At 43.7% G+C, this 144179-nt stretch overlaps 7 protein-coding genes across 13 annotated transcripts in view; 3 read left to right on the forward strand and 4 right to left on the reverse strand.

The window, feature by feature from the left end:
* The first annotated feature begins 16758 nt into the window (after positions 1 to 16758).
* si:ch211-198c19.1 (uncharacterized protein LOC100151013 homolog) lies at positions 16759 to 18218 on the forward strand. Of its 3 annotated transcripts, none has more exons than XM_056587182.1 (2): positions 16759 to 16841; positions 17014 to 18218. In XM_056587182.1, the coding sequence occupies exon 2, from the start codon at positions 17025 to 17027 to the stop codon at positions 17541 to 17543; it is 519 nt and encodes a 172-aa protein (XP_056443157.1). In that variant the 5' UTR covers positions 16759 to 16841; positions 17014 to 17024; the 3' UTR covers positions 17544 to 18218. The 3 variants fall into 3 exon arrangements, with proteins under 3 accessions (XP_056443157.1, XP_056443156.1, XP_056443158.1); XM_056587181.1 differs by having other exon boundaries at positions 16791 to 16846; XM_056587183.1 differs by having other exon boundaries at positions 16820 to 16846; positions 17011 to 18218.
* A 2578-nt stretch (positions 18219 to 20796) lies between these two features.
* Positions 20797 to 25620, reverse strand: zgc:66455 (uncharacterized protein LOC393502 homolog). 4 transcript variants are annotated; one of them, XM_056587372.1, is made up of 9 exons: positions 25340 to 25618; positions 25231 to 25261; positions 23804 to 24961; positions 23394 to 23435; positions 23184 to 23284; positions 22893 to 22951; positions 22263 to 22429; positions 21805 to 21957; positions 20797 to 21341 (listed from the first exon to the last, which is right to left on the reverse strand). In XM_056587372.1, exons 1-9 carry the CDS (start codon positions 25424 to 25426, stop codon positions 20950 to 20952), a joined length of 2190 nt encoding a protein of 729 aa, XP_056443347.1. In that variant the 5' UTR covers positions 25427 to 25618; the 3' UTR covers positions 20797 to 20949. The 4 variants fall into 4 exon arrangements, with proteins under 4 accessions (XP_056443347.1, XP_056443348.1, XP_056443346.1 ...); XM_056587373.1 differs by having other exon boundaries at positions 23804 to 25022; positions 25340 to 25395; XM_056587371.1 differs by lacking the exon at positions 25231 to 25261 and having other exon boundaries at positions 23804 to 25022; positions 25340 to 25620.
* A 4966-nt stretch (positions 25621 to 30586) lies between these two features.
* On the reverse strand, positions 30587 to 32573 carry LOC130380185 (N-acetyllactosaminide beta-1,3-N-acetylglucosaminyltransferase 2-like). The gene has a single exon (XM_056587375.1). It carries the CDS (start codon positions 32571 to 32573, stop codon positions 31356 to 31358), a length of 1218 nt encoding a protein of 405 aa, XP_056443350.1. The 3' UTR covers positions 30587 to 31355.
* Positions 32574 to 37794: 5221 nt separating this feature from the next.
* On the reverse strand, positions 37795 to 65336 carry commd1 (copper metabolism (Murr1) domain containing 1). Of its 2 annotated transcripts, XM_056584891.1 has the most exons (3): positions 64746 to 65336; positions 45779 to 46072; positions 37795 to 39644 (listed from the first exon to the last, which is right to left on the reverse strand). In XM_056584891.1, the coding sequence occupies exons 1-3, from the start codon at positions 64917 to 64919 to the stop codon at positions 39537 to 39539; spliced, it is 576 nt and encodes a 191-aa protein (XP_056440866.1). In that variant the 5' UTR covers positions 64920 to 65336; the 3' UTR covers positions 37795 to 39536. The 2 variants fall into 2 exon arrangements, with proteins under 2 accessions (XP_056440866.1, XP_056440858.1); XM_056584883.1 differs by lacking the exons at positions 37795 to 39644; positions 45779 to 46072 and adding an exon at positions 57412 to 64580 and having other exon boundaries at positions 64746 to 64836.
* Positions 58501 to 61354, forward strand: LOC130377913 (uncharacterized). The gene is made up of 2 exons (XM_056584881.1): positions 58501 to 59068; positions 59306 to 61354. The coding sequence occupies exons 1-2, from the start codon at positions 58861 to 58863 to the stop codon at positions 60313 to 60315; spliced, it is 1218 nt and encodes a 405-aa protein (XP_056440856.1). The 5' UTR covers positions 58501 to 58860; the 3' UTR covers positions 60316 to 61354.
* Positions 65337 to 66109: 773 nt separating the features above from the next.
* On the forward strand, positions 66110 to 93603 carry LOC130380188 (protein dachsous). Its single transcript, XM_056587378.1, has 30 exons — positions 66110 to 66589; positions 68246 to 68314; positions 68655 to 68818; positions 69289 to 69336; positions 69435 to 69524; positions 69863 to 69952; positions 70249 to 70353; positions 70549 to 70662; positions 70877 to 70970; positions 71110 to 71228; positions 71603 to 71776; positions 71907 to 72035; positions 72340 to 72495; positions 72732 to 72912; positions 73133 to 73266; positions 73916 to 74866; positions 84551 to 84676; positions 86359 to 86610; positions 87068 to 87166; positions 87952 to 88124; positions 88543 to 88694; positions 89090 to 89397; positions 89688 to 89798; positions 90160 to 90351; positions 90978 to 91072; positions 91387 to 91548; positions 91765 to 91950; positions 92737 to 92814; positions 92894 to 92930; positions 93046 to 93603. The coding sequence occupies exons 1-30, from the start codon at positions 66523 to 66525 to the stop codon at positions 93328 to 93330; spliced, it is 4941 nt and encodes a 1646-aa protein (XP_056443353.1). The 5' UTR covers positions 66110 to 66522; the 3' UTR covers positions 93331 to 93603.
* Positions 93604 to 141969: 48366 nt separating this feature from the next.
* ndufs8a (NADH:ubiquinone oxidoreductase core subunit S8a) overlaps positions 141970 to 144179 on the reverse strand; it is an 11385-nt gene continuing 9175 nt past the window's right edge. The window contains exons 7-8 of the mRNA XM_056585493.1: positions 142645 to 142773; positions 141970 to 142548 (exon numbers count right to left, since the gene is read on the reverse strand). Coding sequence (XP_056441468.1) covers positions 142417 to 142548; positions 142645 to 142773 — 261 coding nt within the window. The 3' untranslated portion in view covers positions 141970 to 142416. The remainder of the gene's footprint in view (positions 142549 to 142644; positions 142774 to 144179) is intronic.

Genomic DNA, 144179 nt, shown 5'->3' on the forward strand with positions numbered 1-144179 from the left:
TGTCTGGGGGGGGTTGGGGGCTGGGGGGCATGGCTGTCGTCTGTGAAAAATCAAACAGAACCCAATTAAACTGATTCTAACAAGCCAGTGATCACAAGAAGTCTCACCTGGGCCCTCTCTCTCTCCTTCTCTCTATATCGCCCTCTCTCCCCCCCCCCTCTCTCTCTCTCTCTGTCTCTCTGCTTAACGTATGCCTCTCTCTCTCGTTCCCTCTGAGTGATAATTGTCGGGGCCCACCAGTCTTGGGAATCTGCCTCTTCAATGTGTTACCGACCCGTTGAAGAGCCATTCGCAGGATTCCTTCCTGCGTTAATCTCATTAATATTCCATAACAATTACATTAATTAGTGAAGAGCCAAAAAACAAATCTAGATTTTGGAATTAAAATTAGAATGGACTTTTATGCATAAAGAAAATAGTCAAGTCAATTTATGTTGCCATATGCTATAGGGCTGTAATTCTTTCATTTAATTAGGGGTCCGAGCAGCAAAGCTGCTTGGTCCCCTATTGTTTCTGTAACGTTTTTTCAAATTCTCTAAAAGTCATACTGCAGCCTGTACCGTAAGTCGAAAACTCTTGAAATTTTCAGGTATGGTTTCCAATAAACCCCACTACCCATAAACCCAAATTGTGGTACTGCACCCAAAGGTGGCGCTATTTAAAAATTATGAACTAGCCTTATTTCTCCTCACTAGATTGTCCGGGACTCAATATTCTTCCATTATATTAATCTCTAAAATCAGATGCATCTTTATCCCCCTGCTCTAATATTTTTTTCTTTTCCCGCAATTTCATAGAAAAGCCAAACGTCCACAGTCTCAACCCATTTTGCCGATATGACCATTTTGTTATTGTATAACTACCATACCGCTATCATTAGGTGGATACCATTAACAGTGCAAATTTTCAGATCTTTACTATTTTAGGAAAGACCTTAATTCTCTTGTGAAATGTGTGCTTGAAGTTTTCTTGATATTGTGTGCTTATCAATCGACATTTTCACCATGTGAATGAGGCTTCATGCAGTTCAGGAATGTCAGTGTTTCAACAGGATAATGCCTTGTACTGGTGATCCTTCGATTGAGAGTTTGAATCCTGATTAGAGCATTATGAACCAGCTGAACATGACATTCTGTCATTGCCACTCATTTAAGATACACAACATTGAACAGCACCTGAATTTCATTAGGCAATCAACATTCCGGCTCATTTGTTTCAAAGAATCTGACTGGCAAGAGACAGTATGGCATTAAGGGGAACTTATTCTTTAACCATTTTTCCTTCATAATTAAGTCTGTCATATTTATATTTCTTCCGTTAGTGTTCTTGACTATAAAGGTTTGATTTCCCCAGAATTTCAATGATCTTTCAGGTATATGCTTTTAAGAAAGCATATACCTTGAGAAATGTGTGCTTTGAGTTTTCTGGATGCTTATCAATAGACATTTTGACCATGTGAATGGTCAGATCCTGAACTGCAGTGAATTAGGCTGCAGTTCTGGTTTATCAGTGGCTCAATGGGCACATTGTACAGGTGATCCTTAGGTTGAGAGTTTGAATCCAGATTATAGCATTATGAACAATCTGAACATGACATTCGGCCATTGCTTTGCAGCTCAACTGAAAGCCGAGGCACAGTATTGCATTAATTGGAACATCTTCATCAACATCTTTCCTTCATAATTATGTCATACTTATATATCTTCCATTAGTGTGTTCTTGACTTTTAACTTTGCTCGGACCCCGTTAATCACCGATTGCGGTTATATTTATTCTTAATGTTACCAATAATTTTTTTGTTATTCCGATAGTTTGATAGTTATTGTAATCGGTGATGTAAATAGATATCTGCTGATTAGAGGTAAAAGAAAGTTACTCACTTTACGATCCAACTATTTTGATCAGCAATTCATCTTTTTATTTATTATGAATCGCTTTTGTCAATACCAAAAATAACAGCCTTTCTTCTTGTTGAATGGCATATTGAATCTCAAACCTAACTGTTATCTTCATAGACTTGTGGATACATCTGAGTGCTTAACCTGATGTCACAAATCAAACTCACAAATCTAAACAGAATCAGTCAGAAAATGTGTGACTTTTCTGACTGATTCTGTTTAGATTTGTAGTATTCACTGATTATGGTTCCTGGTATAGATTAAAATAGGACTTTATCATTATTGTCCATTATCTTTTAATGAATTGTACTTCAACAAGTATCAACCTAAACTGAAAGGAGACTATCAAATTAATGTATGAATGGTTTTAATATAAAGCCAGGATAGGCCCTTCAGGGCAACCAGCAAGAGCTACCTAGATTTTGAAAATATCCAACCGAAAAGATCACACCCCTCCATTCAGGCCTCCCTCCAATGCCACTCCCCAAAAACACAGGACTAGCTCGCTAATCAATTAGCAATAGGTCGGCAATAGGACAAGAGCAGCTTGTTGAGTGAGCGCACGGGCACATTGCCACAGGTAGCCAGCACAGAAAAAAATGGCAGGTCATCCATTCATGAACAGGCCTGAGCATTATTGCTACCAGGAGGTAAAGAGAAAAAAAGACGAAAAAAGCCTCTAAAATAAATAGTCCAACCTAGCTTTAAAGAGCCAATCAAGACGCAATCAACATCAAAGTTGCTTCTCTACGATTCCATGAAGACCAAGAACCAAAACGCGCTCCACCTCTGTGCAGAACGGCACCTTTAATTTGTTTCGATGGTGGGGGAATCAGGCATCAAGAGGTTCAAAGTGTAACACAAAGTATGAGTCAGGGGTCATCCTGTCCCACTAAACACCAGTCCCCTAATTATAAATTTTCTCTGGGCGGGAGGCCTTGACATGACTCTGGAGTTGAGCTCTAGTGTCACTATAGATTACCAGGCCCACCTACCAGCAGTAGACACACAACTGTGTAAAACAATTCATGCTTCGTAGCGCTGCTATCAAAGACCCCCCCACCACCCAAGAAAACAGCGGGCCACGCATGGCTGGAGAACACATTGAGACGGACAGAGACAAATTATTGTAGTCACTGTGAGGAGCAGAGTGCAGGAACGGTTTGGTACAATAGGGCACCATTAGCATGAGACGTTGCAGCACAACATGCAAGCCTGGACGAACCATCGTTCTGCCCTTTATGAAATATGGGCAATCTGCAGTGTGTAATCAATACTGCAACCAATCAAAAATAACAAATATTTTATCAATTATAATTTTGCACTTATATTGAGGACCTGTGTATTCATGGGTGAAAGTGGAAAAATGATTTGTAGACATCAATGATTTATTGTATTTTGCTGCATGGATTCATACATTTGTAAACAATTTGAAAAAAAAGAATGATCATCTTTATTGCAATATTAACCTATCCAAGGAGAAAATATTCTAAACGTAGTTGTTTTTTTAATGAATGAGGTATATCTATATACAATTGATATACAATGATTGCAGAAATTTGTCCATATTTATATTCAGCATATTTCTTTTTAAAAACAGGAGAGTCCTGCAGGCATACTTTGTAAATACACTAAATTACATTAAGCTCCTTCTTATTAAGAGTCAATCGTTGATTAGCGTGAATAATGTATGTGTAATTAAGTGCTTGGTCTTTTGGTGAGTTAGCATTGATTAGAGCGGTCATGTCTTCTATATGAAATTCTCTGCGAATATTCAGATCAGAAATCTTGTAATTACAGAGCAACCAAGATCTTAAATGTATTTGGACAAGCCATATGCACACACAATACAAACACCCTCCCCCCTCCTACACAGACACAGACACAGACACACGCACACACACACACACACACACACACACACACACACACACACACACACACACACACACACACACACACACACACACACACACACACACACACACACACACACACACACACACACACACACATCCATGTATGTTCTGCATTTAGTTTATATAGTGGTCTGCTCACGCTAGAGAAAAAGGTTCCCTGGAAGATGGCAACACAAAAGCCTGTTTACCACAGAGTCATGAAAGACCACAGATTAATTAAGATTAGCATTCATTAATTCCATTGAAATGATCCACACACAACCTGGTTTTGAGAACTACTAATCGAACGGCTGCAATGTGAACGGCATTAAAATAACATTTAGGCCTATGTAACATGCCATGTATTGTCAACTGGTGATTTAGTGGAAAATAAATTAATAAATCCAAAACATATACACATAAAGCATACTGATACATAAATGTGCGCAGATGAGTAGGCTATATCAAATCAATCTATCAAAGTAAAGTAGCCTACTACAGCAACCAAAAATTACAACCATGAAAACATCGGGAATGGGCATAAAAAGTACAATTATGACAAGAATATCAATTTCAATGCAGTAGCCTATTTTATTCGAGGCATTTCACAAATACATTTCAAGCATTATAACTGTGTGCCATTTCTCACAGATTATTTGTGGTATCATATGCACAACAATTTACCGGGGGTAAACACGTGAATACTCCTTGGTAGATTCCGGGGTAATTATGAGGCGAAGAAACAGCTTGCAAATAGGAGACAGAAGCGGACCTTTTTGGCCAATGCTCAGCTGCGCCTTAAAGCTGCCAGTGTATGCCCCCTGTTGGTTATCTTAAGTCCTACACTGTGACGGTGCCAAATACTCACGGATCAGCTCCAAGAAGGGAATCCCACTGTTATCCGAATACAGGGCGCAAGCAGCCAGTCATTTCAACCTAGTCTAACAGCTCCATCCTATCAATGTAACATGTCCCGCGAGCAGCAGAGAGAAGATCCCCGTCTGGAGTAGAAATAGACCGTCATTATCCTCACAAGTAGTCTGTCAGCGTCAGAGAGACAGTATTGATAGAAAACAAACATTCCTTCCAAAATCTGCATGATTATCTCGTTTAACTCTGTTGATAATGATCGTTTTAATAATGAGTTAATCATGTTGCATGATGAGTCCTTTTTCTCCAAGACTAAACGCAGACAGAAAGAAGACTTTTTGTACAGGTTGTAAACTGCTGCTAAATAGGAATCAATGTTCCCATTTAGGGCTCGGACGCAGCCTTACGCCTGTACTTCATCCTCCTACACAAGTAAACGACCCGCCATCACACAACATCACCACATGCATGACTTGGAGCGGAAAAAGTTAGGAATTTTTTCAAATTGATAAAATCTATTGCTAATAATATATTTTTTATAAAATGTTCCTAAAGCTTATTCAACAAGTTGGTTTTGCTTTAAGGTTAACTGTTTAATGTGTTGCTTCGTTCTCCTAGTTCATTTGAAGGAAAAGGCCCAAAAAGAGTAAAGACATGATGATCATTAGTTTTCCCAGAAGATTGATGATGGCACAGGCTGGTGTTAAGAGAACCGAATCCCCTGGAGGAGAACCAGACCACCAACATGCTATTCAGAGAGTCCTGTACCTTGGCCAGTCAATGGGTTCACATCAGGTCCTCCAGGGACGTTTCAGGAGGGATTTAGGCCAAAAGCTCCTCCAAAAGTTGTGAACATCAAAGCTATGCCAATATGTGGAGGAACAGCATTGTCCTTTTGGGAAAACAAAGATGCAACTCTTTTGTGCAGCGATCGGATGGTTTGAGTGCAGATTCAGGGTCAAGTCTGTTTTATCGTTGATCTGGAGGAGTTGTAACACGGTAAAGGTCAAGCAGACATCTGCAATAAGCAAAGTAACACAAATACAAATTGCTGAACGGATAAATAAGTAGGTACAGGTTTGAAATATAAATACAACATTGTATTGTAGCATTCTTATGTTTTCTTGAATTCGGGGATAGACCTTATTTTCTATTCCAGAATGTTCTTCCATCGTAGTTCCACTTGGATTGACAGCCCAGGCCGTAGTGGACTCCACACGTGACACTTAGGATAATACCCTGGCCACACTTAGCTGATGGTGGTATTGCATCATAGCACATCTATGTATACACCTTTATCTGGGAAAGATGACCTCATCATAGTAGTGTTTATGGATCACTGGGCCGCTGGCCTCCATTTCTATTGCTATTGAATTAGAGCCAAATCTTTTCTATTGAGGGAGTGGCTTCAGAGTAATCCAATCATCAGCGTCAGCAGTCCCTGGACACGGCGCCACAAGATGGACATTTCGGGCAGGAAGTCCTCCCTCATCTTTAGCCACCTGCCGTGATGCAGGTTTGGTCTGCCTCTGTCCGGCTTTTCTTCATTTTTGTTGAAACATAACATCACTGACCCTAACCCTACAAAATAGACAACATCCCACAAAACCCCAATTAGGAGCAGATTTGACCGTTGGACCTTCTGAACGCCATGCTAGGGTACTGGGACCACTAAGGCTCTGGATCTGGTTCAACGACAGGGCTCTGCTATATGGTGCAGGGCTGCGTTAAGATGCAATCCGTTAATAATTGATAAACGATTGATGTACTTGGTTGACTGGTTCAGAACCATAAAAATTGTGGACTTTGAATCGGCAAATGAATGAACAATCATTAAATGATTAACTGGTTGAATCTCGATACCATTGGCATTCTAAATATAAAAAGGTAAACATAAAGAATAAAAACAGCAGGAGGCATAAAGCGTTGTCTGTGGGGTATCGCAGCACCAGAGTAAGTCGTCAGTCTTAATCATATGCAACCTAACCTGCGTCCCTGTGCTTCACGGGAGCAGCTAGCTCCATACCATAGAGAGCGGACGAAAGGAGAGCTGAGGTTTAATTAAAATGTGATAAAAGGTTAGCCTGCTGCACAAAGGGCTGGAGGGGGTAGACCCTCTGATTCTTCAGGGTATGCTGTGTGTCCTCTCTGGACGTCCTGGGCCCTCCAGAACCACATTGATCTCTTGGGTGGGTTGCACCAGGAGCCGGTCTTCCCCGGGCTTAGCGGCCACACACCTGTGCAGGCATCGGGGCCCCTGGATAAGCCAAGATTAAGCTAAAGTTACCCACTCTCTCTACCCGCAATGTCATTCAAAACCTCCACGGCCAACCAACGCCAGGGACAAAGCCCCCTTTTGGGCCCTGCTAATAAACACCATTAGCTTTGAGACATCAAACATGTAGGATTATGGGATTTTCTGGCCAAATAAAAGAAGAAGAAAAAGACGCAGATTCAGGGGAATCCCTCACTCGTCGTCCTCCTTTCTCTCGGGAGAATCCAGGCCGTTTGTTTTCCATTTCTGCCATTTTGTTTGGCCCTCCTCCTTTTTGTAAAAAAAATAGGAAAAGGAAGGACGTTTGCTACAGTAATCCCCCGACAGAGGAAACTAAGAACGCACTTAAAGGAAGATTACACCGAGCTTTGGGAATTGTTTCAATAATCAAGTGCATGGGTTTTTGCAGAGATCTTTAAGGACAGCCGCTAGTGTACACACACACACACACACACACACACACACACACACACACACACACACACACACACACACACACACACACACACACACACACACACACACACACACACACACACACACACACACACACACACACACACACACACACACACACACACACACACAAACGTAGCAGGCCTGTGCAGGGTGAATGCATGTCCTTGTAGAAATAACCACCTCTGCTTACTGAAACACAGAAGCACTGAGTCTGGACCCGCAGGAGCCAGAGTCTGATGAGGATTAAGATGTGTGGTTGTTGAATGACAGACCCCATCCTTTACAGGAACAAATACCTGCTTATTTAGATGTTTTTATTCGGACTATCTTCATATGTAGATGAGGACAAAATATGATGGGAAGCCAACAAAAAGACACGATAAGCCCAAACCAAACGGTGTCACACATGATTCCAAAAGATTTAACTGACAGCATTTCCACGTAAGAGAAAGAACCTGGATAACTTACTGTTGAAAACAAGAAGGGGGAGATGCCCAGCGACCGCCCTCAGGATTATGCTCCTAGTTTTACGTGGATTAGCTGCGGCTCAACCTTTGACTCCATTGGGGGAAGGTGGACTTGTGGCACACACACACACACACACACACACACACACACACACACACACACACACACACACACACACACACACACACACACACACACACACACACACACACACACACACACACACACACACGCACACACACACACGTAGCAGGCCTGTGCATGGTGAACACTTAACATCCCACCACAGATCCAGCTGAGAACCTTTCAAAACATTTTTAAGTAAATTATGAAAACAGATGTGTTGTCCAAGGACACTGGTATTGTTGAGCGATGTTCCCCAACAATGCTGAGAGTAGATCCTATTGGTGTAGTTTGAGATTTATGAATACAGATACTGTCCAAGACTACTCAAATTTTGTGTGACATTATTGCTGTTTTTAATCATTTTTTTAATGTTGATGAACAGGGAATTTGGCAGAAGAATAGATCAAAAGTCGATTCCTGTTTGCAGTCCGTATTTTTCGCACAAAATGAATACTTTTAAATCTAGCAAATTAATGGTTATTGCATAATTAACATCCATCAGTGTATTTCCATCCCTATGGTCACAATCTTTTGTAAAGAAATAAAAAGGTTTGTAAATAAATAAAAAGGATTCCATTAAGCTTGATTAAAGCACGACACAGCCTTGATCCTGCTCAATGTGAGTGGCAAACAAAGGCAGCTCGACTGAACCGCTGTAATCCCGGTACCCTGATTGACAGATCCTCCTGAAAACACAACCCGTGTCCCTACATCTGGTATCATGTGGATAAAATCGGATTATACCAGGACATTACCTGAAGATTTGTATCAGCAACACAGGAAGGATGTGGCTGATGGACTGAGTGATAAATTAACATATTAACTTGGCATATCAAAGTGTTTGGAATGAGGCAAAGCAATACAAACATATCCCCAATCAGTCGCACACTCACACAGACAGACATCCGTTACAAGGTGTGAAGGGCTCTGTGCGTTGGTGGCGACGTATGTCTCCAGGCTGGTGACTCGAAGCCTGGCCTGTGGGCACGAGGCAGCATCACACTCACTCCATTTCTCCTCTCCTCTACTCTCCTGTCCTCTCATCTCCTCTCTCTTCTCTTTTCTCCTCTCCTCTCCTCTCCACTATCTTCTCCCCTCTTCTCTTCTTTCTTCTCTTCTCTCCTTTCTCCTCTCCTCTCCTCTCCTCTCCTCTCCTCTCCTCTCCTCTCCTCTCCTCTCCTCTCCTCTCCTCTCCTCTCCTCTTCTCTCCTCTCCTCTCTCTCCCCTCCTCTCAGCCGACATTGCGAAGGTCTCCCACTTCCTCTTAATCCTCTTTGACTTTATTCATGAAAAGGTAATCTCTGATTCTCCAAATGGAGGAGAATCAGCTGGTCTTTAAAGCACACACACACACACACACACACACACACACACACACACACACACACACACACACACACACACACACACACACACACACACACACACACACACACACACACACACACACACACACACACACACACACACACAGTTGGAACCGGGGGTTTTGGGGGGGGGGGGGGGGGGATTCGGGGTAAACCTTATTTCCAGTCGTTGTCCGTTTGGGCGGGACTGTATAGCATTGGGTTAAGCCCTTGAGAGGCAAGCCTAGTTCAATGTCATACCTAGCAAAGCAGCAGCAGCATGAGGATGGTGATACTGCACGGATACTGCACAGAGGAAAAGCTTTTGACTGTCTAACACACTGCACTTCAAGTGGCCGAGCAGCACCCGCCACCCGGCTACAGGCTCAAGGAAACACGCGGGCCAGTAGAGAGAAGTCAGCCGGGGAGAGCTGAGCAGCTCATTATGAGGGGCCATCACCAGTGGATCTCAACAGTCCTAGATTCTCTTACGAGGACCGTGTGTCAGGAGCTGGTATCAGGCAGGCTGTGAAGTAAGATCAAAGTATCGAAACCATGGTTTAAAGACTATGTTGGAGCGAGGGAATCAATTCCGTACAGAGTTACATGCTCAATGTTCATAATAAGGATTGCATGCATTTAATGGGTCAAATTCTACCAATCAGACTTTCCCTTTCCTTTTCATTCATCTTAAGTAACTTATTAAGAGTCAAGTAGCTAATTTGAGAATATCATAGAAGGATGAAAAGTTAAAACGTCGGATTGGAATTTGGCCAGTAGTGAACTACTAACTAATGGTTCTCCTCAAAAGCACCACTATTGACCGTACATTGTTCATACATTAACTGGGAAATTCACAAAACATAAGCAGTACTTGCCGTCAATAAGCAATGAATCAGCCAAAAGGCCAACCATCTAGGAGAGGGGGGATGGAAGGGAATGCCGCGGGAAAACAAGCCAGGATGAGTTCAGGGCTGGATGTAGCACCACAGAGGATGAGTTCAGTGCTGGATGTTAGACCACAGAGAATGAGTTCAGGGCTGGATGTTACACCATACCACATTTCAGAATAGCTGTTTAGAAGATGTTTGATAATCATGCTATCATTATTATCATTTTACCAACAAAGCATCGTCTCTTAAAGCAAAAGCGCTGAATATCTACCATTGTACAAAATTGCTTTTGCAACAGCCAGCCACACACAAAGATGCAGCTTGTCATTCATACCGTCCTGTTTATATTTGACTCTACGTATCGCTGCTTGGCCGTTGGCCATCGCTGCGTCTCTGGTCTTTTTCTGGGATGGGGAGCTCTACTTTGTTTCTGTCTCTACTCCTTTTCATGTGTGAGTGATTGTTTGTGGTTGTGATCAGGATTATTCCCTCCCTTCTGTACTCTTGTGATGCCACGTCCCCCAGCGCCTGCATGCACGCTGTGACACAATAGAAACAGCCTCTGCCTGGCCGCGTGACAGAGACGCTCCTCATCGCTCCCACGACCATCCCAAGATTAGGACGACGGAGCCGGCATTGTTCCACCATGGAGCGGGTGTCGACATGAGGGACGTAGTTCTGTGTGTTCACACAGAACCAGCGGCCCGCATGTTATCCCTCTGTCTCGTCTCAGTCACTAGGTGTTCCTGTATGCAGAGCGTTTAAAGACAACTTTTATACATACAGCCTGTATTACAACGTTACACCTCTGTTGCTCATCTCTCTCTGCATGTGGCAGACTGCCACCTGAACTCAATCTTATCTCAACATTTCCAGGAGGTACGGGCTGCAAAGGGCCCGTAGCACTAGAATGAATGCCAGACTCTGCCTATATGCTTTGCTTCTCAAAGAGCGAGAGAGAGAGAGAGCGAGAGAGAGAGAGAGTGAGAGAGGAAGAGAGAGAAAGAGAGAGACATTGACAGAGAGAGAGACATTGACAGAGAGAGAGAGAGATATACAGAAAGAGCAAGACAAAGAGCAGATAACAAACAAGGCTGTTGCTGTGCCAGAAACTCAACTGGAATGAGAAAAGCTGTCCCGCTATAATCGCCAAAGAAAGCAACACAGAGTCAAAGCGGAGGGAATAGGCAGAAAGGGTTGGAACAACAAAAAGAGAGAGAGAGAGAGAGAGAGAGAGAGAGAGAGAGAGAGAGAGAGAGAGAGAGAGAGAAAGAAAAAGTAAATAGGAGTGTGTTGCAGGCGTGTGTGTTTATCATTGGAGCCAGACCCATTACATTGCAGCAGGCCGGGCCTGGCTGGGCTTTGAGCTGGAACATTTTTGGAATCGTCGTGGTGATGAAACGGATAAAAAAAAAGGCATTCCAGTATCCTGGCTCTGCAGAAGCACTTGACATTTTCTGATGACATTTGAGCCCCTTTGAATGAGCTTGAAACGACGGTGTTTCATCCTGGCGTAATGTTACACTTTCAGAAGCCTGCATCTCAGGTGGATTATGCCGCCGCATTATGTGGAGGTATTATGAAACGCTAATAGTGCATGTAGATACTTCACAAATGATACTAAAAATGCCTCACATCACATATAAGGAGGATTTGACCCTTTAGTAAAGAAATACTTCCGAATATGCAAATGCTCACAAAAGAATTAGGGCTTAACAGATTTGACTCACTCAAACAATGGCCTGTGCCTTTTTTTCCCAGGATGCAACTGTCCATCAGCTTGTAGGATTAGGGCTGTTTTTGACAATGTGTTGAATCAAAAAGGGGACAAAGAGGCACTTCCTTTATTACGAGGATATGCCGATGAATGTTCCCCATATAATCCTGACAAATGCTTCAAGCTTGAAATAAAGGGAGAAGGACAGGGGGAAGGCCTGACATTGCCCTCTATAGTCAAATCATGGCCACTGCAGTTTTGTAGTGTATATCTCATCTTGCAGCTGCCTTCGTTTTCTGACACCTTTTAGAGCTTCTTTCATTTATTTTCATACCTCAAGTTCTTACAGCTGTACTTCAACATGATTACTTTACTTAAAGCAGCACTATTTCGATTTTCTCTCTTGTGCTCACTCTAGGATCTTAAGTTGTTGGGTCTTACAACCTCATTCTCACTTTTCACCAACTGTCAGTTACAGTCTGAGATTCCCTAAAAGTTTAGTGGAATAAAATGAATTATTAAGAAATATCTAATGGATTGACAAATCATTAGATATTCTGCCTATATGCGGGCCTGTTTTATTACTGAGAAATTTTCTATATATATAACTGCAGTATAGAAGATACATAGGGGTAAATACTTTTTCATGCAAGCAATACAATAAGCGTTTTAACTAGAGAGAAGGTGTAATAACAGCTATCTGAATCCAGCAGTATCAATATTTCCATCCTAAATCCTATCCTATAGGTCCAGGAGAGAGAATATATTCAATCCTTTTTATATTATCTTTGAATGTATGTGAAATAGATTGGTAATTTTTTTTTTTTTGCTTTTTTTTAGCAATTTGGCCCAATTGCTAAAGAAGCCGTCGACCGGTGCTGGTGGGCCAGCAGGAACGAGCAGGGATGGGATCCAAATGCAGAGGAAACTGAAAAAAGGCTTTTAATAAAGAAACTCAAAATATCTGTTCATAAAACAGGCAAAACAAATTGGGAACCACAAGGAATATGGGACATGACAAAAACAAATGAGCAAGGGACAAGGGAACCAAGTAGGGACTTATACATACATACATACATACATACATACATACATACATACATACATACATACATACATACATACATACATACATACATACATACATACATACATACATACATACATATACATGTATATATATATATATGGACTTTATATGGGGAGAGACTGAGATCAGGAAATGAGGTGCAGGTGGGAGGAATGAAATTAATTAATAATATATATTTTTAAAAGGTTCCGGCTCACAAATATTTATTTTGAGACTGTTGGTAATTAGTCTTGTGTCTATCTGAAAGACCTTGTAACAAGGGGGTCTATCTACCGACATTATACCAGAAACCGGTGTGAGCAATCATAATCAATAGGCTGTCAATAAAATATAAAACGATTCCCTATTCGATTAGCGTACCGTTTTTGGCTTGTTTAACAAAGCTTGAAACATATATTAAAGATTTAGGCCAAAAATATTACCTAACCCTAACCCTAACAACTAGTCTTTGGTCATTTTAAAGTTTACATGTTTAGTTTCACTTATCGATCTGCGTTTGAGTGGCAGGGAAAAGCAACGACAGGGACAGCGCTCTAAAATTCTTAAACCTCTGAAGGAAGACACTGGCCAATGTCTAAGCATTCAAATGCAATTGCATTTCTATCCTCATTGGAAACAATTGAAAAAAGGCTCCGGCCCTGTCAAATAAATGCTATGTGGACAATGGCTTCAAGATGGTGACCTTACTATTGGGAGACTTAAAACTCGGCATGGGGGAGTCCTTCCTGCCAGCCAGGTTGCCTTACCCTATAGGTGACTTGACCTGGAGTCTTTATGATGGGGAGAAGGATGAGAAGGTTGCAGTACGCCCCATCACCTCCGCCTCTGGGAATTGGGAGAACAGGAGTCTGGTTGGTGGGCTGCCTGGTTTTCACTGGCAGTTGCAGTGTTTTCCTGACTCCGATCAGACGGTTCTTCCTCTCTAGGGGACTAAAGCCCTGAATGCCCCGTCACAGACACCTGAGCTTCGTACAACGGGGCAGATTGGGAGAGGCTTCTGCGCAGCCGTTACCCACATCTGGCTCTCCGGGTTCTGACCTTCTGGGCTACCCAATACCGTCCAAATAGTGGGGAATCTATCCCTACTAGTAGAGGGACTGGGGGATTGGGGACTACACCAGCAGTCAGGCTGGCCCCTTAGGTTCTGGGTCTGGATGAGGGCCGTGGGGTAGTCCTTGGCGTCTCCATGGACACAGGACACCAGAATCCGTTGGAATGACAACCGTCCGACATACGCTGGCTGGACGAGGGTTACTGCACTACCAGAGTTGAGCTGCTACTGGGTCTCCTTATACGACCCACAGGTTGTGAGGGACGGCCGTGGTTGAGTAGGGGCATCTGAGTGTTCGGTTGAGGGCATGGGTACATCTCGGGCTGGGCAGCCCCAGGAGATGTGGCCGTCTTGTCTAGAAATGACGCAGCAACGAGAATCCTGGTTGTTGCCAGGCCGCTGTCAAGGCGAGAAACCGGGTGGGGTCTGGCTTGCCAGCTAGTCCCTTTCTCCAGGCTCTCGTTAGGTTCTCGACTCCACATAATTGGCCCTTAGTACCTCAGGTTTGCTGGTGCAAAACATCACCACTGGCACCTGCTGGTTCTCCAACAGATCCACCAGCCTGTTCAAAGTGTGTTGGCTGGTTTGGGCAGCATACTGGTTAGACTCTGAAGGCAATGCTTGAATGCAACGGTCCATCACAAGTCTGTTGATGATGGGGGGACCGTTCCCGCCCGTAAGCCAACTCTGGGTCAGGTGAGCGAGGTTGGCTACCTGGGCCCGGGCAGGCTGATTGGGATCGTATTTCCATGCATGAAGGGATGCCTTATCAATAGTGGGTGAGGATGGCAGTTTTGAGGCTAGTATGAATAGCTGCGTCTGATGCTATCAGACTTCCCCACACACTATGGACCTCCCCACAAAAAAAAGGCCCGGATCCCACCCCAATCAGCCACTGCACTCTTTTCCCAGGCGGCCGTTTGCTCGAAAAGTTCTAGATAGGCCATTTTCAGTAGAAAGCTTCATCAGCACTTCCTGGGGAGCCCTAGTTGGCTGACTGGGAGATTAGGTTCTCTGGCACCACTCCCTGAGGGGGGCCTGGAGATGAGGGGGTACAACTAGCCTGCTATCTGTTTCCACCCCCAAGTCCACGTAATAATATACTATAAAGATAGCCCTACAGGAAGTGATGTAATCAGGTGACCTAGGGGTCAAGGACACTTGAGAGTGAGCTAGATACCTGGGGTCCCTTTTATATGAAGGAGGGCCTCAAGGATATGCAATATTCAATTTGGGGGCTCTAGCCATACAGGAAGTGATTCACAAAGCATCATCAAATTTGCCATTGAAACACATGGTAATACCGAAACTATCTTAAAATGTAAGACACACAGTGTCAGTCATTTATGCACGTGCTCCCTTGTTCATCATTGACAGAACCTCCTCATGAATGACTGATATGTAGGATTCAAAGTCCATCATTGGCCACAATTAGAAAATGCACGTTAACGTTTCGTGGCGTGTTTACACAACATACGCTATTTGGGAAAGAACACCACCTGCGTTCGCATCAAAGTGGAATGTTCATATAGTGCTTACGGGAGAATGGCAAAAACATTTTACCCCTTTAATTTTCTAAGTTGGGTTCTTACAGTAACAGTGAAAAATGGCATAGATTGCAATGTTTATAATATTTTAATAATGATCATCAGATATTCACAGGGCTATAGGGATATTATGGATATCTATGGATATTGTAGGGTTTATGTTTTATTATTATATTGAATTGGAAATGCTTATAGCTCAGCCCCTGATTGCACAAACAGAGACTCTGGTACCATTTCCCCATAGAGAACGCTATAAGCCAAAGTCAAATTCAAACGATCAGTCCCGTCGCCCCGATGGAGGAAAATCTCTGATACTTGGAATGCATGCCTTATTTGACTTGCAGAACATTTTTGCCTCTTGGACCCATAATGCCCGTCCGGATAGACTTTTCTGTACAGTGAATCTTTGCTAAAATGTGAAGGAATTTTGATTGCATAAAAAATGGCACGATCAATATTCTATAAATCACATGTCCACTACAGAAGTTGCAAGGAACTGGAAACTTGACTCAAATTGATCTTCACCACTCGAGGAGACTTTTCTCATTTCCCCAAGTGTAGTAATATCTGTAGAAAGTTTAAAGAAAACTTTTAAGGGCCGATAGTGGTTCTGTTTGATACATAATGGAAGGTGAAAGGCAGATATTTCACGCAATCATCATATAGTGCCTTTCCAAGGTCGACATTCCAGATGGTTCTGTATAACAAACCATCTGGCACCGTCTGGTCAGGTTATGACAACCTATAAAAGGGGAAATTCGGAACATTGCATTTGCATTTACACGCCCTTTCAGATAGGTCCCATTCCAGTTAGCCATGTAACACAAGAAATTGACCAGTGGAAGATATGTGTAAACCAAACTGCATAACCTGACCCTACGCCCACCTGTCGAAAAAGGAGAAAATCGTTTTTGACAACATTTTCAATAAATAAATAAAAACGTTGATTTTTTTTAAAGTGTGTGTGGATACTTTGCCAATAGGTTTAATAATGACTAAAACCAACTATGTTTTAATATTAATAGTTGGTTTACATAAGCCAGCCAATCACAAGTTGAAGAGCTATGCAGCCATAAAGGAAGAGGAACCAGCATTGAAACTGTACGCTAACCACAGGTGGCCTACCTGCTATTTGTGTCACAAGCACTTCCTGTAATGTTTAACTGGCAGTTGTTTGATAGCGCTAGAGCCAAATATCTGAAGGTCTGGTAAGTGCACACATTCATTCTTTTGAGAAAAACCAATCTTAACAAAGCAAACTTTTGAGTCATTTGTATTTTCATGATGTCATTATGATTAAGTTATGTACATCTGCACCAGTGATGTATTTAAGTGTTTGTTTGGTATCATGATCGTATCCTTTCCTGTCTAGCAGATGCTCCAGAGATGAGTACCATTCTCTTCTCCTCCCTGCTGCTGTCTGTGGTGTTGGCCTCAGCGCCACCAACCCTTGATACTGACGAGGATCTGCAGAAGACCGGCTTCGGTCGTCCTCCCCCTCGCCATGGCCTCAGGCTGCTAAAGTGGTACGTTAAAGCGTGCCTGGATAACAACATGGAGGCTCTGTGCGACCCCGTCGCCGGAGAATACGGATTCCACCCGTTTGGCAACGAGGAGGACCTGCTGCCCAGGCTTCCAGACGGGCAGCCATTGGGATACTTCACCATCGGCAACCTCCACTCACCCCACGCAGAGGACCTGCCGTATGATGTGAGGAAGGACTACGACCCCAATGACCCTCTGAGCAACGAGGACAGAGTACTGGTCAAGTACAACGAGAACACCCAGCATGTCTCTGACATCTTCATCTCCGAGCATTACAACAAGACTAGGACCTACATCATCGGCCCCAAACTCCTTGCCTTCCTCAGGCAGCTAACGCACCACTTTTACATAGAAATGTGACGTGTTAGCTCTAGGTTATGTTTAACTGCATTTTCTTTGTCTGTGTGAAGCTTTTAACATTCATAATCAATTCGGAATCATTTGCTGAACTCATCAGTTTTTCAATTTAATTGTTTCATAAATGCACAAATTTTAAGATCACATATGCAATGAAAAACTTTAAAGGGAACGTTTTAGGGGAACAGACTTTATTTTTGTTTGCGCTCGTTAAAAGTAACACATGAACAGCTGGTGCGCTAGATGAGTGAGGCTCAGCTTCATTTTAGGATCTTTGTGGTGATTGGTTTGGAAATGAAACTCAGATGCCTGAAAAACCAATACCATTGTTTTGCTACCTTATTCCGTAATGGGTAATAGCGTATAATCATTTTAAGCAATAACAATTTGAAAAATACAAATCCTCACATACACTGACAAGTGTTTGTGCTTTTATTTATGCAGTTATATACATATCTGTATATTCCTTTATCAACCATTCAACTAACAGAGTTCAATGTGATATTATTAGAAATGTATATGAAATGATGGTTTTGTAGTACATCATATGTATTTCCATTGGTTTCAGACGAACTGGGAACAGATTGAGAGGAAATGATACGAAAAAGAACAGTAATAATACAAATGTATTGCATTAATAAAGCACTTGTTGATGCACTCTGGTCGCATTATTAATATTTAGTTCTAGCCCCTTAATGCCCGCCCACTTTAGAAACTGTTCTGTGCTTCAGGAATTATGAAATTAGTCAAAAACATAAAAAATGGATTGGAAGAAAAAGGAGCTCAGGATTATCAGGCCAGAACTTTAAAGTGAGCGTGTCTGTGTGTGTGTGTGTGTGTGTGTGTGTGTGTGTGTGTGTGTGTGTGTGTGTGTGTGTGTGTGTGTGTGTGTGTGTGTGTGTGTGTGTGTGTGTGTGCGTGCGTGTGTGTGTGTGTGTGTGTGTTTTGACCTTTGACATGGTCTCTGCCTCTTGTCATTAGTTTGTATATTGGGGAGGAGCCCATGTTCTGACCCCCTTGTTCATGTATACTGGATTATCTAGAAGGATTTGGTATAATGCACTGTGAAAAAATGTCAGGAACATTTGCTTTTGGCTCTGCATAAGAAAGCCAACCCTAGAGTGAACTTAACGAACCTGCAACGTGACCCCAGTCAGGCAATGGGAGGGGTGACTTCCATGTTCCGTAGGCCTCAACCAATAGGCAGAGGAGGCTCTAGCCCCGCCCTCAGGCAGGGAGCCTGCAGCATCCCTGGCAGTGCTAACCCTGCCGTGAATCTAAGAGGCCTGTAGAGTTGGGGGTGGGGGGGTAAATATCAACAGCCTGCAGTTTTCTCTCCTATTTGGCTTCGATAATGTTAGAACACCTCAAATAATTTACTTTAACCCAACGTGACTCCAGGATACAGTGGCTCAAGGATCCATGGTCAGTTAGGGTAAGGGTTCTTGTGCCTCGATGTAGGCGTTGGACATGGGGGATGGTGGTAGTTTTCGGCTGGGAGTGGACCCCCACCTGACAACCTGTGGCCATATTTGCCATTACCCGCTTAACATTTTGAACTACAAAGCTGTGTTCCCTACAACAGGATATATACTATAATAACGTTTTTGAATGTAATTCTGTTTTGTATCATTTACTTTCATATTTATTGATCATGTTAAACAATGTAAAAGTAATTAGGCTACCAAAACAGCAATATGAAAAATGTATCTATGATCTAGGGATTGATTAACGATGACATGGGGATGTCTGAGGGAACCGCAGTATGCAGTCAACTGATTCTTCAATGCAAACCTTGTTAAAACTTGAGATTGTGTTTGGCATCATAGTTGCAAAGGCACCCACCAGCCATGCCCTTCAACTGACTCACTGTAATGGCGCATTTCCACCGGCGGGTGCGAGTCGGTTCGGAGCCGTATTGAGCCGTACTCATCTCGCATTACTCCTCCATTGGGGTACTGAGACGTCTCAAAGGGTGCAAACAAGTTCGAGCTACACACGCTGTCCGTTGATTGGGCTGAGGCGTGCTGGGCCGAAGTGTAACCGCTGGTGGAAATGCCCCACTTGTGGACAAGAGCACCCCCAGCATCACAGCATCACCCCAAGCACCTCACACCTCCAGACACACAAAAGAAACCTAAGAATGAGAGCCCTGCTATAAACCAGAGGTGGCTCAGCAGACGGGCCACGTGAGAGCACACTGCAAAGGATAAGGTACGTATGCCTACTAATGGCTAGCACCTAGCCCAGCGATGGTGCGACACTCTGGCACGGAGGATGCTGTCACAGGTTAATGTTCTGCCTTTTGAAAGACTCATTTTACCACTTAAACCCGCCTCCTGTTTTTAATCTGTCACCCTTGCCTTTGGACATTTAGAGCCAACATTCTCAGGCTGGATCCAGAATATTTAAAGATAACCCAACTGCTTTTGATTCATCTTGGGCATAGGCAAAGATGAATATGTTAAATTGATCCTCATGCCATTCCCTTGACCATGACATGGAGTTAACTTCATTTCATTTGTACCTCAATAGCAATTCCATTCACACTTTCTGCCCAAATCCATTTCCCGCTGTTCCAACACAGAGAGGTAGCCATAAGATGCTGGCAAATCACCTTTGGAAGTCAATACATATTATCATAACCGGGTTTTTTTTGGGTGAACCTTTGACGTCGTATGATAGTACACTCTTGATAACTTGCCCTAAACCGTACATTTGCATCTTTGTCATCCTCCCCATGCATGTTCGCAAGGCCATCAGGTTTAATATTAGTTTTGTGGTCCCCAGTGAGTAGCAACAGATATCATGAAACATGATCTCATGATCTTCAGTGGAAAAGTGAGACAAGAGCAAACCAAGCAGAAGATGAGAACATGGAGTGTATCCATCGGAGAGGCCCACCTGGAGGTGGTGCTGCCAGACATGTGGTAGGCCTGGTGCTTAGCGAGAACACCCTGCTGTGAGAAGGTCACACACCCGGCCCCGCTGAAACCCTTCAGCCCCATGTGTTCAGCAGAAGGCGCCCTTCAGCAGGGAGCCCTGCCGCCCGCGGAGCTGCACTAAGCAGATACCATCGAGAACCACATGAATGGTACAGTCTCTAGGGACAGGCCGGGCCGACCGTTGGCTGGAATAACATCAGAGTGGAGATGCATCGGTTCCTTCTCATGCAGCCATTAGAAGTACAATCAGCTTCAAGAAAATGCTTAGTCAATTAGGCCCAAATCAGAGGATACTCAATAATCAAAGAAAGTACTATATTTATTTATTTATTTTTTTACTCAGACCATTGTAAGGCTCATATATTTGTGGTGAAAAGTGAAAGAAAATGTAGTCAATCTACAGTTTAATAAATCAAAGAATAGAAGCCAAGTGCCTGATGGGGTGGACCCCGTTCACCACGCCGTCACTGCCTCCCCATCTCCTCTGGGGGATCGATCAGACCGTCCAGTGGCAGGATGGGGTTGAAGCGCAGCAATGGCACGTCAACAGGGGGGCAGCATTCTTTGGGGTGAGACCAGCCCTCTTTGGGATGGGCCCAGCCGTCCTTGGGGCGCCGTATGGGCGGGGGTGGCGGGGGCAGGTCTGCGTCTGCGTCGAAATTCCGGCGTTCTCTGGCAGGGCGGGGAATGTCATCGGTCAAGCCGTCCCTGTGGCAGTGGAGCAGGAAGGTGCCGCGGTGGTGGCGGCTGTACATTACCGCCATGGAGGCCAGGAGGGTCAGGATGAGGACGCTGAGCAGGAAGAACACCACGTACACGCCCTTGGTGACCTCTGCAGACGGTCCGGACCGGCATCCTATAAAGAACCCAGGGACCATCAGTAAGCAGAGTGGGGAAACATGTTCTGGGATAATCACAGTTGATTAAAGCCATTATATTCTTATATTACACAAGGTTATAGCGCTTTTATTCCTAATTTCTATGTATATACATTTTTTGTGTTATTATCTTAACTATTCCAACATGACAAAGCCTGCTTATCGTTTTTAAGTTTTATGGACACATGCTCAACTGCAGGCCAGTTTCCCCCAGATTTCAGCCTGTCTGCAGACTCTAGATTTATTTGTGAGACATTACATCAATAGAGACACTTTCAAGACACCGCAGAGCTGAGGCATCCTGCTCAAGAATGATGCAGTCAAGTTGGGAATAATGGGGAACCTTGACCCGTGGCGACCCTTACTATAGTAGGAAACATTTGGAGGAACACAGACTTAAACCACCAGCAGTGGAATGGGTTCATTGGGATGAGCCCGTACCGGAGGCCTTGGCATCCACACAGACCGTTCCCGAGCCCAGCCGCGACGCGTCCTTGAACCCTGGCCGGCAGTGACACGAGTAGGAGCCGAACACGTTCACACATTCCGCATTCGTGTCACATAGCATTAAGTGAGTGCCGCATTCGTTGACATCTAACAAATGGGAAACCAAAAGAGGATAGAAAGAAATTGCATAGCAGATAACAGGACAGATGACATTTATGAAGAGAAGTAATGAATTCCCATCTTGTCTATATTTATAAGGAGAGATAAGGAATATACAAATGTTTTTTCAATTCAGCAGGGTCTTTTTGACAGGGATAAGAAACTGAAAAAACCAAGATCAGGATATTTAAATTTGGTTGTTTACATGGTTCATGATTCATATTCATGTTGTGCTAATAGTTTGACCGAACCCAAGGCCACGGAGCAGGGCAGCCAGGAGGGCCAGGGTCTACCTGCTGTGGAGACAGAGACAATGACGGCATGGCTCTGGCTGTCCTGCAGCTTGATGCTGGTCTCTATGAGCTCCTGCAGCATGGTATGGATGGCTGTGTGGACATGCTGACCAGCAACCCCCTCTGAGAGCTGCAGCCAGAGGATGTACAGGACCCCCGCACTGAGCCTGCCAACACACCCACCCAGAGAACACAACTCTGCCGTTAATGTATACTTAATAAATAAACTAGTTTCTAATAAACTAGTTCTTTAGAAAAGTGGCTGGACATTCGACACATGAAAATACCCTAACAATTCAAAGGTTAAATCCGCCTAGCCAGAGATGAGGGTAAGAATGAAAGATTCAAGAAATGTTGAACACACACACACACACACACACACACACACACACACACACACACACACACACACACACACACACACACACACACACACACACACACACACACACACACCCCCCCCCCCCCCCCCCCCCCCCCCCCCCCCCCCCCCCCAGGCCAAGGTCACCCCCAGGCTTACCCGCGTTCACACACGTATATCAGAATCTCTTTATTGTCATTGCACAAAGTGCAACGAAATTGGGGGGAATATCACACAACACATCAGCATTTGAATGCTCTGATACACACCTTTTTATCCTTTTGGACAACATTTTTGGGGTAGAAAGAAATTCCAGTTGCTTGCTGATCTGAAGAAGAAGAAGCAGAACTACAAAAGGTTTTGAAATGGCACAGTTTGGAACAATTGCATCACATTTCAAATTAATATTCTCATACACAAATGGTAAGCAAGCTTGAGATATTGGATTTAAGCTAATTTAGGCAATCTAAAGGGTTAGTCTGTACATACAGACACCTTCTTTGGATATACTAAATAAGTATATTTATTTTTATTATTTTAACACGCAGCTGCTGACATACCAAGGTCTTCACAGAGAGCAGCATGGACCTTGCTGTGCGGTCCCAGTGTTCCTCAGGATTGTGTTGGAAGTTCACCTCGACGCCGACCTCAAAAAGGTGATCTGACATGGGCCAAAAAATAAAGAGAACCAGCAGTACTTATCAACAAGTCATACAAGATCCTCAAAATAATATTTATTTTCCAAAGCCCCTTAAATCTAAAATACCTACCACCGGGTATATGTCCAAACTCTGCGTGAATCCTGTCATCTCCTGGCAGACACGAGCACATTGAATAAACATGAAAACTGCAAATGCACATTTTGTCCCACCAGCGAATTCATGCCACAAGCCATAGTGCACTGACATTTATAATACTAATATTTGTTAAATATGAGGCAAGGCCTACTCTACAATGCTTCTTAAAGTATTGCGAATGTGATAGTGGTTGCTTTGTATTCTTCCCAAAACTAGACCAAGTTAACCCTAACAGGGAAAAGAGCAACGTCCTATAATCTGCAGCACTACTTTGTTACAAAGAAGATTCAGGACCTGGAGTCCAGTTTGGGTTCAGCTCCACAGCCTTGACTCTACAAAAGGGACAGCACGTCCTACTGCACACTTACGCCACATCTACCCACCCGTGGTTCTGGGACCCGCCCGCTGATCCACCACGCTGGGCTGTGCAGGTGGGGGGGCTCTCTGGGTGTGGACGGACACAAAGTGATCCGTGGAAGGAGGTTGTGATTCAGGGTTCTTGCTGAGCCGTGTGCCCTCAACCTCAACCTCTTCTGAATGCTGCACCGACTTGACGGCCATCAAATGCTCAGCTGGCAAACTGATGTTCTGCGGCGCTGGGGAGGTAAAAGTGCTTTCGTCTGACTGCAGCTCTTCCACATTTCTGCGAGTGGCGGTGGAGCTGTGCAGCGACGGCCTGGAGCTCGGAGGAGCATGGACTGCTTCGTGGTCCGACTGGTTCTCCGCCGCCCGTTTCCCGGCTCGCAGAGTCCCAGCGGACGCTGGGATTGAATCCTCCGAGGGGCCCTCAAACTCCCCAACCCCTGGGGACGGTGTGCGGTGGTTTTCATGCACAGCAAGGCCTTCCTCCTCTATCAGAATCAGAGCGCCTCTCAGGGTGCCGGCTTGTTCTGCTGGAGGCCCGGGCATCCAGTGCTGCATCACAGGCAGGGTGGAGGTCGGCGGGTAGTAATCGTTCCCCAGGTCATCCTTCTCTGGGGAGAGTAGGGCTGGTCCGTCGACCACTACGGATTCCTCATTTCCACTATTGCTCTTTGGTAAATATTCAGTCCCCCTTTCCCCAGGAGGAGGCACGGCTGTAACGCTCGTCCCCATCCATGAGATGTTATCGGGCTCCGTGCGTTTGTCAAGGGGGTTGTAGACCGCCGGGGGTCCGAAGGCCTGGTAGCGCCCGTAGACGCCCCTGTACGAGTAACTGGGGTGCCCTCCGATCAGCAGGACCACGTGGAGCGTGTTGGAGACCGAGATGTACTTGGCCTCGCGCCAACACTTCTGCAGGATCTTGTGAGCGCCGTAGACGCCCGCGGCCTCGTCCACATGGATCTGATCCTGCTTGAGGTGGCAGGCATCGGACGGGACCAGGTCTTCCAGGTACAGCTGGATGCGCATGGTGGGGTCCACCTGGATGGTCCAGTTGCACCAGAGGGCCGGGTTGGAACACAGGTAGTCCGGGGAGAAGAACTCCCCGCTCTCCCCACGCAGGACCTGGTGACAGCCCCGCAGCGCATAGAAGGCGTGGCCGCCCTCGTCCATTTGTTCGTCTGGGGGAGAGCGAGCGGGATGCGATATGTGATAAGACTTCTCTTCATCTGATGTTAAAAACTAAAGAGAAATTACCAAGATTTATTTAGTAGTGCATTTCGTGTATGTTGCTTGGTTGATAAAGTAAAAGAGTAATGAAAGAGCTTAGGTGTTTTTGGGTCAACCTGAACTAACTTTTTTATTTTCAAATCACAGTAATTTGGATGTTTAGGGAACTATTATTATTAACATCATAAATATTATTAACGGTATAATACAAATGTCTTACCCGAAACATTAGTAACATCATCTTCAATAATCTAGGAACACAAGCAATGAGATTAATATTAACTGTTGCGTTAGGATTCCTAGTGTTTGCGTTTAAGAAGGTTTCTCACCTGCGAGTAGCAGCATTTCGTAAGAATTCCAAATATTAGCACAAAGATGGACTTCTTGAGCCCAAAATGATATTGTGGCATCTTCATGTTTTCTCAGTATTAAGATCCTGGTAACTTTTGCTAGCACGATAGATTCCGTTTCCTATCCTTCTCTGCCAGAAGGCGATCCAGCAGGTGACATTTATCAACTGATTGGAGGTCCCGACGCGCCTGGCCATCAAGCGGCAGGCAGGCGGCGCTCTGGAGGGCGGGACAGAGTGGCAGGGTGTGTGAGCTGGAGCGCGTTCTGGTATATAAATAACTACAAGTCACCATGCAAGGTGGTCAGCAGCGGAATCCATACGGCCCCCAGGCCAGAAGGCCACCTTCCGTTGCCTTCCTAGAGGGGCGGCGGACTTTGTCCCTCCCCATGTGCCTCCCAGAGTTTCCTAAATCAATATAACTGTAAACTGTTTTTAATCCGGACACTTTATGCAGGCAATAGTCTATTTTTACACATTCCAAAAAACATGTTATTGCTCCCTAATAAGAAAATTAGAAAAATTGACTGCGTTATAGGCCTATATGGTTGGTTAATATAATCCCTCATATTTTAATGACAAGTGGGTTGTCATTAATTAATCTCACAGAAAAAAATATTCCTCTGTGTCAAATCCTTTGGAGGGCAACCATAAAATGGTCACACACTATTTGGTAATGGTATATGTTTTTTTTGCCGTTATATTGCCATTAGTTTATGCCGATTATGCTTTATGCTGATTTTTTAACTAAACCTGTCAACAACAATACAATTATGGACTTATTGTGTATCATTAGGCCTAATGTTACTCCCTTTTCCAAATTCTTTGTTTTAAATAATGAATCTTACATAATGCAGAGCGATATCTCACACAGAATAAAAACTATAGGCCTAATGTATGCTTTTACGGGTGTACGATTAAAGGCCGCTTTTACGCGAGCCGCGCAGCCTGCAAGGCTGTGATTGGTCTGCTGGTCTGGTTACTACTTCCTGTCTGGAGTATCACATTTCCTGTTTTCATACCGCCATTTTTAAAAGCCAGAAGGCAAGGACGACCCGGCAGGCTCATATATAAAAGCATTAACGTGAAGTGAAGTTAACTTTGCTGCCAACACATTATGTCGTTTTAAAATGTAGAGAGATATGCAGCACATTTATACAACCCCAATGATCAACAACTTCATCACCCCTGTTCCTCTGTCTGTTGCCATCATTCACTGTGTATGGTAGGGCTTTGACTTCGAACTTCGTGATTCGAATATAATTCGAATATCAAAAATCAAAATCAAAATTCGAACGAATATTAGGCAGCCCTTAATATTCGAACCTGTTATGGGCAGGCCAAGAGGGAGAGACGTCGGAGAACCCATGCAGTCTATTCATAATATTGTAAAGACCACGGAAGAGGCAGTGAATGAAGTATTGATTAGACAGCGATTTATTAGAAACATAATAAACCGTTGGAACACGCAAGACCGGTAACCATAGCAACACCTGTAAACAAACCTCGCAAAGCCCAATCCAGGGCTGAATCCGAATACTCATACTTATAGTATGCATTTTGTAGTATGCCACAAATATAGCGCGTCCGAATGCTCAGTGTGCATTGTGTAGTACGGAAAACGTTTCCGAATGCGTACTACCGCCACAGTATACAACGGTAGGTCACTACGTTACCAGACTACGAGTCAGCCATCTCTTCTTCGTTCGTTACCAGACTACGAGTCTGGTAACGAACGAAGAAGAGATGGCTGACCCGACACTACCAACAGCGGCTTAGAAAGACGTCATAGAAAGCGGCGAAAAAAAGAGACATTAAAAAAGTAAAGTAAGTAATTAAGTAAAAAGAGACATTTTTTATTTAATAGCAACGATGACAAGACGGAAAACAGGTAACTTATCAAGGTAATTTTGCCGGCATCTGAGGGGAGACACGTCATCTCCAAACATCCGGTGGAGTTACGGCGGTGTTCGGAAGAGTTCAGAGGCGTTCTACGCATAAAGGCGGCTGCATGCTTCAGCGTTGGTGTTACGTTGTTGCGCAAAATTTACTCAAAGCAATTCATGCTCCCTTTTAGGTTGCGCGTGTTGCCAAGCAATTTACCGCCAGAACAGTAGGTGGAGTAATATGTGGAGGAAAGTTTTTCGTTGAAGACGACCTCGAGAATGACGTCTTTGTCTGTGGGAGTCGTTGGTTTGTTTATGTGCCAGATCGTGTTCTCCCCATACACAGTGAATGATGGCAACAGACAGAGGAACAGGGGTGATGAAGTTGTTGATCATTGGGGTTGTATAAATGTGCATATCTCTCTACATTTTAAAACGACATAATGTGTTGGCAGCAAAGTTAACTTCACTTCAGGTTAATGCTTTTGTATATGAGCCTGCCGGGTGATACTCCAGACAGGAAGTAGTAACCAGACCAGCAAACCAATCACAGCCTTGCAGGCTGGGCGGCTCGCGTAAAAGCTTACGTAAAAAATGACGCAAGTCTAGAAAGTCTGCTGGTCTGGTTGCTACTTCCTGTCTGGAGTATCACCCGGCAGGCTCATATACAAAAGCATTAACCTGAAGTGAAGTTAACTTTGCTGCCAACACATTATGTCGTTTTAAAATGTAGAGAGATATGCACATTTATACAACCCCAATGATCAACAACTTCATCACCCCTGTTCCTCTGTCTGTTGCCATCATTCACTGTGTATGGGGAGAACACGATCTGGCACATAAACAAACCAACGACTCCCACAGACAAAGACGTCATTCTCGAGGTCGTCTTCAACGAAAAACTTTCCTCCACATATTACTCCACCACCTACTGTTCTGGCGGTAAATTGCTTGGCAACACGCGCAACCTAAAAGGGAGCATGAATTGCTTTGAGTAAATTTTGCGCAACAACGTAACACCAACGCTGAAGCATGCAGCCGCCTTATAAGTCATGTCATCGCCAACGCAGCCAACCTGCATTAATTTGTTGTACCACCGGGTTGTGCTAGTTTTGAATGGGACTCTCTAAATCGACGCCACTTCGACCTGGGCGGGACTTTACGTCCTACGTCACTCGCTATGGGTGTGTGCATGTGTGCGCGTAGCCGTCACTCTTGATGGGTGTGCATGTGAGAAAGGTTTTGGCTTTTAGTGTCTATGGGTTGGTAATCACGGTTCTGATGATTTTTCTGATGGAAAAGTGGTCTTTTATTCCCATAATCTTTGTTCAGTGAACGCATAAACCCGTTTGTTAGTTAGCAGTTAAACAAAATGCGATCTCTTTGTTTACAGTTACCAACGACCAACTGATGATTGGGGGTTCGATTCCCTAGTGATGCAAGGTTTTTTCTTTCATTTTGGACTGCACACACATCGCGAGTGACGGATAGTCGCACAATGTACACACATCACTGTCTTTACAATTTCTAGGCAACCGAAGTTTAAAGATTGTCAAGTGGTTAAATCTTGAATCGCAACTCATTAACGCGGGGATAAGGGGTTCGATTCCTTAATGAAGCTAGCTTTTTTCTTTCATATTGGACTGGATGTTTGTATGCCATTTTGCGTAACTTGTAGTTTATGATGAAGAAATGTTACTGGGGTTAAGGTTAGGGTAACATATACTGTACAAAAGCTGAAACTATTAGCCAGGAGTGGGAAAGATGCAGACGCAGACGTGGGAAGCAATAAGACACAGCAACACACAGTTGCCTGTTGCAAAATGGTTCAGAGTTTAATAGAAATAGTTAGGGTTATATGGTATGGCTATAGTCGAATGTTAGCTTAGTTCGTGTTGTTTCGTCATGTTAATCGCTAGTAATAGTAAGTACTGTGTGTGTGTGTGTGTGTGTGTCCGTGCAACACACACACACACACACACACACACACACACACACACACACACACACACACACACACACACACACACACACACACATACCAGAGGTGTCAAGTAACTAAGTACAAATACTTAGTTACCTTACTTAAGTAGAAATTTTGGGTATCTATACTTTCCTGGAGTAATTATTTTTCAGCCTACTTTTTACTTCTACTTATTACATTTTCACGCACTTATCTGTATAGTTTCTACTCCTTACTTTTGCGCTACTCCTATTTAATTTCGTCTTGTTTTTTTCCGCATAAAAAAAACTAAAAAAAAAACTATCCAGATAATTCGCGCCATCGGATAGAGTGATTTGATTGGTTGGATGAGAATAGAAACATTCTGACACCCTATTGGTTTATATGCGATCCTTGGCACCTGCGCATGACCAGAGCCCGTCTACATTCTCTGACATGACATAAATCGCGCCACATTCCAGCTAGGAAATAGCAGACGTAGATGAGCCAAATGTCCCAACCAAGCACCGGTGAGGAGGTTCGTAGCCAAGAAGACCAGCCAACCCTTCTACATCCCTGGCCGTACCTGGAAGAATTTTTTAAAATGGTTCGATGCAAAAACAACTCGGTTCTTACTCCTTACATCTTAAATTCCTGCAGCTAAGCTTGGATACATACATTTACATTCCCAATAAAGGCTTTTGATAACATGCCTCTGAAGTTTGACTTTTTGCACCCTTCCAATGGTTACAGGGAACTAGTCATCATATCGTCCACTCCATGAAACACATGTTAATGCTCAGTAGTACACATATGCATTGTACTAATATGCGTTTATTTTCAATGGGCATAAATGCGTCTGAAACAGGTGCATCCCAATTTTTTCAACATTAACATTATAGTCATTAGATGGCCTTTAGAAAAATGTTTTTTTTGGGGAAGTGGGGCAGTGTGCTATAGAGGTGTTCTGTGTGTGTGTCACTAATTCACGGATGGGATAAATGCAGAATTCCTTGATTCCAAAAATTCCTTGTAGGTGGAAGCATACTTGGCAAAAAAGCTGATGTAATTCTATAGGCCCCTGTGGCACGGCCTAAGCTTTTGTCCTTGATGGCATTTTCCCCCCTTGCATTACTTTTACTTTAATACTTTAAGTAGTTTTGAAACCAGTACTTTTATACTTTTACTTAAGTAAAAAGCTTGAGTTGATACTACAACTATTTTTAAATGCTAGTATCTATGTTTCTACTTGAGTAATGAATGTGAATACTTTTGACACCTCTGGCACACACACACACACACACACACACACACACACACACACACACACACACACACACACACACACACACACACACGCACACACACAAGTGAAATTTGAATAAACTTGAATCCCTTTATTACTATACCTAAAATGAAGCTCTTATTGATATAAAAACTCATAGACATTCAATCAAATTAACTCAATAAATCATACTAATGACATTGACAATGTATCCGAATCAAGTAATTTTGATATCTACAATACATCTATAATCGCCATTGACATATTTAATATGATGTCAGAGCACTGTTGAACAGATACCCTGGCTCTCTCATGCTGTCCTGAAAAGAGAAATACTGTACATTTAATCGTTCAAATTCATTAGAGAAGTATATTTAAGATGCGTTTACACAGAAAAAATTTAAGAGGAAGATACCGTGTTACTAGTAACTAATTCTTCTTTGTTTCGGGAAACATGGTTCAGGTTTGAAAGTTGATCAACTGTTCTGTTTCTTAGTAAATCCAGTAATCCACTGCGACTTTCCCTTTGACCCATTCTCCATTTAGTGATAATGCATTCAGACATTCCTCCTATTTGTAGGTCTGGTTTGGTGCTGGCACTTTAAAATGTGTAATGTCATTGTCTAACTAATTCCATAGCTTCTTCAGCCTAGGTCAGAAATCTGCAAATTCCATAAAAGTGACAGATAATAACGTAACACAGTCGTAAAGGTTTGGTTACAAATAAAATGATTCCAATATTTTCTTTCATCATTATTGTCCAAGGAATTAGCACCCCTGAACACGTTAAGGCCTTTCTCTACAATCCATCTCTTCTTCCACTTTGAACCTGCAGGTTTGGACGACTATGTTAGAATGGACGGTTGTTATCCGGTGGCCTCGTTCACCTCGTGGAGTTCTGGCAGTCTAGTCTGGGGTCAGCGAGCCAGGACCAGATCTTGATCATCTCCTGTGGGGTCCGACTGTGAACCAGGATCAGGTTCTTGTACACACACGGGTTCTCCCGGTACTTCTTGTCCACATCAAAGGTTTGGAAGCCCTTGTGTTTCTCTGGCACCAGTCCCATCTTCTTCAAACACATCCCAGTAAAAACATCGTCGATCGGGAAGAGCGCCACCTGCTGGGAGACTTTGTAAAGACGCAGTGCCAAAGGCCCTGAGTAGAGATACCCTCCTCCGCCTGCGTAGGGGGGGTAGTCGCCCACAAACACACTCTCTGGGATGAAGTACTTGAGCCTGTGATCCCGGTGGGGGCTGGCGTTCTGGATGACGTCACCAACAAAGAGGTCTTTTGTCATCCCCTCTGGCAGATGTTCCAGGTATTGGATGATTTGCCGGGTGTTGACGAAGACGTCGTCATCCCCCTTCAGGATGTAGGGGGCGTTGGAACAGTGTTGACTGAACCACTCCAGGAAGTGAGTTTCTTTGAGTGTGAGGTTGAAGAAGGAGTCCCTGTAATCCCATTGGAGTAGATCTCTGTTCCGCTCCGCCTCGTGGCTCAGCATCCCCGATAGATCAGGGAAGTGGTCCACCGAGGAGGCGGTGCCAAGGAGGAACACGGTCACCACCGTCCGATTGGCCACGTTACCCGCCCGTCCCCAGGACTGCCGGATGGCCTGCCGGCGGTCAAAGTGAGGTGCTAGCGACTTGATGGCCAAGAGGAGGAAGGGTCTGTCGTCACAGAGGTGTGGTTGATTGATGAGAATGGGGTAGGCTCTGCAGCGCATGTACAAAAGGAAGTCCTGGAAACGCTGGGGCAGGGTGTTGTAGTCCCCTACTTGTCGGGGGACCCGGTGGTCTGGCTCACAGGGTTTGAGGGCCTGGGAGTTATTAAGCCACCAGGGCGTCCGGGCCACCAGGGAGTCATCCCTGGTGGGCGCCACGTTCAGGATGGGGTTGTAGAGGAGATCCAGGTGCTGCTGCTCCCTGTTCCAGAAGGATTCACTCCATGTCCACCAACGCCAAAACCTTAACGGTACGTTCAGTTTGTGGATGCCTTGCTTGTGCTGGCCCATCATCCTTGCCACAACCACCAGCAAACCGATGAAGATGAGCATCATTGTGCCACTGAGAACCCTGCTCCTCCGGTGACCGACGGCCATTGTGCTTTGTCTTTGGGCCTATGGATAAAACAAAGGACACAAATCAACAAAAAACACTCTGCTAAATTACACATTTCAGCATCAGAGACAGAATGGATTCAACTATTTAAGGCTAGCAGACGTACAACAAATCCAGGATACAATGGGATGTTTGGAAACATAGCAACACTGAGAGAAAAAAGGAAGGAAACAGTAATAAACTGAAGGTCAGTGAGCGACTTCGCTTCCCTCTTCGGTGACAGAGCTGGTCAGCATACAAGTCATGTACATGCTAGTCCTCCAGGAACAGGCATCACATATCTCTATCCACACCGCCCCTCCTTCTCCACTCCCCCTTCAGCAGAGTCACCAAGCCATCACGTGTTTATAATTATGCTCCATGCATGACATCAATTTAGTAGCCTCAATCTGGGTCATTGTGTTGATTCTTGACCCTAGCAGTATTACATTGCTAATTGTTTGTTTTTCTCTGGGTTTCTGTCAGAATGTAAAATAAGGAATTAAAGGTGCCTGAACAGCTATTATTTGAGTGTCATCTGATAAGAATGGCCACGATATCCTTTAGCTAAAAGTGAGTGAAATTCAATGGGAGAATATCTGTTTTGAGATGACTGTGCCAGTCTCTGTATGAGACTATTTAGAATTAAGAACATTCTGGGAGGAATTCAGACCAATCAAAGTCAATGGTGAATGAGGGAGGAAATAATGTTTTAACGGAAAAAAAAATTAACTCAAGATCGGAAAGACAATGATAGTTTAAACCCAACAGAAACAATTTGTAATCCAAAAGCAATCAAAAGCCTGTCTTACAAAAGGCCATGTGCTTTGCGAGTTGTTATCTAACCTACAGTCAGTTAACAGGGCATAACAGGATACCAGTTTATCATTAATCATAAACTGGTAATCATAAGATGGCGTCATACTATGGCGACTCGGTGTTGCTCTTTGTTTGTTTTGTTTATATACTGTTTTGTGTACTTCTGGAATCATGCAATGGGCTTATTCGGTATGAAAGAGCCGAAATCATTTGCATACAGGACAACCGGCCGGTCTCACATTCTCTCGTTCTGGATATACCACCTAATTTCCCTCGAGGATGACCAAAACATCAGCTGAGAAAGAGGGGCAAGAAAGGTGGCGCACTAGCTCGGCTGGAGCACTGTGCATCTCACAATGAATGAAATCTCCTCCATCATCCAGTGTGCAGTCTACATCCCACCGAGCGCAGCGGCAGCCTCAGCCACTCAACAACCAGCCGACCACGTTCACACTAGAGGTCTGCGCGGGACACAATATTGAGTGTCCTGCTCCCGCCCGCTCCCGCCTTGTACAGTACCGCTCCCACCCGCTCCCGCAAAGAACTGTAATTTTTAGTCCCGCATCTGTGATATAATATGCCGCTCCCGCCTGCAAATGCCTACAAGGACTTTTACATAATTTTTTAACCCCCTAGTATTTAAAGAAATAAAGGACAACATTTAGGTAGTAGGCCTATAGTCAATAGCCTTAAAATAATGTACCAAAAGAGTGTAACGATGCGCAGGAATGAGTAACTTAGTCCTTATCCTATATGTTTAGTGCAAAAAACCCTCATCATAAAGGGAAAGAAAAAGACCTAAAGATAAACAGCTATTGTAGCAAAGGTCTAATATGAGAACAACATTGACCTATTACTCATACTATCGAGTAATAGGTCGATAATATGAGTAATACTATCGACGTATCTTTTTCTGTAGCACGCAGATTTCCTCTGTTTTCTTTGGATGCCTTTGTGTTAGCCTCAACACGTCTGTCAAAACTCTTCAAAAGTTCCGTCTGTTCGTCCATTTTCCTGGTCAGAGCTTGCACCGCATGTACAATTGCAGCATTAGTGTTTCCGTCTTCAATTCCGCTTTGGCCTCGCTGTTTCTTGGGATTCGGCTCTTTTATTGGCGTTTGTTGTTTATTCAGTTTGTATTCTTTTGAAGCAATTGCATTTGCACATACTTCTTCATCAATGTCGATCGTCACATGCCTCGTGGAGAGCAACCAAATTGTAGTCATGATCAGAAAAGTCACAAAAAGAAAAAGCTCAACGGTTTTCTATTTTTGTCACTTTATCAGACACAAAGTTAAATAGCTGTTTAGCAGAGGGTTTTTACACCGTTTAATCACGGTTCATGGACTGAATTAAGAAAGAAGAACCCGGAGCCTGCAAAAGTGCTGCCTCTCACTCCGCCATCTTGAACCCCTCCTTCGGAATGGGTATATTACTCATTCCCAAATTCAAAATTGTGCTCTCGCGAGAACTCTGGATTTCCGGGGTATCCGATGTAGGCATTCATATTCAAAGCAGTACAGCTTATACATCCTGCGTTAGCAATGTGGTAAAAGCCAGACATAGAAACATGCAGGCACCCTAACAGTGTTAGAATGAGTGACCGATATATTAACACTGATGAGGAGAGAAGGGGTCTGCTGTTCCCAGAGCTGCTATGGTTAGAAGAAGGACATTCTTTATTTGTCGTAAATACACCAAATGAGATATCTGCATTTAACCATCACTACCATCACTAAGAGCATTTAACCATAACTAGCAGCACAAGCAGCATTTAACCATCACTAGCAGCGCTAGGAGCATTTAACCATCACTAGCAGAATGCAACCATCACTCGCTAAATTAGCAGCATTTAACCATCACTACCATCATTAGGAGCATTTAAGCAGACTTTAACCATCACTAGCATAGCAGCACTGGAAGACTTTAACCATCACTAGCAGCACTGGGAGACTTTAACCATCACTAGCAGTACTGGGAGAAGTTAACCATCACTAGCAGCATTGAAAGACTTTAACCATCACTAGTAGCAGTAGGAGACTTTATACCACCACTAGCAGCACTGGGAGACTTTACACCACCACTAGCAGCACTGGGAGACTTTAACCATCAATAGCAGCAGTGGGCAGCCACAGTGCAGTGCCTGGGGACCAACTCCAGGTCTCCAAAGTATTGACCCAACACGGATGTATTTTGGTGTGGGAGGAAAACAAAGCAACCGGATGAAAACCCACGTGAACACGGGAGAACATACAAACTCCCCGTTGTTATGAACCAAGCTGTCAGGCAGCTTTGTGCTGGAAAGTAAACCACAACACCTGGTCTGTGCACCTGCAGCCGATTTTCTATTGATAAATGGTGATGGAATGAGAGCTTTGGGTTTTGCATGACCCCTTTAGAGGTGTCAAGTAACTAAGTACAAATACTTTGTTACCTTACTTAAGTAGGAATTTTGGGTATCAATACTTTACTGGAGTTATTATTTTTCAGCCTACTTTTTACTTCTACTTCTTATAAATTCACGCACTTATCTGTACTTTCTACTCCTAACTTTTTCGTTACTCCTATTTAATTTCATCTTGTTTTTATTCCGCAGAAAGAAAAACCTATCCAGATAATTCGCGCCATCGGATAGAGTGATTTGATTGGTTGGATGAGAATAGAAACATAAACCATTCTGACACCCTATTGGTTTATACGCGATCCTTGGCACCTGCGCATGACCAGAGCCCGTCTACATTCTCTGACATGACATAAATCGCGCCACATTCCAGCTACGAAATAGCAGACGTAGATGAGCGAAATGTCCCAACCAAGCACCAGTGAGGAGGTTGGTAGCCAAGAAGACCAGCCAACCCTTCTACATCCCTGGCCGTACCTGGAAGAATTTTTTTAAATGGTTGGATGCAAAAACAACTCAGTTCTTACTCGTTACATCTTAAATTCCTGCAGCTAGGCTTGGATACATACATTTACATTCCCAATAAAGCCTTTTGATAACATGCCTCTGAAGTTTGACTTTTTGCACCATTCCAATGCTTACAGGGAACTAGTCATAATATCGTCCGCTCCATGAAACACATATTAATGCTCAGTAGTACACATATATTGTTCTTTAAAGGGACACTGTGTAAAAATTACTCCCATCTAGTGGTACGATTGTATGTTGCATTCAAACTGATAGTGCTCAAAAACTACAGTGGGCAGTATGTGCCAAGAATCTATGTCATTACATCCAATACTACCTCATCGAGTCATTCGAGTGATGATGAGGTTTGTTATTTCAAACAAATTTCAAACTGCATTGAATCATTAGTGTAAGCTAATGATGTAGTAATTACTCCTCGAGCAAGATAGTGAATTATTTCAGTCATCATTCACGCTGGCTCAGAGTGAAAACGCGTTTGCATTTCCTGTACCACGTAGTGCTTTTTGTCCCTCTCGGCAGTTGATAGACCGGAAGAACATGGAAGCCTCCATAAAGCTTACCCGTCCTATGTAACTACATATTAATTATTCTTCGCTCAGGAGGATAAGTGAGATTTTTGGCAGAGATAATTTTACACCAATGAGGACTTATTTATGAATGAATACGTTGATTTGAGGTAATAAATTACTTAAAATGTTACACAGTGTCCCTTTAATGTATTTGCATTGTACTAATATCCATTCATTTTCAATGGGCACAAATGTGTCTGAAACAGGTGCATCGCAATTTTTTCAACATTAACATTATCGTCATTAGATGGCCTTAAGAAAAATGTTTTTTTGGGGGAAGTGGGGCAGTGTGATATAGAGGTGTGCTGTGTGTGTGTCACTAATTCACGGATGGGATAAATGCAGAGTTCCTTGATTCCAAAAATTTATTTTTTGGAAAAGCTGATTGTAATTCTATAGGCCCCTGTGGCACGGCCTAAGCGTTTGTCCTTAATGGCATTTTTCCCCCCTTGCATTACTTTTACTTTAATACTTTAAGTAGTTTTCAAACCACTACTTTCATACTTTTACTTAAGTAAAAAGCTTGAGTTGATACTACAACTTCTACAGAAGTATTTTTAAACGCTAGTATCTATATTTCTACTTGAGTAGCCTAATGAATGTGAATACTTTTGACACCTCTGCCCTTTTGGCAGATGGCCTGGAGCGATCAAACAATGAGTGCATGTAACAACTCACAGGACCAACAGAAACCTGGAGCGCTAACGGCAGGTTTGGGAAAACGAAGTAGGCTAGGAGGTAATAAATGGTGTATTAAGCTTTCCTTGTTTTGGAAGTTTGACAGCTCATATCTCTTACATATCTTGAAATGCTTTCATTATGGCACCGTCACATAACCAGCCGTGTTCAAAAGATTCGCCATTAGTTTCACCTACCAGACGGCCAGTCCAGCCTCATTTAGGCAGACCCACCCACAGCCCACTGGCTGCAGCTGAGCGCACCTGCCTCCAGAGCGTAGTATGAAGGAAGCGGACCCCGCGCCCGGGTCTGGCTGTAGACACATCCAGGAGCATAATTGCGTGGATTCAGTTTATGTTCAATGTATCCGACCTTGCCACGTTTGTTTTTATTAAAAACATTTTTTATGCAGTCTATAATCCAAACCTATACCGAAGTACCTAATAAGAGTAAAGCAACAGGGGCAGCTTACCTGGAGAACAGACCGGGCGCACCGGGTCCCGATGATCCAGCGAGGTCCGAGGTGGGCATTCAATGATCACGCAAACTTCTGGGGACCGGGAGGAGTTTAGACGCCATATCAATGGCCAAGCGTCTTGTTTTTCATTTTCACAAAATAACTTCCGACGACCAGAATCCCGCGCACAGTGGTAATTTCTGATTTATTTTAAACTCCCTGCTGGCAAGCCCAGATTAGGGTGGAGCCCTCTTTATCTCTCCCAGGCCCTCTGTAGTCTCCACCCAGAAATAATATTGTGTAGCATCTGTACGCCATTCACAACTGCCCAGAGTTACAAAATGCAATGTGACGAGAAACCTCACCCATAATCTGTAAACACGAAGTCTGGTAACAACACGTGTCTGGTAACCCAAACATGACGTTACCGTTTGGCCAACTAAATAAATAGCACCGTTTAGGATGGGATGTAGCCTACTTCTGGTGTCCATAAACCTGTTAAAACCAAACCCAGTACACTCCTGTTGTATTGGTCAGCAGAAACATAGTGATTGATGAACTCATACTTTATTACCAAACTTAATTGTAAACCGATGCATCTGGGAGGTTTATCAGCGTCTATCATAACGTCACGCCTGTTGAGATGGAATCCAGCTGACTCGCAGCGCAATAGTGGCAGAGGCCTGGGAATTAATATTTTTGTTAGATTGAGGTAACTGTTCAGTAGAAGAGATCAGCTGCTTGCATTGGTACAGATAAACCAAGATTGTACACATAATTACAACGGATTCCAAACTGTATCTGTGATTAATGATTCATGTATTTATCATTGCATACCACAAGTAGAGCTTGAACCAGATAATCAACTTAACAAAAATATTTGCAATCACTTATTTAGGGTGTGCTTCAGGACATGAAACCACAAGGAACAGATTTTTTAAGAAACTTCTTGGTTCAGTTTGACACAAAAATGGACACAAATTTCAGCTTCCTCAGTGCAACAAAACAGTCTCTGATGCGGAAGGTCGAAGGTCAGAGGCCAGAGCAAGCAGGACAATGACTGCATCACAACAAATATCCAAAATGGCAAAAGTAAACATGCATGATCTAATTGTTTGCTGTTGTGCAGAGACTGCAAATGAATTAAATGTGAGAAGGTCCAAAGCTACAATTAAAACTCATGTTTAATCAAGTATTTACGGTAGGCATCTTCCAATACAACCTAATAGTTAAGGAGGAGTTCAGCTTTAATAAGTGGGTTTGTAGACAAAGAAGACGATTGAGGCCCCAAGAGGAAACGATCGGCTACAGCTTTGAGGAGTAACACAAAATGTTTTCAGAAGTCCCATCATCAGCTTTCTCTCAAGTTGCGAGAGGATCTGAGCCGGAGAAAGAATCCTCCACCTAATCCTCCTCCAGGTCAGCAGGACTACAGACACAGACACGGTCTAGGACTCCTGTGCAGGGCAGCAGGACTACAGACCGGTCCGGTCCTGTACCGGTCTCCGTCGGTCTAGCTACGGTGCACGACGGTGTCGATGCTCCTCTGGATGTCGGCCATCTTCTTCAGCACCTGGTTGACGGTGGCCTCGTCACACTCCAGACACACGTACTCCGAGTCCTGGGGGAGGAAGAGAGTGTGGGGGGGAGGGCAACGTCAGTCAGGCGGTTGGGTCAGTAATACTATGGAGTAACCCACTGCCGCATGCAGGACAGCAGTGACGACAGCTCCTGACGACTTTGTTGAAGGAACATCGTTTCAAATGCAGAACCTGGTGCATTCCTGGTCTGCAGTAGGATGATCAATACAAGCAATCATCACCTGCTAGTCTGTCAACATGATGCTGATGGCTAATGTTTGTTAGTGAAGCCCACGTTGTCTGGCCCGACGCCATGATGATGCTGACATGTACATAAGTTGACACCCTACCCGGCGAGGAAGAACCCGATCTGTCATCATTCAGAGTATGAAGAAGAGTATCACATGTCCTCTCCATGAAAGCCTGTGTAGATAGCGTAGTTACGGGCCTGTCAGCCAATCAACTGTTGTACAGCAAGCCCATTCAACCAAGCCCATTCAACCATTCATGAATGATGCAATGTGTACAATTGAGTGGCATTGAGTGGAAAGGACTTGGCACACATTGAATATAATATTCATAAGTATGTTTTAATTTGTGTACAAACAACAGCGCCCAGATCAGCCAAACGTTTCTAGAGATAACATGTTTACATTTTTAATCATAATCCCCATCTTGCTTGTACACTATGACCTATGGTTAAATAATTTCAATAATTGAATACAAATCAATCTTTGTAGGAACCTCCTCCCTTGACAGGGACTGTATGGAGCCACCACCAGCCATACATAATGGAACCAGCCACAGCCTGCTTTTAGAAAACCATCTGTTAACACAGCATGCTGAACAATGGGCCCTCAGGGGTCCCCATGGGGGCCCGCCCTCATTATGGGGCCAACACTACTGGTGCACTAGCGTGATGTGTTATGCAGGGACCAAACACCAATAGTACCTTGTCAACCACAACGTATGTATTACTAATGACATTGCTACTATTGCAACTCCCTTTTGGTATTCAAACACAAACCTCTTGATGCCTCAGGGTACCACCAAGATCGAGAAGGTAACCATACAAATATTATAAACATCGACATTATATCATAAACATCCACATTAGATCTCTTTCAGAGTTGATGTCTGCAAATTGGCGTCCTTTCCCCTCCGAGTTCCCCTAGAGAACGGCCCAGTGGCTCGGAGCCAGAGGCATGGGTCTGGGTCTGCAGTAACAGAAGTGGGCCAGAACTCTCTCCATTAATATTATTAGACCCACTAAAAAAGAGAAGAAGAAGAAAGAGTGCAGGAGCTATTTTGAAATGGGGACAATAACTTCAGAATAATTCCAAGGAGGAGGAAGGGGAGGGAGAGATGGAAAGATTTAAGACAAGGAAGACCAAGTAGATGAAGTCATGAGAGGGGTGCTTCATCAGAGGACAAGACCAAGTGAATAAAGACATGAGAGGGGTGCTTCATTAGAGGACAATACCAAGTAGATAAAGACATGAGAGGGGTGCTTCATTTGAGGAATAAACCAAGTAGATAAAGACATGAGAGGGGTGCTTCCTTAGATGAATAAACCAGATAAAGGCATGAGAGGGGTGCTTCATTAGAGGACAAGACCAGGTAGATAATGAGAGGGTTGCTTTGTTAAAGGACCAGACCAAGTAGATAAATGAGAGGGGTGCTTCATTCAAGGACCAGACCAAGTAGATAAATGAGAAGGGTTTTTCATAAAAGGAGTCAGACCAAGTAGATAAATGAGAGTGGCGCTTTGTTAAAGGACCAGACCAAGTAGATAAATGAGAGTGGTGCTTTGATAAAGCACCAAACCAAGTAGATAAATGAGAGCAGTGCTTCCATAAATGACCAGAGCAAGTAGATGAATAAGAGGGGTGCTTCGTTTAAGCACCAGACCAATTAGACAAATGAGAGGGGTGCTTCGTTAAAGGACCAGACCAATGTTGCAATGCATTTCTGGACATCAATGGCTCCCGGACACCGGAGAGACCCGAGTCCCACATCAGTGCTTCATCAGACCAGCCCAGGTGACCCCAATAAGGGGTTTTGATGTCCTCTAGATCAGACCATGGGACTATGTCTCACAACAAGAAGTTATGATGGCTCAGATCATTAAAGGTCCCATGACATGCTATTTTATGTATTCTTTAATATAGGTATTAGTGGGCAACTAACACAGTATTTAAAGACGTTCCCTAAATTCAGCCGTGGTGCAGAGTTACAGCCACTCCGAGCCAGTCGCACATTGAGCTTCCCCCAAATGCGCTGTTTCCGGTGGGCGTGGTCAAGGAGGAGGGGTGGGGGTGTGGCGCCTGAGCAGCTTGCAGCCAGCACCATGCGCTCTGGTTTACAGTGGATGTATCGCAATGGCGAGGCGCACCACCCTTTAGCCGTGTTCTGTAAATATTCTAGAACACACGGGAGTCCTGGAGCTCTATATCTAAATATTATAATATAGCCTACACAGATATCTATATCATATAATATATATTATCACGGCCAAAAGCTGTGTGAGCCGATATTATGAATCTCAAACGACCGCGTTGGGTTCTCCGACGTTCCTGGTTCTTCAACGTCCACATCAATGTGAATACACACACTGTAACGCATAGTGTTTCTTGTTGGTTCTGTGAATTGTCTTGTATTTCCACAACGAGACTGTCGTGGGGGTTATCTGAGCCATGGTGATAAGGAATTGGGGGACAAGGAACTTTGGTTTGACTCGCTAGTACATGAACTGCGACATGCCGCCGGTTGCCGCGCAGGCACCATCGCCCGGCAGCGGGCAGCCGGCAGCAGGCAGCGCCCGGTTCAGTCGACTTCAGGTTGATGTGAAAGTGGAAGAACCAGAGACGTCGCAGAACCCGACAAAGTCGTTTTTGATTCATAATATCGTCTGGAGGCGCACACAATATGTTATACGATATAGATATCTATGTATTATATGATATTATTTAGATATAGAGCTCCAGGACTGTACGCAAGTGTTGTACACTTCCTTGTTATTTGGATAACCGTTCTGCTGTTGGTGTGATGGAGCAGTAACTACGAGAGAATGAATTGGGGGGAAGGAACTTTGGCTTGACTCCCTCAAGAACATGAACCCACGACATGTAGGAGAAAGGGATTGTTGGCCGACGAATGTCTCCCGCTTGAGCCCCGCTGAGGGACCACCGCCGGAGGCGGAGGGTGCATAAGCGCTGCCCGGCAAAGATCCTCTTCTCCTCCTTGTCGTGGTTCATGTCTTGAGGGAGTCAAAGCCAAAGTTCCTTCCCCCCAAGTCATCTCAACCTTGGCTGCAGATAACCCCCAATACGAGTCTCGTTGTAGAATACCAGAGACGATGAGTCCGACGTGATGCGCCATCACACCAACAGCAGAACAGTTATCCAAATAACAAGGAAGTGTACAACACTTGCGTTACAGTCCTGGAGCTCTATATCTAAATAATATCATATAATACATAGATATCTATATCATACTAACATATTGTGTGCGCCTCCAGACGATATTATGAAATCACAAACGACTTTGTCGGGTTTCTGCGACGTCTCTGGTTCTTCCACTTTCACATCAACCTGAAGTTGACTGAACCGCGCGCTGCCTGCTGCCCGCTGCCCGCTGCCTGCTGCCCGCTGCCCGCTGCCGGGCGATGGTGCCTCGCGGCAACCGGCGGCATGTCGCAGTTCATGTACTTCAGCGAGTCAAACCCAAAGTTCCTTTCCCCCAATTCCTTCTCAACCATGGCTCAGATAACCCCCACGACAGTCTCGTTGTGGAATACAAGACACGTCAAAGAACCGACAAGAAACACTTGCGTTACAGTGTGTGTATTCACACACACACGTGGCGCTCGCACGGTCGAGTCTCATTGGCGGGCCAACGTCTCTGGGCGGGCCAGTCAGAGTAAGGGGAGCTGAGATTCCTGATGACGTCATGAATACAGACATTCCAAATCAGCGCGCTTGAGCCTCCGTTTTTTCAAAGGCGAGCAGAACAGCTAGTGCTAGTTTTACACCAAACGCAAGTTTTAGCCACTGGGGGACCATAGGCAGGCTAGGGGAACTCATATTTATGTTAGAAAACCTCATAAATTGAGATTTTCATGTCATGGGACCTTTAATTGTCATCTGGCCAGCAGCATTCTCCTTTAGGTGCACAGTAGTCGAACACTAAATACATTGAATGATAAAATGTCTCCAACAGAAGCATTGGGGTCTTAAAGGAGTCCTCATTGTCAGGTTTATAAATCAAGGATTCATGATAATCCTCATTTTGAAGCTGGTTCCAGTTGGGGTCTCCTGACGCCAACAGCTAAAGTGTGTCTATTGAGCGACTCCATCTACTACACTCAAACAGGGTCCGGGACAGGCTGACCGCTGGCTGCCTGTCCCCCCAGCCCTGTGCTGGACCAAAGCTGGTCTGCAGCGCTGCCTCACGGTGGATAAGAGGCGTGGGTGACCCTGATCTTCAACGCAAACGGGTACACTTTGTACATGTGAAGATCCCATCCCCTGATCACTTTACCAAACAACAAAGGGTATGGCAGTTAGCAGTCATCAGGACAACTTATATTGCATTGTATAAATGGTGATGTGATTTATACAATCCTTATCTAATACAACCAGTGCAGAGTTCAGTGTGTGCGTGTGCGTGTGCGTGTGTGTGTGTGACCAACCTCATAATCCCTCATGACCAACCTCATAATGACTGGGATTCACTCTTTCGTTAAAAAAAACATTAGTAGTCTAGTCTGTTTATCCTTTGTAAATATGAACAAATGGATACAAACACACAACCCTTGATAATGAGATCTCCACCAAAGCCAGAAACCCGTAGGCCCCGTCAGGGACACAGGGAACCCTGAGCAGGCTTGGCCTGGGGAGCTCCACATCTACTGGCCTCCAGCAGCCTCCCCACCGCAGCACCCTGGGCCATCACCACTAGTGGAAACATTGCTATGCTAAAGTGCTATCACACTACTGAACTAGCACACATGGTCAGTCGCTTTCCATCACCATGCCAACATCCTGGCCCGTGGGTGCTAGGCTGCCATGGTTCAAACACTCACACTTCCACCCTATTACCATGATAACGTACTAATGCCCACATGCAAGCATGCTAGCGTGCTATGATCCCAAAACGCATAAGGCTAATACAATTTCACTCTACGATTACACATGGTCATTCTTTGTTTCATTCTCTGCACTACACTGGCCCCCTCTTGGCCCTGCCTACATCAGGGTAGACCTGCCCATATCAGGGTAGACCGGCCCCTGACTACACCAGGGTAGACCGGGCCCTGCCTGATCGTCTAACTTTTAACCATCATCTACGGGACGTTAGTTAAAAGGTATAACATGTCATTTCTAAAGACACAGAGAGGGCCAACATGAAGGAGTGTCGCCGACATGGATAGGTTAAAGTCCTGACCTCAGGCGGGCGTTTCAAAAGCCCCTGGCCAGACACATGTTTACACAAGGTAATTTGAAATAAACCGAATCGCTCTATTGAATAAGACCTGATTAACTGCTGCCACCAGACAAAAACATGTGTACGCATTTGTTTGATGTGATACGTGTGTGTACATATAAGGGAACAAAACAAACACGATTTTATCAAATTGCCATTCATTTTAGTAAGGTATTGAAGTTAAATTCTCTGTTAATTAGATAGGCCTAAGTGTCTTTGTTGTTTAGTACATGTACAAGAACCTGTACATGTTGGAACAATCCAACCAATTGGTGCTTGAGTTGTAGGACTACAGCTGCTCCAAGCACACGCCCAGCCCTACTATTCAGTAAATGCTCTCATCCAAAGTGATGAGTTGAGAACAGCCAGAGGTCATGAGCTCTGGCTCTAGGATGCCAACAGGTACGGTGGGGACATTCGGAACCAGTACCTTATAGTGGGAGCTCAAACAGGCATAACACTACCCTAGAAATGGGGGTCAAATCTACAGCCTACCCTGCTGCTTCAAATCAAGGAAGTACACATAAACGGACATCAGTTACACCAGTAGACTGTGGGTTGGGTCGTATGGATACTTCTTCATCTCTTCATTGTAAAATTGAAGATTGGTAAAATATGGTGGAAATATGAAGTAACTGTGCATAATGTTCCCCAACGACAGGTGACAGTGAACCACAGGGGGTTTGACCTGGGAGGGGCGTCCCAGCTCCAGCTCCAGCAGGGCCACAGGCCCCCCCGGGGCGGCCTCCGGCCCCCGGCCGCTGGACGTCTGCAGGTCCACCCTCCAGGCCAGGCCCCGCAGGCCGGGCTCCCAGCGGCTCTGGGCTAGCAGGCTCTCCCGCACCCTGGCCCGCTGGCTCCTCCAGAAGCGGGAGAGGGCGCTGGCCTGACCCTCGCTCATCCCTCCGCCGCCCTGCCTCTTCATCTGGGCCGTGAGGAAGGCCTCCAGCTGGCCGGGGTCCATGTCCGCCATGGCGATTGACTGGGAGGTGGACAAGAAGGAGGACACAGAAGTTATTTAGCCTCCACACAGAAATGCCTAATTGATTATTGTGAGCTGCTGTGATAAATTAGTATATTGCATTTATATGAACGGCCCTTTTATTAAATATGTATGCTTACTCAACTTAAAGGGTTTGTCATTTTGGCATTGAGTTGACAAAGAGTGAATTCATGATAAAGTAGGCTGACCAAACGTCCTCTTTTCCCCGGACATGTCCACTTTTTACGTTCCGTCCGGGGCGTCCGGTTTTTTTTTATTAATTGATGATAATGTCCGGTTTTCCTTCTGTGCGTGTATATGTGTGTATATGTGTGTTCCCCCCCTCCCCCGGTTGTCATTGTGGGTTAGCGTTATTACAGTAGCCATTTAACGCATCGCCAGAGAAGACGTCGTATGACGTACAGACGTTAATCAGGACGTACGACCAGACGCGGCAGCGTCAACAACAACAATCTAGAGGCGGCAAAAAGGAAAGAAAAGAAGACCAGCGGTCATAAATGGTATGTTGTGTATATTAACTTTATACTTTTTATTTATTTTGTGTGAATTGGCAGTAGACTTGGACGTTAGGTCTGAATTGAAGACCTACCGTAACGTTATAAAAGTCAGTGGACGTTAACATTATGACAATGTTTTCATATCTGTCATTAGTGACCCTGTAACGTTAACGTTAGCATGAGATTACCAGGTGATGACATTGTATGTGGCCCTATTTTGGAAGAGGGGGAGGTGGAAGACTGCTTTGGTAACATGTGATTTTCCTGTAGGCATAGGAACATGAGACTCTGTTAAAAATAATAATAATCAATGGTTGATAGTTGTGTGTGTTAGGCTAACTTCTGTATTTTGTGTCGGGCTGTGTGGGTAACTAATGACTGTAGTAGTTATAAATGCAGACCATCTGATTAGCTGATGCCCTGAGTCATGTATAATATAAATATACTCATATTTTATGACTTGATAATTATTATTAATTACATCTTGAATGATATTTACTAGCTACTGGTCTGGCAGCTGTCTTTGCACATGGCACTTAACTTTGGAAGAGAGATGTTTTTTCTTAAGTATTCTACATTTGTGTTTTTGACAATGCTGTGCGCTACTGATACATGATATTTGTGGGTGCTGATATTTTGATTTATTAACCAGGTCCTTTTGTGTAATAAAAGCTGGTTAAAATACATGAAAAAAGTACTTACTACCACCATTTTTTATTTCATAATGATAATATTTAAGGATTTTTCACCGCCGCATTGAAAATGTCCCAGATTTTCATTTCAGAAATCTGGTCACCTTACTGTGGGCGGATTTCCAAAACAGAAGAAAAGCAGCAGACACCGGCGGTGCAGCTGAAGGGTTCAAGATGCCAAAGCGCAAATGCACATTCACAGATGAACCGCGAAAAAAATTCCCAGTTTACTGACCTGGTCGGGACATATGGGAGGCTGGGTGCACCGTGTGCAAAGCTTGTACATATGTGTCTGTGTCCAATAAAGGTGCCGGGGACCTCACAGCTCATATGGACACAGAGAAGCATAAAAAGGCAGTGTGCAATGTGAGAGTAGTTCAGCAAAGTTGACTGAATTCTTTGTGAAACCTGGAAAAACAGAGGATGCTGTAAATGCAGCGGAGGGCATTTCATACTGTTAAACACCACCACAGCTACAGGTCTATGGATTGCACTAGTGTCTTGTTAAAAACGACATTTCCAGACTCTGACACCGCCAAGAAGTTAAGTAGTGCCCGCACTAAGACCGAAGCCATTGTGAACGGTGTTATAGCGCCCCACTCGATTGAAGTTGCACTTGAAGCACTCAAAGAAATCCAGTACTGTGGTGTCTCTACAGACGGGAGTAACCACGGAGCAGTGAAAATATTCCCAATCATAATCCAGTACTTTGACTGGAAGAAAGGTGGTGTGCAAACAAAATTAATTGAGGTTAAAGACACACCTAATGAGACAGCAAAAACCATTGCAAAATACCTCACTGAAACACTGGCAAAAAACAATTTGTCTGAAAAATGCATTGCATTTACTGGCGACATGCACTCATTCATGTCCGTCTTCCACACCCACATTCAAGCCATGGAAAAGGAGAACAACTCCATTATGGGATGAAGAAAATACTGAACAGCGTCCACACCATTCTTCTTGAACGGAAGAGCAAGAGCTTCATGTCCCTTAAAGTTAAGGGACTACTGGCAGAAAAGCGCAGAGACGGACTTGGTAAGGGCTGTGACCGGTTCTGTGCTGATGTGCAGGGCCTGTACAGTGCATGTCTGGAGTATCTGGAGAAGTGGATGACTCCCATGGAAGAGTTCTCGACATTTATGTGGATGGATCTTAGTGAGCCACCAGATTGGAATGATGTGGAGGCCTGCATCAAGTACCTTGGAGAGAAGGGGGTGCCAATTGATGATGTCAAGTGTTTTGACCAGGTCACCAATCTGAAGAAATTCACAGAAAGGTGCAACAGTGATGAGGAGTTCATTGGCCTGCAGGTGCACCAGAAATGGACCAAATATTTTGAGAAGGCCAAAAGCATTGCATGTTACTCAGAACTACTGAAGATTGCACAGTTTGTCTTTGCACTTCCCTCTCACTAGGGCTGCACGATATGGGCAAAATATGATATCCCGATATTTTTTGGCTGAATGGCGATATACGATATATATCTCGATATTTTCTATAGAGCGGGTTAGATGTTTTTTTTCTAAGTCAAAAGCCAAATGTGAGATGTTGCAAGCACTTTTATTAAAACATAGTTCAGTATGACTGCAACATGTGATTTTGTATCGTTATTTTCAACAGAATAGAGTGAACTTGTTAAAAAAAAAAGGGACGTTTTTCACCTTCTTCACAAAATAATCACCTATGCAAAACATTATAAAGCTGTAGGTTACACACATTAGCTACCAATAAGAGCATTGGCTTCGTCGCATTGTCCTGCGTACTACGGTGAGGGTTTCAGTGCGCCGTAACTTTAATCCCCCGCCCCCTCCCTTCTCCGTTCCATTTGGGAACATGTTTGGTTTCATTTCGCTTGTTTCGTATATTTTAATTAATTAATTAAGAGCGTCACCAGAGGGCGCTCCCAACACATTTGCCGAGCGCCGGCCCTGGTTTCGGGGCAGAAGAAACTGTCGCGGCCGGTGATGCAGCACTTTGTATCGCTGCTGTAAATGGTGGAACAGATTTGTCGTGCTTCCACTTTTAGTCGCAACGGTTTTGCTACACTCTACAGATGACCTGCAGCTGCAGCTCATCTGTTTTTTTTAAACCCGAACTATTTCCACATTATGGAGCCGTTGTTTCTCCTCTTTGAAAGAATTTCGTCTCCCGCCGCCGTCTCGTTTTCTTTACGGGTATCATCCATGCTTGTTGTGTTGTGAGGGGGCGGCGGGGGTGGGAATGAGGCGTCTTTGCACACGGCACGTTCGGAAAGACAGAGTGAGAGGGGGAGGGGTCGCACTCAGTCTCCAAGGCAAGCGCTGTAGACGCTTGAGCGGGAAACTGACCATTTTAACGCATATCGATATAAACGATATTATCAAATCTTGTATCCCCTTGGAAATTATATCGATATATCGTACATAGCCGATATATCCTGCCGCCCTACCTCTCACAATGCAAATGTTGAGGGTTTTCTCACTGATGCAGAGCAAGTGGACAAAGGAAAGGAACCAGCTCTCTGTTGCATCACTGAAAGGGATTCTGTTTGTGAAATACAATTTGAAGGAATATTCTTGCAAAGACTTTCATGCTTACATGTTGAGCAACCGAAAACTGCTGGGAAAGATCAGCTCTACTGCAAAATATGGATGGGTAGACAAGGAGGATGAAGAAGATAACTAAAGATTTTGTTTTTTGTTAATACCTATTTTGTTAATATCCATATGTTTTGTTTATAATATATTTGTTTTTTGTAAGTAATATCTTGTGAAGGTACTTTTTATTATTTTACATTACACTGAACATTTAGTGAGAAATATATTGTTAAAGATGGATTTTCTAATACAGAAGAGGTATCATTTAGAACATTATTTCATATTATTTATTTATTTATTTGTCCACCAAGATTTGAAAGAGAGCTATTATTTTACTAGTTCATTTTTCTAACACAGAAGAGACATTATTTCTATCATTATTTTATTCCAGAGATTTTACATTTATTTTACATTGATATATATATATAATTTTTTTTTACAATTGAGGCATAATAAAGAAAGTTCAATAACCTCTATGAAGCCTATCTGAATTTCTGTCTTTGTGAGATATTATTTTGTAATATAACAAAATATTCTATCCATACATATATATTAAAATTATAGGGAATCTTTGGGTAAACTGCGAGTATCATTTAAGTAGGCTATCTCATGGCCGGGCTGAGTGTCCTCTTTTTTGGAAATCAAAATATGGTCACCCTATGATAAAGTATCATCAAAGCATTGATGATGGTAAAAAAAGAACACGTTCCAAGACTCTAGCGTGTTCGAAATCGTTCCCTATCATGGATGTAGTGCACTAAATAGGGTGCACGCCATTTTGTAGGGTGTTCGAAATCTCAGTGGTCCACTATAGACGGGTTTCTTGTGTGTAACAAGCAAGACAGGAAGTAAAAATGACAAAAGCAAAGAGGAAGAGCAGCCAGGGGCAAAAGGCCTGCTGCCGAGTGGAAATGAATATCAATGTAGATGCCGTATTGCTTGTAAGTTCTCCCTGACACAGTTGCAATAAAATGTCATTTTACTGAAAAAAATCGCTTTGTTTTTCACTGCATCACAAAATCATACAGAAACACTTACTGAAATGTCCCTGAATTTCACATCAACTTCACCAGGTTTGACGGTTGTTTTAGATGTTTCCAATATCAGAGCACGGTCGTAATGGTTTAGTTAACCGCTAACAAAGTTAAAGTAAAAATGTTTGACGGCGAGGCTGAATCTTTCGTTCATGGACCCACCTCCTCCCAGAACTTGTCTGCCGCTGCAAAGACCTGACCTGGCAGAAGAGATCAAATGTCTGTACTGCAAAAAGGCCAAGCTTTGGGCAAAATGATCAGTGCACAGACTGCTGCCAACACTTTCACTATCCATGTGTGAACATTACCAGATACTCCAAAAATGGAAATGTGGATTGCAAAGAGATACATCCAACAATGGTAAATACTGGATGCTGGACAAAGCATTTGAAGAAAAAACTGATGTAATGAGCAAAGATGGATAGGTACACCTCACAAAATCTAACTGACTTCATTACTGTCAACACAACAACAAACAACACATCTGACTCTTTAAGTGTTCATTTATTTTTTTCTGTATGTACATTAACGTAAAATCACAACAGCACTGATATATATTGTTCATCGCCAGAAAGAAGTGCAGTTTGAGTTCGCCAGACAATGGATAAGACTCAAAGACTTAGTTGAAAGCTAGAAAAAAAAAAAAAAATCCATGTATAAAGTTAAATGAGTTCATATAGTATTAATTAGGTACACTCATTCATTGTTGAGATGTACATTTAATTTTAATTGCATTGCCTTCAATGTATTGCATTTACAACATTCAGTTCATGTTCAATATTCGCCATGTCAGCTTTAAACGCAGTTTCTCCATTATCATAAATAAATGAAATAGTTCTGCGTGCGTGGTTCTCAACCTTTTTGTACTCTGAATGATCCTGTCTGATCAAATTTAGTTATTCATAACTGTTATTAATTTTATAGTCAGAGAGAAAGAGAGTGATGAGTAAGTGAGAGAGACAGTGAGAGCAAGTAGTAAGTGACCACCATTGCCCTCATTAGCCCTTAAAAGCCTGACACAATCATGGAAAATAATGTACACCTCCTTGACTCTGAACAGTTATCGCCGGGCCACCACAGCCCCCCTAAGGTTCGTAAGACCAGCACATATGGTCAAAATGTCATCTAGCATATCGACTTGGCTGATGGGTATGACAGTGTTCAGTATCTTAAAGGTTTTAAGCTGACCAATAACTCGTTCCACATGTATGCGGACTCTTGACAACTGACGTGAAGTGTCAACACAAGAACCTGGCTACTGAGATTTCCCCTTCAATTCTTAAATTTGGGTTTAAAACACTTTGGCATGTTTGCTCTCACTGCATCCTTAGTAGGCCACATTATCAAAGGTTTCACTATTGAGGACAACATGGGTATCCAGTCTCTTAGTATTTTTGATACAGTTGAGAATGGAAGCCCAAATCTGTAGGCAAGGTCTCTGTTGGTGAGTCCAAGTCTTACTTTCATTAGAACCAAAAGGAGGTGGTTCTCCCAACTTAACCCACCCTTAAGCACAAGTGTGCTTCTTTTTACAATATCCAGCAGCCACATAACCATTTGTAATGATTGTAAACCAGTAAAAAAAATATTTTAGCGTTTGTGTCTTTTATGGAATCAAACCCAAACTTGGACTGCTTCAGTTGCTCCTTCAGATGTTTATTTTCTTCCTGTGTGGCATACAGTTCTCTTTTCAGAGCTTCACAATCATCACGGAGCTGGTTGTACTGCAGGTTGAGTTGGTGCATCTTTTCTGGACACAAACTTACATTCATCTACAACACAAAAAGGAGATAAATTAACTAATGTGCAACACATCAGCTTTCATACACAGACACACACACACAGACTATCTGTCTGGTTCTCTGTCACTCTACTCACCTGACCACCAACCAACCAACCAACCAACCAACCAACCAACCAACCAACCAACCAACACAAAGACACACTTAATAGTATGACTTGTGCATACCTTCAGAAGAATCTACAGTATCTGCTTCAGGCTGGCTTGTGGGGCAGGTAGCAGGGGCCTTATCTTCTCTTATTCTCTTTCTTTCATATCTAGGACAAACAGAGTAGAGTTAAGTTAAAAACCCAAAATAATCAACACATTAAGAGATAATACAATAGCATAATAAAGAAAGAGAAGAATATCTTATTTGCTCAGATAATTAACAAGCTACCAAGAAATTAGAACATTTCAAATACATGACATGACATGACATGACCTTTCCCGAGATGTCTCTGTTGCTGCTGTGTGAAAAAACGGATGGAACAAAATCTGGACTATCACAATCCATGGACGGTGACCCTGAGAAAAATAATGAGATTAGCTATGCTATTTTTATTTTCACCTTTTTTTAACCTATTTGCTAATTTACAACAGCTCAGTCATAATGAGCACCAATAGCACAAGCATTTAAGTACGGGTTCAGAGTTAAGAAAATCGTACACTGTACACAGTAGCTTTGTGAACTGTGAAGACACTTTCTTGTATGACTTTCAGCCTGAACCAAGAAACCTACACCAGCCATGCAGCTAATGTTGGTACTTACAGTAACAACAAAAAATAAACTTATCGGTTACGACCGCGAGCCAACGTTAAACTTTACAAACTCAGTAGAAGACGGACAAATTTGTTGGCCAGTTAGTCGTAAATCACACTAATATATCCTCATTAAGTATGGTAAAATCACACGCAGTCCTACTCATTATCCAGCTCATGTTGGAAAAGACAAACATACCAGAAACGAGTGGGCGCTGCACAGACTCTCGCCGCCTTTAGGACCTTCGGGACCCCAATCCGCCCCTTTTAAATGGCCTGGAGCCACAATCTTCTTCTTCTCTTGGCAAAAGGATGAGATCCTCTCGGGATATTAAACAGTTTCCATCCATCCTTTTGCCGATTCGTGCAGTTTACAGCACAAACAGCTCCTTGTCATTTTCGTTCTCCGCTGACTCCGCTGGTAACAAATGACAAATGTCCCGCTTTCTGCCCCCTGGCTGCGCGCGCACATCTGCGATGACGTTGCACAGAAAACCGTCTATATAGGGCACTATATAGTGGACTTAAAGGCCCACTATGCAAATTTTTTAGCCAAAATTACATTAAGTATGCAGGTTGAGAGTTATGCTGATGGTTCTGCATCCATTTCTGGGTCGATTGGTGGGTGCTGTCATTTTCCCATGTGGCCTCTACAGTGAAAAAGCGCATATGCAACTTGATGTGTTCGGACCGAGCGCACCCGGATGTGACGCGGCGGAAGTATCCTCGAAAATGTAGTGAGATTGTAGTTTCGAAAATGCTTTACGGCACAGACACACACCCAAACATGGCACCTGCTAGATATAAACAGCCAGTTGCGAGGCAATTGTTGCATTCATCATAGATCAATCGACTAATGGTACGGCCACACCAACCGCGTTACTCGCGTTGGATAACGCGAGTAACGCGCCTAACCTGACGCTTGATCATTGTGTGTCACAAAAATGGTTCAACGCGCCCAACGCGCCTGTGGCTGCGCTAGAGTCCGAGGTAGGAAACCCAAACGCCGCCGTGTTTGGGTGCGTGATAGAGTTTAGATCGGGTTAGATTAAATTATCTCGGATATAAATAACGATCTCATCTCATCGTCATCCGTTTTTTCCGGGGTCGGGTCGCGGGGGGAGCAGCTCAAGCAGGGGGCTCCAGACTTCCCTTTCCCGGGCCACATTGACCAGCTCTGACGGGGGGATCCCGAGGCATTCCCAGGCCAGTGTTGAGATATAATCTCTCCACCTAGTCCTGGGTCTTCCCCGAGGTCTCCTCCCCACTGGACGTGCCTGAAACACCTCCCAATGGAGGCGCCCAGTGGGCATCCTTGCCAGATGCCCAAACCACCTCAGCTGACTCATTTCTAAGTAAAGGAGCAGCGGCTCTAATCCGAGTTCCTCACGGATGACTGAGCTTCTCACCCTATTGCGAGACGCCAGCCACCCTTCTGAGAAAGCTCATCTCGGCCGCTTGTACCCGCAATCTCGTCCTTTTGGCCATCACCCAACCCTCATGACCATAGGTCAGGATAGGAACGAAGATCGACCGGTAGAACGAGAGCTTTGCCTTGCGGCTCAGCTCTCTTTTCGCAACAACGGTGCGGTAAAGCGAACGCAATACCGCCCCCGCTGCTCCGATTCTCCGGCCAATCTCACGCTCCATAGTACCCTCACTGGCGAACAAGACCCCGAGGTACTTGAACTCCTTCACTTGGGCTAAGGACTATCGTTAATAAATAACGATAATCGGGTTAAATAACTTCACATGGTGTGTTTCCAGCATTCGTAGTGTTGATCAGCAGAGAAATAGTCTGCAAAGACGTTGAGGTTGCTTAGCAACCAGAGACTCTGTCCATGCAAGTGAACGGAGCGTTCACTCTTCGTCATAACTATCAAACCAAACATCCTTCACATTCACCGAGCGAACATTATGAAAGTAAAATGCAAATTTCTCGCTAAAAATGTTTCCATAAACGCATTTAATGGCGTAACTATGTTACTATTTCCACCCAGAATAAAGAAAGATGTCGGCCGTATGCTTCTGTGCAAGGGTCACTACTCTCTGCCAGTGACGTCGGGTCAAGCTCCACGCTGATTTATGTTTATTGCAATACAAATACACCATTTTAAAAATGTATAACCTTGTCTACACTTTATGAACATTTACTTCGGACATGGCTCCACGCATTCGCCGGCTTCTTTGAAAACAAATGCACATGGCTCGCGTAGAAGTGCATGGGGAAGGGTCGTCAACGAGTTGTTACGACAGTGTTGTGAAATATCTACTACGAAGCTGTAGGGGGCGCTGTGTAGAGAAATGTGCGTGCCAAAACCAAGAAAACAGCGAAGAAATTCCCGAAGTTGCATAGTGGGCCTTTAAAATAAAATACGGGTGTGTTCGAAACCGCCTACTTGCTTACTGCTTACTACCTACTAAATATTTGGCTTACTTCTCGAATCCTTAAATAATGATTGAGTAATCCATTTGAGTAATCGACGTTCAGAAGACCGTCCTTACTTAACCACCTCAGATGACGTGAATCAAATGACGTGTCAATAACCTACCGACCGGGCGACGTTAATAAACATTATAAATAAATATATAAACGTCACATTTAACGTCACAGTACACCTTCAACCTAAGGATTTGCGGTGATATGTTAAAACAATTGTTAAACAATTATTAAAAGCACTGCTGCTGCGGCTCCCCGTTTAGCGCCATTGCTTCCACTGTTCTTTTGAATAGACGCAGTGCATTCTGGGGCAGTTTAGTACGTCTAGTAAGCTAGTGATGCTTACTCAAAATCTTTCCGGAAGTAGAAGACATTCGGATACTACTCGCTTACCTAAACTCGCTTACTAAGTTCTCGCTTACTCAATTTGACGTCATAGTTAGTAGGAGTAGTAAGCAAGTACGTATGGCAAGCCGAACTGTCATTTATTAACTCAGTTTGACTATCCGGAATTTACATTGCAGATATCTGCAATTCAGTTTCGCCTAGTCAAAACTAACATTTCGGATATCCGCAACTACATTCCTCCTATCCGCAATTGTCATTTCAGATATCCACAAAGACATTCCTCCTAGGCGAAATGACGTCATTTTCGCCATTCATGTCTATGGGGTTTCTCATTGCGGATATCTACAATTCAGTTGCGGATATCCACTTTGTGAATTACGGATATCTGCAACTGAATTGTAGATATCTGTAATTCCAGTTTGAGATATCTACAATTGGATTCTGACTAGTCATAATTCCAGTTCAAGATATCTTTAATTCACCTCAATTCAAGATATCTACATGTCCCTTTTCAGATATCTTAAATTTAGTTTTGACTAGGCGAAATGAAGTTGTAGATATCTCTAACTGGAGTTACGACTAGTCAAAATGACGTTGTAGATATCTCTAACTGGAGTTACGACTAGGCGAAATGACGTTGTAGATATCTAATATCAAGTTATAGATATCTTGAAAGGAATTTTGATTGGAGATATCTACAATTGTAGATATCTTTAACTTTCATTCTGCCTAGGCGAAACTGAATTAAAGATATCTTCAATTCGAGTTTTGACTAGGCGAAATGACGTTTCAGATATCTGTAATGACGTTTCAGATATCTTGAGTTCGTTGTTGGTCTCCGGTGATATCAAATATTCAATTCTTCCGAGATTTCTTTGACAGCTTTCAATAGAACGACGTTCTCTCTCTCCACACATCCCCTGTGTGTGGGCTTGTTCAATTTCATGGCATTTTCTCGTGATCTTTTCGATCACAGCCAACTCCATGACTGCTCCTTTCTTATTCCATTCGGAAATGAACCCACTTCTTCTTTGATTATGGCGGCAAGGGGAAATGACGTATTTCTGGATATCTAAAACGTAATGCCCAACACTCAAATGAAGTTTGAGATATCTTTAACTTTCATTCTGCCTAGGCGAAACTGAATTACAGATATCTGCAATTGTCATTTAAGATGTGTGACGAGTTGAATGTCGTTTTCCGTGAAGTCATTGCAGATATCTGTAATTCAGTTTCGCCTAGTCAAAACTGAATTACAGATATCTCTAACTATCGTTTCGACTGGTCAAAACTACGTCACAGATATCTCTAACTGTCGTTTCGACTAGTCACAACTACGTAACAGATATCTTGAATGAAGTTGTTGATATCTACAATGTAAATTCCGGATAGTCAAACTTAGTTAATAAATGTCAATTCGGCTTGCCATAAGTACGCGGTTTCGAACACACCCGATGTTCCCTACATGTTACTCACGTATACCACAATGCAATGCGGTCGTGTTTTTCCGGAGGAGAAGAAGAAGCTGAATAACCGCGAAAACGAATACATTTAATGATGGAGTCTCCGGCTTTCGTTTAGAAATGTCAACAATTTATTTGGGATTTAACATAGAATATTTAACATTCAACATTCAACATCAATACAACCTCCAGCTTTCCCGTGAGTGCCTGGTATGTTTACATGATGTGGGCGCATCTGTCTGCGTCACACAAATACCCGGCGCATTTACTGACGCAAATGACGTTTAGAAATGTTCAGCGTAGTGTCCGAATTCTCGTTCCCTATTCCCTATAGACCAATTTTCACCTTACGTCAGAACGACGTCACACAGGTTCAATCGCGCATGACGGTGGCAAAAGACAAACAGAAAAATGTCGTGTTGTGCCGTGGGATGCCAGAATCGTAATTCTGTAAACAGTGACCTGAAGTTTTACAGAATACCAGCAGATAACAACTCGTTTAATGCAAACCGCAGACGTCGTTGGTTACAAGCTATCAGAAGATCCGATTGGAACAAAGACCTTATTAAAAATGCCAGACTTTGCAGTTCACACTTCATATCAGGTAAGTTAACCTAAGAACTTCACTCAATCAGACACATCACTCGGTTTGGCTTACAACAACAAAATAATGGTAAAGTTGTACGCTTATCTAACGCTAGAACACAGAATAATGTAGTTTTAGTCGTTTTAGCTAACTTACCTTAAATTGTGTTACGTTGTCTTGACGACTAGCTAGTCTCGTAAGCTTGGCAAACTCAGGCTAAATTTACCTGTTACACTATCGTACTGTCAATAACTAGAATATTGTTTTTTGGACAGGAGAGGTCTCCATGGACTTCAATAGTCCCGACTTTGTACCTTCTGTCTTTTCCTTCGCAACCCAGTGTGAAATAGACAAAGGAGATACAAAACTTGAGAGGTAAATATTGTCACTTTAGCCTTATTTAGTTGCTAACTGGAATCACATTGCATGCATCAAAATGCAGAGAATGTATGGCAAGTAAGGTCAGATAGTTTTTAGATAATTTGTCAGACCAGATTTTTGTAATGTCTACATTGTCTTGTGAAGCCCTGTTAAGCTATGCTATGTAATTTACACTTGACTTGGTTTTGGTACCTGATAACCTCCTATGATCTACCAAGCAACTAAACTGTTTTGGACTGACTGTTTGACCTCATCTCTGTGTATCAGATTTAAGAGGAAAAGAAAAAGGGAAGAAACCATCCACAGACCACCAGATGATGTACAGCGGTCCAAAGAAGCTAGTGATGAGGCTTCTGGAGCTTGCCTGTCCTCAGATGACTGCAGAATGGAGCCTGGTGCTGATCAATGCACTGGTAAGAGCTTATAATACCTTAACTAATGTAGGGCAGTCATTATTAGGATGAATCAGGTTTTGTTTATATATTGTTTAATACAGCATAACTGTGTTGTTAATGACATTGATCATTATTCTGTTTAGCACATGCTGTTTGAAAACATCCTTAAAAAAATTGAGAAAAGCTCAACTTAAACAAGTGACAGTGCTTATTTTATTAAGTCTTAAGTCTATTACTATCTAATATCTATTTCAGAAGCCACAGTCCCAAAGGTTCTCCATGATGATCTGAAACACAAGTACAGCCAACTTTCTACAGAGTGTGTCAACCTGCGTTTGGAGATCGACAAACTGAAAACTGAGAATGAGGAACTAAAGGCAACACTCATGAATACACAATTTTCCTTTAGCTCTATCAAGAGTAAAGCAGTGCAGGTTCTGTTTTTCACAGGGCTGACCAGTGTCTTATTTGAGTGGTTGAGTCACAAACTTAAAGACAGTGTAGAGGTTGTGCGTGGCTCTATGAACCTGAAGGATCATCTATTGATCGTCCTAATGAAACTTAGACTAGGGCTCTGCAACAAGGATATTGCTTTCAGATTTAATGTCACAGAAAGTGACATTTCAAACATTTTGAGAAGTTGGCTCCCTGTTATGTCTGCGACTTTAAAGCCTCTCATAAAGTGGCCAAGCAAGCATGCAGTATTAAAGAATATGCCAAAATGTTTTAAACCTAAATATAAACATTGCAGGTGCATTATTGACTGTACAGAAATTTTTATCAATAGACCCACAAATTTAACCTCCAGAGCCCAGACGTACTCGAATTATAAAAGCCACAACACTATTAAATATTTGATTGGCATGTCACCTTCAGGAGCCATTTCTTTTCTGTCGGCAGGTTGGGGTGGGCGAGTTTCAGACAAACAAATTACAGCCGAGTCTGGATTTTATGACCTTCTAGAGCATAATGATGAGATACTAGCAGATCGGGGTTTTACCATCAGAGATGAGCTTGCCACACGTGGTGCCACACTTAGGATCCCTCACTTTACCAAAGGTAAAAAGCAGCTCTCTGCTCAAGAAGTGGACATATCAAGGCGTTTGTCTAATGTGAGAATACACATTGAACGAATAATAGGTAGATGGAAAATTTTTAAAATTCTGACAACTATTATTCCACTCACACAGGTTGACCTGTTAGACGATATAGTGATTGTTTGTGGAGCACTAACAAACCTTTGTAAATGTATAGTCCCAAGATAGCTTAATTTAGATTTATTCTGTAAGTAACTGTTTATTGTCATCAACACAATTAATTGCACATTCAAGTGTTAAAATGTAAAATATTAGTACTGTATTAAATCATTTGCTTCGAAGAACATTTCATTCATCATTTTTGCACTGTTCACAACACCAATCCACAACCTTTCTTCTTACTCTAGCACATGTGTAGTGGAAATGGTTCTTGCACTTTGCACAGTCAATCATCATTCCAAAGTCTGGCCTTTGACAGTGTGAGCAGACTGTAGGTGACTGCATCAGTGGATCCATGCTGCGTGTTAACAGCTCAGGCAAAATACTCTGTTTGAAGAACTTTTCAGCTTTAGGCAGGACTGCTTGTAGCATTTCTTCATCTCTGGTGATGCGGTTGATAGCAACAACTTGCTTTGTCCAAACCACAAAGTCGCAGTACTGGGTGTTGCATACAAACATGTGTAGCTGAACTTGATGGTAGTATTCATGATTCTTCTTTAATTGTAGTGCTTTGTCTAAGCAGAACTGTGTGTCCTCGCTACTCCCTGTAAGACCATCACGGTATTTGTATGGACACTTAATCTCTAGGGTTGCTTTCCCACAGCAGGTACAGTTTGCTATTCCATCCGGCGATGCCCCAAGATGTGGTTTGTCTGGCCGCACAACAAGACCGCAAAGCTCCACTTCAAAGTTGGAATGTTGTGCTTTCATTATTTCTGTGTATTGTCTTCTGGCTGTGTCCTCCATATCTCTTCCCCAAAGTACTGCTGGCACATGGGACAAGTCTTGTTTATTGTAGTGCATTACCTGTTTTACAAGGTTTAGTTTAGCTGTTTCGGTTACTACAGTGTATACACGATGTAGGGTTGTGCTTGTTATCCTTCCATTTCTGTGTGTGTGCCAGGCCTGAGACTGTGCCTGATTTTTAGTTGTAAGCTCAAGGTTTACACACTGCTCATTAGTTAACCCCTTCCTCAGTTTTTCAAAAGTCTCTTCACTCCTCTCTTGTAGTTGATTTTTGCAGAGGCATCTCAGATTGGCATCATACAGAGCGACTAGTGGCTCTGGGAGGTCCCCGGCCTCTGTGTCAGATTCTGTTGCGGAATCTGTGTCACTGAGTTCCATGGTAGTGAGTACAGCTGCGTTAGGTGCCAGTAGTTTCAATTCCGCAATGTCTTCATCTGTCAGTTCTGAATACACAAAATAAATATTAGATAACTTATTTTCATACATCTGCCATTAATAGTTACATGACCCTGATTATAACGTATGTATTTACATTAATTATAAAATATAATGAATACCTTATTGCTATATGTACATGACCTGATCTTGCCTACATTCAGATTGTGCCTACCGTTTACATTATTCTGTCTACGCTTTACTCTGACTGGCTTCAGTTGGGTGTCTGTCCTTTTAGCCTTTCTGAAGCAGATCTCGCTTAGTCTGGCTGGTTTCACCTCTCTCTTGGATGTGTGGATCCACATATTTGTCCCTGAAGTACAACACCTCTCCGTCTTTCCCATCCTGACCCACACCTCAACTTTGAACATTAGTGCAGCTGCATGGCTGCAGCATGACCCTAACCTGAACAAAACATTTTTTGTACGTTAGGCTTTACATATACGTAAGGGCAGGCTAACAACGGTTTTAGCTATGATTTCCAGCAAATAAGCAGTTACATTTTGTTACAGTGTTACAGCTAGGCTACAGTGTTACAGTTACAGATTCAATTGCTGACACTGACAATTGGGTAAATAATGAACATTTACAATAGTAAACTTATGTTGGTTTACATACCCAGCCATACAGGTGCAGTTCGCAGTAAGAATACAGTTGTTGGTCTTGTTGACGATAACCCAGGCCTTGTACAATTCTGTCTTCTTTCCCTGTCTTTGGCTAGGCAGAACCTCCGTCTTCATCACAACGAAGTTTTGAACATTGTAGGGCTGTCAATCCTCCCCTCAAATCATATTCGAATTTCTAATGCTTCTTATGTTGAATATTCGAATAATATTCGAATATTTTAATGTTTTTTTTAATTTTTTTTAATTATATCATTATATACACCGATACCATCTTATTATTAGGCCTATGTCCCGCGTCCACTAGAGGGCGCGTCAACCAAATCTGTTATGTAACATTTGCAACAAGTTTTACAAAATCAATACAAAACTTATATAAATAGGTAAGATATAACGCCAGAAATATTCAAGCAATGATGTTTAATGAAGATGTTGTCTGCCGCCCAGCTTGCAGACAACGAGATGAATGTGAAGGATGTTTGGTTTGATAGTTATGACGAAGAGGGAACGCTCCGTTCACTTGCATGGACAGAGTCTCTGGTTACTAAGCAACCTCAACGTCTTGGCGGACTATATATCTGCTGATCAACACTACGAATGCTGGAAACACACCAGACACACCATGTGAAGTTATTTAACCCGATTATTGTTATTTATATCCGAGATTATTTAATCTAACCCGATCTAAACTCTATCACCCAAACACGGCGGCGTTTGGGTTTCCTACCTCGGACTTCAGCGCAGCCACGGCCGACAACTTTCTTTATTCTGGGTGGAAATAGTAACATAGTTACGCCATTAAATGCGTTTATGGAAAAAAAAATTGCGAGAAATGTGCATTTTACTTTCGTAATGTTCGCTCGGTGAATGTGAAGGATGTTTGGTTTGATCGTTATGACGAAGAGGGAACGCTCCGTTCACTTGCATGGACATGGATTCATCTAGGCGCGTAGGAGCGTAGCTGCGTAGGACCATTTTTGACACAAAATGGTCAAGCAACATTTTAGCTGCGTTACGCGCGTAAATCTTTACGCGGGTACGCGTTTGGTGTGTTCGTACCTATGCTTTCCAGCTCTGTGTCTGCCATCTTGTAAGCATACAATGCCGAACGTCATGACGCACAACATTGACTTTGATTTGCGTCGTTGCTAGACAAAAGTTAAATGTAATTCTTGACTTTTTTGAATTAAAAAAAGTTCGAACGTTAGTTGCCGCACTCGAATGTTCTCCTTTTTTGAAAAATTCGAATTGTATTCGAATAGCGAAGTTCGTTTTGACAGCCCTAGAACATTGTAATCATGCCATAGTATGTCTTGGACATGACCACACAGAACAAAATTGTAAGCATCCAGAGACTTGTACGCTTTTAGCTTCTCCCGGGTATATACACTTGGAGTTTCGATTAGGTAATTATAAATCTCTGGCCACTGGATGCTAGGCCATTTCGTTTCATCATTTAACCATTGACAAGGTGCTATTGCAAACGGATCTGGAAGACGTATCCCACTGCCCACTAACGTCAATTTGGCTAAATAACAGTGTTTATCACTGGGTGACAGGCTATTGAAATATGTCGAAAACATTTTACTAATCAGATCTAATCATTATTAACTATAATCTTTTAAAAATCTATCTAGGCTACTTGTATTATTATCCGAGTGGTCCTTTTGCCGTTATAAATAACTACCCTTTCGCTGTTTTCTGCCACCACCCTGCGCGCGCATCCGAATGTTTACAAATAAAAAATTGGTCTATATAGTGCACTAAATCATATACACTACTACTGTATAGGGAATAGGGAACGAGTGTACAGGGAACGATTTCGAACACAGCTACTGAGTCACATAATCAGTGGGCCGACAGTGCCCTCTAGTGGCGGAGCTGATGCGACTCCCAACGAGCGATGTGACAGCGTTTCGTTGAAGTGACACAAAATTACACAGAATGATGTCTGTACTGCATTCAGTAAATAGGTACTCGTCGTCAACGTCTACTTTCTCAAACTACTCTTGAGTCCTGACATGGACATGTGTTTCAGTTCAACTCGTGACCGTGTTAACTGGTGACCATCAGCCGAATGCGTCACTTGTTGTCGTGGCTACGGCAGCTGTTGGAAATCGGGAAAAGACTCAGGAAAAGTACTGCAGCTGATCAAGATGCTGTGGCTCAACGGCACAATGGAATGGAATCTCAACTATCAAATATAAAAAAACACACATTTTCCATTTATTTTGGCTTAAAATTGTTCTACGTGACAAGTTTCCGCCAATTAGACTCCAAATATGAATGAGATGGCTATGTTTTTGACATTTTATTGACAACAAATCAAAGAGGCATCCGCAAAGACAGCTACGAGTCTTTTCCCGATCTCCAACTGCTGCCGTAGCCACGCCAACAAAGCCACGCATTCGGATGATGGTCACGAGTTGAACTGAAACACCGGAACGCGTCTCTAAACACCAGGAACAACTGATGACAGAGGCTATAGGGTCAGAATAGAAGCGTGGATCTGTATACAACTCTTAATCTCAAAGTATTGACGCTTATTGCAAACTGCAGCATATCGGCGACCAATCCTCCAGTGCGTGCAACATAGGAATCCTTCGACTCGCTGGGAGATCCAGACACGCCTACCTTCAGCAGGCCTCTCATCTTGTCGTGCAGGGCGTGGAAGTCCTCCGGGGACAGGTCGGGGTAAAGCTCCGTCCTTAGGAGGTCCTCGGTGACCTCACCGTGGTTGTGATATGCTTTTTGAGCTATTCCGTTGAGCAGCCCAGTCAGAGACTTGGCTGTATCAATGTCGGACATATTTGACTATTGTGGTCATGTGATCTAGAGGAGGTCACGTGCATGCTGCTTCTGACAGGTCACATGGGCTCGTTTGGAGCGCCATGCCCGCCCAGGGCAGGAGGCTCGAGTGGGCATGCAATACAATAAAACAATGCAATTACAAAGCGATTTGAAACTGGTTTGGTTTTTCAGTGTTGACTCAGAAACGTGTTTGTTTATGACCCAAACCAATTAATTAAACCGTATAAACGAGGTGGAAAGTACCTGATCATGAAACTGCAGCTGCCATTTGCCTCCTCAGCCCATTAAGGAGAGCTCTTCAGAAAATCGGAAACGTGTTATTTTCGACTAAAATATCCAATGTACTCGAACAATCCCAGACGGGAAACGTGGGAATGCTATTAGGAGGTTTATGGTGTTGCTACGGCTGGTGGTACTCCGTATTATGTAACCCCGTAAAGTCTAACCCCAGGGGTCACTGTTGCACATGTACTGCAACATGCACGAGAAGAAGCAACAGACTTTGATTGTAACTTTGAGCTTTCCCTTTAATAGGCTTCTGTGTAAAACGTTGTTTAGAATTGACCAACACCACTTCTTTATTCACATTTGTATCAAGAAAGAAAGAGCCATCATCATCATGCCACCAGAGAGGAACGTCCCTCGGCGGCGTTTGCGCTTCCCCCGACCATCCGAGGATCCTTTGCGGCCCCCAGACACGGCGACCACGGCGGTGATCACCACACAACCCCCACCTAAGGGATCAGCCGTTCCCGCCGACCCTAACAGCCCGCACATTGTCCCCATGGACAAACCATGAAACAAGGCGAGGTTGCGGCCGGCTGGTATACGGGGCGATGCGAGGGACTCCAGGTGGTGCAGGGCAGAGGAGAGCCCGATGAGTGCTGGCTGGCAGCGTGGAGGAAAGGCGGGCAGGTCATCCAGGAGACACGGAGAAGTGTTAGGCTACAGCGGGCCTCTAACAGACTGACTGGCCAAATGGACAGACGTGTTCGCTAAGGCTTGGTCCGGAGACCCCCGTGTGGGGCAGCGCTCCGGCAGTGGAGTTGATGCGGAGGATGAAGAGCTGAGCAGAGGAGCAGGGAAGGGGAATGACAGACTGATTTTGTTTCTACTCTTTTAAACCTTGTATATTTTATTTCCTTTTTTGAAAACTATTATTATTATTATTGTTATTATTGGAAAAAATGAATCAATGTTCCTTGTTCCTCAACTGGAAATGAGAAATTTCGGACAGTTGTGAGCTCATAAGTGAAATGTTTCTTATCAGTGTTAACCAGCAGTCATGTGATCAGCTATGAGCTCATGAGCATCAGCCGCTCTTTACAGAGCCACTGAGACCGGACCGGGACCAGGAGCCAATGAGGACGGTGGTTCTGCCGCCGTACTTTAAAAGGTCGTTCTCCCCATGGTTTCCACTGGAATGAACGTCAGAGATCAGATAAATCAATTTCCTCTTAGTAATGCGCTATAAAAATGAACAACATGTCATAAAAGGGGCTGGGTGTGCAGCCAGCAGGTGCAAGGGTTACCTGACGTGTATCATCAGCAGGTCCTGGTAGGAAAGAAGGCAGACACAGAGCTCTACCGGCAGTGAAACATGGAGCAGCTGTGGCTATGTGTCCTCATGCTCTCTGTTGGTGTGACGGTCGTCCAGGGCATTCCAGGTGAGTGTGAACATCTCGTATTTTACCTTTCATTTAATCGCACAGATGGCAATAATAGATTCAATATTTTGTAAGTTGGTATTTGCACCTAGTTGAATATATGTTTGGTCCCATCGAAACATACTGAGGACATTTAAACAATGTTAGTGTAACCTTCTGGTGACCCCTAGAGGTGGGGTATGCTTAAAGTCTATATCAGCTTACTTAAGATTCTAGGTACAATTTTGATTAGTAAGGAGATTGATTGTAGCTTAATACAGCGTTAGATTAATGAGACCTCCAACCCACACAACAAAAACGTGAACACGAAGGGACAGAATAAAGTTACGTATTTATTTATTTGAAGTAATTTAAATGAACCAAAAATGTATCCCGCATGGGACTAGTCTTGGGGCCAAGAACCAAAAGAAAAACTGAGTAGGCTACTCAGAATAAAAAAGTATCAAAATAAAATAATCCTCAATTTGGTTCCTTAACTTCGTTCCTACCACCACCTGGATTTTGAGCACAATGTCCATGAAGCAGATGTCCGATGAGAGATTATGGCATCCAGGAAAAGCGATGGTGGTGGAAGCAATTCAATCAGTCCAGTTGAAACAGTCGTCTCTCAAAAGAAAAGCAGCCAGGATAATCCGTCTATTAACTCGGAAAGCACCTGTACGGAGCTCTCCCCGGAAGACTTCTCTCGAACCACTTGCAGTTTTCTCTCTCTAACAAGTGTCTCTAATACAGTTTTTTCATTAGGTATCTTATCTTTATCTTTTAGGTATCTTATCCATATAATTTTCTTTATCAATAAACTATCGCTGTTGCGTGTGTGTCTCGTATCTTTTAGCCTACTACAGTAGGCTACTTCTGAATTCCTGTAATTCCTGTACTTCTGAGTTCCTTTGGAACTACAGAGAATAACCTGGGTTACATTAGCTCATCAGCAATAAACAGCTGGAATATTATCTTGAAATATGCCTTTTTGGGGGATGAATGTTGAACTGAACAAATGAATACTTTTGGCCATGACAAATCCTTATTAGATACACCTTTATACGGCATCCTACACGCATCGTTGTGCCTAGCCCATAGTCAGATACATTGACTTCCTCCATAGCACCACCTACAATAAAACTATGAAGCAATGCAAGGCGAAGTCCGACCAGGCCCGAAAGCAGGACTCAAGCCAGAACCAAAAACAAAAAACACACAAGTAACACTAGATCTTAGGGTTCTTTCTCATTGCATCCTTCGCTTGAAGAGGCTGAAGGCAACGTTTCCTCAGTCATTCCACATCTTATTCCAGCAGTCGTTTCAGGTCCACTTCCAGTAACAGTTCCATCAACACTTGTTGAAAGAGTTGAACAGATTGATCGAGAGCTCAACTCAACTCCCTCCTCATCCTATGGATTATATGACTGGATCCAAGTTCCCACCAGCTGAAGCGAGCCGACTCGTACACAAGAAGCTGTGATTAAACAGATAATATGGTCCATTTCCTCATTATCTTATTCTTCTGATGATAGGTCATGCCCCAAGCCCACAACATTTGATCCATACGTCCGAGTGAACCCTGAAACCACCTCAGCTTATAAATTCAACCACCTTTCTGTTCTTATATGAATATGTCTTTGTATGTAGTTGTGTGATTTTATCTTTCTCTCAAAGGTACTTCAACCATAAATTGTGCGACGCCCTCAGATGTGGATTTGGGGAACGTGGATGAGGGCTACGAAGGTACCATGTTGGGATGATGAGCTGATTAGGGACCATAAGGCTGTTAGGCTGTTAACAGATGGCAAAGAGTGTCTGACCCGAAAACAAATCCAGCTGTAGAGGAAGATGTGTTATTAGATTTGGATGTCAGATTGGATTTGGGGACTCATATTATTTTATCAACCATTGTTGTCTAATATACAGTTTGTCAGTAATATTCTGATGCATCACATACGCAAATAGTGGAACAAAGTGACACAGTTATAACAATGTGCATCCACGATAATAATGAAAGTGTTATTAAGTGAACCAGCGGTAGATGCAGGGTAGATGCATTTTAATGAATGTTGTGAATGTACAGGCAGCGTGGAGCTAGTCACCGGGATCACAGCGGGCAGCCATGTGTTGCTAGTGGCTAACGTGTTCCCTGAGCACCTCGACTTCCTGGAGCTGGTCTTCCTGCCAGGAGGGACCACCGCCAATGTTATCACCAGGAAGAAGTTGGACGCAGACGTTTTAGTGGAAGTGAGTTTGATAAATAAATGAATCAATAGACGGTCTAGATACACCGTTATGGTCTCCGTCTATAGGTCTTCAAAAAGTCAAAGAGCTGCTGCTATGGATTTGTCCAACAATGCATAATTTATTGATATTCTACTTAGTGAGCATCATTCATAAATGATGGGGCTATTGACACTAAATGTATGGATGAATATAGATGGAGTGGTCTAGATAGAATATAGAAACATGGATGGGGGAATATAGATGAAGAGTGGTCTAGATAGAATATAGGAATATGGGTTGTTAAATATAGATATAGATTTGTATAACATAGACATCATTTGTCTAGATAAGATATAGACAAATGTGTGGGTAAAAAATCGGAGAAACAGACAAGAGGAAGTATGTAGAGGGAAAGTTTGATGTGAATATTATCATCTTATTATCTGTTGAGACATTCCTTACAAACCTTTAACAACGTTCCTGTTTTACAGACTGGAGGACAATTGCGTTACTCCCTGGTTTGTAATGATTTAGATAAGGTACGTCAGAGATATGAAAAATATCAGAAAGATGTTCAAGTATTTACCTTATGGAAAATAAGAAAGATCTTTTAAAGAAATGCAATTTGCGCCTTTAGTTTGAGAACAAGCGGACACTGAAGATCAATGACTTGAATGACAACACACCTGCCTTCACCAAAGAGCTGTACGAGATAACCATATCTGAGGTAACGCACTGGGATGGAGTAGAAACAGGAGATATGAAGGGCTAAGAAATTATATGAAATGATAAAGAAATTATATCTACATCCACGTTTGAAGTTTGAAACTATAAATATTTTTGTTAAGCATGGGCAGGGAACAAACTACGATGCCTGGCCCTGTTCATGTCATCTCAATAACTGAGAATGTGAATATGACCCATTAAATACTGTAGACTTTCGTGTTATCGATCAATTTATTCAACTGGATAGGGTATCTCTACTATATATAACACAATGTAAATGTAAATGCGTGAGCTTGACCTGTATTGGCTCTAGAAGTGATCCAGGCTCTCTCCGCTCAGATACTGCCTGTTGACACGGAAGTTCTGAGGGTTCAAGCCATAGATCTGGACATCTCCCTCGACAATAAAAGGTTGTCATTTTCTATGCTGGTAAGTCATTCTTATTTTTGTTTCTGCGTTGAATTCATGGTAGTAACAGTTACAATGGCTAGGGACATGGCCTTAAATTCATATTGATGCCAAGCATAAGGTCAATGTGACCTTTTGCATCAGAAATGGGAGAAAATATCAAAAGATATCTCCAAACATTAAATTTATCTAGTTATCTGATGACATTTTGAAAATGCTTTATTTTAAGAGATATGGGCAAGGCTAGTTATTCCTTCTGTACAGTTGTGTTATGATTTGGTTTGACAGTTTTCTATCTGTTTACTTTCTCTCATCAGTCCCCATCTCTAGACTTTCAGATGCTTGAATCAGGGGCTCTTATTGTGACAAGGCGCCTGAATTACAACTCGCAACAACTTTACTCATTCAGTGTGAAGGCTGAGGTAAAGTCGTCATGGATATGTTAAAGGGGTCTGTACAGTACAACTCATCAAAGTCATGTTTTATCCTACATACACATTTTCTTTGTGTGTGTGCATGCGTGTGTGTGTGTGTGTGTGTGTGCATGCGTGTGTGTGCGTGTGTATGTGTGTGTGTGTGTGTGCGTGTGTGTGTGCCCGTGTGTGTTGTGTGTATAGGACGTGGGGGGTCTGTTTGATGAAGCTATGGTGGTCATCAAAATGGAAGACATCGATAACCTCAACCCCTACTTCAAGCACAATTTATACCGTGCTTCCATTCCTGAGAATGAGGTCTGTCCGTGAACACCTTTTGTAAATACTTTGCAAAGAGATGTTTTGTTATAATGATGTCCAATTGAATTGAAGGGAGCAAGTGTGAGTGTAATCCCTTTTGGATTGCGGAAAAACGAAAACTAAAAGTGAGAAAAGAAAGGCTGGACTTGTCAAAGCTGCACGATCTGACACATGGTGTTTTATTCAGTTAACTGTGAATCTTTTATTATAGAGTGGTCCGTTTCACCGCATAACGCCTGAGGCAATATGGGCTCAGGATGGAGACACAGGGATCAATGAGGCGATTGTTTACAGCATCACTGAAGGTGAACTACATACACATAGTTCATCTTACCTACACCTAACCCTATAAAATGTGTACAGCCTAAACCTTTTGGAGGCCTTAATCATATGGCATTTGAATTCATCATACTAAACTGTAACATCTGACCAAAACCTTCTCAGTGTCTCCACCCAAGTATGCGGAGCGCTTCACCATGGACAGCAGCAGTGGGGTGGTGGTGATGATCTCAGCCATCGACCGAGAGGAGCTGGATGGCGCCTTGATCACCGTCAGCATCAAGGTACGAGACAGACCCTGCTCATGAACACACTTTGGTGGTGGGGGTGGTGGGGTTGGTAGTGGTGGGGGTGTTGTTGGTGGGGATGGTGGTTTGGGTGGTGTTGGTGGGAATGGTGAGGTTGGTGGATAATAGAGGAGACAGGGTTAGAGGGAACAAGCCTGGTACTATACTGGGAACTTCGATACAATGTACCTCACTCTTGATTAGGAAGCAGAACATATGCAGGGAGGTCTCTCATTTCATCAGATATTGCCATCGCCATCGTAGCCAATATGTCTAACTTTCATAACCTGGTCTTATTTCAAGCGCATCCTAGTCCTGTACTGTACTGTACTCAGACTTATGGCCTAGTTTCTTCATCCCTCTTCTCCCAGGCTGCCCAGGCTGATGACCCTTCCAAGGCCGCTGATTCCTTGGTGATAGTGACCATCGAAGACGTGAACGACAACACGCCGGTGTTCAGCCAGCAGAGCGTCTCTGTGTCCATCCTGGAGAACTCTCCTGTAGGTGTGGTTGTTGCCATGGCATCAGTCGCCGACGCAGACCAGGTAGTTGCGGATCATTCCTGCAAAAAACTGAACACCCCATGCCTTTTAAAACCGATTTTACCTGAAGCCAAAGGTGGGCACTGATGGATTTTACGTTCAAAACATTGCATCTGCTATCTGTTATCTACAGGGTGGCTTTGTGGGAAACCTGAGCATTATTCCGGATTCAGCTCCCTTCTCCGTGAGCGCTGATGGCTCTGTGAGGGTGAAGGACTCTGCTGCTCTGGACCGGGAATCACATACAAGCTTCCTCTTCCAGGTTCCCTTACATCCCTTCCTACAGCAGCAACAATTCCATTTGAATCTTTAGGAATCACCCTTGTTATTACGGGGAATACGATACATCATGCGTGTGAGAAAGCTCCATGCCAGGCCATTTCAATTATACAATTCACATTTCAGATAGATAGCAGCTATCTATTTGAAATATGAACTACCATCTCATTCTGACATGCTTTGACACGACACACACCAGTTCAGACTGATGGTGGTCTGAACTGGTGTTTGTTTCAGCACACAGGATTACTGCCTGTGTAAGATGTCCCTTTTCTAAATTTTTAAAGGTGACAGCCATTGAGTCTGACCCCCCAAACAGAGTTGCAAGGATGAGTGTGGAGGTAATTCTTGTGGATCAGAACGACAACAGTCCTAACTTCACTCAAGGCCTATACGTTGTGAGGGTGGATGCAGAACAAAAAGAAGGAATGCTATTGGTCTGGGTAAGAGTTCAATATCCTATTAATGCTGTTGTCACATTATATTTATATTTTGAACCACAAAGATCCTTGAGTAACTGATTAACTAAGCTACAGATTACATGTTTTAAACATGAAATCATAGATATTACCCTCGGATGATTTGATTTTCTCAAATTCCGGCTGGCATTTGAGCAAGTACTAAACTTTTGAATAATGACAGCATGTTTTTCCTAATCAGTTATGATACTCTTTAAAAGGTCAAAGCAGAAGACCCAGATGAAGGTGAAAATGGAGAGATCACATACTCCCTTGACTTTGGAAACAAAGATGGCTACTTCTCTATCAACGAAAAAAGTGGCGAGATAACTCTGAAGAAAATGATTCCACCCATGTTGGATATTATTTTGGAGTTCTCTTTATTCGTCACAGCCAGAGATGGTACATCTAAAGTTGCTATAAGTTACCATTAAGACACTGCTATTTTACTTTACTTATTGAATGCAAATTAAAAATATGATTAACCTGTACCATGATGGCAAAACACCTTGTGCAAGCAAAGATAAACCTTTCCAGTATGCCTCCTACCATTTCTTCCCACTCTTCAAGTAATAATAATTGTTTAGGTCGATAACAATATTGTTCCTCTTCTGCCCTCTAGGTGGCATAGTGTCGCGTTCTTCTTCTGCACAGGTGAACATTTTCGGTCCTGGAGTTTCCAAACCACAGTTTACACAGAAAACCTACAGTGGCACCATAGAAGAAGAAAAAAATGCTGGAGTTGAGATCCTGAAAGTATGATTTCTAACAAATATTTTCAAAAATAGTATCCTCCTAACCAACAATTGAGGGGAATGGGGTAAAGGCACGTAAACAATACATGTTTGATAAAGAGAACTCAACATGCTTTTTTGATAGGCAGCCACTGGAGCCATGAATCTTACACACTGAGTTTTCCCTTATTTATGACTAGAGAGAATCAGTCGATTATTATCAATGGGACGGCAGCCAACTGTGTCTCCAAACATTGCTATTCAAATGTAGTGTCTGTAAAATCACCCCCGATTTTGGGATTGCAATTGGCTGCCTGGCAAGTAGCATTATGAGATTATCTTTCCTGTAACACCAACACCTTTTTATTAATTTATTAATTGTTTTAATCAACATGGCCATTGTATCGGACACACAAATGCACCAGATTGAGTTAAAAAACAATTTTTCATCCTTTGCAGCCGTAAAATGGAGCTGCAATGTTTTGTGATACCATAGTAACGAAGAAGACCAATTTAAAAAAATGTGGTAACTCAGGGTTTATTTAGGGCTAAACATTGAACATTTTAAATAATGAACCTAGTTACTAGTAAGTAGTTGTTGATTTACTCAATGCTAGTTCTAATCTTCAAATTAAAAAGCTAACCACAACACCATTTCATTCTGCATGCAGGTCGCATTCCTTACATTGGGTTCAGAGGTTCCTCCTACTCTCCAAGTTGTGACCGAAAAGGACAAGTTTGCAATTTCATCGGATGGCATTTTCACCTCCACAATCACTCTGGACTACGATGAATCCCCGCAAAACTACTCTGTCAGCATTTCTATCTCTGATGGTGTCGATACCGACCATGCGGTCGTGGAAGTTCAAGTCACCGATGTCAATGACAACAGTCCTGAATTTGGTTCTGGTCCCTTTGCCATATCAGTCCCTGAAGACACAGCCGTTGGAGACAATGTCACCGTGCTGCCTGCCAGAGACAAGGACTATGGTTTCAACGGGGACCTCCGCTACTCTTTGGAAGGGGGAAAAGGAAAGTTCTCCATCGACCCCAAGTCTGGAATCGTAAGGGTCGCTGCTCCACTGGACAGGGAGAGCGATCCTGGGTACAGTCTGCTGGTAGTGGCACAGGACCAGGGGCAGCCAGCCAGGTCAGCGTCCGTCCCCCTAAAAGTTCTTGTTGCTGACATCAACGATAACGTCCCAGAGTTCTCCAGAACAGAGTTCTACGTGGACGTCAAAGAAAATGCTTCGGTGGGTATCGTGCTGCTCACTCTGTCAGCGGCAGACCCCGATGAGGGCCCAAACGGCACAGTGACATACAGTATTCGCACGCAAAGTCCTTCCTCCACACCGGCTGCTTTTGAGTTGGACTCGTCCACCGGCGCTCTGCGGCTTGCCCTGACTTTGGACTTCAGCGTGGCCGAGATGTACAGATTGACGGTGGGGGCAGTGGATGGGGGAGTCCCCGCTCTGGTGGGGAACAGCACCGTGGTCATAAGGGTAGTAGATGTGAACAATCACCCTCCACAGTTCATCCCCGACCGCTTCCACGTCCAGGTGCCTGAGAACCTGCGGAGTGGCACAGTCGTCTGCAGCTTGGACGTCACTGACAAAGACGAGGTCAGGAACACATCTTCATCACCTCCAGGCAATCTAGAAAGTAGACTCAGCACTCTATTTTATGACTTACTTATTACTTTGCGGTATTCTGTGTATAATTTTGTGTAATCTAGCGTATAATCCAATGAAAATAAGAATTGTGCGTTTGTTACCTGATAATTAGGCCTTTAAATCAATGTAGGTTGCGGGTCCTCTTCTCCAGAAACCACCATGTTTCACCGCCATGTTTCTACAGTAGCCCAGAACGGGCAGAAGCCTCCAGAGAAACCGCCTTTAGTTTAAAAAATGTGTTTTGGACTACGCCTTGGAGGAAGCAGGGGATGTGCCCCAAGAGTTGTCTGAGTGTTTTCAGTTGGCTGCAATCTGCAGGGAATACTTAATATAATTTAGACCTTTAGAGATGAACTGAACTGAAATTGGAAGTTTAGTTGATCCAACAGATGTTTTGTTTGCCTTCTCATTGGTACAATAACAAAAAATGCCTGAACTTGCTAAAAGGGATTAAATTGTACGGTGAAAGTGTTACAGGGGGCCGCCATGTTGGATTTCAACAATCAGCTACGTCACTAGCATGGTTACCTACTCCTACTCTGTGGCTCTAGCAGCCATAGCAGGTAATGAGTCAGGCGCTGAGGCTCGCTGAAATGGCTACGTTAAAGGAAACAACCAGGTCTACAGGAGGGTCATCTTATTGCATTGCCCCTGGCTGCAGTAATGAATTGTATAGGGCCAAGGCAGCTGGGGTAATCATACATTTCCACAGGCTACCTTTGAATAGGAAACCAGCCCTTAATACATGGCTGGCAGCCTTAAAACTGACTGACCCTCCGATAGACCCTGTCATGTCAATCTCCACAAGCTAGCACTCCGACCATAAAGTGTATAAACTGTTACTCCAATGTTTCTAAGCTGTTTCCAAGCTGCTAATTAAACCACGGCGGGTCTGTAAACAGAAGTTCAACAAATGTCCCTTTCTACTCACCCTGATGTTCGCCGACTAGCCGATTGCTGATGCAGAGGGAGTTAAACTCGAACAAGTAGTTTCATAGTAAGATTTATCTGTGCAATATCCATCTGTGCAATATCCATCAACATCCAACAGAAAGTAAACCTCCGACATCCAACTAAAGTAAACGTGACACTCGTGAATCTGCCTCGCATCTATGCATCCGCGGTGTCTCTCCCAAAGAGCATCTAATATGTCTTTCAGGTCCCGTCCACCCGGAGTAGATTTTTTTGTGAAACCATGTCTTTAATAACCATGTTATTAGGCAGATAATAAACCATGTTCTTTAATAGGTCCATGGTCCCAGGTTGGTTTAAAATAAAACTGGACCATGCGGTTTCGTGTTAGGATTCGTGTGGATGCCTAATGCAACGTTAGAGTTGCATTGAAAGTTACACGTTTTTTTTAAATTATTTTTGTCCCTTGGTCAATTGAATTACTAACTGTACATTAAAAAGTAATTCTACTCAATCTTAAGGGTTAAACAACTACTATTTCCTCCTTGACTTGAATGTTTTTATACAGCGCGCCGGATGGATGCGCGCAGGCTTGATGCGCTCCACTTTATTTTGTCGAGAACCGGCGCCTTGAATATGTAGGTATACGTTGCGTTTCCGCAATAAGTCAATCTTTACGGAGATTGTTGCGTTTTCATGTTCGTCTGTCATGTTGATAAAGAATCACGTCTTACATCTCTTTCCTTTTTCTGTTTATTAATTTCTTCACAGCTCTGGTACATCATCAGCAGCCAAGGCATGTTCTTAGTCTTAACTAACAGTCAATGACCCAGAATGCACTTCTATACTGAAACAAATAAAACAACCAATCACATCAGTTTACAATACAGTTGGATACAAAAACAGGTCGTAATCCATATAGGGGTGTATTATTAACAAATGAAATAACATTATGAGAACACATAATTTAACACCCCCACTTGTTCTCATTTTTCAAAGCCATACATTAGGTACATGTTTAACATCCAAAAAAGAACCTTTTGAATTCAACCATTGTAATCTTTGTTACAGGTTTAGTCAATATGTCTGCAACCATGGGCAGTAAACAATGACTATTTTGCCCTCCCTTTGTGCATCACGAATGAAGTGATGCACAAAGGGAGGGAGGTACATCTATGTTTTTAGACCTCTGTCTGTGCACTGGAGTCTTACTCAGTGCAATGGCACCCTGATTGTCTCCATGGATCTTAGTGCAACTGTATACTTTATTATCCATACCATTTAACAGTTGGGTTAGATACATGGTTTTCCTGAGTAGTGTTTGCCATGCCGATGTATTCAGCTTCACACGTTGATAATGCTACTGTGGGTTGTTTCTTGGATTTCCACGAGATGGCAGGGCCTTGCTTGGTTAAGCTAAAACAGTATCCTGTAGTGCTACGTCTATCTTCCACAGAAGATGCCCAGTCTGAATCACTGAAGGCTATTAGTTTTAAGTCCTCATCTGTTTTAGTGAAACATAATTCGTAGTCATAAGTACCTTTTAGGTATCTCAAAACATGTTTGGCAGCCACTAAGTTCTCTGATTTTGGCTTTGACAGTGTTTGTGAAAGTTTACTTACTATCCAGCTTATATCTGGTCTCGTACAGGTCATGGCATATATCAGACTTTCTTTCAGATTGAACACCTCATTGTTGCTGTCCTCCTCCTTGCTGTCACTCTACACCTTTAGCTCACATGGGTAGATCTAGGTTTACAGTCTGACATTCCAAACTTTTCCAACATTTTTAGGATGTACCTTTTCTGACTCATTTTTATTTCCTTTCCCTCTGGTTCAAAATCAATGCACAAGAAGCATGATATTTTCCCCAAATCCTTCATTTTGAATTGGGATTGCATAGTGTCTTTGAACCAGTTGAACAGATCATTATTGCTAGCTGCGATGATAAAATCATCCACCCAGATTAACACAACGATAGTTTCACTATCTGTTTTCTTTCTGTACACACAGTGGTCAGATACATTTCTCCCAAAGTTGTTTTCTTCTAAATGATCATTTAGAAGTTTATAGCAGTTTCTTCCGGACTGTTTTAGTCCGTAAATTAATTTCTTTAGTTTGTAAACTAATCTTTCTCCCGTCTCAGATGTCTTTTCAAAACCCTGTGGTTGTTCTAAGAAAATCTCTTCATCTATTGGAGCATGCAAGTATGCAGTTTTTACATCCATCTGATGGACTATTAAGTCTTTTTGAACTGCTACCTGCATTAAGGCTCTCACTGAAGATTGGCTGTTGGAGCAAATGTCTCATGGTAGTCTATTGCCGCTTTTCCACCGCACATGTAGCTCGACTCGACACGACACGACTCGACACGACTCGACACGGTAGCAGCGCGGGTGCTTTTCCACCGCAAATAGTACCTCCGGGACGTGGGCGGGGTCGTTTGCGCGAAAGGGCCGTGACGTATTTTTGTACGCGACGCAAACAACACCTACGTAACCCACACATGGACAGAACCCACATAACAACAATGGAGAACATCGATGCGATGGTATTCGTGTTCGTATTATTAGCTGGCATGTTGAAGAAGTGGAATATGTTGGCTGCGGCGATACTATGGCTGTTCTATCGTTACCAGCATGGTTGCCATGTCGCTCTCGTGACTTCGTCACACTCTCTGGCCAATCAGTGGCCGGCCGTCTGCCGACGTCACCTTTTAGCATCGGCTCAGCCGCTTGGAACCTAGAGCGAGGCGGTACTAGAAAAAGCAGCCACTTGAGGTACTAGATCGCGGTGGAAACGCAAAAAAGGCGAGCTGAGTCGAGTCGAGTCGAGTCGTGTCGAGCTGGTACCATGCAGTGGAAAAGCGGCATATGCCCTCTGTTTGGCTGTACCCCTTTGCAACGTATCTTGCTTTAAATATTTTTCCCTTTTCAATATTTTCTTTAACGGCATAGACCTATTTCCCCCCCACTGTATTTTTACCCTTTGGTAGAGACGTCAGTTCAATGTGTCATTTTCTTTAAGTGAGTCGAGCTCTTCCTTCATAGCCTGTTCCCATCCTGGCCCCTCGGGTGACCTCAGGGCATCACTGTAGCTCTGGGGGATTCCATGTACTGCCCTGTAACAATAATCAATACTTACATGGGATACATCTGTATTATCAACATCTGTAATGTAGTCCTCTAAATATTTTGGTGGTTTTCTTTCCCTCTTTTGGTGAAGATTTTGACTATGACAAGGTTCGGGGTCTGCATTGTTTTCATCTAGAACTACGTTCTCTGTTGTTTCATCAAATTGTGACTCCTCTGTATAATCTGTGCTCAGATTCTCCTCATGTGTCATATCAGTATTATTCTCAGTACTGGGGTTTTTGGCTTCGTAACTCTGGACTTCTGAATCATATTCAGTCTGTGTTTGTTGTTCAATACCGTTTCTTTTAACTTCACCAGTCTGTGTTTTGACACTTTCTCTGTGTGTGGGTTGTAGATCTGGTATGCCGGGCTGTTCTTACTGTGTCCAACAAATATCCCTCTTTCACCTCTCGGGTCTAGTTTCTTATGGTCATGTTTGTAAGTATAACAATCAGATCCAAACACCCACATTTTGGACAGATTTGGTTTTCTCCCTGTTAACATGAAATATGGGGTGTTTTCAGTTCTGTCATTGTAACATCTATTTCGAACATGAGAAGCATGTTGTAAGGCCATAATACTTTCGGTAACCCTTTCTGTAATAAGAGACATCTCCCCATCTCAAACAGGGTTCTCCACTGTCTCTCGGCTGTACCATTTTGGTGGGGAGAGTATGGGGATGACGTTTCATGTCTTATACCCTTTTCCCTTAACAGTGACTGAAAATTATCGCTTGTGTATTCAGTTCCATTATCTGATCTTATACACTTGACCCTGCCATATGGCGCACTGTCTGCAAGGAATTTCTTTGTAGCTAGGGTCGTGTCACTTTTGGTTTTAAGGAAGTAAACTGACACAGCTCCTGAAAAATCATCTGTGAATGAAATAGCATACTTATATCCATCTCGGGAAGTTGGTTCAATGGGGTCTGTATGTACCAGCTCCAGGGGTACACTAGCTTTTGCATCGGCTCTCTTATTTTTGCTTTTGCTGAATTTTCCCTCAGTGCACACATTGCAGTCCATCTTGGTGTTACCTGTGATCTTCATACCCTCTACAACATTTGGTCATTTTAACACATCATTAATATTGCAGTGTCCCAAAATCTATGCCATGTTTTGACATCACAAGATAAACTCACTTTGTCAGTGGACATCATATCATTAACTGTATTTGTAACATATCGTTTGTTATTTACCGTTTTCAAGTAGTACAGTCTCTCGTGCACCTCTATGGGGAAAACAGTCCCATCTTTGTGAATCAGTTCATCCCGTCCCTCTTGGAATGTCACCGTGGCTCCATTAGTAGTAGCTGCTTTCACAGAGAATATGCTCTGTGGATATGACGGTATGAATAAGGCCTTCTTCAGTGTGACCTTGCTGCATCTTCCTTCTCTGTCCTGCAAACACACCTCTGCGTCCCCTCATTTCAATGCCACGTTGTTCAATGCTGGTTCCATCAGCTAGTTCAATGTAGTGTGCATTTGGGTTAAAAGTCTCGTCAAATTTTGCGAATGCGTCTTCCTCAGTGATGATGTGTGATAATGCTCCACATCTACCATTAGTCTGTTACTTTTAATATTGTCCGGGAGGAATTTTTGACTCGCCTTGAATACGAATGTTTGTTCTGCCTCTTGGTCTTTTTGTCCATCCGCGATTTGTTTGACATCATCTTTGTGATTTGTTTTTCTCCTGCATGTCTCGTCACTGTGTGTGGAGCTTCTGTGGTAGTTGCACCATTTTGGCGCACTTCTTTGGCGGCACTCTTTTGACATATGGCCACGGTTTCCACATCCATAGCAAACGATAGACGACATGTCTGCTTTCATTTCATTGTCCGATTTTGTTTTAGTGTCGAACTTTTCTGTCCCTTCATAGCTTCGTAGTTTACTTTTAAACTGGATAAACATTAATTCCTCGCTGCTCTGCGTCATATTAATGGCGAACGGTTTATATGATTCTGGAAGTCCCTTAAGAATCATGGCTATTATCAGCCCGTCACTTATCACCTCTTTTGCATTTATTAGCGAAGTGACTGTTCACTGTGACTTTTCAGCTCGGATGAAGTAGTCTGTCACAGTTTCTCCCGACTCCTTTTTTAATGAAGTTAGTTCTGTGTATAGGGCAATAATTCTGGGCTTACCCTGACTGGCGTAATGGCTCCTTAAAGGAGCATTTCACCGGTGGAGACATGAATATGTATTGAAATTGGGTCCTATATGTAGTCGAATAATAAAATAAAATTCTAATTTGGTGCCGTCTCGACCGAGAAAAGGCAGAAAGTGACTTTTTGGCGCTTGTGGATTGAAGACAAATACTCCCACCATGCACCACGATGCCCAGCTTCGCTGGCCACTCCCGCTTATCTGGATCTCCGCCTATCGGACACATCGCTGTTCCATCTACCAAGCTGATACCGCAAGACTGCTTGAAAATCATTTCACACAACATTTATAGTGCAGAGTATTAGTTGGTGAACTCAGTGAATTTGTCCTCGTTTGTATTTCTTTCGAAATGGTGAACTTTTGCATGGTGCCATCTCCTATGTCAGATCCAGTACCTTCCGCCATTGTACTTCAGTTTTATCAACAGCCTCTGTTAGCTTAGCTTCAGACGCTGTGGATGTTAGTTTGTGCTGGTGAAGTCCCACCCACTGGCACTGCTCTAATAGGTCTGTGGCATCAGTGGGTCCCACCCCCTATAGAGGGGTGGGACTAGTGCTTGTAGTCTTACGAGAATCCTCCCCTCTTACACTTCCTATTTACAAAAATCGTCATATTGCGTCATCTTAAACAGGAAGTTTTGGAGATCGATACGGATCTCGCCAGTCTCTCCAGAAAATAAGGGAATGATGCACGACCATTCAAAAATATGAGTGTGTTTCTAACAATACAAAGCTTAATGGAAATGGGTGAAGTTTCCCTTTAATATTTGCAAGGCTTTACTGCCGTCATCGGCCGCCTCTCTCATCACCAACGATAGGCTTTTATAATCCAGGAATTGATTTAGTTCTGCGTAGCATTCTTTGTTCTTTTCTGGATCTGGATCGTCCGTTGAGAGTATTGTGTCTTTCAAGCCGAGCATTCGCATGTGGCCGAGAAACTTCACTTCCCACAGTTCTAAGTTATTTTCATCTGCGTTGAAGACTAACCTTTGCCATCTTCCTCCTCTTGTATCACGTCTGGGCCCATAACCTGTTGCGTTTTCATGTTCGTCTGTCATGTTGATAAAGAATCACGTCTTACATCTCTTTTTCTGTTTATTAATTTCTTCACAGCTCTGGTACATCATCAGCATTCAGCAGCCATGGCATTTGCTTAGTCTTAACTAACGGTCAATGACCCAGAATGCACTTCTATACAGAAACAAATAAAACAACCAATCACATCGGTTTACAATACAGTTGGATACAAAAATAGGTCGTAATCCACATAATATAGGGGACTATTATTAACAAATGAAATAACATTATGAGAACACATAATTTAACAGAGACATTCCTGAAACGCATCAAAGGAAAACGGAGGGGGAAAAGACGTTTTCGCCTTGTTACTTTGTTGCTATTTATGGGGCGCTCCAGTTTCTCCGCTCGGACGTCCCTTAGAGAGAGCTCCAAAACCTCTCTCTCGCCGCAAAGCATCCGAAATGCCCTATGCATGGTTATGCAACCTAATCCCACCATTAGATGGTCAAGGTTGACCGGGACCTCTCGGCAGCAGACCGATTCAATGGCAGTGTCCATGCTCCGGCAGCACCCCGCACAACAGTCACACCCACTGACCCACACGATCCGAAGGTGGAGCTGGAGCCTGAAATTAATCCCTCTCCACCGGGTGGCAGTCGAACACTACAGGCTTGTCACTCACAGGCTCAAACCCGTGACCAGCCATATTAAATTCACTATTTTAATATGGCTAGAAGACGTTTGCGTGTCTGCAGTAAACGACCTAGTCCTACCATGCCAGTGACGTCATCGGCGCTCTAATACTAAAAGACGCATTTTCTTTTGTTGCTAAAAAAAAAGCTATGCATTGATTTAAAAAATATATTGTCATTTTTTTTATGATGGTCATAACTAACAAGTTATCTATGTTGATTATTTCAGTTCAGTTCATCTTTAATGAAATATGATATCAGATAAGAGGTCCTTTTTTATTGATTGCTTTCACATTTGGCGTGACAGAGGATAGTACGAGTATCAGTCTATTACAATTACTGTTTCAGATTGGTTAAGAGGATAACGTTAGCTAAACCTAACAAAAAAAAGCCACATTCTATATAGCACTGTATTTATTGTTTTGTTGTATTTCACTATTGTTACATACTGGTAATTGTCGATACATTTTTATCTTACAGTCATGCCATGCAGTACGGTGTGAAATTTGAGTGGAAATTTGTGGAAATTTGGAAATTTGCTATGAATATAGAGTCTGTAACCAGTCTAACGCTAACACATCCTAACAGACAAATACAGATCCTAACATACCTCTGTACACATCCTAACAGACCTCTTTACACACCCTAACAGACACTACCCTAACAGACACTAATGCCGCTTTTCCACCGCACATGTAGCTCGACTCGACTCGACTCGACACGACTCGACACGACTCGACACGGTAGCAGCACGGGTCATTTTCCACCGCAAATAGTACCTCCTGGACGTGGGCGGGGTCGGCTGCGCGAAAGGGCCGTGACGTATTTTTGTACGCGACGCAAACAACACCTACGCAACCCACACATGGACAGAACCCACATAACAACAATGGAGGACATCGATAACATTACTATTATTAGCTGGCATGTTGAAGAAGTTGATGAAGTGGAATATGTTGGCTGCGGCGCTGCTATGGCTGTTACCAGCATGGTTGCCATGTCGCTCTCGTGACTTCGTCACACTCTCTGGCCAATCAGTGGCCGGCCGTCTGCCGACGTCACCTTTTAGCATCGGCTCAGCCGCTTGGAACCTAGAGCGAGGCGGTACTAGAAAAAGCAGCCACTTCAGGTATCAGATACCATGTTTTCGCGGTGGAAACGCAAAAAAAAAAGAGTCGAGTCGAGTCGAGTCGTGTCGAGCTGGTACCATGCAGTGGAAAAGCGGCATAACACATCCTAACAGACCTCTTTACACACCCTAACAGACACTACCCTAACAGACACTAACACATCCTAACAGACCTCTGTACACATCCTAACGGACACTAAAACATCCTAACATACACTAACACATCCTAACATGCACCAACACATCCTAACAGACACTAACACATCCTAAAATACACCAACACATCCTAAAAGACACTAACACATCCTAAAATACACCAACACATCCTAACAGACACTAACACATCCTAGCAGACACTAATACATCCTATCAGACACTAACATTCCCTTACAGACCTCTTTTCACGTTTCAGGGATACTAACACATCCTAACAGACACTAACACATCCTAACGGACACTAACACATCCTAACAGACACTATCACATCCTAACAGACCTCTGTTCACATCCCGACAGACCTATGTACGCATCCTAAAATACCTGAGTTCACGTCTCAAGCCTCTGACCCCTTCCTTCTGTTACAGGATGGCTTCTCTAATGGCCACTTCATTTTGACGAGCGACACATTTGACATCGACCAAAAGGGTGTTATCTTCTTAAGGGGCAACGCCACCTTGGATAGAGAGACTTGCAGCAGTTACCTATTGCAGGTAGGAAAGTGTGAAACATGCCAAATAGAAACCTGTAAATTGGTATTTATAGGTTAATTTTTTACTTTTTTGTGTTGCTTTTCAGCAGAATGAATCACTGAAATATGCTGCAATATGCAGTTATATGCTGCTCATATAATAAAGGGATTTGTTTACTACCTCTGCTAAACTATTAATTATTAGTAAATAATTCAGCACATTTGTCAAGCTTGTTTTGTGCGTATGATATTATTTAGACTAATTGGACTCCATACAAGCAACGGCATGCTCCAGATGCTCTTTGCAGCATGTCGACTTTCATTCCCAGAAAGTCAATTGCTTAGAGCATTTATTATTATTATGTTCTATGGAACTACCGGTACATTTGAAAAAGACTGTTTGATGACCTTTTGTTTGTGTCATCCATTACTTTTTCTTAAAGGTGAAATATTATGATTTTTTTTCAACAAGTAAACCTAGTATATGAGTTCCAGAAAACATGTTTATGAAGCTGTTTGCTGGAAATAGCTTTTCGGAAAAAAAAAGAAATCGCCTACCACTATTCTCCTCTGTTTCAGTCCCTTGAGAATGTGCTGTTTCTGGTGTCTGTAGCTTTAATGCAAATGAGCTGATGCCCATACCGATGAGCTGCCAGAGTGAACCGGTGCATGGAGGAGAAGTTATTGTTGCCGTTTGCCGACTCCCGGAACTCCATATAATTTAATATAATAATATATATAATATATAATAATAATAATAATAATAATAATAATAATAATAATAATAATAATAAAATATGTAATATAATATAATCTATAGGTATCTATATAATCTAATATAAAATATCACGGCAAAAAACTGTTTGTCTCCGGATGATATTATGAATCATAAAGGCTGCGTCTGACGTCTCTGGTACTTCCACAACAAGTAAAGACTCGTAGTGGGGGTTATCTCGGCCATGGTTGAGAAGAATTGGGGGAAAGGAACTTTGGTTTTGACTCTCTGAAGTCCGGATTAAACCGCGACAGAAAGGGATTGCACCCCCGGAGCTGAACTGCTGGACTGCCACTGGAGATCCCCCGCCTGAGCTCCCCCACCGGAGCTCTCCCACCGGAGCTCCCACGCCGGAGGTCCTCCGCCGGACTCCCGGAGTGGGGCTGCCGGACTGCCGCTGGAGCATCAGCAGAAGTTCGGCAGCTCTGGCGGCAGTCCGGCAACTCCGCAGCGGAGCTCCGGCGGCAGTACGGCCGGACTCCCTGCCAGGCAGTCACATGTCAAACTGACAACATAGACATCTATTTTTGTATGGAATCTCCCTGCTTCTGAAATGTTCGAATATCTCCGCCCAGCGCTCGTCCGCTGGGCGGCAAAATCGTATTTATGCTCTGATGGGAGGGAGATGGGGAAGTGGTTGCTAATATTAAAATGTGCCTGCTACAGGTGTAGGAGTCTGCGCCAAAGCTGACTTGCTTGTTTGGTAACTGTAGGCGGTGGACATTCAGAAATGCATATCTCACAGAAAGATTCATGTACAGACTTAATTTATGGTTTGTATGCGTGTTGAAGCACCAGAGACCCAAATCCCAGTAAAAGTGTGGTTTTCTAAATATGTCCCCTTTAAACAAACACACTCTCAACTATCCCTGAGGAGAGTCCTTATAATTAAGGGATCATTTCTGTTGAATCCCGTTGAATGTTTTCAGATAGTAGCAGTAGACCAACCTACCTCTGGACTGAGTAGCACCGCAGAGATCAACCTTGAAGTTTTGGATTATAACGACAACAGCCCTCAGTTCGGGGCCTTCCCAGATCCCCTGCTGGTCTCAGAGGGCCACTACTCAGACACCGCCCCAGGGGAAGTTCATACCTTCCTGGTCACCGATGAAGACGCCGGCCCCAATAAGGATATCACCTTGTCGTTCCCATCGCCAAACCCACTCTTCACACTCAGAGAGGTGAGCTCTCAATTAGATCAACACGTCATTTGGAGCTTTATTAACACAGACAGCATTTCAGCAAAGGGAAGAAGTGTTTAGTAGTTGTGTTTGTAACTGCCTAGTTTAGGATCAGTGGCTCCCGACCGTCATGGGAAGACCAAAATCTGTTATTATCTCTAATACACATCTCGTATTTTTGTCTAATCTCTCAGGTTTTTCCTATCTATTTTAAAAGTCAGCCTTTCTAGTCTCAGAATTTTTGAAACATCAACTTCAAAATCATGTCATAGCCATTTGTATTAAAAAATCGATGAATTATAGGAAATTAAGTTTCTCTAAGAAAGCCTGCCACTGATGATCGCCTCACAGCCTCGATTCATTATCAATCACTTTTCTTGTGAAACACGGTTGTTAATATTCAGTGATGATTTCTACGCTGTTTTTTGCCAGCCGTGTGATGAGTGTGTTTTTGTAGGATGGCACCCTTCTGGTTGTGGGACCTCTTGACCGGGAGACCAGGGACTCGTACGACATCGTGATCCTGGCCTCAGACCAGGGCACACCCCAGAGAGAGGTATGGTGTTCTCAAGGACAATCTGAGGAATGCATTAAGATATCATAGGATCAATGTTGGAAGACATACCTACACACACCTTGGGGGCTTAAGATATACTGTATGTGTGAAGTTTGTAGATAGTCATTACATCATTGGAGAAAAGGAGCTATTGGTTCAAAATACCAGCGTGGGAACCAAACATATCTGCAAGGTTGTGTATTATTTACTCTGGTATGTGTATATCCAAGATCTGTTGGAACTGTTGATCTAATAGGGGGCGGGTTTGATATGATGACATGAACAGAGAGGTGCCCAATGGGAGCGCAGACAACCTAGAGGCCTTCCACTGACGGGCTTCGTTTTCCATCTAGGAAATCTGGAAATCAAAAAATTAACTGAGAAGGTTCAGACACATAGCCATTTGCGGATTGTTCTGGCAATGCTATGTCATGCTAGGGAGATACATTTTGAGCGTGCAGGCAAAGTGGCCTCAGAAAGCTACTTCTGTGCTCACCTCACGCTTTTTGGTATTATGCTTCTGTTGTGGTCTTAGGGGACTCCCTGTACCTGATATATATGGTAACATTTGTGTCGTTTATCAGCCAGAATACTGGCCTGCTTTGTTTCTCAAGATATACTGCATATTGTCGATTATTCTTTCACGTACACGCATATGTACATGTAAGAATAGTAGACCAGCATTAATCTCTCTGATTGGTGGATCAAGACAAGTGACTTCACATGGCTCCAACCAATGTGAAGCCAATCAAACATTAACACTGCTTGCTTTCTAATCGCCCCAGAACTTTACCACCGTCAGGCTGAATGTGGCCGACGTCAACGACAACATGCCACAGTTTGGTGCAGAAAGGTACAGCAAGAGCCTCCTGGTGAAGGACGCCAAAAAAGGGGACCTGGTGTTGAGGCTGACAGCCACTGACCACGACGCCGGGAACAACTCACTCATCACCTACAGGTCGGTCGGCTGCTGGCATCACAACAAATGGCAATATTGGGGCTTCCCTCGCACCCACACCCCCAAGAACATAAGTCACAAAAAGGAATTGGGCAGAATTAGAGCTGATGCATCTTGTGTATCACAGCACATCGCATGAGGGATGGACACATCAAGCCTTAGAACCTTGGCACACTTTGTCAAACACAGGCTGCTGGAAGACATTGGTCTCAGAAGTGATGAAGGTCACTGATGGAAACTGATTGAGTACATTTATTTTAGAAGTTGTCAGAAATATGCACAGAAGTAGGAATAGATGCGGAAGAACAAATTCCAGTTATAATTTAATCAAATGATGGTGAAGTCCAAGTTGTTTTTGTATAATATCTGATTGCCTTTGGTTTGACTCCTACATTGAGTTGATTTGCTTGTGTTGTAGCTTCTCTGCAGGAGGTCATCCCTTTCTATCCATAAACAGTGAGACCGGGGCAGTGGTCCTGACCTCAGACCTCGCTAGCGTTACCAAGGACACCACAATAACACTCACGGCCAAAGCAAGAGACCAAGGCCAGCCTCCTCTCAGCTCAACAGGTCAGTCTTCAGGGTAGAGGGGGCTGTAGGGAAGATATCAGAGCTATTGCTTGAGTTTAAATTCCTCTGGTGTCTGTCCTTTTCTATCCCAAACCTTACCCAGAACCTTTAAGTTCAATGTTAAAACATTGAACTTGTATGTATTATGGCAAAATAGTATAAGTTTTGGTAGGGAGGCTTTGCAAAGATTATGCTCTTACTATAATAATTTGGCTTTATTCCATCCTAAAACATATGCACATGCATGTAAATATATGTCCTATAGTGTGATTAAAATGTACATTAATGTGTCAGTGTTAATGTCCACAGATCCAAAAGAAATGTGTTGTGATGAAGAAATATGAGTGTAAGTGTGGCCTAATGTGTTGTTATACTGTTGAAACTTGCCCTTTCAGCCGTCGTTGTCATCAATCTGAGAATGAGTTCTTTAGTGGAGGAACTGAGCTTTGAGAGCTCTTCCTACAACTTCACACTCGCTGAAAACCGTCCAGAGGGAACAATTGTGGGGTTGGTCAATGCGTTTCCAGGAAACGACATTAACACCGTCAACTACACACTGGTCGGACACACAGATATGTTCTCCATCAATGCTTATGGGGCCATCACGGCCAACAAAGCGTTGGACAAGGAAAGCCAGGAGTGGTACATTTTAGAAGTAGAAGCATTCGACAACAGAGTCCCCCCTACATCAGCCACCACAATGGTACGTTCCATTATTTTTCTTTGATATCATTTTGTAAAAATGGGTTGGTATATAAAACGATATATCAACATACAAAGAAAAAGATGGGGTAAGACCAATGATTAAAGTCATTTTCATATTGATATTATTTGTATTAACGACATAACAGCCTACTTTATCTTTGTGCTTCTGCTTGATCATCGATATCCACACTTCTACTATTAGTTTTCGCATGATAATGACAATATGTTTAAGGCACAATATTGAGATAGATAAGTGTCACCGAATACAAGTCTCTGTCTGTCTCTCAGGTCAGTGTGCAGGTTGTGGATGTGAATGAGGATCCTGAGTTTGTCAGGGACAGCTACACGGCCAGGATCTTCAGCATTGCCTTCTATAAATCCCCTGTTGTTTATGTCCAGGTATAGCCTCCTGATGATTCATCCTTTTCTGGATTTATTTTCTGCCTATTCTCCTGAGAGCCGTTTTGATTAAGAAGAGGAAAAAACTCTTTGTTTATCATTGTATTTGTTGAATTCAACCATCTGGTATTGATAACATCCCATGACTAAACCAAACGGCATCTTATTCTAGTGGGTATCCTACTCAGAGAAATACATGGCCAAGTAGAAGTTCAATTTCTGCTAAACTGTTTTAGCAGAAGTAGTTTCATATCAAGGATCATCCTTCTCGTGTTTTTTCAACCTGTGGTACATAAACTCGCCGCTGTATGCAAGGGTAGTGCAGGCAGTACGTGGGGTTTAATTATCTTAACACCCCTAGGCCACGGACCCTGACCTCGGGGACCAGGGGAAGCTGCATTACAGTATCCCGCTGGCCAGCCCCTACTTCGAGGTGGACGGCTCCTCTGGCCTTCTCTACGTGGTGTCAGCAGAAGCCCTGGCCGGCCAGTCCGCCATGGTGGAAGTGAGAGCCACGGACCCTGGGGGGCTCTACGTCACCACCATGGTGAAGGTAGGTTTGTGTGTGAGCAGCAGCGGCACTGGAGTGGTGCAGCCATCAATTCCTCCATTTCACTTGCAGTTCCATTGGCTTGGAGAACGTAAAAATGCTCAATGTTTGAAGGGTGACTAACAGCTCTGCAGTCTATCTCGTTACTAAACGTAGGCTGTAGCCTTACATCGCAGACCGATTCACTAATGCATATCAGTCTTGAACCACTCAGGTTGTTTTCAATTTCCAAGGGCCGTAATCAACGGCCCTGTGGACGCAATTGGATAGACCTACAACCAATCAGGGCAAGGAAACGTGCGACAAATCATTGGCAGCCATCTTGGTAGTGAATGAAAACGCCTCGACGGCACTGCCTAAGTAGGCTCCTCCTTACATCACAACATGAGCGAGCAGATTTGTCTGGTTTCCAAGCTACATAAATTGTTTTATTGCAGAATTCCTGTTCATCTACTGTACAGTTAAAAAGCTACTTTTCTTTTCTTTAGATGCAAGAAAGCTACAAAGCAAGAACAACTTACTTTCATACTCATATATCTACATATATATATATATGTAGATATATATATATATTTATACACATACGTCAGTGTGCCGATAAGCAGTGTGTTCCGGTTTCCTGCCCCCAGGTGGAGGTGCAGGGTAGTTTTAGCAGCAATGTGGTGGTCATCTCCCTCAACCAGGCTGCAAATGTAGTGGAGAACAAAATTCCAGAGGTGGAGAGGTAAATTGCATCAAATTATATTCAGTTTCACTGAATCAAACACAACAACATGGATGGTGAATTAGGAAAGCATTCAACTTTTCCTGTGACTTTTACAACAAACAAACAAGATAAATGTGATGAGTTGTAGAAGGAGTAAAAATGGATTTAATTGGGGGATTCGCATTACAGGAGCTTTACTGTAATTATTAATTTCATGCGAAGAATACATAGCTATACATAAAATGCTTTTTTATGATTGTCAACTGTAACCTGGGCAGGTAAGCGTTTAAAACAAAACATGGATTGACCTGAGTCTATATGATGTGACCCAGCGCACTAGGGAGAGTCATTGGCTGGACTGTGGACGTTATCGGGGTGTCCAACACCAATGGCGGAGCTTCCATTTCTCGCACATCCCGACAAGAACCCAAGACTTACGTAAGCTTCATCGCCATGGCCGGAGTGGAAGTCATTTTGTCTGAAGACGTTAAAAGGTGAGGCTTTTCTCCTACTACAGCAGGGGTTTAAATATGGGCCAAAGGTTTTCTTTAGTACAGAAGGCAAAACGATGTGTAATGTTTATCTTCAACCATGTGAATTGAGAGTATTTATTAAGGACTCCTAACAGTTTTGAAAACATTATTGTGTCATTACCATTTCCTCGTAAAATTTACCTGGGATTTGCACCACCTTTGCCGTGTGGTTCCCAGTAAACTGCGAATGGAGTCAGACGCGCTGAAGAAGGAGCTGGAGAAGGTGTTTGGGAAGGGGCTTCAATACGCTGTGGAGGAGGAAGAATCCGTCCCCACCTCTGATGTGGCTGTCATTGCTCTGGCCGTACTGCTGGCCATAAGCATGCTGGTACTGATGCTGATAGTGGCCCTCTCAGTCGTCAAGTAAGAAGCATGCCTTGAATTACAATGCATTCGATTCAACGTAGTACAAAACTAAGGGTATACTCACACTAGGCCATCTGGCCGTGGCCGTGGCCGTTTTCACACCTAACCGTGCTCAAATCTGCCAGTGTGAGTGTGGCCTGTCTGGCCAGGCCAGGCCAACTTGGCCACTTGGAAGAGGTGTGCTGCTACGGTACGGGCCGCCACGGTACAGATGCTAATGAGCCGACACACGCACAAGCACGGCTACACAACCTGAGCTGGATGACGTATAGTCCATGCGACGACCATGGACATAATAAAGGCGACGAGCCTTCTTTCCCATTAAACGGTAAACATTGCGTCAAGCGGTTCAACTGTTGGTTCACGTTGGTCCCATAGAGAAGTTGAGTGTCTCTTAGCCATTTGGGCAGACGATGCTATTCAGGCACAGTTGGAGAAGACCCACAAGAATTCCGATGTATTTGGGAGAATCCGCGAATCAATGACTTTAATATGGTCCATGCAGCGGACGCTTGGTGATGACGCGTTACGACGTGATGACGTATGTACAAAGCCTACCGTGGCCAGGCCACAGTTGCGACGGCCAACGGCCACGGCCAGATGGTCTAGTGTGAGTGCAGGCCAGAGAATAATGGGGCTAGTTGAGCACGGTTAGGTGTGAAAACGGCCACGGCCAGATGGCCTAGTGTGAGTGCACCCTAAAGTGTTTTACGACCAGCAATGAGGAGCACAGAAGGATCATCTGATGTGGTCCACTTATATATAACTTTCTATGACTCCCAGGTTTAGAACGATGAAGAAACATGTGTTGGACCCCCACAGGGAGAAGTTTGACATTGACCGACACAGTGAGGGCTTCACGTAAGTACTCTTTATGAAGTTAATGCACAACGTACTCTCCTGATACAGGATTAAACACCATCTTCTCTGCTGATTCTAGAAATACAGCCAGGAAGATATCTGTAACCTTTGCACCGGTGAGAATAATTATATAAAATGGAAAATATGGAAAAGTTAACCAGGCAAGTATTTGATTAAGTTGATTAACCAAACAACACCTAAAATGCTGACAATGCCATACTTGTATGAAAGGACCAGGCCTCGGTGGGGAGGACCTCGCTGAAGCAGGACCAGAGGTCATGGCAGGAGGGACTGGAGGGCCAAACTGGACCAGAGGAAGGTTCAACAAGAGGAGAAGGATGGGAGACAAGGAGAAGCCGGAGCGAGACCACAGAGACCGGCGGGGACCGTGAGGCGGGGAGCAGAGAGGCTGAGGGGGGGGCGGAGAGGAAGAGAGGTGGGGCGTCGACAGGGCACCTGGACGAGGATATAGAGGGTTCAGTTAAGGATTGGGACGTTTCCACTTCTGCACTTTAGTGCTGTGATCAGGAAGCAGCAGCCACAGCCCCAGTGCTGTTATTATACTCCATACCAGCCCACATGGAACTCTTGTACAATCAGAGTAAAGTTGGAACTAACTGTTGTTTAAGTGTCTTCCTCAGACCAGGCAGAAATGATGAATGAAGTTATGTGTTTAGCAGTTTTTCTTAAATTACTTGAACCTGTGAATGCCATCAACACTCCTAATGTCATGTAGGAAATAAAATACATGTTTATCATATAAAGTGTTCATGGTTAATAATGGTTAAATTCATGGTTAGTAATTTCTACTTTATTAGTTATCTAACCACCCTGAATAATAAACACATTGCAATTTCCTGTGTTTTGTTCAACCTTGCTTGTCATCTATGCTGGAAGTATGCAGCACTTAAACCTGCACCGTGTTACTCTACTGTTGCAGCTCACAAATTTCAAGAATAAAACGCAGCCACCCACAACTCAATCCATCCAGGGATTTTTTCTCTTTATATCATTATCTTCCTCTTTTCAACTGGTTTGTTGTATTTGGTCAAAAGCACCGACATACAAAGCACACATAGCCAACTTTATTTTCTGGTAGCCTACCAACCTATTAACCTTTTGGATTTATAATGGCACAAAATAAAACTTTGTCAATCCTTATATAACCTACAAATCCGGCGTCTCTCCCCTGCCTGTTGTATGATTGGCCAATCATGCACTTTTTAAGCATGTTTACCAAAATGCACTTTGCTACATTGAATTGCATCTGACAGTAGCGAGCGATGACTTCTTACTCAAGGCATGCTGCTTCTCCTTATTACTAATTACTCCCTACTACCTCATTTCTGGAAATCGTTGTGGGCGGCTAGAGGTCCTCCCTGACCTGTGTAGCCAAGCTGTGAACATTTACAAATGTATTGCCCCTTCCCTCTAGAGCTTTTCTACGGGTCCAGGAAAAAAACATTGCAGACCCTAATGGACCCAGGAAATGTGTGCTGAAATCCGATTTGATCTGATCATTGAAAATAAAAATATATATAAAGCGACCCAGGACCTGGGACAGTAGGGTACTATATGGACCTGACAAAACTCGGTTATTAAAATGTTCTACTCAAAATGCACTGATAAATTGTTTTTGATGTCGGATATAACATATTTAGTTAGTTAGTGCCCTGTAGCACCCCTGCTGGGGTATAGGCCGTCGACAAGGGACCTCCAGAGTTCACGGTCACTGGCGTTCTTTTCTATCTGCTACCAGGTGCCTCCCAGTCTCTTGATGTCTGCCTGGAGGTCCCGGCGCCAGGTGTTTTTAGGACTTCCTCTGCTTCTCTTCCCTTGAGGGTTCCAGGTCAGAGCCTGTCTGGTGGTGTTTGACACTGATTTGCGTAATGTGTGCCCCATCCATCTCCATCTTCTTCGTCCAATTTCGTCTGCTGCTGGGGGTTGTTTTGTTCTTGTCCACAGAACGTTGTTGCTGATCTTGTTCAGCCAGTAGATTTTCAGGATAGACATTTGTTTATGAAGGTTTGCACTTTATTTATTGTGATCTTATTGATTCTCCATGTCTCTGCCCCATAGAGCAGGACGGATTTTACGTTGGAGTTAAAGATTCAGATTTTAGTCATTTCCCGTATCTCTCTAGAGTTCCAGATGTTCTTGAGAAGTAGAAATGATGTCTTTGCCTTACCTATCCTAGCTTTTACATCTGCATCTGTACCACCCTGACTGCTGATGATACTCCCCAAGTAGGTGAAGGACTCTACCTCTTCTAACATGATGTCACCATGGGTGATCGGTTCCGTACTAGTTGTATTTATCCTTGTTTTTTGTTTTTCCCTCATGGATGGATGGATGTCCTACTTGTGAGGAAGTCTCTATGAGTGTATTGATCTTGTCTTGCATCTGGTGGTAGCTATGTGACAGTAGTGCCAGGTCATCTGCGAAATCTAAGCCATCCAGTTGTGTCCATAATGTCCATCGGATTCCATTCTTCCTTTGTTCTGTTGTTGTTCTCCGGATCCAGTCAATGCTAGTAAGAACAGGAATGGGGATAGAAGACAACCCTGTCTGACCCCAGTCTTGATTTGTTAGCTGTCCATCATGTCCATCAATAGCTGTTTTTAATGATGTTCACTAGCTTAGTGGGCACTCCATGGTGTCTCAATAACTTCCCTGCGGTCTCTCCATGTACACTGTCGAATGCCTTCTCGTAGTCGACAAAGTTGACATAGAGTGGGGCGTTCCACTCTAGTGACTGCTCTATGATAATGCGAAGAGTGGCAATCTGGTCGACACAGGACCTATTCTTTCTAAATCCTGCTTTCTCTTTCCTCAGTTGGTGGTCAACTGCATCCTTCATTCTGTCCAGGATGACTCTATTTAGCACTTTGCCTGGCACAGAGAGTAGGGTGATCCCTCTATAGTTTCCCAGGTCTCCTTTCTTTGGGAGCTTGTTAATAAGACCCTCTTTCCAGTCTGAGGGTATCTCTTATTCTTCCCAGATCCTTTTGAAGAGTGGATGCAGCAGGCTCACCGTGATACCAACATCTGCCTTTAGGGCTTCTGCCGGGATGTTATCTGGCCAAGTTGCTTTCCCACTCTTCAGCTGCTGTATCGCTTTCCTGATCTCCTCTCTGCTGGGTATGTCACAGCTGATGGGGAGGTCGGTCTGTGCTGGTTGGATATCTGGTGGGTTTACTGGTGGGGGTCTATTTAGCAGTTCCTCAAAGTGTTCTGCCCATCTGTGTAGTTGTCCGTCCTTTGTTTTAATGCTGTTTCCCTCTTTATCCCCGACCGGTCTTTGTGGCCTGCTGTATTTGCCCGACAGCTTTCTGGTGGTGTCATGCAACTGTTTCATGTTTCCATTTCTTGCTGCTTCCTCTGCTAGGTTGTCGATGTATTTCCGCTTGTCCGCCTTAATGCTCCTCTTAACCATTCTATTGATATTAGTGTACTCTTCTTGTGCCTTTGCCTTGGATGCTCTTTTACGGCTGTTTGTCACTGCTGCTTTCTTCTCTTTTCTTGTTTGGATCCTTTGTTGGGTTTCTGTAGATATCCACTCCTTTTGCTGGAATTTCCTGTAGCCAACCACTTATTGGCATGTGGATATTAGTGCGTCTTTAATATGTTGCCACTGACTGTTTTCATCTTCAAGTAGGTCCTGGAGAACTTCAAATGTGTTTGATAGTTTCAGTCTGAATTCCCCTTGTTTTTCTGCGTCCCTCAATAGGCTCATGTTGTATTTCTGTCTGTTAGCTGTTGTCTCCGTCTTGTTCTTCTTGAGCTTGAGTTTCAGTCTAGCAGTTAACAAATGATGGTCAGATGCTACATCTGCCCCCCTTTTAACTCTCACGTCCAACCTGGTCTCACAGGAATCTGTGAAATGACTACGGACGCTTAACTCGAAATCCGTGGCCACATCACGGAAACACGCCTTTTTCCGTGATGTGGCCACGGATTTCGCGCCAATGCAAGTTAATGACACTGATGTTCCGTGGCTCCCACACGGATCCCGTTTCAACGATCGACCACGGGGTGTTAACTCAAAACCTGTGGTGGTCTCACTGAAACACTTGAACGCTTGATGTGTCCACGGAAGTTGCTCCAATGCAAGTAAATGACACTGATATTCCGTGGCACACACACAGATTCCCGTTTCAATCTGTGTGTGTGCCACAGTTGACCACGGCGGGGGCTTAACTCAAAATCCGTGGTGGTCTGACGGAATCACTTAAATCGTCTGTGATGTGGCCACGGAATTTGCTCCAAGGCAAGTAAATGACACTGTTATTCCGTGGCTCACACACGGATCCCCGTTTCAACGAGCGAGTCGACCACTGGCGCTTAACTCACAGTCTGTGGTGGTCTCACGGAATCACTTAAATTGTCTGTGATGTGGCCACGGAATTTGCTCCAATGCAAGTAAATGACACTGTTATTCCGTGGCTAACACACGAATCCCTGTTTCAACGAGCAAGTCGACCACGGGCGCTTAACTCAAAGTCTGTGGTGGTCTCACGGAATCACTTAAATCGTCTGTGATGTGGCCACGGAATTGGCTCCAAGGCAAATAAATGACACTGTTATTCCGTGGCTCACACACGGATCCCCGTTTCAACGAGCGAGTCGACCACTGGCGCTTAACTCACAGTCTGTGGTGGTCTCACGGAATCACTTAAATTGTCTGTGATGTGGCCACGGAATTTGCTCCAATGCAAGTAAATGACACTGTTATTCCGTGGCTAACACACGAATCCCTGTTTCAACGAGCAAGTCGACCACGGGCGCTTAACTCAAAGTCTGTGGTGGTCTCACGGAATCACTTAAATCGTCTGTGATGTGGCCACGGAATTGGCTCCAAGGCAAGTAAATGACACTGTTATTCCGTGGCTCACACACGGATCCCCGTTTCAACGAGCGAGTCGACCACGGGCGCTTAACTCACAGTCCGTGGTGGTCTTACGGAATCACTTAAATTGTCCGTGATGTGGCCACGGAATTTGCTCCAATGCAAGTAAATTACACTGTTATTCCGTGGCTCACCCACGGATCCCAGTTCAAACAAGCGAGTCGACCACGGGTGCTGAACTCACAGTCGGTGGTGGTCTCAGGGAATCACTTAAATTGTCCGTGATGTGGCCACGGAATTTGCTCCAATGCAAGTAAATGACACTGTTATTCCGTGGCTCACACACGGATCCCCGTTTCAACGAGCGAGTCGACCACGGGCGCTTAACTCACAGTCCGTGGTGGTCTCACGGAATCACTTAAATCGTCCGTGATGTGGCCACGGAAAGGCAAGTAAATGACACTGTTATGCTGCTATGTAAATGACATATTTCCCTTGCTCCAGCCTTCCAGTTTGCCATTTGTGTTTCTGTCGAGCCACGAGGGGGAGTAGTAGCAGGCTAGTCAACATTAGCAACATAGCCTCTTTAGCAAACCAGCTTCAAAACAAAACTTTGCATTGAATTGCACGCAAAGCAAGACCGTTTAAAGGTCCCATGACATGCTATTTTATGTATTCTTTAATATAGGTATTAGTGGGCTACTAACACAGTATTCAAAGACGTTCCCGAAATTCAGCCGTGGTGCATAGTTACAGCCACTCCGAGCTGGGGTCTCGAGCTATAATGCAAATGAGGAGGAGCGAGGCGGGTCAAGAAGGAGGGTGGGGGTGTGGCCCTGAGCAGCTTGCAGCCACGGTACCATGCGCTCTGTTTACAGTGGATGTATCGCAATGGCGAGGCGCACACAGCCTTTAGCCGTGTTCTGTAAATATTCTAGAACACACGGGAGTCCTGGAGCTCTATATCTAAATATTATCATATAGCCTACACAGATATCTATATCATATAATATATATTATCACGGCCAAAAGCTGTGTGAGCCGATATTATGAATCTCAAACGACCGCGTTGGGTTCTCCAACGTCCACATCAATGTGAAGTAGACACTGTAACGCAAGTGTTTCTTGTCGGTTCTTTGACGTGTCTTGTATTTCCACAACGACTGTTGTGGGGGTTATCTGAGCCATGGTTGAGAAGGAATTGGGGGAAAGGAACTTTGGCTTTGACTCCCTCAAGAACATGAACCACGACATGGAGGAGAAAGGGAGTGTTGGCGGCGAATGTCTCCCGCTTGAGCCCCGCTGAGAGACCACCGCCGGAGGCGGAGGTGCCTAAACGCTGCCCGGCAAAGATCCCTTTCTCCTCCTTGTCGTGGTTCATGTTCTTGAGGGAGTCAAAGCCAAAGTTCCTTCCCCCCAATTCATTCTCAACCTTGGCTGAGATAACCCCCAATACGAGTCTCGTTGTAGAAATACCAGAGACGAGACTCCGACGTGTTATGCTCCATAACACCAAAAGCAGAACGGTTATCCAAATAACAAGGAAGTGTACAACACTTGCGTTACAGTCCTGGAGCTCTATATCTAAATAATATCATATAATACATAGATATCTATATCATATAATACATATTATCACGGCCAAAATCTGTCTGCGCCTCCAGACGATATTATGAATCACAAACGACTTTGTCGGGTTCTGCGACGTCTCTGGTTCTTCCACTTTCACATCAACCTGAAGTCGACTGAATCGCGCGCTGCCTGCTGCCGGCTGCCCGCTGCCGGGCGATGGTGCCTCGCGGCAACCGGCGGCATGTCGCAGTTCATGTGCTTCAGCGAGTCAAAGCCAAAGTTCCTTTCCCCCAATTCCTTCTCAACCATGGCTCAGATAACCCCCACAACAGTCTCGTTGTGGAAATACAAGACACGTCAAAGAACCGACAAGAAACACTTGCGTTACAGTGTGTGTATTCACACACACACATGTGGCGCTCGCACGGTCGAGTCTCATTGGCGGGCCAACGTCTCTGGGCGGGCCAGGCAGAGTAAGGGGAGGAGCTGAGATTCTTGGTGACGTCATGAATACAGACATTCCAAATCAGCGCACTTGAGCCTCCGTTTTTTCAAAGGCGAGCAGAACAGCTAGTGCTCGTTTTACACCAAACGCAAGTTTTAGCCACTGGGGGACCATAGGCAGGCTAGGGGAACTCATATTGATTAGATTAGATTAGATTAGATTAGATTAGATTAGATTAGATTAGATTAGATTAGATTAGATTAGGCTTTATTGATCCTTTTGGGATGTCTCCCTCAAGGATTTTTTTTTTTTTTTTTTTTTTTATGTTAGAAAACCTTATAAAGTGAGATTTTCATGTCATGGGACCTTTAATGCATATATTGGTGACCGGATTAAAGCAGCAATGAAATCAAGTGTATAAGAGGTTTGAAAAACGACATTAAAGCCACCAACGTGGTACAAATAGAAAGAAAATACATCTCATCCCCCATTAACTATGGGCGCAGCCATCTTCTTTGCGAGTTGTACAGCTCTGCTCGCTCTACTTTGAAAGCGACGAGATACTACGACCAAAAGGGGGTGTGCCTCAGTGAAATGCCGCAAGAAAGCTGGGAGATTTGCGACTTTACCACTTCGTAAATCCAAATGGATAGTAGCATTATTCCGTGGCTCACACACGGATCCCAGTGTAAACGAGCGAGTCAACCACGGGCGCTGAACTCAGTCCGTGTTGGTCTCACGGAATCACTTAAATTGTCTGATGTGGCCTCGGAATTTGCTCCAATGCAAGTTAATGACACTGATATTCCTTGGCACAGAACACAAACCATAGCCTTTCAATTGGGATATTTTATTCGACTACAGAAGAGGTGTGCGCTGGTACAGGGCACCCTCTTATGTAGGGGAGAGTGGGGTAAGTAGTGCCAATTTTTACTTAAAGTGCCCTTAAAGCAAGGGGATAACAGTAATAAGATATAAACATATAGTTTAGGATGTTGTGCATCCCTGGGAACAATTACTTTGGATATTAAACAAACTGTTTGAGAAATACATCTTTAGAAAAAAAATGTGTTTTTGTGGCACAACTTGCCCCCGGTATGGGGTAAATTGTGCCATTAGAGAGAATACACTGGGGTAAATTGTGCCATCGATAATTGAAGTAAAACAGATCATTTTAATCTCACAAATGATAATGCTATATAAAAGCAAGATTAATTCAATACAAATTACTTGTTTAGCTTTTATTTAAAGTTGTAACAACATCAAAGGCCACTTTTCTATAACAAGGCCTATACCGTCACATGAACACCTAATTTAGTCTTACACTGCACAGATCCAGCCTACTAGGCTTACAACTTAACATCCTACTTGTCAATGCAGCAGGGAAATATGAACTTCTGCTCCTTTCTGGCTGTAACACCACGTTTTGTGGTTCAATTTGCTTAAACAAGGCTGCTCAGAACAAAATGAGTGTAGCGCTTGTCTGGGGCCAGTACTGGAAAAAAGCACTAAATATCGACCTAGATTCGAAGGAGAGGCAGCCTAAGAACCAAATAGAACAAGTTGTACAAATGACCAGTTTATTGCTTCACAATCGGTCATGCAACAACCACAATATAAAGCGATGAATGCAACAACCACAATATAAATCAATGAAAAAAAAAAAAGAAGAGTTGATAGTTTGGAAATCGTCAATCCTTTCAGTGTGTGTAATGTTCCAAGATATAGTCCATTTATTCCAATGAAATGGGGTATGCTTGAAGGTTCCGCGAGTTCATTTCGTTCTGTGTAGCACGCAAAAAGTCGGACTATCGTACTCTGGAACACGCTTCAATAGAATAACGTTCGTGCGCATGAGCACGCAATCGCGTGCATTAACCGTAAAGCATTTTCGAAACTACAATCTGACTACATTTTCGAGGCGCGATTGGATACTTCCGCTGCGTCACATCCGGATTGTGTCGGTCCGAACAGAGCAAGTTGCATATGCGCTTTTTCCTTGGAGAGGTGCAACCCGGTATCACGCGATTGCGTGCTCATGCGCACGAACGTTATTCTATTGAAGCGTGTTCCAGAGTACGATAGTCCGACTTTTTGCGTGCTACACAGAACGAAATGTAAACTAGGGTGACCAGATTTCAGTTTGTGAAAAAGAGGACACTTCGTCGCGGGGGGGGGGGGGGGGGGGGCGAAAACAGCGCCCCGGGCAAGATTGTTGACGGGGGGGGGGGGGTCGTATCGTGAGCCTACGTACTTCAGTGGGGGTTTCATTCCGTCTATACACGGCACCTTCTCAACGAGCACATGAGATCGGTCGCCCAATGACAGACTCTCTCTACAGTCAGCTCGCGCAAGAAGGTGGAACGTAAGGGAGATACCATTTCCAGAACTTGGAAGGCCGTAATAACCATAGACATATACAATGGTAATAACTAGTAGGTTATGTGAAAGACCCAGAAACACAAATATGCGACGAGGCAAAAAAAAAAAAAAGATAATAATAACAATAATATATTATTTTTATTTTTTTTGCGACGAGGCAAAATACCGGACGTTTTTGGAATCCCTGCCGGACGCATTTTTTAGGTCTCGAAAAGAGGACATGTCCGGGAAAAAGAGGACGTCTGGTCACCCTATGTAAACCAATGCTTTCTGAATGGGAGTGTTGTCAGACAATGAACGTGCTCCACAAAACGGTACGATAGAGAGAGAAAGAGAGAGAGGGAGGGACAGAGCGAGAGAGAGGCTTCAGAAAGGGTGTGCGCAGATAGTACAGTGCACCCTAGTTATGTTTATGCCAAAACCAAAAATGCTATATGTATATATATATATATATTGCCTAATTATATATATTGCCTATATATATGTATAGGCTATACATATAATTAGGCCATAATTATATTATTTAGCGTGTAATGAGACAATCTATAGCCAAATTATCGAAGATGCCCGAGAATCTCCGGGGATATCAGCATGGGAAATCGGCGAATCAGACCCATGAACCTATAAAGAAAGACGTCATCTCAAGCGGGAGAGAACGTTTGCGGTGCTGGTTTGTGTCACGTAAGTGCAGTGCCGTGTTCCAATACCCGTACTGTCCGTACTTACTAGCCAAAATTTGAGTACGCAGTACGTTCCAATTCAGATCCGGCGAAAATAAGTATACTTCAAGGACCCGGATGCCGTACTCAAAACGGGCTAATCGTGAAGTGTGGATCGAAGGACACTCCCCGTACTCAACGGCAGCCATCTCAGCTACGTAGCGAAAGAGGCGGAGCCAGGCTGAGCCAAAGTCGGCGCATTTCCCACGTAGCCTGCATTAATAGAGTCATTTTGTAGTTTTTATAGCTTTTTATAGCTGCTAGGCGTAAAGAGTTCACCGTTCAAAGCGGGATGTTTATTGCGGGGGAGGAGCCACGGCGGCAAACGTGATCGTAATTTCCGGTTAGTGCACCACGGAGTACTCGATTTGGAACAGCACTCACATCTGAAAAATTAACGTAGTAGACAGTGCGGATAGTATACTTCCTTTAAGTATACTCATGGAAGTACGGGTATGGTCTCACGAAAATACGTGACACTGTCACGTTATTTAATCTATTGAAATGTAATCAGGGACACGTAGGCCTATTTTCTAAATTTTGTATTTCAATTGGAAGTAGGCTATTTGTCGTGTCACTAAGCATGACTTCCAAACTAAGGTTCTGTCCGGGAGCGTTCTCCCTAATCTCCCTTATGGAGCTCCGTACAGATCATTCATTGTTGAAAATTGTCTGTGATAACTAACAAATGACAGCTTTTGGCCACCCGTTTCTACTTAAAATTGTCTGTGATAACTAACAATACGACAGCTTTTGGCCACCCGTTTCTACTTTCACCTTTGATACTGAGAAATTGTGACAATACACGGATACATTAAATGCAGGTGCGCTGCTCTGTAGGCAAACCGCGAAGGAAAAAAGGGTAGCTGCTTCATCTGTTCTTTTTAGAATTGTATGTCTTGATGTTTATTTTATCTAGCCATCTATTCTCTTGTTTTTGGCTATGTGAATGAACGTCCGCGTCGATGCCTCGATCGCAAGTCCAGTGTCACGAGCGGACGTTGCCATGACATCTAGAAATCATACCGTATTTAATGGGTTGTAGTGAGTGTAACATAATTCGGCTACAGTATTTTGATATGTGTTGTTCTTTCAATTGTGTTAGGCATGTCGTTTACTATCTTGGTGGTTCAGGGATCGCTGTCCCTTTAAGGATTACGAGCGTCTCATGACGTCAGAGCCCATGTGGGATTTGTTTACCTTCAGCAAGTTTTGATTTCCTGTTTCTCTCTTACTAAATAAACGAGTCACACAACTGTGTGCTCAACGTGCGAAATTGTATCTCTCACTTATGGTAATTTCCACAGGGTTATCATTAATATTGATGTGTAGGGGTTGTTTATAACTCGTGAATAATATTGTTTAGACCACGGTCTGGGGGAATACTCTGATTCTAATTGGCTGCAGTGCGTGCATTAACTCCTGATATAGCCCTACAGACACCTGCTAAGTAGTTCCAGTCAGTGTTTAGATTCTCTGCCCGATATTTCCCACCACTGTACTCGGGCCGGGCCTTTGATCGAGCGTTTTTATTTTTATTTTACCATTGGTTTATTGGCCTAATCTGAGGAGAAATCTATGCCATTAACAGAAATATTATAGGCCTTTATTACACGGGTCTTCTCAATGCCGTGGAACGCTCCGTTCACTTGCATGGGTAGTAGTCCGGTGACTTGTCTACCCCAGCGTCTTCCGTTGCTAAGGGCCGTCACCGTCTTTGCGGACAAATTATTTCTCTGCTGATCAACACTACGAATGGCCAAAAGACTTGTATCCCCCCCCCCCTTAAATAAATACTATGGCAGAATTATTATTATTATTATTATTATTCTCATTCAACTTGAACATGTGTTTTTACAGTAGAGTGGTGGAGGGATGACGTATGTTGGCCAACCCGGAAGTGAGCGTCGCCCTGGATTCCCTCGACAAAAAGCCAACGGGTTTTGCCATTGGATTCTGGATTATTGCTGAAACATTTGCATCTTTGAAGCACCTCCTCAAAACCTGAAAATAAATAAATATATAAAAATAACCGTGCTCCAAAGAACAAAATGTAAACCAATGCATTCTGAATGGGAGTGTTTCTCTGATTTTTCCATGCTACACAGAACGAAATGTAAACCCATGCAAATAAAGACTTCATGGTCATAATAATTTGAATATCATTAATATCCTGAGTGTGTAGGGTGGTATTCAATTTCTTTCAACGGGGCTGCATCCAGTCACTTGACCGTTATGGTTGTTATGGTGGTTGCTATCGACCGCCCCCTCTAATCCTTACATGGCTCTAAAAACCACGCGGCAACGGAGCTGCCGTCCATTGTGTTGTTTTTGTTGTAAACTAGGGTCCGATGGTTAGAAAATAGGCAGATATTCCAAGGTATCCTTAAAAGGCAAGGCAAGGCAACTTTATTTATATAGCACTTTTCATACACAAGGCAGACTCAAAGTGCTTCACATATAAACATTGTGATACAATAAAATAAAATAATAGATAAGTAAAAGAAAACATATGCAAAGAAATTAGTAAAATAGAAAGTTAAAAAGGCTTTTTAGTAAGTAAAATTGAAAGTGCAATGTATTTAAGAAAGTGAGAAAATTAAATTGAAAGTTATTTAAGATCAGATCAACAGTCTCTCTGGAACCCAAGTCGGGACTACAACCCGACCTAAAGGACAATATTCTAGGACTCTAACCCAGCTTCTAGGACTCTAGCCCAGCAACCTTTCTCTCTGGTATCAGATCATGTATTTTTCTGGTAAAAATAGAAAATAAAGGGAAAGTTAAAAAGGCATTTTATTAAAATAAAGGTAAAGTATTTAAGATTTAGCAGAAAGCTAAAGCAAACATAAAAGTCTTCAATCTTGTTTTGAAGGTGCTCAGAGTTGGGGCAAGTCTTAAATCCTCAGGGAGTTTATTCCAGCTATTTGTTGCATAGTAACTAAATCCTGCTTTCCCATGTTTCGTGTTTACTCTGGGGATAATTAACAGATTGGTCTCAGAAGATCTTAGTGTTCTAGAAGGCTTATGTAGTGGAAGCATATCAGTTCAATATTTTGGGCCTAAACCATGTAGGGATTTATAGGTTAGCAACATGATTTTAAAATAAATTCTCTGACCTACAGGAAGCCAATGTAACGATTTAAGAATTGGTGTAATATGTTCAAATTTTTTGGTCTTTGTTAAAACTCTAGCAGCAGCATTCTGTACAAGCTGAAGCTTCCTTAGAGTTTGTTTTGGGAGACCTGTAAGGAGACCATTGCAGTAATCAAGCTTACTAGTGATAAAGGCATGTACAAGTTTTTGTAAGTCTTCTGTGGACATGAGCCCTCTAAGTCTTGCTACATTTTTAAGGTGATAATATGCAGATTTTGTAACTGATTTGATGTGACTTTCGAAATGTAAATCAGAATCCATGATAACCCCTAGGTTTCTGGCTTTGATTGAGGTTTTCAGGGACAGAGAGTGAAGGTGTTGGGTTACTTAAAGCCTTTCCGTTTTAGCACCAAATACAGGTGCTAAAACGCTGCAAACTCATTGCATTTCTGCGTGGAATGGAGATCAGGTGGAATTTGTGTTGGGGGGTTGGTCAGTCTGTCAACAGTTGCAAATAGGGTTTTTGCATTATTATTATTGGATTTAATGATATTGGAGAAAAATGTTTCTCTAGCACTTTTTAAGTCTGAATTGTAGGCACGGAGGCTCTCTTTGTAGATATCATGGTGAATATGAAGTTTGTTTTTACGCCAGATGCGTTCAACCTTCCTGCATTCTTTTTTCTGTGCTGTTACAGAATCAGCTTTTCTCCAGGGTGCCTTTTGCTTTCCAGAAATCGTTTTAACCTTATAAGGTGCAATGACATCCATGATTTTCAAAATTTTCAAATTAAAGTTTTCTACAAGATCATCAGCAGAACATGGGTTGAGAGGTGGTAGTAAGGAGATGGCCTTTCTAAAAAGTACATACGATTCTTCATTGATAGACCGTTTTTTGACAGTATTTGATTTTGTCTGTATGTCGGGAATAAAAGATATATTAAAGAAAACACAAAAGTGGTCAGACAAGGAAGGATCAGTCACAGAGAGATCAGAAACATTGAGGCCCTTTGTGATAACCAGGTCTACAGTGTGGCCCTTACAATGAGTAGTCTCTTTCACATGTTGGGACAGTTCAAATGTGTCCAAAATGGTAAAAAGTTTTTTTGCACACTTGTCATTCAAATCATCAGTATGAAAATTGAAGTCACCAGTTATAACTAGACAGTCAAAGTCTGTGGAGATGCTAGACAATAATTCTGTGAATTCATCGAAAAAATTTGCAGAGTATGTGGCTGGCCTGTAAATAATTAATAGGAGAACTCTGGGGGAGCATTTCAATACAGCACAAAGGTATTCGAATGATGGAAAATCACCAAATAACATCTGTTTCCCCTGAAAATCATTTTTAAATATAACAGCAACCCCTCCACCTCTTTTTCCAGAGCTACATGCATCAAAAAAGTTATAGTTGGGAGGAGCTGTCTCTATCAGAACGGTTGCACTGTTATTTTGTTCCAGCCATGTTTCAGTTAAAAACATAAAATCCAGTTTAGAGGTGGTAATAAAATCATTAACTAAAAATGATTTGTTATTAAGAGACCTAACATTAAGTAGACCCATCCTGATGGTGTTGTTGATAGGCTTTAAGGTTGTTTTTGGTTTGGAGGAAATATGTATGAGATTTGTGAGGTTAGCAGTGTGTCTAAGTTTCCCTTTGTTTACTCTCTTAGTGGTTACAGCAGGAATGCAAAAGTTGCCATGTTTTGACATAGGCAACCTTGGGTTCAGCAGATTATGCGAAACGTCCTTTATACTTTGTCTACGGCTGAACCCTTTTTTGTCTCAGTAATACTCAGGACTACTATCAGTACAGGGGGCGGGGGGCTGGGGCGCCCTCCGCTTTGGTGTTATCAGCCTGTGGGAATGACCTGGCGATGCTATCATTGACACAGATGCAAGTTTGATGCCTACATATTCCTGTTTCTTAAATTCAGCTGGAAAATCGCAAAGGGAGGAGACAGTGGAGCTGGAGTTGTTGTGGCTATGGGAGAGATGAGGAGGGGGGTGGCCGTTCCTCGCCAAGCCAGCATCAGCGATGGGGGAGGGCACGGTGTCCATGGTGTCGGGCAGGCTGTTGTCTCTCTTCAAGGTCTTTGGTCTATAATGCAGAGGAGGGGGGTGGCCGTTCCTCGTCAAGCCAGCATCAGCGATTGGGGAAGGCACAGTGTTGATGGCTTCGGGCGGGCTGTTGTCTCTCTTCAAGGTCTGTGGGCTGTCTGCTATCTGTGTGTCAGATAGTGGCAGAGTAGATGTGTGGGGGAGGCTGTAGTCTCGCTTCTTCTCAACCTGTGCTCTGATTGTGGCCTGTGCGTCAGACCATGGCAAGGTTGTGGCCTGTGCGTAAAGCGAGAAGAGAAGATTGTTCCTCAACAGTTTTGAGCCTAACCTGTTTGGGTGTAGGCCATCTGCTCTGAAAAGATATTTGCGCCCCCAGAATAAGTTGAAATTGTCAATAAAGCCCCTTCCTCTTTCATTGCAGACTCTGGAAAGCCATGTATTCAGTGCAAGTAGACGACTGAATCTGTTTATTCCCCTGTCAACTGCTGGTATGGGTCCACTGATGAATGAGTTGATGTGTATTTTGTCCAGTGTATCCAATAGATCAGTGTAATCCCTCTTCAGAAGTTCTGACTGTTCTCTTTGAATATCATTAAATCCTGCATGCACAATAATCTGTGAGATTTTGGGGTTTTCCAATATGATTTTGGCTAGTTTATGGTTGATATCACTAACCATTCCATATGGCAAGTTGCATGTTTTGATCTTCTTACCGGTTATATCCTTGATGGTTGAGTCTCCTATAATCAGAGTGTCTGGTTCATCCGCTTCCTCTGAGATGGGCCCTTGTTGGACGGTGGCAGACACATGCGCAGCCCGCCTCCGTGGCGACTGGTTGTTCCATGTCTGTCCGTACCGTCTGTCCGGACACATTTCAGGGACCAGGGGTGCACAGGTGGCCGAGGCATGCGCAGCTCGCCTCCATGGCGACTGGTTCATGTTCCATCTCTGTCCGCACTGTCCGTCCGGACGCATCTCGGGGCTCAGGGGTGCATGGGTGGCAGGCTCGTTCGTGGACTCTTGAAGTGGCAGGAACCGGTTCTTCAGTGGCAGGGTTAATTTCAGTGACGGGCTAATCCGGCTGATAACTTTAGCTTTGGGTAGTTTAGCATTTGGCGTTGAGTGATCTTGTTGATTCACTTTGGTATGTTGTTTTGGCTTAGCGCCGACTCTGTGCCAGTGAAACGCAGCTGGAACTGTCTCTCTCTTGTCCAGCTTCGGGAAGGATACAGTGTAGCTTTGATCATCTTGCTGTATCTGAGTGAGCTCAGCAAACTCACCCATCGGCACTGTATCCTGTAGGGGTCCTTTGCATTTTTCTAATGCTGCTAGTCTCGTTTCAATTAAAGCCACCCTCTGTTGCATTTTGGTGCAGTCTGTGCATTTCCCAGTCTCCGTGCCTGAGATATCCGAGTACAGAGGCATGTTGGCGATAGGAAAGTCCAAGGCTTTTTCTGCGGTCTGATCCGGGAGTAAAAAGGGCCAAAATGTATTGTTGAATCGAGTGATGGAGGACGACGAAAACAAACTATATACTGTTAGGTATTATGATCATGAAATAAAATAAGATAAAGTAGATCTGAACGATGAATTAAGTAGTTTTTTCCAATGCCTAGCGAAGCTTCGGGAAACATGACCTCTCTCTGCTGCTGCTGCTTGTTAAAAAGGCAGCTTGGATGTTTTTTATCTTCTGCAGTTTAGACTTCTACTATAACCTATTTTGGAAAGCAAAACACCAAGCTCATTGATTTAACGAGGCAGGGTCATTTGAAACAATTGATTAAATAAATATTTGTGAGATGTCATTACTTCTCCTGAGTTTGCTTCCTATTTATGTCGAGTATACACCCCTGCTGTCCACAAGCATCCCTCCCCCCTCCCCATATGGATTTGGAGAATTGTTGCCACGTCCCAGTGGTGGAGGTATCATATCTATGAAAGAGGGCATTAAATTATACTATAATGATCAATTAGGAGGCCGAAGCCCTAAAGGAAGTGATGCAATAGGTGACTGAGGGTCAACATTTGAGAACCCCTTTTATCAAAGGGGGTCTCAAAGGACTCATACGCTTCAACCTGTGGCTCCAGCCCTACAGGAAATGATTCAGCAAGTGCTCCATCTCGTTGCACCTGCACCCAACGGCTCGCTTGCAAGATTTTGGCCTGAAGTTCTTCCCAGACCTACACCCTAGCCATCCAACATGCATATCTGAGAATCAGGCCTCTCTTTAATAATGACAAAAAGTTATGAGAGAAATACACGTGAACTTTTGTTATCTCATAAGCGGCGTGGTGCCGGCTCCTTTTGACCTTTTGACCCCAGACTTCTGGGGGAATAGCTGAATCAATTCATTAGTCAATCATAAGTATGTAAATATCTTCCTGGTGGCGTAAGAGGGCGAACAAAGGTTGAAGGTGTCCTTCAACATCTACGCTTCCAGGCGATTGCAACGGTGCCACACATGAGCATATTCGAACATGTTTAATGGTAGTAATTAGCTGTCGAAATTGGAGGACTTAATCAATAATGAGCAGCTATTGATTTGCTTCCCGATAGAAATTTGTGACAAATTACATGTTATTTAGCATCTACACGTTGAGCTGAGTCCAATGACACCAAGCATGCGAGTGGTAACATGTATTTTACATGGTACACCTAGGTCTAGGACATGATCTCGGTGTAGCAAGAGGGCGAGCTTGATCTCATTGGACTCATTGGCTTAACGTGTAGATGCTAAATAACATGTAATTTGTCAGAAATCTCCATCGGGAAGCAAATCTATAGCTGGTCATTATTGATAAAGGCCTCCAAAATCGACAGCTAATTACTACCCCGAAACATATTCAAATATGATCATGTGTGGCACTGTTGCAATCGCCTCGAAACGTAGATGTCAAAGCACACCTTGTTTGCCCCGTTACGCCACCGGGAAGATATTTTCATACTTCTAATGGATTGATTCATATTTTAAGGTTCTCGGAGTGAGACTTTAAGCGGCTGCAGCCGCCCAGAAGTGCTGAGACGAAAGATGATATCAAGACATTTATAGAATATTCCCATTCACATTATGATTCTTCGTCATAACATCCGACCAAACATCCATCACATTCACCAAGCGAAGATTATGAAAGTCCAGGACCCCCTTCCTGCCCTCGGGGTCCGACCGGGCCAAGTTTCGGTGCGGGGGTCCCAGTTAGGCCCTATAATAAGGTATTCGAATTTCAGGGCGGTACACAGCAAAAACCACAGTGTACATTGTACTCTATGGGTGTACATTTAACACTCACTTCGGGGTATATATAGGTCCAAGAGTTCAGTGTTCACTGAACACTGTTAGAAGAGCAAAATATGTACTCCAAATTTAGAGTTACATTTGAACACTTTGAGAGTGCAAATGTACTCTATTAGTGGTACTTTTGGGCACTCATTCAGTGCTTCCTTACACCTGCAGTGTAAACCTAGAACCCCAGAGAGAGAAAATATGTACTCCAAGTCAGTGCTTTGTAGCACTTCGCAGAGCTGATTATTTAATACTTCTAGAGTGAGAATGTACTCTGACTGGTGTACAACCAACACCTTTGAGGTGAATTATCAACACTTCATGAATGAATAGTCTACACATTAGATTCTTGCTGCTGTTGTTGTTACAGTGCATACATATATAATATAGTTAACATTATAGTTAAACTTTAATTATTTTACATCAAGAACCATATTTAGTTTTACATTTATATGATGTAACAAACAACTTGAAAATAAATAAATAAATGTGTCCCTGTCAACCAATTAAAGGGGAATTCCGGTGTAAAACGGATTTCGGATATGTTTGTATGATAATGAGTTGAAACGTTCGTTTTGGAGCACAAAAAAACGCATATAGAAGCTTTCTTCAGTTGGCTGTTTTTAGCCGATTCTATCAAAACGCTATAAACTTGGAACAATGGGGCAGTGGTTATGGTAAAAACTAAATCGCTATTTTAAACCATTTAAAAGGCTAGAAGTAGCCCGACACTTCTTTGGTAGTTCAATAAGGGCATTAACATATAAAACGAGGCATTGAGAACTTTGTAAGTGTACAGATTGTTTATTAAAAAGTACATTTTATACACACAATACCATCAGTAGATCACCCGTCGACGCCATTTTGTTTTCAAGACTCGATAAGTAGATTGGCAAACACAGAGATTGTGACATCCATCAGCAACACACAAGCTCTGGCGGCATGCCATGGGACCTTTAAAAAGAAAATAAAAATTATCAGGATACAATTACCCTGTGAAACTTCACTACACGATCCACAGCTTCCCGGATACTGATTTTGACAGCTCCCTTCTTTCCACTTGGAGGTGGTGGCAGGAGGTAGACCAGCAGGAGAAGTGAGGCCATGTCACTATCCCAACCTGAAAAGGGAGAGCACATACTTTGAGCATGAAAAAAATACACCTGATGAAAGCACATGACACAACATAAAAGGTTCAAAAAGTTCTTGTCAATAAATAGTCGGCATCTAAAAAGGTGGCCAAATACAAACAGGTTATTATCATAGGACCCTTTTTAAAAAAAAAACATAGGACCATACATAGGACACATAGGACCATAGGACCCGGGGAACATAGGACCCGGGGAACATAGGACCCGGGGAACATAGACACGCTCCCACTAAATTAAAGCCACGTGCCTCGTTAGCATTAGCTAAAAATGGTAACGAGGCGTTAGCTAAATTGAAGACATGTGCCTCATTAGCATTGGCCATTAAGTTTGAGCATTTAAAATCGTTAGCATTTATAAGTTGGTTATCAGATCTAAAAGACGAAGAAATGCTGAATATTCTGCATTCAGGGTTTCTGCAGGTTTGAACAAGTTAAATTTAAGCCTCTAATACCTTCTTAAGACCCATTATGAATACAATTTCTGACCTATATGAAGGACATACGCACAACTAACTATGAAACATAGAAGCCCTGTGCATTATTCACTTGGTACTTTTCTTACCTGTTTACATTCCCGTGAAGTTCAAAAATGTCTTCGCTCACTCGGAGCAATCCCTTGGCGATATTGATTCGATCCTCTCTAGTCAACCGTCTCTGCCGAAACAGTTTGCCGCGTAGTGTGGAAGAGGACAAACGGTCACATGTCTCTAGATTCAACCAATGAGAAGGCGCAGCGAGCCAATGACGAATCGAAACCTAAACCGACGTGCCGTCGGGATAGTTGGACACTCAACCGTTGTACACTCAGGGAGTCCATCATCCTAAAATAAACACTTAAATTACTCTACACCAGCATTATACTTAGAGACAACACCCAAGAGTGTTTCTCGTACACCCCAAAAAATGTACTTAGTGCCTATTCAACACCAAAGTGTATAAAATCTACTCTGGTCATGAATACTCTGGGATTTTAACACTTTGCGATTTGCTGTGTAGGACCTTCCTATCTCTAAAACTGTTTTTCCACCACATTCTGAACCATTAGGTCTTGCAGGCAACACTTCTGAGGGGCTTTGTCCAAATGACAGTCCATTTGGGAAAACTTTTTTTCTCTAAGGGCTAGAACTCCAAATCTCGGATATGTCGTTCTCGGGGCCCCAGGAAATGTGTGTAAACATTTAAGTATCCCTGGCTATCTCGAAAAGGCCGGAAAAGGGGCGTGACCTCCAACAGTACAGTAAATGTAGATAAGACAGAGGTTAGTTTCTAGTCCCCATTTTTTGTGGGATGGAGGTGTACATTTGTGGCTTAAGGTGTGTAGACACAGCTGGCCTGTGGCCACGTTTTTTAAGTCTGGGGTCAAAAGGTAAAAAGGAGCCGGCACCCCGCCGCTTATGAGATAACAAAAAGTTCATGTGTATTTCTCTCATAACTTTTTGTCCTTATTAAAGAGAGGCCTGATTCTCAGAGATGCATGTTGGATGGCTAGGGTGTAGGTCTGGGAAGAACTTCAGGCCAAAATCTTGCAAGCGAGCCGCTGGGTGCAGGTGCAACGAGATGGAGCACTTGCTGAGTCATTTCCTGTAGGGCTGGAGCCACAAGTTGAAGCGTATGCGTCCTTTGAGACCCCCTTTGATAAAAGGGGGTCTCAAATGTTGACCCTCAGTCACCTATTGCATCACTTCCTTTAGGGCTTCGGCCTCCTAATTGATCATTATAGTACAATTGAATGCCCTCTTTCATATATATGATACCTCCACCACTGGGACGTGGCAACAATTCTCCAAATCCATATGGGGAGGGGGGGGGATGCTTGTGGACAGTAGGGGTGTATACTCGACATAAATAGGAAGCAAACTCAGGAGAAGTAATGACATCTCACAAATATTTATTTAATCAATTGTTTCAAATAACCCTGCCTCGTTAAATCAATGAGCTTGGTGTTTTGCTTTCCAAAATAGGTTATAGTAGAAGTCTAAACTGCAGAAAATAAAAACATCCAAGCTGCCTTTTAAGGATACCTTGGAATATCTGCCGATTCTCTAACCATCGGACCCTAGTTTACGACAAAAACAACACAATGGACGGCAGCTCCTTTGCCGCGTGGTTTTTAGAGCCATGTAAGGATTAGAGGGGGCGGTCGATAGCAACCACCATAGCAACCATAACAGTCAAGTGACTGGATTCAGCCCCGTTGAAAGAAATTGAATACCACCCTACACACTCAGGATATTAATGATATTCAAATTATTATGACCATGAAGTCTTTATTTGCATGGGTTTACATTTCGTTCTGTGTAGCATGGAAAAATCAGAGAAACACTCCCATTCAGAATGCATTGGTTTACATTTCGTTCTTTGGAGCACGGTTATTTTTATATATTTATTTATTTTCAGTTTTTGAGGAGGTGCTTCAAAGATGCAAATGTTTCAGCAATAGCCTAATCCAAAATCCAATGGCAAAACCCGTTGGCTTTTTGTCGAGGGAATCCAGGGCGACGCTCACTTCCGGGTTCGCCAACATACGTCATCCCTCCACCACTCTACTGTAAAAACACATGTTCAAGTTGAATGAGAATAATAATAATAATAATACTAATTCTGCCATAGTATTTATTTAAGGGTGGGGGGATACAAGTCTTTTGGCCATTCGTAGTGTTGATCAGCAGAGAAATAATTTGTCCGCAAAGACGGTGACGTCGCTTAGCAACGGAAGACGCTGGGGTAGACAAGTCACCGGACTACTACCCATGCAAGTGAACGGAGCGTTCCACGGCATTGAGAAGACCCGTGTAATAAAGGCCTATAATATTTCTGTTAATGGCATAGATTTCTCCTCAGATTAGGCCAATAAACCAATGGTAAAATAAAAATAAAAACGCTCGATCGAGGCCCGGCCCGAGTATAGTGGTGAGAAATATCGGCCCGACCCGGCCCACGTCGGGCTCGGGCTCGGGCAGAGAATCTAAACACTGACTGGAACTACTTAGCAGGAGTCTGTAGGGCTATATCAGGAGTTAATGCACGCACTGCAGCCAATTAGAATCAGAGTATTCCCCCAGACCGTGGTCTAAACAATATTATTCACGAGTTATAAACAACCCCTACACATCAATATTAATGATAACCCTGTGGAAATTACCATAAGTGAGAGATACAATTTCGCACGTTGAGCACACAGTTGTGTGACTTGTTTATTTAGTAAGAGAGAAACAGGAAATCAAAACGTGCTGAAGGTAAACAAATCCCGCATGGGCTCTGACGTCATGAGACGCTCGTAATCCTTAAAGGGACAGCGACCCCTGGTAGGCTCTTATTTCTTCTCTCGCTTCGTTCTGCCTTCTGGTGTAGCCTACAAATGTATCTATTTTGTTTTTCTGTTGCGGGTTTAAAAAACCAACAAAAAAAACACAAACACAAATGAAATGCCGTTTATTTGTTTATTCCTGTTGCCCTTTTTCCGATTCAAAATCAAATCAGAAAAACCAAAAAACGACTCTGTTATTTGGTTTTTCTGATTTTGTTTTAAATCGGAATATTCAAAGAACGAACCATGCACGGATTGATATCCCCGGAGATTCTCGGGCATCTTCGACAATTTGGCTATAGATTGTCTCATTATCAATCAATCAATCAATTTATTATTTAAAGTGCAAAATCACCATGGTACATGGTCTCAATACACTTTACAAAATAAGTACAATAATAACAATATTAAAACAATATTAAAACACCACAGGAATATGATAAAACAGTTAAAAATTAGTTTAAACCAAAGTATTGAGTAAAAAGGTATGTTTTAAGACGGGACTTGAAAATTGCAGTGGATGAAGCTTCTTTGATACATAGTGGGAGGCCATTCCATAGAAAAGGAGCACGGTAGGAAAAGGCCCTGCCACCAGCAGACTTTTTATTGATTGGTGGGATGACAAGGAGGTTAGAACTAAGAGAACGGAGTGGACGTGGCGGAACTGGAACTGATTTTATACTAATCAGGTTAGATGTGACCCTCCCATGAGTGCTGGAACGATTAACTTTATTGGGATCAAGATTGTTGCTATGAGGACAGTGAGAGCGTTTCGACAGGATGCAACGCCTGTCAGTAACTCTAATAGGGATATGAGTGCAGATAGAAGTTGGAATTGACATTGGAAAAGAGGTATGAGGATTTGCTGCAGGTTTTGCTGCTGCAAAAGAACTAGGTGGAGTAAAGGGGCCAGAAGTGCAAACATTAAAGATGACAGCAGGACCCGCACTGTCAGAGACAGTGTTGTGACAGGAAGACAACGTGTGCAGGGCCGAGTCTTGCTGGGAAAAGCATTTCAGGCTGAAAGCAATGAAGTTAATAAAATTGCTTGTTAATCTTTCAGACCCTTTCCTATTCAAGTGTAAGCCATCAAATTTGAAGAGATCACGCTCAGTCCAGAAATAGTCAAAATTGCTGATAAAACCCAGGCCTGTTGCAGTGGTGAAGTTCTGCATCCACGTGTGCCGACTGAAAAGTCGGCTAAAACGCTCTGAGCTTTTGAGCAGGGTGGGAATAGGGCCAGAGAGAACACACCTCTTCCCGAGGCTTTCAACAGTGTGAATCAGTGACTCAAGATCAAGTTAAAGTTTGCAGGAGCGTCTGGACATGACGTCATTTGTGCCAGTGTGCAATAGAACAGTGTGAACAGATGGGTGGAGATCAATAAGGACAGGTATCCGTTCTATAAAGTCAGTAGTAATCCCACCAGAGAGACAGTAAGTAATGGAGCCTGGGAGATGCACATTTCTGAAAATAGAGTCACCAAGTATAAGAATTTCAGGAGGTTGATTCTTGCAGCCATTGTCATAGACTGACGATTTAGGAGACAGGGAGAGATGGGAGTTGCCAGGGTTTTCAGGATCAGTAGAAGAGGGATTAGCGCCCCCTACACAGATGACGTCATCATTCCGCGTCGGGGCGAACGGACCCACTCCAGGCAGTGGGAATGATTGCTGCGGGGCAGGTAGAGGAGGCCAGTCTTCTGAAAGGGATACAGATGAAGGGGATGAACACCTTGGACGTTTATCCTGGGACATTAGTGGACTAGATGGAGGGGTGCGACGCTTTCTGCGTCGGGAGATTGGCAGGATCAGTTGCTCCTGAGCGGTGAGTGAGGATGTAGCCGGTAGCCCAGCTAACTTCTCCAGTGGGGGGAAGAAGTTTGACAACGGGATGAAATCATCGTCGTATTCATCCAAGTCAGGGGAAAAGAAGGGGAGAGAGACCCGTCTCCCCTTCTTAACAGCAGTCGTCCAGGAGGAAAAGGGAGCATCCGATGTGCGGTGGTCAGCGTTGGCCGAGCTTGGACCATCCTGCTGCAGCGCTTCCACCCGGGCGAGAAGCGAGGATTGGCGCTGGAGGACATCATCCAGGAGGGTCGCAATGGAGCGAAGCTCTGACTTCAGGCAGGACAGCTCATGGTCCGCCGTAGTGAGTGGAGGCATGGTGACAGAGCAAAGGAAATTACCCGTAGGTGTGGTTTGGGCGTAACATGCAAAAAACCTGTTACGCCCTTTTATATTACACGCTAAATAATATAATTATAGCCTAATTATATATATAGCCTATACATATATATATAGGCAATATATATAATTAGGCAATATATACATATATACATATAGCATCTTTGGTTTTGCCATAAACATAACTAGGGTGCACTGTACTATCTGCGCACACCCTTTCTGAAGCCTCTTTCTCTCTCTCTGTCCCTCCCTCTCTCTCTTTCTCTCTCTCTCGTACCGTTTTGTGGAGCACGTTCATTGTCTGACAACACTCCCATTCAGAAAGCATTGGTTTACATTTCGTTCTGTGTAGCACGCAAAAAGTCGGACTATCGTACTCTGGAACACGCTTCGGCTGGAAGTTATCCGTCTGTTGTCTAGCTGTATAGACTGGCTATCAGTTTCCTGTCTGATCTCTCTGTCATAGACCTCTAGCCTGGCACGAGCAGCCCCCTTGTCCTTTTCTACTTGTAGACGCTCCAATTCAGACTTCTGCAAGTAAATTTCCTTATTATGTTGCTCTTCCATTAGTCTTATTTTTTCTTTTTGCTTCATCTCAACTCCTTTGCAGCGAGCTCTGCAGCTGCTTCTGCCCTTTTTGCAGCAATGCTCGGTGTGTCAGAGCGGTGGCTGGCACCTGCCTGAGAGGATGAACCATAGATGGAATAAGCATAGTCTTGGGCTGTTAGCTGACGAAGACGAAGCCTTTCATCTTTTGCATTGAAATCTCCATCTATTGCTGCTAAACGTTCATAAACAATTTTCAATATATCATTACTCACAGCCTCACATCAGTTTTGCATCTCAGTTCATTGGATGGCGTGGCATGCTCTCTCGTGTCATTGTAAGCTTTCGTGATGTCCTTTTTTCCCTTTTCAATTGTGTCTGCCATTCTAGCCAGTTCTGATTCTGAGATGTCTTTCTTTAAATGTTCCCTGCATGTTCTGATTAGAATTTTCCATTCTTCGTACAGGCTTAGAAGTGCCTTTTCTTTTGTACTGCATTCCTCTTTTAGGTAGGCAGCCATTTTCTCTGTGGGAATACTAGTACGCTCTGAGCGTCGTGGTAACAGTAACCCATCCGCTTCATCCATTTTGAGTTGAAGATCAGACAATTGTTTTCGCTTCCTTTAAATTATTTCTTTTAATTCCTGCCTTGCCGTGCCTTCATTCTCTTGAAGCAGAGAGCCTTCATTTTCTTGTATTTCGATTTTTAATTTATTTAACTGATCCTTTATGTCATCCATTTTGAGCGTAGTTGTATTTTTTACCTTCTCCGTTGACCATCACGTGTGTGCTGCAACTCACTGCTCCGTTTGCCGTGCCGTTTTATCATGGATTCCGTATGGCAGCGATGTGTAGCAGGTGAAGGTGAAGCTCTTACTGTAGCATTCCCCCGAAAGATGGTTTCACACTTCACTGATGGTTTTAAGATTTATTGAAAAATCCCCAAATCCAATGTAAGAGCTGGTTACAAACAATAAATCGTTAGCTTACTTAACATTCGGTTTTCACTGTCTTTTCATCACATTACGATAGCATCAATTCAACTTAACAGGTGCCAATAAAGTTATCACAAACGAAATAAAACATAAGCCACATTTTTATATCACAGTATTACTAACCTTGGGCCTCTTCGGAGGGTGCTAAATATATTTAACAGTCAGCATATCTGCAGTTCGCCTCTCAAAACCCAACCCTAACGTCCCCGTCGTGAGAGGTGGAAACAGGTCAAGCTGGCCAATAGGGCAATGGTAAAACTCATGGGCCAATCACCCGTGAAGTGGATTCAATTGATTACAGAAACATTGAAGAAAAAGAAACCCCACAACCTAGGAGATGAAGACTCTTCGGGCATACAAGCTAAAGAGACAATGAAGACGCATACTGAAAACCATATGGAGAGGGTGCGTCGGAATCTTCTATCCCCTAGGCAACCTGCCAACATCGCAACCTGGAACATCAGGGCCATGTTCACAGCAGGGAAGACGTCAGTCATCGCAGATGAGATGAGGAGATACAGGGTTTCTAACCTCGGCCTCTGCGAAACCAGATGGCTCCAGTCAGGAGAAGTCAAATTGGTCAGTGGTGAGTCCATACTCTACTCTGGACACGCAGATGAAAAAGCACCACACACGGAGGGAGTGGCATTTATGCTCTCCAAAGAAGCACAGAGGGCCCTCATCAGCTGGGAGCCCATAAATTCAAGAATCATCACTGCAAGATTCCAAACCACCCATAAAATAATCAACTTCAAATAATACAGTGCTATGCACCCACCAACAATACTGATGAGGAACTAAAGGACAATTTCTACAACCAGCTACAACATCTACTCCAGACTAGAAAATAAAAAGACCTTCTCTTAAGGTACGGCCACACCAACCGCGTTGCTCGTGTTAGGGGCGTTGAAAATCGGCATTTTTGCATAGGGAACCATTGGTCTAGGCGCGGTACACGCGTTGAAGCGTTGAAGCGTTGCGTTGGGGGCATTAGGCGCGGCAGTTGCACGTAATTACTAGGGGTGAAACGGATCAGTGTGTCCACGGTTCGGTTCAGATAACCGTTTTGGGCCTCGGTTTCGGATACGGTTCGGATTAGGATCATGTCCGTGATAGTAAATAGGCGGACTTTTTTTTGACGGAGGGTTTGGGGGAGAAACACAATAATGAATGAGACCCACAGGCTATTTGCAATGTGTTAATTGACTGCAATCAGACAACTTGCAAGGCTTTTTTGTGCAATAAATGTTCCCCTAAATGCATTTGAAAACATGGTGCACTGAGTGTAACATGTAAGGGATAACGGCCGACGAGGCTTAGAACTCTGGCGACGAGCGCAGCATGAAGCCAGAGATGCCTCTACCTGTCCATTATTTCCATCGAACCGGTCGACCTCGAAGGCCGTTATCCCGATTATCACCCGTTTGTATTTATCTCCCGTATATTTAGAATATAATTGTATCAATTACTTTCTTTAAATTTCGGAATCGTGCGCTTGAAAAGCCCAGTTTGTTTTGAACGCTGACAGGCTGAAGGGAGGGGCGGGAAAAGTCTCATTGGCTCGGGAGGCACTGGAGAGAATGCATTCCGCTGGGTCCTAAACACCCTTTTGTATCGGACGTAGGCTACAGTAGGCAAAATACGCTACATAAGGCAATGCCTTCATGAAACCGAAATCCGCGGATCTCCAGAATGCTCCGAACTGTGGTAAACGAACCGAACGGATTCGGATACAATTCGAATCCGCTGCAGGCCTAGTAATTACGCACGTAAACGCAGTAACGCGCCCAACGCACCAACGCCCGGAGTTCAGAAAATTGAACTTTCAACGCTCCAACGCGTGACGCTTAGCCGCGGTAGCCAATCAGCGTGGAGCTTGACCCGACGTCACTGGCAGAGAGTAGTGAGCTTGCACAGAAGCATACGGCCGACATCTTTCTTTTTTCTTCTGGGTGGAAATAGTAACATAGTTACGCCATTAAATGCGTTTATGGAAACATTTCTAGCGAGAAATGTGCATTTTACTTTCATAATGTTCGCTCGGTGAATGTGAAGGATGTTTGGTTTGATAGTTATGACGAAGAGGGAACGCTCCGTTCACTTGCATGGACAATGGACTCATCTAGCTGCGTTGGCGCGTTGACGCGTTGGAGCGTTGAACCACCACACACTGGTCAAGCGTCAGGTTAGGCGCGGTACTCGCGTTGTCCAACGCGAGTAACGCGGTTGGTGTGGCCGCACCATTACTCATGGGTGACATGAATGCCAAGGTGGGAAATAACAACAATGGATACGAACTAGCTATGGGAAAGCATGGACTTGGCACCATGAATGAAAATGGGGAGAGATTTGCAGATGTATGTGCTGACAACAATCTGGTTATAGGAGGTGCTGTTTTCCCCCATAAACCCATCCACAAAGCCACCTGGATATCACCTGACCACACTACAGAAAACCAAATCGACCACATATGTATAAACAGGAAGTTTAGGCACTATCTCCTGGATGTACGAGTGAAGAGGGGGGCAGACGCCGGGACAGACCACCACTTACTGGCTGCAAAACTCCAACTTAAGCTAGAGCGCTGCAACAACCCCTCTGACAGCAGAACAAAATTCAACCTACAGCTCTTCCAGGACATTGGAACAACTGAACTGTACCAAACCACCCTACAGAACAGGTTTCAAGCCCTGCAAGATCTCCAACAATCAGTGGAAGAGTACTGGAACAGCCTGAAAAACATATGGAAGGAAACATGCCTAGAAGTGGTGGGGAAAAAGACAACAAAACACAAACCCTGGTTGTCAACAGAAACACTGAAAAGAATAGAAGTGAGGAGGGCAAAAAAGGAAACACTAAACAAATGCAAAACCCGAGTAAGAAAGGCAGCAGCCCACAAAGACTACGAGTTAGCAAACAAGGAGGTGAAGAAAAGCGCTAAATGTGATAAACAGAATTACATCGAGGCCTTGGCACAAGAAGCACAGGAAGCAGCTGGAAAAAACAACCTCAAGGACCTATACATGACCACCAAGAAACTGGCCGGAAAGTTCAGACAGACGAACACAAGAAATAGAGATTCACATGCACACATGCTTAACATCAACTGTGCCCCCCCCAACGAGATCTGAGGTAAGGAAGGCCATTAAGGCACTACGACGTGGCAAAGCAGCAGGGCCAGATGACATCCCAGCGGAGGCACTACATGCTGATGTTGAAACCTCAACCACCATGCTATACCAGCTGATCAAGGAAATATGGGAGGATGAGGAAAATATACCAGCAGACTGGAAGGGTGGGCTTATTGCAATCATTCCTAAGAAAGGAGACCTCAGGGATTGCAATAACTACCGAGGAATCATGTTGCTATCAACACCAGGCAAAGTGCTCAACCGCATCATTTTAGAGAGACTGCGAAAGGGGGTTGACGATGAGCTGAGAGAGAACCAAGCTGGTTTCAGAAATGGAAGATCATGCAGTGACCAAATTGCTACCCTCAGGATCATCATTGAACAATCCATAGAATGGAACACTCCTGTTTACGTCAATTTCATTGACTTTGAAAAAGCATTTGACAGTGTAGACCGAAAGCGGCTATGGAATTTAATGGCACACTACGGAATCCCCCCCAAATACATAAACATCATAAAGAACACATACCAGGACATGCAATGCCAAGTGCTCCACCAGGGACAGGCACAAGAAACATTCACAGTGCTCACCGGGGTGAAACAGGGCTGCCTGCTTTCCCCTTTCCTTTTCCTCTTGCATTGACTGGACCATGAAGCAAACTACCCACAATAAAAATACTGGCATCCAATGGAGTCTGACAGAACAGCTAGAGGACCTCGACTTTGCAGATGACATTGCACTACTCTCACATAACCAGCAGATGCGAGAGAAATCCCAACTGCTAGAAACAACAGCAGCAGGACTGGGGCTTAAAATAAACGGAGCAAAAACCAAAATAATGCGGATAAACAACAAAAGCATGAGTCCTATAAACATCGGGGACCAAACACTGGAAGAGGTCATCAAATTCACATATCTGGGAAGTGTGATAGCTGTGAACGGAGGAAGATGTGAAGTCAAGAATAGGGAAAGCAAGAACAACATTCAACATATTAAATTATATCTGGAAAACTAAAAACATCTCACTCAATACCAAGCTCAAAATCTTCAACTCCAACGTCAAATCTGTACTGCTGTATCGATCAGAAACCTGGAAGACCACCAATACCATCACCAATAAACTGCAGACTTTCATCAACCACTGCCTTAGACGCATCCTTAGGATCTTCTGGCCAAACTGTATCAGTAACACCAACCTGTGGGAACGCACCAATCAAGAGCCCATAGAGATACAGCTGATAAGGAGAAAGTGGAGCTGGATAGGTCACACACTAAGAAAAGGCAAAACAGCAATAACCAAACAGGCACTAACATGGAACCCACAAGGCAAACGGAGCAGAGGGAGGCCCAAAAACACCTGGAGAAGGAGCACAGAGCTAGATGTGAAAAAGAAGGGACTGACGTGGAAACAGCTGGAGAGGATGGCACAAGACAGACGGGGGTGGAAACGATTCATCAATGGCCTATGTTCCGAAAGGAACACAAAGGCTTAACTAACTAACTATATCTGCAGTTATATTGCCGCCTTCAAGGAATCTCTGTTCAACTTATTATTGCCGTGAAAAACCCGCAGGATAACAGGAAATACAAAAACGCACGCTTCAAAATAAAAGCCATGTGCTAATAAAACAGGACGTGAGACAATAAAAGCTTAGACCATGCGTAAATACGATATGAAGCAACAAAAATACACTGTTTAACAGGGCTTTCTGTTATTTAAAGCAAAAACACGATTTGGGTTAGTTACAGGTCCCCTTTAGGCATGTCATTTTACTCTTACTCAAGTAATTTTGATTTAGAATTCTACTCTTTACTCAATTACATTTTCCCTTGTGCCTTCATTAAAATGAGTATTTTGATGAACACATTATCTTCTTTCACTGTAATACAAGCTACACGTTAGCGACCGGCCTCCCTAGCTTGCAACATTGTTGCGATTCAATAGCTGAGGAGACGAGTCGACAGTTCTATGTCGTATAGGCTATCGCTATTGGGTTATCCCTAGGCGTGAGCCGTACCACTGAAAAAAATTGTAATCCCAGCCCACCAACAGCGTGGGCCTCAATTACGTCCGCAGGCCTCAACGACGTCCGCAGTTCGCAGATATAGGCGGGCGCCGGCGGACGTTCTGCTCCCATTTTCTTCAGGACGATCCTGTAGCATACTGAAGTAAATAAATAGGTAGTATGGACTCAACGACGAACGGCATCTGCAAGACATGTAACACAGGTTAAATCTTGCCGTATGGCGGCTAGAGGTGTGCGAGGGCTGCCTTGGGCATGGACATGCCGTCTTGGCGCTCTCGCCACTCTGCCTGCGTCGGCATTATGCTGCGCTGCCGGTGCACGACAGACCGACAGCCGACGCTGCCGCCGCCATTGCTGAATGGGCCGACGACTTTACTGTCCCGCTCGACGATGCCCTCTCTCTCCTTGTGAGCTCGGAATCGGACGACTCCGACCGCGACGAGGAGGAGGCGACTCCCCCGGCTTCCCCTCTCCGAATGGAGAGGCCCGGGGAAGAAGCATTGCCCGTCTCTGCCGCCACCTCACTTCCAGTGGTTGGAGCTTTGGTGGCAGAGCTACCGGGCATTATCGCCAGGGCAGCCGCAAACCTTGGCCTTGCAGTGCCCATGCCTCAGGCCCCCAAACGCCCGGACCAGCTCCGTGGCATCTGGGGGCTCGCGGCTGCGACACGCCACGCCCGTCTCGACCGGATCTGGCCGATGTTTCCCGCCATCAGCCCGTACTTCAGTGGGGCTGCGGCGGAGCCCGGGAGGTTTGGGGTCCCGGTGAAAACATTTATCCAGGTCACGAAGACGGAGAGTCTGACAGGCCGGGGTTACAGGGCGGTACCGCCGCTGGATCCCGCTCTGTGTGCTGTCTTTGGAGTGTAGCCACGGCTCAGTGACCACTGCCCCTCTCCCAAAGACCAGCTGACGGCCAAGCTTACAGACAGAGCGCATCAGTGTATGATGCAGTAAGAGGCTGTTATTAATAACATCGCCCGGCTGGCGCATAACATCTCCACCATGGCGGTTGACCCTCATCGTCTGGCCGAACAGGCAGTCGACGTGGCGAAAACCGCCGGTGTCATCCTCTGCCTCTGTTCCACCGGTGCAGTGGCAGCGGCCCGGACGGCGGCATGGCAGCACCTCATACAGAGGAACCTGTGGCTGCAGCAGACCCCGGGCATCCCTGAGCTGATGAGGCGTCAGTTACTGGAGTGCCCCATCAGCCCGGACGTGCTGTTCGGGCCCCTGTTCGGCAAGCCGTCAATAAACCTCGTATTATTGATCGAGCCAGAATGAATAATTTAATTATTCATTTTTTTAAATTAATAATCGATTCTTGGCGTCAACAATCGATGCAGTAGATCGTGAAAATTAGAATCGCGATGCATCGTCATGACGATTATTTGGCACCCCCTACTAGAGCTCGATTCAGCTGTAATGAGAGCACGGCTCTCACAGCAGAGGACGGAGACGCTGTGGTCTCTCCTCCGCCGCTGTTCCCCGGGCAGCGTCGTGACAGCCCTCTCTGTCATGAGGCTGCTGGGCATGATTTCAGCCGCTCACACGGTGGTGCTGCAGGGGCTGCTTCACATGAGGCGGCTGCAGAGATGGTTTTCTCGCCTGCGCATCGACCTGGTGCGCCAACGGCGGCGCAAAGTGACCATTCCCCATCAGTGGGCCCCGATTTGACCCACTGGGGCGATACCCGAACTCTCGCGAGAGGGACGCCGTTGGGCAGAGCAACATCACACATCTCAGTGTTCATGGATGCTTCTCTTTCGGGCTGGGGAGGAACATGCGAGTTTCACATAGTGGGCGGCGTTTGCCCCCCCCCCCCCCCCCCCCCCCCGTGACCATGCATATAAACGCATTGGAGCTCCTCACCGTGTTGAAAGTGGTCGAAACACTTTGCCCCAACACGTAATGATTCGCACGGGCAACAAGGCGACAGCAGCATACATAAATCGCCAAGGGGGCGTGCGCTCGGCACAGCTGCTGAGCATAGCGAGACAGCTGTTATGCTGGGCGCACACGCACTTGCTCTCCATCAGAGCAGCATACATCCCCGGTGTCCTGAACAGAGGGGCCGACATAATGTCTAGGGGGGGTCCCCAACCAGGAGGCTGGACCCTGAACCGTGATCTGATCAATCAGATATGGAGCGAGTTTGGGAAGACGGAGATCAACCTATTCGCCACGCGGGAGAATACACAGTGCGAGCTGTGGTTCTCTCTCAGCGCGAAGGAGAAAATCCCCCACTCGGGTTGGATGCGTTCGCTCACAGACCGTGGCCGAACACACTCCTGTACGCTTTCCCACCCGTCCCCCTGATTCCCCAAGTCTTGGACCGAGTCCAAAAGGAGCGGCTGTATATGATTCTCTTAGCACCGCAACGCACGAGTGCACCGTGGTTTCCCTGCCTCCAGCGTCTGCTCTCGGGGCCGCCGAAGGAACTCCCTTGGGGCGGGACGCTCTCTCACAGGCAGGGGGAGCAATCATATATTACCCAGAGATCGGCCAGCGCTTGTGGGCCTGGCCGCTGAACGCGAGCGCCTAGAGGGTCTCGGCCTCTCCCAGGAGGTCGTATGGACCATCCAGGGTGCCAGAGCTGACTCCACCAGAGCGTGTTACTCGGCTAAATGGGCGGCTTTCCAGAAATGGTGCACGGAGAGGGGTTGTGATCCCATCTCCTGCCCTTTGCCGCGTGAGCTCTCTTTCCTCCAGACACTGATGGAAAGAGGGCTGCTGTTCCATCATGCCACGAAGGCTTCGGGGATAAAACTGGTTTTAGTCACCCCTTAATGAAGCGCTTCCTAAAAGGTGTGAGGAGAGAGAGACCCGTGACGCGCTCTCTCACTCCAAAATGGGATTAACACTGCTGCTGCGCGCACTGGTTAAAGCCCCATTTGAGCCTCTTGACCGGGTGCCCCTCAAGTTTGTGTCAGCCAAGACAGCTTTGCTGCTGGCCCTGATGTCAGCTAAGAGAGTGAGCGACCTGTCTGCACTCTCTAAAGCCCCTTCTTGTCTTAGAATACATGGGGACTGCAGTTCGGCCATATTACGCCCAAACCCGGTTTTGCACCAAACCCGGTTTTGTATTACTAGCTCGTTCAGATCGAGAGTAATAACAGTCAATGGTTTCTCTCACCCTCCTCATCAATCTGAGGAGGAGGCAACAGCCCATCTCTTGTGCCCCGTACGCGCGCTTGCCTGTTATGTGAAGCGCACGGAGGCTCTGCGCAAATCTCAACAGTTATTTGTGCATTACAGAGAACATTCCCAGGGCCTTCCCCTGACGAAACAACGGCTGTCGCATTGGCTGTGTGATGCTATCACACAGGCTTATGTGTCAGCGGGGGCAGAGCGGCCTGAGACTATCGACCAGAGGAATATCCTCCTCTGTCGCTCTGCAAAGAGGGATGCCTATGGAGGATATCTGCACAGCAGCCTCCTGGGCTTCCCCATGCTCTTTTATTAGGTTTTACATAAGAGACATGTCGCGCCTCTCTATAACACACTCAGTTCTAGGTGCTTTGTCAGAGTGAGTGTGATTGTGTGACTATTCCCCTCGCATATTAAACAATGTGAGGAGGAGTCAAATATTCAAGCTGAGAGCTCTTGTGTTCACATTGGACACATTGGAGCTGCTCGTTGATGACGTGCCGTTAGACGCATGACGTATGTTATGCTACGTCTGACGCATGATACTTGCGAGTATGTAGCTGTGTTTCTGGTACTGATCGGGACCAATGAGGCATATGCCGTGTTCCAATACCCGTACTATCCGTACTTACTAGCCAAATTTTGAGTACGTAGTACGTTCCAATTCAGATCCGGCGAAAAGAAGTATACTTCAAGGACCCGGATGTTGTACTCAAAACGGGCTAATTGTGAAGTGTGGATCGAAGGACACTTTCCATACTCAACGGCAGCCATCTTAGCTACGTAGCGGAAGAGGCGGAGCCAGGCTGAGCGCTCAACTCGAAAAAAAAATGGATACCGAAGGGACAGCGCCTGCAGCTTCTGCACCATACAAATGTAAGTTTTGTCGTGTTACATATTCATATTTATTACATTTTACAATCGCCTCTGAATAGTTTTTTTAGGCAGCTGTTGCGATCGTCATTTCCGTTAAGTGCACCACAGAGTATTCGATTTGGAACAGCACTCACATCTGAAAAATGAACGTACTCAGTGAGTACAGATAGTATACTTCCTTTAAGTATGCTCATGGAAGTACGGGTATTGGAACACGGCAATAGACTATATCGTGCTTTGCCCTTTAACCCAATAGCGATAGCCTTAAAAGGCGAAGCCTATACGACATAGAACGATAGTTACGTATTGTAACTCTAGATTCTATGAGTATATGAGCAGCCTTTTAATTGTCGGCCTCATTGTCCTTCAAATAGCTGAAGAAAAGTTGTTTATTGGGAGCAGAACGTCCGCCGGCGCCCTCCTATATGCAGACTTTGTTGAGGCCCGCGGACATCATTGAAGCCGTCACGACCCCACTGGTATCTAGGGAAACCAGCTCTCTGTCTAGGCAGGAGTCGAGACACATAAGTGGTATAACCACAGCTGGTAGGCAACTAGCTTCCGGGGCACGTGTGTAGTGACTCACCTGGGTTCCTGGTGAGCGCTGGTCCTTCTCTCTCTTGCTATGGAGATAGCCCAAGCGTTGGGGTGAACGGTAGCTGTCTCGTTCAGTTATGGTTTTACATACTTAGACAAACACTTGACAAACAAAGACGGTGAAGGGGCGGTCACGTTCCCCCGTTGGACTCCTTAGCTCTGGTGTGTACTGGCATATGGGTGAATGGCTTTACAAAGTCTTATCCTGCTGGGGTGTAAGTAACCACTGGCCACCATGCTGTGTATATCCCCCATCTTGGATCCCCCAGGTGACCACAATCAACCAATCAAGGGAGCCACTCCCACCATTACCATGACCACCAGTTACCAACCAGCTTAACCTTACCCAACAGTAGGATTGTGACAAAGCCCACGCTGTTGGCGGCGGGGATTACAAATTTTTCACTGCTACGGCTTACGCCAGTGGCGCAAAAAGTGGGTATGCACTATATGCGGCGCATAGGGGCGCCGCACCAGAGGGGGCGCCAAAGCGATGGAATATCGCGATGATCAATAACAGAGGGACGTCACTGATAAGGCGCCCCCCCGCTCCTTCGCCTCCCTCCCCCCCTCCTCCCCACAGAGCGCTCCAGTGGGCGCCGTGTGGGGAAGAAAAAGATAAGAACTTGTTTGTGGTTATTTTGTTTTACTTCTCTGAAACCCTGAAATCTCTGAAACCCTCACTCTACCCAGTACTCTACCCACCACTGACGCTACGTCATTTGTTACCTCTAGGCTACTTTAAGTTCTATAACGTTTTACGTGTTTCCCGAAACCTTCTTTGCTACGATTCTCTTTTGTATGTTGTTCGTTGGTATGGTTGGTCTGAAGCGCTCATAGAACCTTCGTAGCTCTACCGTAGTGATGTTTCAGCTCCTGACGCTAGTCCCTGCCACTGTACAGTAACCTTCAGAAATCTCTGTTGCGCATGGAACTTCCACATAGAGAGGCGAAGTCACGCCCCTTCCGGTAGAGCTCATGGGACCTATGAGATCGAAAAATATGAATGGGTGTCAATGGAGAGAAAATAATTATTTTCTGGTCCTTTATATGCCCTGGATTACACATATGTTGTTTGTGGATTTAAAGGATAATTTTTCATGCAAAGAAAACTAAAAATGTTCGTGAAGAAGTTTGATAATTTTAGGTTTTATGTGAGGCCGCTTTGTGAACTACAGCTCTTCGCTGCTCTCGACGCATATGATATACGTCACCACACCCGCATTTGGAACTCGGCACAGAGATGGCACATAGAGATGGCATATAACTAAAACTCTCCACATGCCCCGACTTAGTAGTGGTTTTCACCTCTTTCTATGCTTTTATCCTCGCCTTGAAAAAAAGTGGTGAAGTGGAGCAGAGAGATCGCCGTCTCTGTGCCGAGTTCCAAGTGTGGGTGTGGTGACATATATCATATGCGTCGAGCAGTGGCGTCTTTGCATTAGGGGCCAGTGGGGCACGGCCCCACCAGAGAACGCTGCCGTGCAGGGCACGATTATACTTTTCTTTTTTTTTTCAAAAATGTCATTGAGCATAAGTTAATAATACATTAATTGTTAATAATTAATTACATGTCCGCAGTTTTAATTTGATGAACGCAATTGTTGTAGTGTAGGGTGAACATGGGTAAAGTGGGACAACTGGTAAAGTGGGACAGCTAAGCCTTTTTGTGAATATCTTTGCGTGGTTGTGCCTTGGGAGTGAGAACCCATTGGTTTAATACACCCTGGGATGTAGAGAGTGAAACATCATTGGCAGTGTGGGTGTGATGTCATGCATGGGGGCGTGGTCAGACTACATTCACGGGCAGAAGCGCGAAAAACAATGGTAAGACAAATGACATAGGGATTAGAGGTCAATTGTGTTAAGGCCAATATATTTTTAGATTTAAATGTTAGGCATGTAAAGTTGTTTTCATATGTAATGTGACTACTTTAAGTGTCAAAAAGTTAAAAAATAATGAATTTATTTGATTAAATATTTTAGTCAGGGGCAAATATCCTGCTGTCCCACTTTACCAGTAGTGTACTTGGTAAAGTGGGACAAGCATTATTGTTAAAGTGGGACAGCAAATAAAGTACTATTATGCTCATTTAACTATTATTTAACTGAACTTTTGTCCAAATATTGTATAAATGAAACACTGTTAATGTCATTTTATCTCAAAAGGCTATATACTTTATTATCAACTTTATTAAATTGAATGCTAGTTAGCCACGTTAGCCCTCCACAATATCTTACCATCAGATGGAATAATAAAGAAAATGTGGGGTTGATGGTGTATTTCAGTGGTATATTAGTTTATTTCCTATAGTTAATGAACTGAACATGTATTTCAGGGACCAGAAAAGCAGAGAGTGAGAGGAAAGGGAAAGGGAGAAAAGCAGAAGAAGAGAGTCCTAAATAAGTGGTGTGAGGAGCGTATGAAGGGAGCGATAGAGGAATACAAGGAGAGAGAGGCAAATGGCTTCAAGCCGAAGTTACGTGTGATTGCCCGTGCATGGTGTGTTCCTAAGAGCACATTACAGCGTCGCATTAAGGATAAGGTTAAAGGACATGAACATGTCAGTGGCAGGAAGCGGATTTTGTCCACAGAGAGTGAGGAAGAGCTGCTAGGGCACATCAAACTTCTTGCTAGCCGCGGATTTCCTTTCAGAAGAAATGACATTCAGAGGCTGGTGTACAAGTTTGCTCAGGGCAATGGCATTGCAGGTTTTTCTGATGCCACACAGCAAGCCGGGCAGTACTGGATGGACAGTTTCCTGCGCCGGCATAGCAAGACCATTGGGCTGAGAAAGCCAGAGGGTCTGTCGGCTAATAGGGCAGGTTGTGTGAACAGAGTGACTGTGGGGAAATGGTTTGAGATCTATGACAACCTTCTCACCTCCTTGAGCATCAAGGATCTTCCCAGCCACATCTGGAATCTTGATGAGACCGGCCTCCAAGACCACTTCCTCACTTCAAATGCTGTTGGAGAAAGAGGCCAGCCGTGTTTTCAAATAACATCCGGGGAAAGGGGGGAGACCACCACAGTCTTGGCCTCCTTCAATGCCGCAGGAGAGTATGGGCCAACGCTCGTCATCTTTAAGGCCAAAAGACTTAAACCTGAATGGCTTTTGAACAAGCCCCGAGACACCATTCTCAGGGTATCAGATTCGGGTTGGATCAACAGTGAGTTACTGGTGGATTGGGGGAAACAGTTTGTTTCTATGCTGGACAAAAATGACCCAAGGCCACATGTGCTGCTGTTGGATGGACACAGCAGTCATGTGTACAACCCGGACTTTCTCAAGCTGATGAAGGCCACAAATGTACATGTCATGTGTTACCCTGCCCATGCAACCCACCACCTTCAGCCAGCTGACAAGTCACTCTTCAAATCCCTCAAAAGCCACTGGACCAATGAGGGATGGGACTTCATTGTCCAGACAGGTGGAGGAAAACTGACTAAGACGATGTTCTTCACTCTGTTTAGCAAGGCCTGGAAAAAGGCTGCATCTGTGAAAACAGCACAAGCTGGCTTCAGGAGCACAGGTATGTTTCCTGTTGACATAAAGTCCCTAGGAGAGCGGATCTTTGAACCCGCTGTGACCTCAGAAAGACCCCTGCAACCTGAACAACCTGAGCCTGAAACTGAGCCTGAACCTGAGCCTGAAATATCAGAGTGGATGGGTGGGGAAGTGGTGGTAGGAGAGGAGGCTACCCCAATAGGCCCAACATGTGACGAACCATTTATACCACCTGTGATAGAGGTGGCCTTACCCCTGGCTGGCTGTGAACAAGAAGATGAGGGTGTGACCTTTTCTCACCTGATTAAGATCCCAATGAGAATAAGAGGGCCGACTAAGAAACGCGCAAAACCACCCTCATACGTCTTGACAAGCAATGCACACTTTGAATACATCGAAAAGAAAAAACCAAAGAAAAGCAAGAGTGGGGGGAAGAAAGGAAAGACGGCCATTAAGAAAGAAAGAGTCCAGCCTGGCTCCAGTAGCGAGGGGGATGATGTCTGCCGCTTATGCAAGCTCAGGTATGGAGTAGCAGAAGACCCAAAGAAAGACGAGGAATGGGTGAAATGTGACTTGTGTGATGGATGGTTTCATCAAACATGTGCTGAAATTGATGGGGTCTTCGATGACACAAGCTTTACTTGTAGAGGCTGTATGTTAGTTTAGTTTAGTTTAGTTTAATAGGATCCCCATTAGCTGGGGCACAGACAATTATAAAATGAATCTAATGAGTTCAATTTCAGCATTTTCAAAACTAATAAGTTGAAATGCATTAGTGTTTGAGTGAATTTAACAAATTATTTGGGACAGAATCCTTTTAACATGTAAATGCAATTTAATTTAATAAACAGTTCATGTAATGCAGTTCATGAGACCAAATAGATACATGCTTTCCCTGATGAAGGCTGGTGAGCCGACACGCGTTGGTGTTTTTTAATGGTTTAGCCCTTAATAATAAATAAATCATTTTTTGCATCCTACTGAGTGCTTGGACCTGGATTTTTTTCCCAAACTGCTTTATGCTTTCCATGTAGTTTATTTTATTTTATGTGAGTGAATTTAGCAAATTATTTCGGACGAAATCATTTTAACATGTAAAGGCAATTTAATGCAGTTCATGAGATCAAATAAATACAATGATGCAAATAAATAGCCTACATGTTTTCCATGCTTAACTCCATGTAAAATGAGTTGTGCCTCCAAAATAAATTGTCCCACTTTGACAATAGGTGTGTCCCACTTTACCAATGTACCCCCCGAAAATGTGGGGGATGGTCAGTTGACCTTTGCATGAGTTTAATTCTATCTGCAATAAGAGTGGTTAAATTAAAATTATTTGATTATGTAAAGGACAACCCCAGCTTTCTACAAATATACTATGTTGATATAAATGATATCTGGGTTTTTGTTAAATCAGTTGAGAAATTGGAATTTCAAAAATTGTCCCACTTTACCCATGTTCACTCCTAGTAGTTGTGTGTGAAATAGTTCGTTGCTCCGTCTCGTCTGTTCCGCTCGGTGGGGCACAGCCGAGATGGCCCCGTGTGCTGCAGTGTAGAAAACTGGTGCTGTTGCGCGAGCAAGCGCGTGCGCAGCGCCCGCTTCTGTTTCGGCGGTGGGGCCAGAAGTTTAGTGCCCCAAAGCTCTTCTCATTGGCTGATTTGTAGAAAGGGCGGGGTTTACGGCGGGAGCCGATCAGATCTTGCTAGCTGGCTAACGTAGTTACTGTTACTGTCCGTCCACACCAGAAGCGAATTGAGCGACCAAATCGCCGGAAGTCATTCACTTTCTATGGGCAAGAGCGACCAAAGCGACCAAAGCGACCAACGCTACCAGCGGCCAAAGTTGAGCGACCAGAGCGTCAAAAAGAAGTTGAAAACTTTTTAACTTTATGCAAATGACTATTATTCGCTTCAGCGACCAAACACTGACAGCCAATCGGAATGTAGACGCTCTTCGCTTGCGTGGATCCCAGGGAACACCTGCAGGCACTTTGGTTCCTACCTACCTTTATTCACTCACTGAACAAAATGTCGGCTGAAGTATTAATCGCGGCTGTAACTGGGCACCCGGTGTTGTACGAACCCACCCTTTTTCAGTTCAGAGATCGAAACGCCATAGTGGTTTGGATATCAAGTGATGATAAGCGGGAGTATTTATAGGCTACATCTAGAACGTTCGTATTTAAGCGGGAATCATTATAATTTGCTCTACATGCCACCAATCTAACCAACCAATCGCGTGTAGCATGCTTTAAACAAAAACAAAAAAGTTTTTGAAATCGTCACATAAAAAAACTAATCGACAAGACGAGGCTCACACCTCAGGCTCCGTGAATAGTGGGGAATAGAGGGATAAAAGACAAGAGATATATCCCTTGTCATTTATCCCTCTATTCCCCACTATTCACGGAGCCTGAGGTGAATAATTTTTAATTAAATAGTCTAGATAGATAGATAGACAGTCAAGTCTTTATTAATACCAAACGACACAAATCGTCGGGAATCCATTTAGGTGGTTCGTCCCACACAGGACAGTAGCCTACAAGACCACACAGAACAAGTCTGACTGGACATACACACAATACATCACATTAAAACTAGACACGCGTTGATAGATAGATAGACAGAAAGGCCTAGATAGATAGATATGTTCCATTATTTGCCTTGCGGAGCCAACCAGTCCTGTGCACGTAGGCCTATGCAAATTAGCCATGTGCGCTAATGTCTATTTGTTTTGAATGCGACGAATGAGTGCAGATCATGATTTGCAGATCCAGATCAGTGAAACATATTTTAACTACTACAGCACGCAGGGTTTTTTCTTCTCGGTTGTAATAAGCCTACATTTTAGGATTTTTTGTATATTGGGGGGAATCACTGTCCTACTTGTTGTCGAAGCACTTTATCGAACAAGCAAAACCGTCTCGGCAATATGGTCAAAGTGTATGGGAGAGTTCACTATTTGATATGGCTGTCTGTAGGGCCTACTAAACGCATACGGCTCCTTTAAATGCGTCTGCATAATTGAATTGTACGTCATGAGCGACTTGAGCGACCAAAGCGAACAGAAAAATTCGCAGCGAAACTTTGTGAGCGACCAAAGCGTCTTTGACGCTATGGTCGCTCCTGGTGTGGACGTACAGTTACAGTTACTGTTACAGTAAATAACAACAAATGGACGTTTCATTCATTAAATGATGAATCGTGTTGAGTATCTGTCTCATGTGAGATTTAGCACTTGAACAGAAGTTGGAGATAAAACGTTTGGGACCGACGGATTTAATCATTATTCAAGAGGGAAAGGACAAGAATAGATCGTTCAACCAGGAGTGGTTCAAGCGGAAAAAAATGCTTGTGTTTCACCTCAGCCACACAAAGGAGACCAGACAGCACTGTCCTTAAAGCACAGGTAATTACCATCTTAGCCCAAACTTACTTAAATTTTCACCCAGGATTATCCAGGTCTGAATAGGCAACCACTCTATCAGGCTAGATTCATTGTTAATTGTACAGTATGGTGGCCTGCAAACTTAATGCAACTTAAACCATACTTCTTCTTTTTTTGGTATATTGTGAGTGGTGGCTTTGTATATTGATTGCTGTGTAAAGGGTGTGCGCCGTTGTGTTTTTATTGTTGCCACGTTGTTGTTTTCTTGAGTTTTAATATTGTGAGATCTTGAACGCTGCCATTTGGTGGTGCTATTGCTATAATAGCCTAATATATGTCGTCAGATTCGCATTTGAGTGATGGCATTATTCAGCTGCAATTTTGGTCCCCTCTGTCACTTGCTACTGTTTTTTTTGTGATGGTAGTAATATGTGGTATTTCTGGATTGCGTTATAATATTTTCCTGCATGGGCCCCACCAGAGTTTCCAAACCAAAATCGCCACTGGCGTCGAGAGCAGCGAAGAGCTGTGGTTCACAAAGCAGCCTCACATAAAACCTAAAATTATCAAACTTCTTCACGAAAATTTTAAGTTTTCTTTGCATGACAAATTATCATTTAAATCCACAAACAACATATTTGTAATCGAGGGCATATAAAGACTGGAACCAGAAAATAATTATTTTCTCTCCATTGACACCCATTCATATTTTTCGATCTCGTAGGTCCCATGAGCTCTACCGGAAGGGGCGTGACTTCGCCACTCTATTGGCAGTGTTGTGTTTCACCGATGGTTTTAAGTCATTCATGAAGAAAATAATTGCTGGAAAAACCCAAGCACAAAATAGAAGTTTGTTTAAATTAAGGATGTAATTGCCTCAATGTCCTCCGCTGTTTCTATCTATTCTATTTATTTTTGTATCAGTGTAGGCTATGCTAATATGTTCACCCATGGTTAAATAAATGTTTAGGCCTGCTAGAATGATTTCGAGCAATGGGTTAATCGCAAACACTGCAATATTTTATATAACGCTGTGCATGCACCTGCGCATGAAATGGAAGATCTTACTCTGAGCAATCGATTTCAGCACCATCTTTATTTACAGCACCTTGTAAGAACAACGTAAGGAGTGTTTCCTGAGAAGAGTGAGCGTTCAGGAACCAAGCCTATAGGTAAACTACTTTGATAAGTCTAAACATAGGAGTCTTCTTAGCGCGGACGTTATTTGGACGTTATTTGGAAACCGGGCCCTGTTCAGTTCATCTAGACTAGTCTAGATTGTCTCGCAACATGATGTGGTCTGCTGCTTCCGATCAATAAACTATAGCAGAGTTCTCACCACCAAATGTGATCATGTTTCTGAGAAACGCTAGCCACAATTCTCACACTTCTACTCCACAAATGACAATAACAGGGATATGCAGGGTGCGATTTGTGAAAAAACCAGAGGGGGGGATAATTTTGAGAGACATTTTATTCAGGAAAAATAACCACACAACAGTGTGAAAACTTATGAAAACAGTTGATCTTGTGACCTTGTGTATCTAAACCTTACACTTAGGCTTCATAACGTAGGCGGTAGGCCTATTTTGAACGTGAACTTAACCACTGCATTTGCAGAAATATTTTCTCATAGCTAATATTGTTTTTAAATGTGCCAAATAAAAAAAAATATTTTTTTTTTCCCCGATATCAGTTCAACAGAAAATATGAAATACCACAATGTGCTGTCAAGACGTTTATTTTTTTTTATGGGTTAATCGGGTAGACTATAGGTCAGACTACGAAAACAGTCCGCTCTGATGACGCACTTCAGCCTCTTTTTTTTGCTTTCCTGTTGGCGGATCGATAGCAGCGTGGTGACCCTGCTTCAACCACATCTCTGCAAATCTGCGGGCCAGGAAGGAGGCAACATCTGGTGCATTTACAGAGATGAAAAGCAGATTGTGCAGTGTGGACACATTCATTCTGTTTCTGCCATCTGTAAGAATGTGGTTCATGGCGCTGAAACCTCTTTCACACTCGGCTGTGGACACTAGGAGCGTGGAGACAGCGGTGAGAACTTTGCGCATGCTCTCTCCTGTGACACCGTGACATTTAAACTCATGGAACTCCTTCAGGAGTATGGGACTGGTTGCGGCCTCAACAGCAAGAGTTTTGTGTATGGCGAGAAGTTTTTCATCGCCGTAGAGGATGCGCTCGTCTTCATCAGATGGCCAGTTTGATGGATTTAGAGCGGCGGCGGCAGTCATTATCCCGTTGTCATCCAGCCTGCGCTCACGCGCGACGCCTCTGACTCGCTCCCGGTAGATCAAAATCACAGCACAATCAAAATGAAGACGGACCCTGTGTATTTTGGTTGTTAATTATTACGATGTAATGGTGAAAATACTTTGGGTGGGGGGGATAATTTTTATCCCCACCGAGGATAAAAATAATTCAGCAGAGGGTAGGACGATCAAACCAGAGGGGGGGATAATCCCCACCATCCCCACCGGCAAATCGCACCCTGGGGATATGTGAAGCCACAAGACAGAGGCCTGCTCCTCTGCAAAGTCAACATTGACTGCTCTATGAATGCATTCCACAATCACATACGGTGGTGTTGTTGTCAATTGGTTGAGGTATGCTTTACTGTCTGAGTAGAAGTGATTATCATTGTGCTCATGCATGTCAAATCTTTGTTTATTCGTATGTGGTATAGGCATTTGTTTTCTTTGATTAGACTTTGTTACTTTACTGAAGATTATTGTGAAGGTGTTGTGATTAGTCAGTGCATGGATGAGGGATCCACACATTTTGGAAATATATCTCACGAACCCTGATTCAAGAACAGGAGTTTTTTCGCAAACCGACTCAGGTTTTGTTTTAAGTTGTTTACCGGTCATAATAAGGTCTTTATCTTTGAAAAGTCTGCTTTCTCAACCTCTTAGTTGTTGTGTTTATCCACGATAGGAGCCATTTCATATGCTGTAATTGTCCGGAGACATCTAAACCAGCTCCAGACAGACCTCATTAGTAAGATGCCCTCAAGTGGGTGGCCAGCTCAGGCAGCGGTTCACGATGGAGGCTGAAGGAAACGGAAGAGCATAGTGTGGGGACCTTGTCCTACTCAGGAACAGTGAGAAAAGAGGGAACAGCACTCTCAGGAATCTATGGATTACTCTATAGACGATGCATATTGTATTTTCCATTACCTGCCCAAACAGAGATGACACAACATGTTATTTATTTATTTCAACTACTGCTTTTATATATTCCATCAAATACAAAACAATGAAATACATTCATTAAGTAAGCCTTTTGAAGAATTTAAACTTTGCAGAAAGTAAAATGAATCATATTTTTATGTAAAAGCGGGATACTAGCTTCTTGAGGAAGGCAAGGAGTTTGAGGCCAATTCTGTAGGTTTTCTTTTTGTTGTAATGCTCGGAGATGAAGATGTTAGAGATCTTCTTGTTGACTTTGGTGTACTCCACCAGCACTCTGTCCTGGTTGCTCTGAGGTTGAGTGCAGTTGTAGTCCTTCCTCACATAACACGGCAGTTGTTCGGCGTGGGGTGATCGGAGGTTGCCAAGGGTGTAGTAGGCAGTCGTGTTTTTTTTGCCATTTAGGCCGGGCAGCAATTTATCCCTGTTCTCGTAACAGTGAAATCCATATGCTCCGGCTACAGGGTTGCACAGAGACTTCTCATTTTTATCCAGGCACGTCTTAACGTACCACTTCAGCAACGTGAGGCCGTGGTGAGATTGACCAAGACCAAAGCCGGTCTTCTTCAGATCCTTCTCTGAATCCAGGGTTGGTAGCGCTGAGGCCAACACCACAGACAGCAGCAGGGAGGAGAGGAGAATGGTACGCATCTCTGGAGCGTCTGCTATACAAGAAAGGACACTTTCATGATACCAAATAAGCACTGAACACATCACTGGTAGAGATGTACAGATAACTTTATCATAATCACATTGAATGCTAAAGATATATTACTTGCCTCAAAAGTCCACTTTGCTGTTGATTGGTTTGCTGTCACAGAATGAATGTGCCCCAGACTGTCAGGGCTAGTGGTGTAATAGGAAACGTGACAGGAAGTGTTTAGCAGATGACAAGCTCTACGCAGGTTTGCGTGTGGTTTTGATGCTCGGTGATTCCCGCTTCATGGCCATCAACTTATCACTGATGCAACAATTGAAAAGGGTTTAAGGCTCTGATGGGGCAACATTTGTTCTGTTGGAGCGGTGTGGACTTGCATCTCAGATGTATATTATCGATCATGGTTTGTGAGGGGTTGAAAATATAATTTACGTTTTGTTTACCCCACCCCCTGAAAAAGTTAAATGGTATACTTAAACTGAGGGATGGGAAATCTTTAAATTACATCTAATTATGTTATCACAGTGAACCCAAATCCTTTATTGGGAAGTTGATTTTCCATGTCTGAGAGAGACACGGAAACTTAGCGTAAAGCCAGTCTGTGATGCATTTCATACATCGCTCCAAATAACACTGATACACAACGATGGTTCTGAGAAGAGTATAACAAAGTTGGCCTGGATCGTAACAATGGCGATAACACGCCCCCATCCTTCCATGCCTCTCATCCCAAAACTCATAGTAATTGATGGCGAGCTGAAACAGGGGGTTCAATTTCACTGTAATTGTAATCATGGTGTGCATAAAGCATCAGACAATTGATCCACAAATTCATTGCAATCTGAAGTCATTTCAGATTACAATGGATTTAGTCACCGGTACCCAACACTCCCATCACAGCGACAGTGCAGCCGAATGAGGCTACTGCGCTTCTTTAAAGCAAACTACACAAATCAGAGATAATTCTCAGATATGAAGCCTTCGAATAATGAATAAGCAGAGTTTGAGATTATTATTAATTTCATTTTGGAAATTTCTGTGTATTTTCGTTCCTGGGTGCTCTTGCCCAATCCCTTCAAAGGGGACCTATACCAACAGGTGTGATTAGCCATTACAAGCCGTTACACACCTGGTGGTATGATGTCCCCTTTAAATGAATAGCAAAACTAAAACCACTGTAACAGCATGGTTGATACAGAGGTGGCAACTCAAGCACAAGCCACTGACCACAAAATATATATTAAGGGGACTGGAACTAATTTTTCCCAGGAGGGCTCAGCAATAAATTTCAACTAATATTTTAATATATATATTTTATCGTAAATGGAAATCAGTCAATTTCTTAGGGGCCGCTAGTTTGACACTCATGCTGTTCAGCATATTGATATTGCCTGCTATGCTGGTCGAGTCTAGATAAATGTTTTACAGACACAATCTTACAACATGATACGGCACTTGGCTGCTGTTTCTGATCACTAAACTTTGGCCAAGTTCAACAAACAAATGGGTTGCATACAACAATGTTCACACTTCTCTCAGCATTAATATAACAATGTGAATGACAATGGCCTGCTCCTCTGCACATTCACCAGTTCATCGTTTGTCCTAACTCACAGGGGTGTAGCTTTTGGTACTTGGATGAAGAATTATACAAAGCAATATCCAAAACATGAAACGTTAACAGAGGTCCCTCCTTCTCTTATTACTCCACCCATTAAAGAAAGCACTCCCGCCAAAGCCGTTTGAAGGCCCCGCCCTCTCTCACGACTAGCCTATTGAGGACGTTTGTTTGGTCCACTCAGGCCTGTTGCGTGTGCCGATTGGCTGCTCTAACCCACCTACGGAACTCCTAATTAGCCTAGCAACTGTCTGTCAAGCTAAACCACGTTACATATGGACATCGATTTTCTATATGGAGACATTTGGGACTAAATCTTTCCTAACTTTATATAAACTCTTAACATCATTATATAGATACAAACAAAAGGCAGAAAATTCAGACAGGCCAAATCAGAACGCATTGGAAAGGTAAGTTCAAAACAGTTTATTTTCTCATTACATGTCCACAAGTCTTTTTACCCTTTATACAATTCTCCTGAAATAAACCTGATGAAAACCATGGGTATCGATGCTGCAGAATGAGCCCAGCGAGGGGCCATAAGAACAGTTCATACTTAACTAGCTACATCAAATGGACAACCCCGCCTCCTAACCTAGTTCATAGGCAGTAGACCTTGCCCAAACAAAGTGCATGCTGCACTGCGCCACGCCTTGAAATGGTTCACAGGTTGGGTTTAGCAAAAATGTGCGAAGCTAGACTGGACTTTTGATGTTTACTTCAATAATTTACGAATGCCTGAATGCAACTGAAGCGCATGTGTCTTAAAGTACAGTATGGACGTTGTCGTGTTTTTGAGAGTGTGCGTGTGTGTGTATATATATACGAGTGTGTGAGCGTGAGTGTGGCATTATCGATAGAGGTAATCTGCTTGTATGTTGGCTGCAATCTCTGCCTCCCATTTATCTCCGTTGTTGAGCAGCTTCTCCTTGTTGTAAAGCAGCTCTTCGTGGGTCTCAGTGGAGAACTCAAAGTTCGGGCCCTGATTCACGGGGAGGGGGGGGGAGAATGATAGGGGAAGTTAAGTAACCATTATGATACAGAAACCTGTTTCTGTCTGTCTGTGTCTGTCTGTCACCTCGACGATGGCGTCCACGGGGCAGGCCTCCTGACAGAAGCCGCAGTAGATGCACTTGGTCATGTCGATGTCGTAGCGGGTGGTTCTCCGGCTGCCGTCAGCGCGTGGCTCAGCCTCAATGGTGATGGCCTGGTGACACAAACCGCCGGTCAGGGCTCAACACAACAACATCAAGCTTCCTGGCCAGGAAGCTACAATAAGGTTATGCCCCTTTTCCACCGGCAGGTACGCTTCGGACCCAGTACGCCTCAGCCCAGTAGTGAGGGTGCGGTGTAGCCCAGCTCAGTTACGGCTCGCGCCATTAAAGATTTGTAAATTCAAGATTGTGTTTTTTTTCTGCAGAAGCTAACCGGTACCAGACAGAGGATTTTTGTAAATCGCAGGAATTGGGTTTGATTTAGTATTCTAGAGATACCAATGCGCTCCTTGGCAGAACCACCGTTTGAAGATGCCTCATGTTGTGGTGGTGCACGTGTCTGTTCTGGTTCTGCACACTAGGGATGAGTCGTCGTGACCGATTCGTTACAACGAACGAATCCCGAACGTGAACGACAAGAACTGGTTCCCCAAAACAAGAAGAAGTGGTTCTTTGATTCTTTTTTTTAACATAAACCAAAAATATGGTCACGTAAATAAAATATACAAACGAACAGAGCTTTGTCTCCCCGCGACTTATATTGATTGAGTCTACAACGTTCTCAAAGATTCAGCCAATGAGAGGTAGCAATGGTGTTGCAATGGCACCTGGGTAAACAAATGACAAGGCGGTACCGTCGAATATGCGCGCTTTCTCTGTCTGACGTATCTTGGGTCATACCATTCGACGTGGGGCCACTCATATATCCCCCTACATTTTTTCGAAAATAGACTTGACCTCCATCTGTTTATTGGATTAACGCATTTCCCAATCCCAGGAGTCTTTGCTCCATTCTACGTCAATTTAAGAACAAACAAAGAAATTAAACTGCAACAATGAAGAATTAAATGTAAAGTCAAATAAAATTATAAATGTAAAACCATAAATGAAATATAGAGAGTAAGCAAGTGGTATAAATATTGGTGGGACGTTTGGTTATACTATATAGTATATCTTCTCGATTTTCACGGGGTTTAGAGCCTAGAAGTGGTTTAAATTATGCTCACGGCCGTCTCGCGGTGGGGGGGGGGGCAGACACCAAATGACTTAATCTGATGTAACGAACGAATCAAAACGAACGAATCAAATAAACGACTCGTTATAGTGAACTGAACTGAAAGAACTAGTTCCCGGAAAATAATGATTTTGCCCATCCTTACTGCACACAGACGTATGGTAATGCAGGATAGCCTCACGCCAACAGTCGCTAACTATCAGAAAGCTGCTTTTTAGGATGCAATCCCAGGGTTTGTGTAAGAAGAGCGCCTCCCTTATGACCCAACTCATTCATTATATTAGGCTTCTGGGCCACAGAACCAGCAGGTAACCTGGTTTTTACTCCCTGAGGTCACAGTAGCTTCAAAGATTTGAGGACTTGCTGATGATCCGCACATAGGGT

The sequence above is a fragment of the Gadus chalcogrammus genome, chromosome 3 (assembly GCF_026213295.1).
Source record: "Gadus chalcogrammus isolate NIFS_2021 chromosome 3, NIFS_Gcha_1.0, whole genome shotgun sequence".
NCBI lineage: Eukaryota > Metazoa > Chordata > Actinopteri > Gadiformes > Gadidae > Gadus > Gadus chalcogrammus.

Excerpts from the sequence above, each read along its gene's own strand:
- si:ch211-198c19.1 (XM_056587182.1), top strand. The coding sequence starts at position 17,025 with ATGAGTACCATTCTCTTCTCCTCCCTGCTGCTGTCTGTGGTGTTGGCC.
- commd1 (XM_056584883.1), bottom strand. The coding sequence starts at position 61,539 with ATGTATGAAAATAAGTTATCTAATATTTATTTTGTGTATTCAGAACTG.
- LOC130380185 (XM_056587375.1), bottom strand. The coding sequence starts at position 32,573 with ATGGCCGTCGGTCACCGGAGGAGCAGGGTTCTCAGTGGCACAATGATG.
- LOC130377913 (XM_056584881.1), top strand. The coding sequence starts at position 58,861 with ATGATCTACCAAGCAACTAAACTGTTTTGGACTGACTGTTTGACCTCA. Across the intron at positions 59,069-59,305 it reads TGGTGCTGATCAATGCACTG|AAGCCACAGTCCCAAAGGTT; the intron begins GTAAGAGCTTAT and ends TATCTATTTCAG.
- LOC130380188 (XM_056587378.1), top strand. The coding sequence starts at position 66,523 with ATGGAGCAGCTGTGGCTATGTGTCCTCATGCTCTCTGTTGGTGTGACG. Across the intron at positions 70,971-71,109 it reads TGTTTACAGCATCACTGAAG|TGTCTCCACCCAAGTATGCG; the intron begins GTGAACTACATA and ends AAACCTTCTCAG. Across the intron at positions 86,611-87,067 it reads CACTCTTCACACTCAGAGAG|GATGGCACCCTTCTGGTTGT; the intron begins GTGAGCTCTCAA and ends GTGTTTTTGTAG.
- zgc:66455 (XM_056587371.1), bottom strand. The coding sequence starts at position 25,426 with ATGAAGATGCCACAATATCATTTTGGGCTCAAGAAGTCCATCTTTGTG. Across the intron at positions 22,430-22,892 it reads TTGTCCAAAAGGATAAAAAG|GCTCAGTGCGGGGGTCCTGT; the intron begins GTGTGTATCAGA and ends GTGTGTTGGCAG. Across the intron at positions 21,342-21,804 it reads TGTGGATGCCAAGGCCTCCG|GATGCCGGTCCGGACCGTCT; the intron begins GTACGGGCTCAT and ends GGTTCTTTATAG.